Source organism: Juglans regia, chromosome 12 (assembly GCF_001411555.2).
Source record: "Juglans regia cultivar Chandler chromosome 12, Walnut 2.0, whole genome shotgun sequence".
NCBI lineage: Eukaryota > Viridiplantae > Streptophyta > Magnoliopsida > Fagales > Juglandaceae > Juglans > Juglans regia.
Window position 1 is genome coordinate 25,755,542 of NC_049912.1, and position 124,980 is coordinate 25,880,521.

The 124,980-nt window shown below is 36.0% G+C and overlaps 11 protein-coding genes across 22 annotated transcripts; 6 read left to right on the forward strand and 5 right to left on the reverse strand.

The window, feature by feature from the left end:
- Positions 1–11,989: 11,989 nt before the first annotated feature.
- Positions 11,990–18,424, forward strand: LOC109004973 (probable complex I intermediate-associated protein 30). Of its 6 annotated transcripts, none has more exons than XM_018983698.2 (11): positions 11,990–12,162; positions 12,272–12,333; positions 12,861–12,921; positions 13,931–13,983; positions 14,912–14,983; positions 15,189–15,302; positions 15,653–15,703; positions 16,495–16,586; positions 16,921–17,001; positions 17,151–17,249; positions 18,091–18,424. In XM_018983698.2, the coding sequence occupies exons 5-11, from the start codon at positions 14,932–14,934 to the stop codon at positions 18,280–18,282; spliced, it is 681 nt and encodes a 226-aa protein (XP_018839243.1). In that variant the 5' UTR covers positions 11,990–12,162; positions 12,272–12,333; positions 12,861–12,921; positions 13,931–13,983; positions 14,912–14,931; the 3' UTR covers positions 18,283–18,424. The 6 variants fall into 6 exon arrangements, with proteins under 6 accessions (XP_018839243.1, XP_018839242.1, XP_018839241.1 ...); XM_018983697.2 differs by having other exon boundaries at positions 13,943–13,983; XM_018983696.2 differs by lacking the exon at positions 13,931–13,983.
- A 2,000-nt stretch (positions 18,425–20,424) lies between these two features.
- Positions 20,425–23,814, forward strand: LOC109004971 (dnaJ homolog subfamily B member 6-like). The gene is made up of 6 exons (XM_035683693.1): positions 20,425–20,848; positions 21,161–21,260; positions 21,434–21,501; positions 22,035–22,091; positions 22,857–23,108; positions 23,358–23,814. The coding sequence occupies exons 1-6, from the start codon at positions 20,744–20,746 to the stop codon at positions 23,427–23,429; spliced, it is 654 nt and encodes a 217-aa protein (XP_035539586.1). The 5' UTR covers positions 20,425–20,743; the 3' UTR covers positions 23,430–23,814.
- A 7,162-nt stretch (positions 23,815–30,976) lies between these two features.
- Positions 30,977–37,540, forward strand: LOC109004970 (dormancy-associated protein homolog 4-like). Of its 3 annotated transcripts, none has more exons than XM_018983686.2 (3): positions 31,018–31,473; positions 36,907–37,017; positions 37,248–37,540. In XM_018983686.2, the coding sequence occupies exons 1-3, from the start codon at positions 31,224–31,226 to the stop codon at positions 37,253–37,255; spliced, it is 369 nt and encodes a 122-aa protein (XP_018839231.1). In that variant the 5' UTR covers positions 31,018–31,223; the 3' UTR covers positions 37,256–37,540. The 3 variants fall into 3 exon arrangements, with proteins under 3 accessions (XP_018839230.1, XP_018839231.1, XP_018839232.1); XM_018983687.2 differs by having other exon boundaries at positions 31,019–31,473; positions 36,907–36,993; XM_018983685.2 differs by having other exon boundaries at positions 30,977–31,473; positions 36,907–37,540.
- Positions 37,541–37,802: 262 nt separating this feature from the next.
- Positions 37,803–39,154, reverse strand: LOC109004935 (acyl carrier protein-like). Its single transcript, XM_018983635.2, has 4 exons — positions 38,882–39,154; positions 38,655–38,771; positions 38,330–38,449; positions 37,803–38,145 (listed from the first exon to the last, which is right to left on the reverse strand). Exons 1-4 carry the CDS (start codon positions 38,981–38,983, stop codon positions 38,020–38,022), a joined length of 465 nt encoding a protein of 154 aa, XP_018839180.1. The 5' UTR covers positions 38,984–39,154; the 3' UTR covers positions 37,803–38,019.
- Positions 39,155–43,773: 4,619 nt separating this feature from the next.
- On the forward strand, positions 43,774–53,400 carry LOC109004969. Of its 3 annotated transcripts, none has more exons than XM_018983682.2 (11): positions 43,774–44,158; positions 44,753–44,898; positions 45,000–45,182; positions 45,332–45,431; positions 45,525–45,555; positions 46,227–46,269; positions 46,707–46,862; positions 48,650–50,861; positions 51,014–52,424; positions 52,620–52,703; positions 52,919–53,400. In XM_018983682.2, the coding sequence occupies exons 2-11, from the start codon at positions 44,840–44,842 to the stop codon at positions 52,981–52,983; spliced, it is 4,344 nt and encodes a 1,447-aa protein (XP_018839227.2). In that variant the 5' UTR covers positions 43,774–44,158; positions 44,753–44,839; the 3' UTR covers positions 52,984–53,400. The 3 variants fall into 3 exon arrangements, with proteins under 3 accessions (XP_018839227.2, XP_035539146.1, XP_018839229.2); XM_035683253.1 differs by having other exon boundaries at positions 51,089–52,424; XM_018983684.2 differs by having other exon boundaries at positions 43,775–44,158; positions 46,710–46,862.
- Positions 53,401–58,604: 5,204 nt separating this feature from the next.
- On the reverse strand, positions 58,605–61,688 carry LOC109004968. Its single transcript, XM_018983681.2, has 3 exons — positions 61,338–61,688; positions 59,354–60,391; positions 58,605–59,177 (listed from the first exon to the last, which is right to left on the reverse strand). Exons 1-3 carry the CDS (start codon positions 61,434–61,436, stop codon positions 58,902–58,904), a joined length of 1,413 nt encoding a protein of 470 aa, XP_018839226.1. The 5' UTR covers positions 61,437–61,688; the 3' UTR covers positions 58,605–58,901.
- Positions 61,689–64,669: 2,981 nt separating this feature from the next.
- Positions 64,670–69,022, forward strand: LOC109004934 (25.3 kDa vesicle transport protein). Its single transcript, XM_018983634.2, has 5 exons — positions 64,670–64,994; positions 65,775–65,935; positions 66,049–66,195; positions 67,542–67,618; positions 68,669–69,022. Exons 1-5 carry the CDS (start codon positions 64,807–64,809, stop codon positions 68,750–68,752), a joined length of 657 nt encoding a protein of 218 aa, XP_018839179.1. The 5' UTR covers positions 64,670–64,806; the 3' UTR covers positions 68,753–69,022.
- A 681-nt stretch (positions 69,023–69,703) lies between these two features.
- LOC109004967 (protein PHYTOCHROME-DEPENDENT LATE-FLOWERING) lies at positions 69,704–79,471 on the reverse strand. Its single transcript, XM_018983679.2, has 12 exons — positions 79,097–79,471; positions 78,554–78,641; positions 78,416–78,480; positions 78,213–78,296; positions 77,680–77,760; positions 74,975–75,136; positions 74,788–74,886; positions 73,304–74,703; positions 72,579–72,805; positions 72,345–72,487; positions 71,808–71,846; positions 69,704–71,696 (listed from the first exon to the last, which is right to left on the reverse strand). The coding sequence occupies exons 1-12, from the start codon at positions 79,220–79,222 to the stop codon at positions 70,137–70,139; spliced, it is 4,074 nt and encodes a 1,357-aa protein (XP_018839224.2). The 5' UTR covers positions 79,223–79,471; the 3' UTR covers positions 69,704–70,136.
- Positions 79,472–82,502: 3,031 nt separating this feature from the next.
- LOC109004965 (protein FLUORESCENT IN BLUE LIGHT, chloroplastic-like) lies at positions 82,503–86,427 on the forward strand. Of its 2 annotated transcripts, XM_035683662.1 has the most exons (5): positions 82,503–82,709; positions 83,415–83,524; positions 84,296–84,464; positions 85,173–85,493; positions 85,747–86,427. In XM_035683662.1, the coding sequence occupies exons 1-5, from the start codon at positions 82,610–82,612 to the stop codon at positions 85,947–85,949; spliced, it is 903 nt and encodes a 300-aa protein (XP_035539555.1). In that variant the 5' UTR covers positions 82,503–82,609; the 3' UTR covers positions 85,950–86,427. The 2 variants fall into 2 exon arrangements, with proteins under 2 accessions (XP_035539555.1, XP_035539556.1); XM_035683663.1 differs by lacking the exon at positions 82,503–82,709 and having other exon boundaries at positions 83,447–83,532.
- Positions 86,240–98,164, reverse strand: LOC109004964 (oligouridylate-binding protein 1B-like). 2 transcript variants are annotated; one of them, XM_018983674.2, is made up of 13 exons: positions 97,894–98,122; positions 97,080–97,175; positions 90,806–90,867; positions 90,305–90,407; positions 90,091–90,167; positions 89,957–90,018; positions 89,774–89,861; positions 89,273–89,348; positions 89,146–89,176; positions 88,504–88,623; positions 88,212–88,297; positions 87,682–87,858; positions 86,240–86,798 (listed from the first exon to the last, which is right to left on the reverse strand). In XM_018983674.2, exons 1-13 carry the CDS (start codon positions 97,993–97,995, stop codon positions 86,514–86,516), a joined length of 1,365 nt encoding a protein of 454 aa, XP_018839219.1. In that variant the 5' UTR covers positions 97,996–98,122; the 3' UTR covers positions 86,240–86,513. The 2 variants fall into 2 exon arrangements, with proteins under 2 accessions (XP_018839219.1, XP_018839220.1); XM_018983675.2 differs by lacking the exon at positions 97,080–97,175 and having other exon boundaries at positions 97,894–98,164.
- Positions 98,165–113,512: 15,348 nt separating this feature from the next.
- LOC109004963 (protein TIFY 10A-like) lies at positions 113,513–115,596 on the reverse strand. Its single transcript, XM_018983673.2, has 5 exons — positions 115,304–115,596; positions 114,837–115,035; positions 114,160–114,503; positions 113,982–114,039; positions 113,513–113,859 (listed from the first exon to the last, which is right to left on the reverse strand). Exons 1-5 carry the CDS (start codon positions 115,434–115,436, stop codon positions 113,736–113,738), a joined length of 858 nt encoding a protein of 285 aa, XP_018839218.1. The 5' UTR covers positions 115,437–115,596; the 3' UTR covers positions 113,513–113,735.
- Between the last annotated feature and the right edge of the window lie 9,384 nt (positions 115,597–124,980).

Below are 124,980 nucleotides of genomic sequence, written 5' to 3' on the forward strand. Positions count from 1 at the left end.
TAATGCAAAAAATTCTGTATACACTGCAGGATACATTTCATTAATAACAAACCCATATATTCTCCACATAACTTCGGGGGGAGTAATCCATCGAGCCGATTGGAATTGTTGGATTTCATCAACTTGTTGATTGTTTTGTTCAGATACCAGGTTGAAAGCAATACGATCATGCCCTTTATAAATGTACTTATAAAGATATTTGACTGTTTGTATTGTAGAACAAATCTAGACATTGATATGACAGTCAAATGTTGCAAGCAGATATGGATTATATGGCACAACCCAACGATTGTCTAAATTTTTGTCTGACTTTGACAGTTATTCCATTGTTCTTACGTCTATATATTGGGAAGGAATCATTTCTAACGGTCGTAGCAGATGCATAATTCTTTGGATAATTACTTTTGCAACAACCATTTCTTTTCGTGCAAACATTTGATGGGTTCAAGGCTCCACATGGTCCATGCATCATATGCTTGACAACAACGTTATGCAAGTACATGTTTGTATTTTTATCAGGTAACTCTGCTGATACGATCTCATCAAAAGATTCAGGCGCATAGACTTTCCAATCATTCTGTAAGATAATTAAAAAATGCGCATGTGGAAGACCTCTTTTTTGGTGCTCGATAACGTAGACATATGTCTATGCTGAGACTTTACCAAAAATATGCTTCTTGAATAATTGATCCTTTAATTCTTCTAATTTTGAATGGAAGACCCGAACAACCAAGTCAGGTCGATTCTGACTCTCCTCATGCGAACTTAATTCGTTTGTAATTTCTTGCCAGTTTGGATTGCACGTCATTGTTAAGAAAATGTCTGGTTTGCCATATCGCTGAACTAAAGCCATTGCTTCCATATATCTTTTGCTCATGTCTCTTGGACTTCCAATAAATGACGAAGGCAGTATAATTCGTTTCCCAACATTAGAAGCGTTTGTTTCCCCAAGCGTAATGGTATCAACAATACCTTGATATACCTCTGATCGGATATGTTGTTGGTTATTTCTAAAATAATCTAATCTTGACGTCTCGATTTTGACATACATATCCATTACAAATTGTTGCAGAAGTCGACCAGAAAGTAGTAAAATTGATCTGACATTTTCTCTTATTTGTAATTTGTAACAATAATATTCACGGCAAGAAACAATCGGATCCTTCCTTTCTCTGTTCAACGCTACAAAAGTAGAATGTGAATGGAATGTTATTAAATTGGTCGTAGATGCTAAATGAAATTTTTGAATATTAATATTGCAATCTAACTTCGTTGTTCTCTTGCAAGTAATTCATCTACAGTTCCTGATTGTTGAGGATTTATTGATCAGCTTGTTTCGTTATGTGTAGATCTTCTTCCTCTACTGACCCTTTCAATTCTTTGATGCCAACCAATTTCGCCAAAATGAAATAACAATGGATATTGCAACGGATCATAACATCCAAAACAGTACTGAACTATATGACTTCCACCATAATGGTTAAAGACAAAAATGTCGCGTCCTCTTAGTTGACCTCCATCATCATTTTCTACCCATATTGCTGCAACTTGTGAAGATGTAGGGGCATTAAATACACGTTGATCTAGGCCAGCATCTGATCTTATGCGGATTTTTTGATTTTCTAGATCTGGCAAATCACCAAGAGAACGGAAAAAAAATGGAATATGGATTGAAGCGAAGAATATCGATGAGTTGAGCTATAATTGATGGATCCATTCTATTTGAATCAGAAATGCGATTTTCTTATTCATGCTCTGTATCATAGAAATACAACTGGAGATAAGAAGGACAACCATTTGAAGGAAGCAAATCGTTGATATAGTGATAGATTTGTCCCTGAGTTCTGAAAGTATAAATTAACACCATGAAGAACACATGATTCACGAGACGGATCCTCTTCAGTGATATCGATATGAATATTAGAATTTCGTTGTCTCTTTGATACTCTTTGAACAAGACTAAAGTCTTCAATGTTGTCTGTATATTGGACATCATTGTTTGAATATCGAGCAATCGACGTAGTCGTTTGATCACCAACAGATCTATTAGAATCATCATCACCAAATGATGTCGAATCATTAATACGAATCGAGTTGCTTCTATATGCTCTTTGTTTAGCATATCTTTCTCTTTACTTTCTACGAATCTCCTCATTCTTCTCTTCTGGTAAATCTTTATACAAGATTCTTTTTGCAGGTTGTTTTCCATGATCTTCAAAAAATTGTTTATAGACTTAAATTTGACACGAATTTATATTTTTGTTGTTAAATTTTTTTAAATAAATTATTTGAAGAATCTTACCATTTCTCATTATGTTAATGAAGAAAATGATTGTTTCAACTGTTGGATACTGTTCTACACAAGCAAGATGAAATAAAGAAATAACTATTATTTCTAATGCTCAATTAAATAAATAATCAAATGATAAAATACTATGAAACTGGAATCTAACAAAAACATATTTCAATATTACATATAAAAAATTAAATAAATAATCAAATGATAAAATACTATGAAACTGAAATCTAAAAAAAACATTTTAATATCACACATAAAAAATGTTTTAGAACATATTTGTCAAACTTAATAGTGATTTTAGATTTTATTTATATATTATAGTGATTTTATTTTTTATTTATATATTATAGTGATTTTATTTTTTATTTATATATTATAGTGATTTTATTTTTTATTCATATATTATAATGATTTTATTTTTTATTTATATTTAATAGTGATAAATATTATAGTGATTTTATTTTTTATTTATATATTATAGTGATTTTATTTTTTATTTATATATTATTGCAATTTTATTTTTTATTTATATATAATAGTGATAATTATTTTTTATTTATATATTATAGTGATTTAATTTTTTATTTATATATTATAGTGATTTTATTTTATTTATATTTAATAGCAATAAATATTATAGTGATTTTATTTTTTATTTATATATAATAGTGATAAGTATTATAAAATGTTTGTGAATAGTGATAAGTATTTTTTATTTTTTAATATTTTTAGAATATTATTTTTTAATATTATTAATATTTTAAAAATTTAAAAGATTTAATTTATTTATTATATTTTGTTTTATAATTTAAAAAAATTATAATAATGAATTAAAATCAGTTGAGATGCATTTAAGTTATCACAATCTGCGTCACCCTCTACAATCTCATCCTGCCCGTAAACTCCAACCAAGAAAACACAACTTAGAAGTACATCCACCGTTCGCTTACACATAGTAAAGCACAACACACGGATTGTACACTACCCGCAACCCTCTCTCTCTCTTTCTCTTTCTGTCTTATCTCTCTCTCTCGAAGAAGAAAGTTCAAGACTCTCTCTTTCTCTTGTTCTTTCTGTCTTATCTCTCTTTCCCGAAGAAAGTTCAAGAACCTCTCCCTCTCTATTTCTCTTTCTGTCTTACGGCTATCAAACGGAAGTTCTCCCATTCTCTCGAAGCGTCTCCCATTCCCACTCTCTCGCTCTCTCTGAATCCTCTGTATATTCTCCCTTTCGGACCTACTCTCTTTCACTCTCGGTAGCCGCTAGCAACGTTGTGCGTCTCCTCCAGCCACCAACGTAGCCACCCACAGCAGCAGCGCCACCAGACACAGCCCCCCAAACCATCGAAGCCGTAAGATCCAGCCACAACACCTTTCTCTCGCTCTCTCTCTCTTGACTTCTCATAAACCCCCACTCACTTTCTTGCTCGACGGAAACTCTGCTGGTCAGATTTGTGTTTGTGTTTTTGGCATCTCTTCTTTCGAATTTGATTGTATTTTGGTTATTGTTATCAGCGGTCATGTGTTCGGATTTCTACAAGTTCTATTGGACCTAGGTTTCGTGAATGTGGGTATGTCTAAATAGTTTTGCATCTTAGGTTTTTGGGTTTAATTTATTTGATTTTTTTTAATCGTTTAAATATTTATTTACTTTTTTTCTTTTAGACATCTGAATCTAGGTTTTACTAATATTTTTGCTTTTTTGGGGCGTTGATTTTAGCCCCTGTTCTGCTCAGAGGCTTATGATTCTCGGATGAAATACAACATTTGAGGGAAGCATCAAGTTGCTTAGTAATTGATTTTGGATTCCAAAGAGATGACATAACGTAGGATGAAATAGAGCGGGCTATTGATCTGATTAGAGTGGTTCTACCAACTTGAAATAAGATTTTTGATTTCCTAATCTGGTTTGGATTTTTTCTTGGATTTCTTTGAAGAGAGGTTTCTTTGAAACCCAAATGTAAAGAGGAAGACCAATATATCTTAGTTAGAGGAGAGGACACTTGAAGTTTAAAATCTCTATTTTTTCTCTAATGGTTCTTGTGGGAGTGTTACTTGAAGTTAGAGGTTTCTATGGTTGGTGCTACTTGAGATTTATAGTTTGTGCTAATGCTATGGGATTTATAGTTGCTGAACTGTGTTTTTTTTTTAATAAAATAGTTTTTGCTTCTACTATGGTTGGTGCTACTTGAGATTTATAGTTTGTGCTAATGCTATGGGATTTATAGTTGATGATCTGTGTTTTTTTTTCCTCGTTTTTGCTTCTTTAAATCCACTCAGCACATCTTTTTTTGGTTTTTTTCTTCCCATTCTATTATGATGGTGTTTAATCCTATGATGTTAGAATTTTGAATCCATCGTGTTTAATCCATGGTGTTTGTTATAGTTAAATTACTCCAGAATTTCGAATCCGATGATGTTAGAATTTTCTGTAAATTTATGTCTATTTCTCTATACTAATCCCGAAGTTATATGCTAGACTATAGATATGCTATAAACATTAGAAACAAACTATAAACGTAAAACAGAGGTAGACTAATGATATGCTATAAACACACAAAAGGTGGGTACACTGACCTTTTCAATGTTTCCTTTAAACTTTATCACCACTGCACTACTTGTAGAGAACTGATTTGAGAGAAACAGCCTATAGAAGAAAAGATAAACTGTGAAAATTCGGTTGTAGATATGAATTGAATTTTTTTTCATTCAAATAGTTAAACATAAAAGATTGATAAAGAAACAAATACCTCAGATCCAGCAGAATTTGTGAATGTAAGTCTCTAATAGCTTCCACGAGTACAAAGATGAATACAAGCTGAAGCAGAAACAGGGGAATGATGAATACAAACTGGAGAAATAGGGGGAATGATGAATACAAACTGGAGAAATAGGGGGAATGATGAATACAAACTCAAGAGAAACGGGAGATTTCTTCGGCTCGGCTGGGAAGGATATTTTATGAGAATGTTATTTTAGGAGAATAGTATTTGATATTATTTAAATTTTATGTATTTGTATTTTTTTTATATGTAATTATTAATTGGGATTTGTAACACAAGTGCAGAATATAATGAATCAAATATAATGAATCTCAGAATGATATGCATGCATTTGAATCGTCAGGAACTGTTAAAAATAGAGAATTTAAATGATTCGTTGAAAGATTGACGGTTGATTAATATATTTATTTGTCATAATTTAACAATCAATAAATGGTAATAAATGGTCTTAAAGCAAAGACCCAATCAATGGGTATCAAATTGGAAATAGAGCTACTTAACGATTTGAATAACTTTTAACGGAGAGGAATTATTTTTAACGGAAAAATCTTGTTAACTGTTAAAACAAGAATTGCCGTTAGATAGGCTCTTTATATATATAGGTAGATATATATATATATATATATAAATGATAAATACATTTTTGACATAATAAATTATAATATATTTTTTTTTTGTAAATACATTTTTATACATTTAATCATATATATTCATATAAAAAGTTTAGAATTTATATAGACTATAGTTAAATTCAATATTATACTAGTATATATTAATTATTATAAAATAGTGTACTTATATTATAATATAATTAAATATATTAATAGTTTAGTATATGTAAACATCATATTATTACTAACATAGATAATCTGTAAAATCAGAAAAACCGGACCGGACCGAAATCGGAAGGTCGTAGTGAATCGGTCCGGTATCGATTCTTAAACAATTCTTAAATTTTTAAAACTGGTGTATACTGGTTTGGTTTTAAAAAATGTACAAAACCGGATTGAGTCGGATCGATTACACCTATACTATAAACTGACGTAATTTAATACGTTAAATTTGTTTTATAATAAATAAAGTTTCGCAATATGACGAACCACATCGAGTCATATTAATTTATAGATTTTAAGATTTGTACATATTCAATTTTCACAAAATAAAGCTTTTTTTTTTTTTTTAGATACCAAACCTGTATGTCTTTATGCTGTTGTTTGATTTCACAGTAAGATCGGTATGCACCAATTTTGTACATATAGGTTAGAGAATACCTTATAATCGATGCTTCTGTTAAAGCCTTAAAAACAGACTCAAATCATCGGTTGCCATGTCATCCCATGATACTTACATTGAACTGCATAACACGCGATGACCCTGCACTTCCCAAATGCTCATGGCCTCGCCCAAGAACATCTTCAGGTTTCTCTTCCAAAAATCTCCAAGATTATGGGTGTAACCTGTCCGGTCCGGTTCGGTTTTGGACAAAATCTAGGATCGAACCGGTATGTACCTGTTTTGTATTTTTCAAAACCGATTACGTACCGGTTACTCTCATAAACCAGTACTTCCGGTTTTACCGGTTTCCGGTCCGGTCTGGTTTTCTGATTTTTTTAAAATGTAAGTTTCACAATTTGTCATTATAAATTTGTTTATAAAAAAAAAAACTAATTTAAAAAATATTGTTTTATACTTTTATTATAAGTTATATATTAGTATTAGTTATAAACTATATATTTAATATTAGTATTAGTTATAAACTTTTAATGATTTAGTATTAACATTTTATGTAATAATTTATAAATTATAATAATAAATTATTTCATATATAAATATATATAATTATATATAAAACTTTCACATAAAACATTATAATTATACGTAATATATAAAACTTATATATATTAATATATATATATAATATTTTGTATAAAACTTATATATACAATAATATAAATATTATTTTTATATATTTTTTTATCAACGGGTCCGGTCCGGTCCGAAAAATCATAAAACTGGAACCGGACTGGAACCGGCCGATTTTCACATTCTAAGAACTGGTCCGGTCCGGTCAGGACCGATTTTCCATTTTTCCGGTTTCAACTTACACCCCTACCCGAGACCCTCGATTTCTTCTCAACCATGTTCCCTCTTTGTCCCAAATTCTGTCGCCCACCAAGTTCCCTCCATCGTTACAATCCTTGCCGCAGTTTCTACACAAAATAAATTCCTATGTATTTTGTTATGTGGTTTGCTAATTAATTTCAATGGAGAAAAAAAAATCATTTTTAGCATATTCTATTTGGAGACTGAGGCTACAAAAGCAACTGGACCTCTTCGATGGAGAATGTTCATGGTATTTCGCGAGTAGGGTAATTTTTAGAGCACTAATAATGACTTATTTATCTTTATATTCATCGTCATATTTGTATAATATGTCTTTAAATTTATCTACTTAACCTATGCATCTCTAAATTTTTACATAGCTAAACTTGAAGAAGCATTATTCACTCTCCAAACATTATATTTAATTTTTTTTTCTCTCTCATACCCATTAAAATCAATTTTGTGGAATTTGTATTAAGATGATTTTGATATAAGAAATTTGTATTAAGTTGATGATACAAAGTATTTTTTAGTACATTTTAATATTTATTGATAAAATTGATCATTTTGATATATGAAATTGATAATATTTAGATATATATAATTTGTATTTTTAAGCACATGGTGCTAATTGTAAAATATATAAAAAATAATAATTTTACAAAAAAATTTAAAAATAATATTTTATTATTATTTGGTTCAAATATGCATAATCTAATGTATGAGTTTTTCTTGATATGCAAAATTAATTTTCAAAAGATGTGATTTTAAATATGCATATAGAAAAACAAATGCTAGTTCTTTTAGAGGATTAAATTTGCATATTCACATATGGGGTTAAATTGGTAAAATGCTGATTTTTCTTGTTTGAGAGATAAGTTGGGAATCAATGATGAAATTAATCTTTGCATTTTTCTTGCGAAAATTTATCAGTCAAAATTCATTATTTTCCCTTTCGTTTTAATATGATATAAGCGTCAATCTCAAGCTGTCGAGCACTTTGAAGATTCTCCAAAAGCAGTTGAATGAGTGATTTTTTCTTAGATCTCCATGCTACAGAAACTACTGCAAGGGAAACTTGGTGGTTCATGGAACTTTACTTTGTGTGGCGACATGGTTGTCCCATTGTGGCGATGACGGAATTGGTGTCATGCGGCGGTCTAGAATTTGTTACGGTTCCCAAAGTTCACACAGAAATAGGACGATGATTAGTTTGCTTCATTGACCTTCACTTATGCCAATTTTATTAGAGGTGCTACTCGCTCCCTATGGGGTGGGGGCACCCCTTCCCGATGGGTGGGGAGTGTAAAAGTAATTAAAAATATATTTTTAGACCTAAATTATAAATTTAAATATTGTAAATATGACTATAATTTAAAAATTATGTAATTTTCAAATTTTTAGTGCATATTTTGTGTAAATTATAGTGTAGTAGTTTTAAATTTGTCAATACATATTTTGTAAACAAGTCTAACAAATTGTAATATATATTTATATATACACAATTTAAAATATAAATATATATTTATGTTTATATATATATATGTATATAATATATACTAACGGTTGGGCAATGTGCGAGACACATTTGCCCGGTTGAATGAAAAATAAGTTATTTTGTAAAATATAAATATGTTTTGGGTTCAAAAAAAAAAACATAATCATAAGTAAAATAAGTAGTATATTGAGATTTTTTATGAACTCAATTTCTGCACCTAACAAGTGAAAAGAGATGTGGAGAATTTTTGTGATAGTAATAGTACTTCACTGCATAAATCGAAGCAATCTAACCGAAGAAAAAAAAATGAGAAGTGGTAAAATGAAAGGTTGGATTTAAATCTTAAAAATTTTAATATACCAGCAACAGCCTCATCCTTCGCCGACGACCCCTCCTCTTCCTCTTTTCCTCTAGCTGAAGCCCCAGCTTTTGCCTTCTCTCTTTACGGATCTGTTGGTTTATGATTTGTGTGTTGATTTTGTGATTTGAATATAAATTTGTTCAGTAATTTTGTGATTTTGTAGTGAATTGTGTAGAAATTTGTTTGGTAATTTTGTGATCTGTGAGGTTATTTTATGATGAATTTATAAAGAGAGACGAAGGGAAAATGGTGATTTTGCCAATATCTTCTTGATTTTGGGGTCGAGCTAGCTTCTCTATCAAAAAGAGATATATAGCATCTGCATTGCACAATATGGGTCTTAGTAATAGTATAGCTGCTGCAGATATACTATACATCAGCCTACACTCTTACCTAACCAACTTGAATTATTAGGGACGGTAATGCATTTTAAGTGCAATATTAGACTCATTTGATCAAGACTTTCATCCAGAGTCATCATGTAGAGTCCTGAAAATAAAGTATTTGTGGGGCCATTACTTAATTAATCCAATTTGAAGAATTTCCCAGCAAACTTTAGTGGGATTAATAATATCTAAGGTTTGGTTAATTAGAGACGAGTACTTTTCAAGATTTGTGAAATCTTAATTTAGTAATTTTTTTGTGAGTAGTACTCCAATGGAATTCAAATGGTCATCACATATTCTATGATCTTCGGATTCATACAAGATCCAATCTTTGTGGGAATATATATGGAGCCGTTTGAAACATTAGTATCCACTTTTCAAGACTTTTGGAATTTCTATAATTATTTATATTCGGTGGTCGTATTTAATATTTATACACCTCATTTGATACATTCATTTGATATCTAGAATTTTATCTTGCAAATGAGTTTTTTTTTTTAAATAAATTTATTTCTCAAAGATTCTTAAAAATAAGTTAAATATGAACCCATTTCACAAAACAACACACATAGACATCATATCCTTAGATATGATTTGGTTCGATGTATTAATAGTAGTGACATAGTTTGTGAATATTAATATATAAAATTATTTGAGTTAAGATGTTTTATTTGATTTTAGAAAATGAGAGAAAAAAAAGTTAAAATAAAAATATTATAAAAGTTAAATTATTATTGGAATATAATTTTTTAATGTAGTTTTTGTTTTAAAATTTAAAAAATTTATATTTAAAAAATTGTAATGATTAGATTAACAAATTAAAAAATATTTTATATTTAAATAATATTTTAAAAAAAAATATAAAAGTATCTGAAAATCTAAGAATCTATTAATCTCTTCATCGAACTCAATAATTTTGTTTGGGAAGAGATAGATTGTCAATTCCCTCCTGACCCACGTTTGTGGTTACCCCAGAAAAGCAAAATTTTCATTCATTTTTGAACGAAAAATTACGTGGGTATATCCGTATATGTCCACCGGTCAACAAAATATAGAAAATGACATATTATCATACATTAATATATAAGTTAAAAATACTTATCTTTCCCTTTTACTTTCCAGTACTTCACATCACAACTAATTAAATAATAATAGAGTAAATAAATATGATTTTTTGTGATGTAAATAATTTTTCTAGCTGCTGATAAGTTGTTTATGATTTTTTGTGATGTAAATAATTTTTCTAGCTGCTGATAATTTGTTTATGATTTTTTGTATATATTATTTTTTTGTAGTGAATTTATAATGATTTTATTAATTTTTGTTTTCTTCACGTTGTCTCTCTCTGGCCCGATTCATCCGCACGGGTTATTCTTCTTCAGCCCAGCCTAGCGCCACTGTGCGCCGGCCAGCCTCACCGCCACCACCGGGGAGTCCCTCTCACGCTGATGTCCGACCGAGGCACCATCGATGTCCACCACGCGCAGCCCTATCTCTCCCCCGCGGAAACTCATCCGAAATGGATTTCTCCCATTTCTCTCAATCGGCGCCGCCGTACGTAGCCACCTACTGTCACGATCACCACAGGTGACTCCCCCTCACGCCGGCAACCAACCCAGCTACCACCGATGTCCCCCAAGCGCAGCCATATCTGTCCCCCGCGGAAACCCATCCGAAATGGGTTTCTCCCATTTCTCTCAACCTGCGCAGCCGTACGCGGCCACCCAGGCCACCGCACCTCTACCACTTCACACCGGCGACAATCTCTACCAGACCCAGCCACCACGATCCTTCCTTTCCCTCTTCGTCGCACACTGTCATTCACACGCACACGGTAACTCTCTCTCTTCCTCTCTTCAAACCAAAAAGAAACGAAGAAGAAACAAAATCGAGATTCGAAAATACATCTGAAATGAAGAAAGAAATCATACGGGGAATAAAAGAAACGAAGAAGAAATATACCTCTCTTCATGTGATTGAGCCGTAGAAAGAAAAGAAACATGCGAGAGAGAAGAAGAAGAAGACGACGCTACTGGGTTATTAACATTCAACTAAGAAGAAGACGACGCCGAATTGAGTTAAACTGTTCATTACTGTTGATGTTATAGACACTTTTAAGATATAGGCAGATATAAATGTAAGCGAGGGCGGGATGGGGCTAGGCCCTGCTCGCCACCCGCCTCCGCTAGGGGTTCTAGATGCGGGACGGGGGCCCTCGCCCACGCATGGACGGAAAGGATTGCCTGTCCCACCATACGAGAGTGGAGCGGAAGTAGGGCCAGGCAGCGGGAGCTGCCCACACCTATATTTTATCGGATGCGAGGAGTTGGTAATGTGCAGTGTAGTATTGCTGACATAGCCGACTATTATTTGGGGCTGTTAAATCCCCAAGAACGGAACAACCGTTGATATGTACTTTCCAAGAACACCGACCCTTTTTGTAACACCCCAGGCTCGAGGCCAACCCCAAGTTCAAGTCCAAGTGCCAAACCCAACCCAGCCAAAAAATAAAAAAATTGCAAACGCACCGTTTCTTCCCCCAGCACCCCCGATAACCCCACGCCGCCCACGGCCCCGTTTAACGTAGTAACCCCTAGCCCCCCACGTCTCTCTATCTCTCTCTCTCTCTCACTCTCACTCTCACTCTCTCTCGGTTCGGACTTGTTCCATCTAGGGGTTGCTTGCCGCCGACGAGCCCCACGCCTGAGCGACGTCGGTTGCCCCATCACGCCGGTAAGTCCTTTTTTTTTCTCTATATGGTAAGCATCTCTCTCTCTCTCTTCTTTTCTCCCTCCGTGTGTCTTCATATGCCCGAGATTGACATTGTTCACGGAATAACCAGTGAGCCGCTGCCACTCCACACGCAACGCCATCAATCACCACGCTGCAGCCTCGTAGTTGGTGGTATAATCTCTACGAAGTTTTGGGAAACTGCGTGATTATGGTGTTGATTGGGTTCTGTGTGAAGTGATGGGAATTTGAGAAATTATGAATGTGCGCTGTGGTTGTGATCAAAATAAGTATGTGAAGTGTTGGGATTGATTTGTAGCAGTAGTTGTGAATCTGTGTAGTGGCCGAGGGCCCCTGTGAAATGTTGGGATAAAATGTGTATTTGTAATGTGGTTGTTGTGCCCTATGAAATGTTGCGATAAAATAGATAATTGTGATGTGGTTGGTGTGTCCTGTGAAGTGTTGGGATAAAATTTGTATTTTGGATTGTGATTGGATGTTGGGTATAATGATGGGATAAGTGTGAATGCCTCTAATGGGCGAGGTTCGGGAAGTTGTTTTGTGGGTTGGAGATGAGTAGTAGCTGGGTTCAAAGAATTGGAACCATGAGATTTATTGTCGTGGAGTTGTTTAGTTGTGTTGTTTATTTTAGATGTGCCAGTTTAATTGTATTAATTTATTGTATGTTTAATTATGTCTAGGTAACGATCAAATTTTGCTTAACACGGTTCAAAGGATTTTTCAGAAAAGTTGAAGGGTCAGGTAAGCTGGGTTCCTATGCTAGACTTTGTATAAAAGTAAAGGACTGAGGTTGATTTTGAAAAAATATGCATGTTTTGTCATGAAAACAAATTTGAAACAACTTCGATTATTTGATCTGCATTACTCATGAAATCTATGCAAAACATAAAAGTATTTTCTATCATGAGTGATGTAAACATGAGCAAAATTTTGGCTTTCTGTTTCAGAATTGTGCAAAAAGGGCGAATATGAAATCTGAAAACTTGTGCATGTTACATGAAGATGCTCTGAATCTGTTTGCTCATGTGAAGATGCTCCGAATCTGTTTTGATTATGTGAAAATGATATGAATCTGTTCAATACTCTGTTTTGATATGATGTGGCATCTGAAAAGCTTTTGGCATGACATTCTGATTCTGATTTGATGATTATGTTTCTATTTTGTTTTGACCTTATCATGAGTGTAAAATTGCAGCCTCTGTTATATGGTTGGTACCAACATTTCTGTTTTTCTCTGATTTTGGCCCTGCCACGAGATATAATAGTAGCCTTTGGCCTTGCCACGAAATATAATAGTGGCCTTCAGTTTTGCCACGGGATACAATAGTAGCCTCTGGGCCCGCCACGGGATATAATAGTGGTATATGTTCTGAGTGCAATTGATTTGGTGTCATGGTGATTTAATTTTGTTTGGCTTTTCGCATAATGCAGAACCCTACCATGGGGGTTAAACATGTTCTCAGTTCCGGTATGATGATTGATGATTTTGTTTTGATATGATGCTTTGATATGATATGATACGATGATGATGTTCAGTTCATGCTATGCCAAAAGACTTTGAAATGAATATTTCTGAAATGTCGCTATCATATTTTGATAACATATTTTGGTTCTGCATTCTGAAACAAAAATGTTTTGTTTTGCATTCTGAACTCTGTAAAAGATTCATGTTTACATACTATTATATGTTCTCTGTTTATTGAGTTGTTGATAACTCACCTCTTATCTCTACAATATTTTTCTGATGAAGTGAATGTTTCAGCTGAGCATCGAGAATCGGTAGCGGGTACAAGATTTTTGAGTGTAAGGAATAAGTATTGAGATTACTGAAGACTATTATTCAGTAGATTGATTTGTTCTATTGATTTGGTTTATTGGGATGTTGACACTTTTATTAAGTCTTAAGGAGTTGTCGATTTATTTGTTAGATCATTATTTTGATGACTTGTAGAGGGATATATATGTATATTTGGTGGAATTAGATGAATTTATATTTATGGAGTCTTTGAAAATAGATGAGGTTATGTTTATGGAGTCTTTTAGAATATCTATTTGTATCCTAAATGATGATTGAGGCGACTTGAAGTAACTCTCCGGCCCATTTAGACACGGGGCGCTACAAGTTTGATTCCAATAGGGGTTTTCGGAATGTATGTTCTGATGGATGTGTTTACTTTTACATTTGGTTAGAATGGTTGCTTGTACTTCATTACTTTAGGGTGCATTTGGATGCCTCTTGGAAATGAATTGGATAAATTCATGTGTCCTAGGAAATGAGCCAGTTTATAAAATCAAGGGCAATCATTCAACTAATTGTTCTCTAAATAATTGATGGCACTTTGTGTTTAGTTTTCGTGCATTTGCTGCAATTTCATAGGACCATTTCCTAGTGATCCCACCTGTGTGGAGTCCTGAGAGTGGTGATTTGGCTATGGTCTTATCCTTAAACATTTTGCATGAAGTTTCGACTCCCTAGGCTTGACTCTGCACAATAGTGCTTGGCAGCCCAAGACTTTATTGTTGCATTAGGCATTTGCTACGATTCTTGTATATATAAATCTGTTTTTATATGTTCTCGTGCATAAGATGTAAAAGTTAGACAAAAAAATAATGCAAGAATGTCATATACAATGGGATGTCCAACTCTACCGCACACATGTCAAATTATTACTGTGATAATCCAAAGAAGAGCTTTCCTTTTTCTAAATACTTGGTCCTCTGTTCTTAATAGGAACTTGAAGTGTATCGGAGATGTCCAGATTTCGATCATTGTGGCAAGCTTCTCTGAATGCAACGAAGAGAGGTACTATATGATTACGATCTTCATCTCAAGCTTCTAGAGATTTTGTACATGTTGTAGCTATGTTTGGGGGGTTGCCTTTGTCTGCACGATGTAGTACCTTTTTTTTCTGTTTGATATCCTTTAGCTATATTTTGTATAATATATTTGCGATCACTAATTTTGATCCTTTCTATCTTTCTCCTTTTTGGAAAATATCAATCTATAGCTATCGCATGGAATGCTGAAGACTTGATGCCTCCTACAGAAAGATACATATTCACTTTTAATTCGAAGGAAGAACTAAAAAGGTGGCATCTGTATTCAGATTCTGAATATGGAGGTCTGTATCTGAGTCAAGAGTTCAAGTCTCTGTTGCATTTACTTCAAGTCTTCATTGCATTCAGAACACCATTATGTGCTGTCTGACTGTAATTTTGCAAGTTTCAGTCTTATATTATTTTCTTTCTCATAATGGGTGAAACAGAGCATATGTTTATCCATGATTCCATGTCATTGATAAAAATACATATGGCAGTATTAGGCTTGATTTTCAGAAACCCCTTTAGTGTTTATGAAGCTCCTACTGTTTATCAATTTCCTCTTTATAATTTGTAATTTGTATACTATTGGAGGTTACTTTAGAAAATGTAATGAGACTAATATAGATCTCAATGTTTAATTGTATTGCAGGCTTGTCCTCAGCGTCTTTGGAGATCAAAGAATCTGAAAATGGACTCAGTGGTACTTCTTCTACATACTTTCACAAGTCGTAACATATTAGCAATTAGCTCATGTGAAAAAAGGGAAATGAAATTTCACAATGGATGTGTGTTTTGAATGGTTTGTGGTGCATGATAAGTTCTATGGTCATATTGAAATGTTGACAAAAGAAATGGTTATTACTTGATTTTTTGACCAGATACACATGCTGGTGAAATTCCCCCCCTCCCAGCCCCAAGAAATGGACTCGATAACTTTCTTAGGAAACTTGTGTTTAAAATACCTTCTACAATAGTATGGAAGAATGCAATGAGTAATATTCTTTTATTCCTTTATGAATCCTCACCATCTCCAAGTTATGCTGATTCATTTAGATAATTAGTTGTCTATCTTCATTAATAATAATCCATTGCCCCTAACATCATAAATTCTAGTTGTTCTTTGACTCAACCCTTTGGTACGGTCAATTCGGAGGTGGTCGGAAAACAGATTCGTTGAGCTTGAGTCTCATTTCTGTAGCCTTAACTTTTTGGATTTGGATTGGTTCTCTTGTGCCATCATCTCCATCTTTGTTTGTTTTTCTGGTGGGGGTCTCTTTTGGCCATGGCTTCTTATGATTCTGTAAATGAAGACATGGGAATCTGTCATGATAAATAAACATATGAAGAATACGTTCTTAATTTTTGAGATAGAAAGTTAGTAAATTACTGCTAAAAATTTTGCATATTCCATTGGATCTCTACTTTTGACCAGTTTTCACTTCACATTCCGTTGAATTCTGATGCCATTATCATCTCGAATTTATCTGATAGGGATTTTCTCTGGGAACCTTTCCTCTGATGTTACTGAGGGTTCAAAATGGAACATTTCTCGCAGTGGCTTCTGCGGAATGCGGTCCAAAAAGGTAGTATATATATCATATATATCTTCAAGATTCTTATGAATGTTTATATCTAGAGTTTGAATTGCAAAAGATGTTTTGTTTATTTGAGTTCATATTCATGGTTGTTAGGCTGCAATTTGAGTCCTGTATAGCCGCTCACTATCCATTGTTGGCTGTTCCTTTTCATAATGACTACATTACAAATTTATGGTTTTATTCTTGTAATGAACTCAAACGCATATCGAAGCAATTCAATATCAATATGTAACAACCCCTTGTTCGTTTCCCTTAATAACCCATAAGGGGAAACTATTAGTACAGAGTATCTTTCCTTATCAATATTTATCTTCTGCAGTTTGATGGCTTCATTGATTTGGATGCATATGATACAATAGCACTAAAGCTTAAAGGAGATGGAAGATGCTACATATCAACCGTGAGTGTTCCTTCCCCTGTTTTTGTCATAAGAGAAGGAAATAGAAAAGCAGCATCTCATATCTGCTGCCGTAGCCGTTTTCATAACCTTTTTTTATTGATGTAGAACTTGCAAGTTTTGTACTGAACCTCAGTCAAATTCTGATACAGATCTATACAGAAAATTGGGTAAACTCACCTGGACAAGAGGAAGATAACTCTTGGCAATCTTTTGTTTTTGTACCCAAAGACAATTGGTATATTGCAAAGGCAAGTTTCACTTTCCTTAGTTTCTTAGTTTCTTTGCTTAGAAACATGATTTTACATACTTAGCTCTCATAGACAGCTGTTGGTTCAACTTATAAAAAAAAAAAAAAAAAAGAGCTGTTGGTTCTTTAGATGATATGACTATAGATGCTTACGACCATTATATGGATAAACTAAATAAAATCGGGGCCATATTAGATGTAGATTATTTTAGTATCGGTTATTCCATTTGCTAAAGCTTTTGTTTTTAGAGCATTGAACTAACAGCTAATAGATGCACGAAAGTCGAAAGCATTAGTGCATAATGCATCTTCGTGGACGTAAGTTAGGAAATGATGCAACTCCGTAGATCATATTCCCAATTAAAAAGACCAGAAATTAGATGAATGGATTGATATAGATATCTTCCAAGTTACCCAACTGCCGCCCCTATGGAACGGCCTGTTGGCTGAAATGCTTTATTTACTCTGATTACACTATAAAAGGTGACTGATATTTTGCATGGAGTCGGGCTACTCTGCTGCCCAGAGTAGACCGCTCAATTTGACCGATAGGCAAAATGTGTATTTTTATTTTTTTCTCATTTTTCTTTTCATATTTTTTTTAATATTTTTTAAAAATAAAAAAAATACACCAATACACTTAAAATCACTTCCTTAATCACGAAGTAAAAAAAAAAAAAAAATTGACCAGCTGTCAACTAGGGCGGTCAAACTAGGTGGGCAAAGAAGCTTTTCCCATTATGCATGGGCATCGAGACACCATAGTGCTTCTGCATTCGTGCCACTTTTCTTCGAGTAATGCATGTTTTGTGTTATGCTCAAAATTCAGCTTCCCTTTTCAGATTCCTCTTGGTCGATATTTGCCAACATGGAGAGGCAATGTTATAGATGCAAACTTGGAAATGAATCAATCACGTATACTTGGCATGTCTCTATCTGTTAATGCTGAAGGGGGTGTTCCAGGTGCTAGATCAGGACCGGGTGATTTCCGTTTTGAAATTGATTGGATCAAGGCCTTAAGATCAACACAATAAGTTCTTGTAGACTCATTTGTAGAGGGGGAATTGGATGTTTAACGGCTGTGATTTTGTGTTTATAGTGACAAATGTATCTCCACTATTAAGCTTTTATCAAGAACCAAAGGATGTTTTCATGAGTAGACTTCTGTTTTTTGTTCAACTGGTTTTTTTATTAGCACCGGGTGTCCTTTAACAAAGTGCTAACTAATTCCGGCGGTGTATAGATCTTCGACAAAGAGTTTTTTGCAAGTGTATCTCGGATAATTCAAGAGGAAGTTTTCCCGTCCCAAAGAATTGTTTGCACTCTAAGGATTTCAACTTTTAATCCTCTAGTTTGTCATGAAGCGATCACGCCACTGTCTAGTTAAGCATTTTCTACAAGGCAGTTACTAGTTAAATGCTTAAATTTAATCTCAAACATCACTTGCGACCCCACGTTCTATAATACAAAAAGTAATCTCGTTCTTCATTTTCAACTTATCATTTTTAATTATACATATTAGTATGGTACATTTTAAATAATCTTATCTGTCTATTCCTTAAATGTATAGTCATATAAAATGTCGAAAAATGCTAGAATGCACGAACGGGAGGAGGCATACAAAGCACGAAACCCATTCAGCAGTATGAAAACTTCATTTTATCCTTGCATAAAACAATAGTACTCTATTTTACCATTTTGCCCTGATAAATCCCAACACTTCAACCTAAAAGAAATCATGACCGATACTAAAATTATTTCACAACCCCAGCTTCTGGAAATCCATCATGGGACTAGCGGCAGAAAATGGAAGCTGAAACTACTTAAATTCGAGGATGTGGATAAAAATAATTTCTTTAAGAAAAAAAAAAAAACATTGCAAATTTTAAGTTATAGAAGGAATAAAGTATACAATGAAGATAAAATAGATGCTATCAATTTAGTTAAAAATTATTAACTACATATACAGTTGAAGATAAAATATTCTCGGATTGTCCCAACAGAAAAGAAATATTGCAATGTGGTGGATGGACGAATCGACATTAGTGCAATAGAATAGAAGTTTTTTTTTTGTTTGTTTTTGTGAAACTGTGCAGGAGATGAAAAAGCTTCCGTGCCGTTTTGACATTCTAATTGTTTTGTTTTATTTTTTTATTTGCTTTCCAGTATTTATCCACCTTGCCACTATTCGTGCATTTCGTGCTATGTATGGACTTCAGCTCTCTAAAATGTCACACACTAACAAGGAAGTCAGAAATGCCCTTAAATCATATTAAAATGACAGAAATAATTGTGATCAAATATTAGATGATATTTATAATTTCTAGGGTGTGCAACACAATGAAAATCTCGCACTCATTTTGAAAATAATAGATAAATTTAAGATTTATATAAAAAAATTAATTTTTTTAATAATAAACCTCGTTTGTTTAAAAGAAAATACAAATAAATTACCTACACAAACTATATTTAGCATTAATCATTCAAAAAATCTTAGAAAAGATCACCCTTCTTCTGCATGAAATTTGTGTTGCATAGTCGGGCCTGACAAATTGGTAATTTTCTTTTATAGATGGTTAGGGTTGGGAGAACTTCTAAAATTTTTAACTCATTTTATTTAATAATTATAATTTTTTCAAACTTTTATATAAAATATAATAAATAATTTAATTTTTTTAAATTTTAAAATAAAAATAATATTTTTTTCAACTTTTAATTTTTACTGCATTTCAATTCACTGTCAAAATCTACCCTTAAATCTTTTTTCCAAAAATGATGAACTTTGACTCCAAAATATCAAGAAAAAATGGCACTGCGGCAAATTTTCTGAAAAATGGGGGGGGTCTCTTTCCAACGTTGGAGCCTCCACCTCTTTTCATGCAGTTGCAACTTACCAGTGGGACCCAAAAACTTGTTGTTTGTTTGATTGCATCTTTCACGAAGTGTGGCCTTGTGGACCCCCAAAAAAGACCTCACAGAGTCACAGTAGCGAAAACAGAAGTTTCTGGAGAAACAAAGAAAAAAAAAATCTACCATCTCCTTGCGATCTCAACCGTACATCACGCCCTGGGCTTATCCCACAGTCAACAGATCCTAAGACATATATTGAATTCATTCCTAAAACTGGAATATTAACTTTATAAACAAACGAACAAAAAAAGGTTGTACAACTATATAAAAATGGGCCGGTTTCTGGAGAGTTCCTTGAGTCTCAGCGTTTAGTGGGGGAGGCCATGTTCTCTTCCTAATTTTCTTTTCTTTTCTTTCCACCCCCTTCTTTGCCATGGAAATCAAATGCAAGGTTCTCGTGTTCCAACCCACAGAGATGTAGTCCCAGTTTTGTAAGATACATATAGAGGAGATCATGCTTTTGTCTGATATCTAGGCCAGTAGGTTGTGTGAATTCGTCGACAAGAAAAAAAAGGTGTCTTAGTTTTGTTTGATTTGTGCTGCCTGTGTTTTTAAGCTCTCTGTGTTTGTGTGGTGGCTTGGAGAATGGAAAATGAAGAAGACAAGAGCAATGACTTCTATGCAGTCTTGGGGTTGAAAAAGGAATGCACTGCGCCGGAGCTCAGGAATGCTTATAAGAAACTTGCGCTGGTTAGCATTGGAAACCTTTTTTCTTTATCCACTTTTTGTTAACAATTCAATCAAATGGATCTTCTTTAAATCCTTAAGCATGCCCTATAATACCTCTTCAGGAGCTTAATTTCTGAAATGAACATCTGGGTTCCTTCCGGACCCTTGAAAAAAGTGATCTTTTTGTCATGGTTTTGCAACTTAAAAGAGGAGTTTGTTTACGGGCTTTCATGAAAACGAAAAAAAAGGGGCTTGGAATTGGAAACGTTAGACCTTACTGGTATACGGGAAAATTTCGAGAAACTTTCATTCTTAATTTGTTTGTTGGGCTAGAGGTGGCACCCAGATCGTTGTTCGGCTTCGGGGAATTCAAAGTTCGTGGAAGTAGAAGAATCTAAGAAGAAATTTCAGGCCATCCAACAAGCCTATTCTGGTAAGGCTGACTTCCATTATTAATATATTATTATCAAAGATCTTCAAAGTTTGAATCGCAAGTCGCAGTATTAAAATTTTAAAATATCAAAAAACATCCCGATTGCTCTTTTTGTATCGGGCGGAAGTTATTGGATTCACGAGATGCTGTCTTTTGTTCTTCTTTGTGTGCAGTTCTCTCTGATGCCAACAAAAGGATTCTGTACGATGTAGGAATCTACGACAGCGATGATGATGAAAAAGTAAGCTTCTTCTCCGTGACCTCGTAACGTGCGCCGTAGGTCGTGTGCTGCATTCATTACTGGGTTTGCATTTTTCCGCGTCGTGACTCGCGGGTGTTCTCTTTTTTTCTGGGCGGGTCTTATATTTTTTTTTTTCAGCGACAAGCATAGCGTGACATGACATGATAACACTTTATACGACGAATAATGTAGGATTAGTTATTAGGCAGTTTCGAACTACGAGTTTGATTTTAGTCTCGTCCTATCATCGCATCTTTATCACTGTTTATTTAAAACAACCCAAAGAAAATCAATAATATGAATGTTACAGTGTCCATACTTGGCGAACTAAATAATTATTCTTTTTGATAGGTTTGCCTACCCTTCTTTGTCTTGTTATAGGGTAGATGTGTCAAGAGTTTTGGATTTGATGTGTTTTGGTTTCAAATTATGTTGGTTTCGTCAATGGTTTGGAGCCGTAGGCAAGGGATCTAAAAGAAACCAAAGGAATCGCTTTGCAGTTGATTTAACCCATTAAGATCACTTTCGTGCAGGGAATGGGCGATTTTCTGAATGAAATGACAGCCATGATGAGCCAAACAAAGTCTAACGTAAGCTTCTTTGTCCATCTCTCACTCCTGATGATTGTTTGATTACCGGATTAAGTCTTTGTTCCTAGCTAATTAGCATTAATGTTCACACTGTCAACTTGTTTTTGTGCAAATTTTCTAAATTTAGTCGAGAGAATATCAGAATGAAATTAGGGATGTCTTTTGTCGAATCCTACGTTGGATAAGAGCTTTCTTTTTTTTTTCACGTTTATAAAGACAGCTTTTGATTAGCTGAGACCTGACAGAAGAATCATGGTGGGCAGGTATCTCTTCTGAAGCAGGGTATTTATTAAATGGGCCACTTAAAAGGTCATTTGTCCAAATACAAACTATTTTTCATTCATTTCTAGGCAACCTAAAAAGTAGTCCTAAACTTCTTGGGGAGAAAATGCTCAGGTATGTGTTCCAGTATTGGTACTCTCGTTGAAGTGATTCATCAATGGCCATCAGAGACCGCTCATCTGTGCACAATAGTTTTGTTGCTATCAAATCTATCAAGCCGGACGGAGGCCCACATATGTGCTGGCCTGATGGGTCCACCCAGCCTTTTGTCAAGCCCACTATGATGAAAAAGCATCAGGTGTGACTAGCTGCACACTGGTAACTGTGATTTTGACGTTTGTGGGTCCCTATGACATACTTAGGAGGAACCTTTGTGATTGCCATGATGAAAAGTAAAGATATATATTATTGTAAAATGACAATGATAAGAACATTACTAACGATATCTCTGTTATGGTATGTGGAATGTGGAATTATATATAGGGAAATGGGGAGGAGAGCTTTGAGGAGCTGCAGGAATTGTTTGAAGAGTTGTTTCAAGGGGATATTGACACATTTGGCTCAAGCTCACGAGGTACTAGTACTAGTTGTTCTGGTTTGTCCTCCTCCTACACGTCTCTTTCTGGGAGTTCTGGTTCCAACAACAAACGCAGCTCCTCTGAGATGAATTTTGGGAAGAATAACTTGGAGGGTACCTCTGGCTTTGACACTAACTTTCAGAGCTTTTGTTTTGGGGTTAGTTCTCTCTCTCTCTCTCTCTATATATATATATCGTTTCATGTTGTGTGAGAATTAAAATAAAAAGTAATTAAAGGATGGTAAATAATGCACTTGTCTGTTTGTTATTGTGTTATTGTTACAATTAAGGCTACAACTCAATGTAGTCCGTAATGCTATTGACCATTAATCTTACTTTATTTTTTTGTGCTTGGTCTTATATCGGCTGCATACTCTGTTGCTATCATGACAATGATGTTATTGAAGACGGGGGGAACACCAACAAACTGCCAGAAAGGAGAAGGGAGTAAGAGGAGTTCGGGGAGAAACCGGCGGTAGATGAAGGCAGGGCAGGAAACAAAAGTTTCCACCTGGTCATGATGTCTCCACCAACGACTAATCAGGCATCTCTGCTTGATTATCCACCGATATGCTTGCAAATCGATGCCAAATCCAATCCTAGAATTTCAGCCCTCTTACAATATCGACTTGACTGAGAGAGAAATGGTGCATCATACGACCATGAAACTACTCGGAAAAAGTTTTTTTCACATCGGTGGGTCACAACTAGTGAAATCATTGCTCCTTGTTGTAGACCCATTTCACCATTCTAGTATTATGCTCATGTTCATTCGTATTGTTCAGTTGTAATGTAATGCCTTCGCTGCAAGTTGTTAGTGTTACTTTGGAAGAAATTATGAGATCTTCTTTAGCCTCTAACTCACTTATAAGTCTCTTGCCTTAAGATTTCCAGTGTTCATCAGTGGATGCTGAATACCAACCAAAGGTTGACGTAGGAGGATGAGTGCGTTTGTGAATGTGAGAACAAAAAAATTAATATGATTTCATATAATATATTAGATCTACTTTACAATAAAAATAATTTTATAATCTAATATATCACATCAAACTATGTCAATAATTAAGTTTGTGACTAAAGCATTATTAAAAAAGATGGCTACTAGAGATACAAAAAGATTTCATAAACTACGTGGCATACTACTAGCATGTCACATCAAATCTTTTTTCTTCTTTATTTTTCATTTCCGCCCTCTCCCCTTCTCCCTATGCCCCTCCCCTCCTCCCCCTTCTCCGCTCCCTTTTCAAAACCCTAGAGCTCAGCACTATTGCAACTCTTCATCGACGTCGCCGTTGAAGCCACTTGCCGACATCATTGTCGCATCCCTCACCTTCCTTGCTCCTCATGGCAGCCCAATCATCTTTCTTGCTCATCACCGACGTTGTCCCTCGTCGACAGGTTCTCTCTCCATGCAATTTAAGAGAGAGAATGGATGGAGAAGGAGGTGAAGGCACAAGGGAGAAGGGGAAATAAAAATAAAAACTGACGTTGTACGTTAGTACGTCAATTCGTGGATCTCTGTCTCTAATATTTTTTACTAAGAAATGTTGCATATAATACAAGACTAGGTATAATATTAGTTTTGGGTAGATGGCCCAAAAGGCTACACAGCACGTGGGGTAGGGACCCTACATGTGGGGTGCCGTTGAAGGAGGCAGCTTCACGCTTACAAAAAGCGTCACAGCAACTTTCGGTTTAAAAGTTAGTAGGGTCCATCAGCATGCAAGTTGCCAAAAGTTTAATGCAACCGGGTCTCAAGAAAATTGGTCTTCCATTAATTAATTTTTGACTGATTATTTTTCAATCAGCTACTCTGAGATCAGATGTCACACCCGAGTTGGGGCAACTTGCACTCACCCTCTCTCCCTAAGAAATGGCTTGCAAGTGGCATTTGCTTTTATATTTAGTTATTTTATGCTGGATTTGGCTGTATGCAAACCTGGTTCTGAGTCAGGTCAGTGCCCTTTAACTCTTTTTATAATCATTGAATCCTGTCCTCATTTTCTGACTGTCTGTCTATCAGAAAGAGAAGAAAATGTCTTTCTAGTTTGTAGAAAATATAATAAAATAGTAAAACAAGGTGGAAATGAGAGAGAACGAAAATGTCTTTCTAGTTTTAGTTTACAGAACAAAAATGTGGTCAACAGATTGTTAAAATTATGTTAAGCTAGACAATCCAACGCATGATGTGAAGGTGGACAAGTTGAGGTTTACAAAAAGCAAATGAAAGCTAAATCATATATAGAATGATGTGATGCTGATGTTTAAGGCAACAAGTTGATAATTAATAATCTTGACTCGTTTTGGGAAAAATTGAAAAATGTGGTTTCTTTAGCCAGAATGAAATGATATTTATATAAGTATATAAGTATCGTATTTTTTTTAAAAGAAAAGAAAAAGTAGATAAACCAGTGATCTATATCAAAAAATTTATTTTTTTAAAAGGGGACTCTACTTTTTTCAAAAAGAGTTTACAAAACTTACACATCCTAAACCTGTAACATTATTCTTTGTTGAAAGGCATCTAAATCACATTAGGTTATGCTATAAATTAATGTAATTGGGAACAAAATCCATTTTGGGGATGCTTTTTATTAGAGTAGTGCTACTATGCCGCCTAAGTTTGACCACTGGGTGTGTCCTCTAGTGCAAATGGAATATTTTATATACTATATTATCATCTCACTTTCATCCTACTAAATATGATAGGACATATTTATCACAATTAAATAATAATTTATTATATGTTTCTTTATTATTTAATAGTGATGAATGTGACACATACCACTTAGTATAATTAAAATAGGATGAGAGTGTCGTATATAGCATTGTTATTTTTTTTTTACTTTTTATTTCTAACATTTTTAAAACATCTTTAAACATTTTAAAAAAAAATCAATATACTATTAGTCACTTCCTTAACTATTAAATAAAAATAAATAAATAAATAAATAAATAAATAAATAAAATACATGAATAATCAAATTGAGGGGCCAGACTCAGACGGCTTAATATCATTTCCCTATTTTTTATTATTAATTTCTATCTTCCTAATCCTCGCTAATTCCAGTCCATGATCAGTTTATTTAGTTTATTTTGGGCCCAGATCTATATTCGAAGCTGAAACGAAGAAGAGGGTTAATATCCAAATAAAACGGAATAGCCCAGTCACACGAGGGAAATAAGCCCACAAAGTAAAGTCTAGGTTCTACATGATCTTACGTTCAGCCCCGATCATGAGTCATGACTATTTGCTTTGTTTTTTTGGCAGGGTTTTAATAACAAAGAAGTGATGGATTTAAAAAAAAAAAAAATTAAATTATATAATATTTTGAAGAAAACAAAAAAAAAAAGACAGAAACGTGAAGGCAGATTTTGAGGGAGGACTAAAAGCTTGAAAACATGCAGAGTTGGAAATGGCTTTGATCTTCTTATTTGTAACTTAAGTATGGTTTGGATAGTAAAGTCGTCACATATATATAATTTCATCTTAACATTCAAACACCACAATCATAAATGGGACTTGATCTCTGGTTTTTCTATCTTCATTGGCATTCAATCGAATAATGTTGTTGAGTTTATGGGTCTTCTTCAAGGTTTTCAACTGGTGAGTTTTTTGGGTTTTAAAAATGTGGAGATTGAGATTGATTCTATGTTGGTGATTGACTGGTTGAGTAACAAGAGATGTGGCCTTTGGTACTTGGAAGATTATTGGGAGGAAGCTTTGAATTTGTTGGAGAGTCTCTGTTTTCGGGTTCGGCATAATTTTAGGAAAATTAATTCATTGGCTGATGGTTTTGCTCGTCTTGGTGCCTCAGGGGTATGCAAGGTTTGGAATCAACGTTCAGGGTTGTCGAGACATCTTCGTGGTCTGTATCGGTTGGATTAGGGGGTTATGTTTTTCTTCGTTTCTAAGATTTAGAGTAGAGGTTGTAATTGGCTGTTATTGCTTTGATTTTGATATTTATTTATTTATTTTTTTATTTATTGTGAAGCTCATGTTCTTTATTTGTTACCACGGTTTCTCCTCATACATTATGAGGAAGATTAATAATAAGGAGGCTTGACCTCCATCTTTTGAAAAAAAAAAAATCACAATTATAGACACTTTTCAATTTCAAATCTTTAACTTTTTCATCAAATCATTAAAACATTCTCAAACTTCCAAACAAAATACGAAAAGTAATTTAACTTTTTCAAATCTCAAAACAACAATTATATTAAAAAATAATATTTTAATTTTCTCTATCTCATTTCTCAAAATCTCATAAAACATATTAACTCAAACATTTCATAACTATTCACAAACCATTTTACTATTATTCACAAATCATCTCTTTTGGATTGAGAGAGGTTCTCAATCTATCTCATCCCATCTCATCATTACAACTTTCACAAATTTTCACACATAATACAAAAAACAATTTAACATTTTCAAATCTTAAAATAATAATATTATTAAAAAAATATATTTTAATAATATTTTATTTAATTTTCATCTCAATTCATCACTATCCAAACCTAACTTTGCGTAAAATATATAATATATATGCATGCCCTAATGATTGCTTAATTACTTTCATAAACATAAATAAAATAAATAAATACGTATTTGAAAACAAAGAAAAAGAAAACATGAATTATTAAATTATTAGATACTGTAATGCAAGTGCAATATTAGATCAGCATGTGATCAAAGAGACTCTTAAGACATCTATGCAGAGTAGTACTGTACGTATGCTGGAAATTGTTTATTAGGTGATCTTAATTCGTGGGATCATTATCTATTAATTAATAGGCCGGAGGGGATCGAATTATCTCCCGGCAAAATTAGTGAGAGTACTGACATTATAAATTAATTAAGGTCTGGTTGGATATATATAGATCATATTAACTTTCAAAACTTGTGGAGCCTTATAGATCTGGATTTTAGAGTAATATTTTATGATTTAAATTTTAAAGGATCACATATCTTCATATTCGTAAAAATTTAGGTTCCGTTTAGATTGATAAATCATCTCAACTCATATCATATCATATTATTTTATCATTACAATTTTATGTAATTTTCACACAAAATATAATAAACAATTCAATTTATTCAAATCTCAATTCAACTTTTTCAATTATCAAAATAATAATAATAATATTAAAAAATAATATTATAATAATATTTTATTCAATTTTTAATTTTTATCTAAAATAATTTCATTTCATCTTATTATCCAAACATGACTCATTCTTTCAAATATCGTTGTGTTAAACACACTACTAATTAAGAAATCACTACAAGAAAAATGGGCTTTTGTGACCATTTAATTGCGGCAAAAAAATTATTTGTGACCAAAACAGATTCATTTTGACTGTAAATAATCATTTCGTTGAAATTAAATGGTCACAAATAAACAGTTTTCTTGTAGTGAATCAAAGTTCTCACTCGAGATCATAATTAGAAGAGAAGAATCTTGTGTATTCACATTTTGTTTTTGCGAGCATCCTTTAAAGATCAAAGAAAATATGAAAGTATAGACAAGCTCCAAATGCACAAGAACTGATATTGCGCAAGTTTTTTTTATAAAAAATTAGAACAAAATAAAAAAAGTATGCTTTTATATTATGGGATGATCTATTTTTTTTATAATAAGTCTGCACGAATTTTATACATTTTGAGTTTGTATATATCATTATTTATAATAAAAAATATTTAATTATGATGTCGTTTGGATAGTGAGTTGAATTGAAATAAAAGTTGAATAAAATATTATTAGAGTATTATTTTAAAATTTTTAAAAAATAAATTATTTATTATATTTTATATAAAAACTTAAGAAAATTATAATGATGAGATAGATAAGATAAAATAATTTTACTATCCAAACATGATTATATTATATCTCTCTTGCTAGCTATAGCTTGCTTTACACCTCACCGTTAACACTAGAACATATAGAGAAAACAGCATTAGTAATCCATTATTTTTCTTTCCCTTCGCTGCCAATTTATCAATTTATCTATATATTCTTAATTTATTCTTCTTATAATCTCTTAAGACTTATAATTTGGCAGGCATTAACCGCCGGTTGGATGAAAATCTGAACCCATCTGTCTTTGACTTAGGGGTGGATTAATATTAAGGAAGATGGATGCACCATCCTAATCACGTACGTGCCGGTGCCGATGAGGTGGGTCTCACCTGCACCACAAAACCTCGACATCCAGTGTTGGTACATAATGGTGGCCATCATCAAGTTTTGCTTCAATCTTATCCACTTGACGTGTACGTAGTGGGGACCGGCGACGGCTTGGCTCTCCGGTTGTACAGATCGATGGAACTGGACCTAAGCCTAGCTAGCTAACCCGGAGTACTGCTTCTTCCTAACCTACGATTATGGCTTCTACAATTTGGTTCGGGCTCTCTTTTTTGATATATTCCATTCTCTTCGTAAATATTCAAATACGATTAAACATTTTTTATTGCAATGTTTCACACAAAAGTTTGAAAATGTAGATATATACAGATGACAAAACCAAATATGAGAAAAAACTCATTGCTCAACGTAATTTTGTACGTACTAGTGTTATCTAGAAGAAAAAAAAAATTATTCATCATTTCTGCACACCAATTTTTTTTTTCTTATAAAATATGTAATATATAGATGATGATCAGTAGAAGAATTCAATTAGTTTAATAAGAATAAAATAAAAATAAATTTTAAAAAATAAAATAAAATTATTCATCATTATCTCACATATCACGTGATATGTGAGATAATGAGTATCAAAACTATATCCAGAAACTACGAGCACAATTTAAGCCCCAGTTTGGCTTGTCAGATGAGATGAAGCTATCTCATATAGTCTATAGGGATGAGATAGTTTTGTCTATCCAAACGGCTAATTTCTTATCTATTTTCATCTCAAAATTTTGAAACATGTCTCATTACTTTCTGACAATATAAATAGTAAAAAGAATCACATACAGTAAAAAAATATTATTTGTGATTAAAATAGAATAATCAATAAGTTATTATTAGAATAATATTTTTTCACAAAACAATTGATAATTTTGTGAGTATTAAATACAAATGCATTTTGAGATTTTATTAGAAAATTCGAAATTAATAAATTATTTAAAACAAATCTACAACATAATTTATATATTTATTTATTATAATAGTCAAAATTATTATAATTTATAATTAGAATAAAAAATGACGAATTTCTTATATATGTAGAAAAATAAATAGATAAAAATATTTTTTTAAAAAGAGAAATTATAAATTTCGGCCAACAACTTATTGATATATTTTGGGATTTAAATTATTTTTTAGAGTAATAATATCTTTAAGAATAATATCTTTTAAAAAAGAGAAATTATTTTTTATAATTATAGAATAATTTTGGCAATTAACTTCCCAATATATTTTGGGATTTAAATTTATTTATGATAGATTTTTTAATTATTCTTAAATATTATTTTTTATTAATATATTCGTAACTATTACCTAATTATTGGTAGGACTCACCCATTTATCAAAGAGTGCTTATACACCCACACATGGGAGATCCAACCCGTTTCTTTTCTTATTCTTCTTTTTTTTTTCTTTTTTTCATGCATTTTTTTTATCATTTTTAAATATATATTTTTTAAATTCACAACATTAATAAAAAAATATTTACTTAATCGTGAAGTTAAAAAAAAAGTCAATCGGGATCCCAGTTGGGGATACCCAGTTGTATTTTAATATTTTCCTTTATCAAATTCTAAAAAGTCAAAATTATTTCATCTTATCTTACTATCTAAACATACATTTTTTTATAAACTATCTTATATCATCTTAATTTAAAAAATCTCACTATTATTTCAAATATATAATCTAATCTCCTCTAAATTGCCTATACAAACATGGCTTAAAGTTTGTTATAATAAACTAGTAACCTAGCTAATTTCCTAAAACCCCCATGCAGATAGATTTGGATGGCTCCAAACAAAGCCATATTAGCCGGAGCTTCCCCCAACTCTCATAATTTAGCCATCAAACATCTGATCTCTGATCTCTCTGACAAGACTCCACTATAAAAGCCCTAGATTTAATACCTCTTTCTTCACAGGATACGAAGATAAAACTCTTCCTCAACACCCTTCCCGGTCTCATCTTCTAGATCTCTTCGTCTCGTTCCCCCGTCTCTCTTCGTATATATACTTATTTTATATAGGCAAATCCAAAGCCATACACGTAAGGCCTTTTTTGGGTTGTTACACAGAAGAAGTCATGGATTTCCTTCACAAGCTTTGGGACGAAACATTTGCCGGTCCGGGACCCGACACCGGCCTTGGCAAACTGCGAAAGTATGATTCATTTTCAGCTAAACCATCGCCTTCTATGGTAGCCAATGAGGTGCCGATAACTCGCAGCATTACCATTCTCAGGTCTAAGTCCACTTTTAGAAATCTTTCGGTTGATCCCGGTTCGGCCGCAGAGTCTCCAGCCGTGCCAAGCACCACTGGGACACCACTCACACGTAAGTTCAATTACCACTCTCGTTTTCCCCCGTGCATGAAATATATCAAGTATATCCGTAGAATATGGTGTTTTTTTTTTTCTTTTACGGTTTAGCACTTGGTTTTTTTGGGAAAGGAGAAGGAAGATCAGAAGCAAACAAAAGATTATCATTAGTTGGTGAAAAATAGTAGAAAAGAAATACGAACTTGTCTCTTAACATCAAAACATGCGCACAGTCTGTAAGGAAGAAAGATATATTCTTGGGACGTGTTGAGAGCCACTGGATCTCGATTGGTGTTGTATGGAGCTCTTGACAGTGATCCGATGCGGTTGTACAGTATCGGTTCGTACATCCATAGCGATGAATAATATTTAAATGCAAAGAATAAAGAAATATGAACACATAGATTTACGTGGTTCGGCACTAAGCCTACGTCCACGGGATTTGGGAAGGAGAGATTCCATTATAATAAACTTGTTTACAGTCTCTCATAACTTTTCATTTCTCATTATACAAAGAAATATGTAGATCTATTCGCTAGAGAAGAAGTTCTCTATTTTTCTCTCAAGTTGAAGAAAAAGTCCAAAAATTGAAAGAAGTCGAAGTCGTCCAAAAAAAAGGGTTTTCTAATCCGTAGGTTCCTCTTGTCTTTTATCGCCTACCCCCCACTTGCTTTAAGTTACTTCCATACTTTTTCTCTCCTGACACATTTTTTTTCCTTGTTTTACGTCAAATCCCCTATTTTCCTCTCCTGACATCACTTTCCCATGCCTCCTTACACTTACATGGCTTAGTCTCTTCTTGTCCCCTCTTACCTTAGTCCCTTTTTGTCCTCTCTCATTCTCTCCTATTTTGTCTTCTAATGAGTTCCCCCTCAATGGCTAGGCTTGGGAAATTCCATGGCCGGGAAAAAATCTCCTTACAGTTACTTCGCCAATTCTTGTCGGACCTGTTCGATGGAAATTTTTAAGTCTGTTTTACATTCCCCCTGCTTCATTCTACTGGGCTATTAGTTTTTCCGCTTGTCGGCCTTTAGGTGTGGTTCTCCCCCGCCGAACCTTCATGTCGTCGCTTTGTCTTACAGGTTTCCTTTAACCTTTTTTTTTCCTTAACTACTTCCTTTAACTGCACTTCCTTTCCATTTCCTATCTCTTTAATCGGCTTTATATCCTGCTCCTATTTTCTTTAGCTTCGTTCCTTCCGCTCCTATTTCCTCAACCGCTTTCCTTTCGCTCCAATTTCCTTATCTGCCTTCCTTTTGATCCTATTTCCTTATCCGCCTTCCTTTCATTCCTATTTCTTTAGTTGCATTTCCTTTCGCTCCTATTTCCTTAATCGTCTTTTCCTTTCGCTTCTATTTCCTTAGTCCCATTTTCCTTTCGCTCATATTTTCTTTAACCGTATTTTCTTTTCGCTCTTATTTCCTTATTCGCCTTTCCCTTTAACTTCTATTTCATTAGTTGTCTTTTCCCGCCGAGACATTTTTCTTTTCTTTCACTTTGTCCCGCCGCTTTTCCTTAGCTTTTCTTTTCGTTTGCCCCTTATTTTCTTTTCTTTGGCTTTGTCCTGCCGCTTTTCCTTAGCTTTCATTTTCGTTTGCTTTTTCCTGCACAGTCAGAGTGTTAGTTTCTATTGGTGAAAACTCCTTAGATGGAGATTTAGTTGTTGAAGATTCTGTTGATGGAGATTCTGTTGATGGAGATTTCGTTGGTGGAGATTTTGTTGATAAATATTATGTTGATAAAGATTCTGCTGATAAATATTTTGTTGATGGAGATTCCGCTGATAAAGATTTTGTTGATGGAGATTTCGGTGATAAATATTCTTTTGTTGAAGAATCTGTTGTTAAAGATTCTTTTGTTGAAGTTAAGTCTGTTGGAGGAGATTTCATTGTTGAAGATTCTTTTGTTAAGGTAAAGTTCGTTGATGCACTCTTCTGGGATAAGGCAACTTTTAAGGCCTACTTTTCCTTTTTGTCTCGAGAGGAGGTAAACTACCTATGGCAATCCCGTTGATGTAGATTTTGTTGATGGAGATTCTGTCTTTGGGTGGCCGAGGGTCGACTCGCACTCTTCCGCGAAAGGGATAAGACAACCTTTTAGGCTTACCTTTCCATTTTCACGTGGAGGTAAGTTGTTGATAGAGTTTCCGTTTAGTGGAGTTGACTTTGCCGATGGAAATAATTGCCTTAGTAAAACAGAATTCACCCAAGTTTTGAGGAGGACAAACTAGAGCGTGTAGCTGCTGCGATTGATTTTTGGCCACTTTTGTTTGATTTTTTCCTTTTTCCTTCTTTTTTTCTTTTTTTTTTTGCATGATGCTATTTGTTCGCTACTTGAGCGAAGTTGCCCGTAGTTGTTTTGTCATTTTTTCTCTTCCTTGATCCTCCTTTTATTTCAGCTTCCATTTTTTCCTTTTTTTTTTTTTTAACCTGCACATATGAGGTTAATCTGAGCAGATGAAGAGCAGGTGGTTGATAAGTTGTTGGTGACAAGTGCTCTGGCTGTGGGGTTTAGATTTTTTTTTTTTTTTTGCCAATGGGTTGCTAGTAACAAATGCACGGGCTGTGGATTGTTGCCTTATGTGTTAGTGGCCATAGTGCATGGCGTACATGTAGTGGCCGCATAACCTTTGGTCGTTGAGTGCATGCCCGCTGTGTTAGGGGCCGCAGTGCATGGCGCACATGTAGTGGCAGCATAACCTTTGGCCGTGGGGAGGGGCCATGGAGTTTGAAGAGGAGTGGGGACTTGTGGCCACTTAGAGTACGTCTATTAAGGCTGTGGAGAGTCTGTGTACATGGAGGCCGTGGAGCTTCGTCCGCTATGCATGACTCTAGGTGAGGTGGCAGACGTGTAGTGGCCATGGACTGGAGAGGAGACCTCGACCATGAGCTGGCCGAGGAGTTCATTGCACTGGGTGCATGGTCGAGGGGCCACCAGGGTGAACCGCAGTGGTCAGGGTCCACCTCTCAGACAGCAGAGGATGCCGGCGGTCCACGTGGTAACAGCCGGCATGACCAAGGGGCTAACGGTGGTGTGTTGTATGCTCCCTATGTGCGCAAATTAAACAATCGAAGGCCACGTCTACCTGTCATGCGTCGAGGTGTGCCAGAGTCACTCAGGCCGGGACAAACTTTTTGACAGAACACATGGCAGTGGGGGGCAGCTGCCCGCTGGCCTGCTAGAGCCACAAGAAGCAAGGTTGCCTTTGGGGTGCACGGGAGAGCATGCTCTCGTTGCCCACCGCGCGCGGTCTTCCTCAAAGGGGAACTTCGTCGCTGCGACAGAAAACTCCGGCGGCACTCACGATAGTCGCTAGTCTTCGTAGCTAGGCCCACAGACAGTGGGCCGTAGGTTTCTCGAGTGCACGGGGACATACATCTGTGTGTCGAGTTGAGCACGTCCTTCACGGCTAGAGACTAGCGCGGTGGAGACAAAGACCACCTGCGTCCAAGTGGCGACCGCCGACTGGTCAGTGGGTCTTGCGGCGAGGTGGCACGAGGTTCCTGGGTGCACGACGTCGTGCCCCCCTTCCGCATTGTGCCCATACTCTATGTATGTATATGCGTCCAGTGTACATTTAAGCTCAAGTGGCCAGGAAGTTTGGTTCCCGACCCTTCATGCAAAATATATTAATCGCTCATTTCTTGCAATATTATTTTTCATAAAAATTAAAGTGAAAATACTGAAGATACTTATCTGAAGAGTTTCATTTGCTCATTCGGAGATAATTTAGCGCGCTGAAATGTTGTGCTTCTTCTGCTTCCGGTATAAAAAATCTCGATCTCACAGATGGTGCTACTGTTAACGTCGTGTTTCACACACTTTTTGGCCAAGCTCCAACAACTCAGGTCTTCGAAAACAAGCTCTGCACAAAAAAGAAAATACTGCGACTTTGAGAGGGCGGCCTTGGGGCCGGGGAACTGCTGATGTCAAAGTTAATAAATATTCTTGGAATATAGTAAATAAGTAAGAGAGTATAGGGATCAGAGAGCGTATCCTCGTACCTGAGATCAACTATGTTGTAGAAATACACAATAATATAATAAAAATTATAATTAAAATAAAATTAAGACGAAGCCAGTTTGGACTGAGGCACGGAAATATCGCTCTCTTTAAGAGATTCAAGCCCTTTGCGATGTACAAAGTCTCAAATTTAACTGGTACAGCAAAACTCCTATTGACTTGACTCCTCTAGGATACAACAGCCCAACTGATCGTCGTATAGCTCGAATCAACTCTGCACAAGTGGTTGAGCTCAAAGCTCCACAAAATAAAAACACCTCTCTTTTACTTGGAATCTCTCGAACACACAAAAACTATAAGATGAAATTGTATGAAGTTTTTTTTATGCACAACATTTGACTGATAACCAAAGCACCTATTTATAGGCTAGTAAAAACTTACTAATAATTATCCTGTAAAACGACTCATGAAGTAACCGCATAATTAAACTCTGCATAAGTTAACGCACAAAATAATGATTTGAAACGGCAAATGGTTGAGCCTTAAAACAAAACCGTAAAAAATCATAATCATCAATCAGAAGTTGAAAATACTATCTCAAGTTGGAGCTATTTTTCCGTCAATCAAAATAATGATAACATATACCCATGAATTAAAATCATAGCTGGAAAACTAGCACCTCAATAGCCATAAATGCAATGCATGCTTACTGAAAGAAAACGTAAAATAAAATCAACCAAATTTATTATAAACAGCTTTCAAAATATATTAATGTAAGAAAATCTGCAACGGCATGTAAGTAAAAATCTATATTAATGCTTTAATCCAAACGTTGCAATTTAAAATATAATCGTTATAAATAAATTTTTATTAAAATGTAACAACAAACTATTTATACTACAGGTTTAAAAAGCAGATCATGCCTACTTTCATGATGTACGGGTTCCCTATCGAGGTCTATCGCTTCTCAGTGCGTCTCAGGAATGGATCTCTCTTCCCTTTCAAATTGTGCGCATTTTTTGACGTTAACGTTGTCTATTGAAGGTGTTAATATGGATGCTTTAGGATTCACGCACAGCTTTTCTGATGATCTTATACTTGATTGATTTGTCAAGATGTGGCATGGCCGGTTTGTTATTAATGATCATGATAATTGCGAAGATCAGTGGATGAGGAAATGAATATATGAATGAGAATTGTGTGTGCATGCATTATATCATGCTTGGATTCACTTCACATGCATATATGACTATTAAAATGGCGAAAAAATTTCAAATATATATATTTCCCTTTCCTGAGTTTTCTCAGCATCCAAACAAGCCGGCCTTATTTTCATAGTTTCCAAATCAAGTACTGTAGCTTTGTTTATGATTTGGTTGAGTCCGGTTCGAACAAAACCGACCCTACCGGCCCCCGAGGGGCCGATTATATGTTGTATTCGTACGTGGTTAATTTATCTGGGGTTTGTAATTTTGCGTGCATGCAGCGGGGACACCAGGCGGAGATAACAAGATATTTACGAGGATAAAATCGTCGGGTGGGGCATTAGAACAGGCCGCTGATCAGCCAAGAAGTCCGAACACTTACCAATATATTGGTTCTCTCTCTTTTATATTTAACTGCATGGAAAATGATAAATTAAGCTAACTCCAATTCCACATACAAGTACTCTTAACCGAACTTGATATATATTAAAAAACTACATTTTTTCATTTGTTTTTATTTTCTAGGTAGGCAGAAATCAAACCTATTTTGTTCGTTGCAAATATATTTGTAATGGGGTCCTCCTGATGTTTTATTCCTATATATATATTACGTTCTTTGCAGGATCGTGATCGATCAGTGCTTTGGATCGTTGAGAGAGCAAGTGAAGATTTTGTTTCAAATATATATCAGTCGTAATATGTTTTAATATGTACATATAGATCAACCCTTAGCCATATGGTTAGCTCTTATGCATCTGCATGTAAATATAACCACTAAGTCGATACAAGTACGTACTGAAAATAATATAATGGTTCCAGTAAATAATGGTCGTCGCAGGCCAAACCAATGCTCTGATTACCAATTAGGAAGAAGCAGCTGATTACCAAGTTGCATGAATCTGATTTTTCCGGGTATCTCGGGTGATAGAAATTTGGAGGGTTAATATTCTTAGTTTCTTTTACAATTTCTTTCATTTTTGTTCTTCCTGAACATGTACCGTCTCTGTGTGTGTGTGTGTGGACTATGATTTTCCAGGCCGCTCCATTTGATTTTCATTGAGAGGATTCAGAATACAAGTCTGTACAAATACTATCGCTGATCCTCTACCATATATGTTTGTTTTGCATCTATATATGCTGTGTCAGATGGAAAGTTCTTTGAAAATCTGATAGCATGTCGAGGAACTGCTTTTGCATGGGGATTCCAGCAGAAATTATTATTATTATCAGTTAAATGCATGTGACTTTTTGTCACAGAATTAGGAAAGTTCATAGAAAACCTGATAAACGTAGGGTGAGAAATCATGAAAAACAAAAACGAATTAGAATTTCCTTAATTCATCACATCGATCGACTCTTGATCAGAATTAATATTTGAAGGAATTAAGTTTAGACTAAGCTGCGGCCGCCTTTACTTTCTCAATCAGATCAGCAGCCTCTTGAACTGTTGAGATATTCTCCGCACCCCCTTCTCCAATCGACACGTTAAATTTCTCTTCCAAAGCCATCATGATTTCGACCTGATTAAATATCATCAGTGTACTTAATCTTGAAAGGTTAATATATACTCGAACAAGTAAAAATAATCGAATGTGTAACAATATCTAAATATATGCACTTATTGAAATTGTTGAGTGAATAGTTTGGGTCACATTAATTGCAATGAGAAAATGAATTAGAAACTCATGAGCAGGACATGCATACAGTGTCAAGTGAATCAGCACCCAAATCGGCAAACTTGGTTTGGGGAGTAACAGTAGATTCATCAATAGAGAGTTGCTTTGCTATGATGCCTTGGACAGTTTGCACCGTTTCCGGTTGAGCCTGCATGCATGCGTACGTACAAGGTAAATTTGTTCTGCATTGAGAAGTACGTACTTTTTCTCTGGTACTCCGGATGCATGCCAGATGAATGAGATATTTATTGGAATAAAAGTGAGCATATATATATATATATATATGGTATAGTGGTATATATAGATCATATATATGCATGTATATGGTGCAGTACTGAAAATCAAATTCTTACAATGGAGCATGAGATTATTGTAGTCTTGGGGCAACTAGGAAGACGAGATGATTTTCTAGCTGCCTCTGTGATTTTTATTTTTGGCACCAGTCTCAGTCCTCCAATCATGGGGACGCCCTGCAAATGAAAAAAAAGAAGCAAATTTTGTGAATCTCTCTCTCTCTCTCGCCATTGAAAGAGAAAATAGAAAGATCAGGAAGTAAACAAAACGAAGGTTTGGCCCTTACAATGGTCCGTGGGGTACTGTTGCATTGGAAATTGATGCTTCTCATATTGGGAGTGCAATGAAGGGTGGCCAAAGGAGATGAGGAAGCAAGAAATGTAGCCATAAGATACTTGAGATCAAGTACTACAAGCAGAGAGATATAAAGTGGCTTCCTCGAATTAAGTACTTGATCTTGATATACAAATGCAGAGAATGAATGCAGGTAACTTCAAGTTGCCTCATATATAAGAGATCGAACACACAGAATGGCTGGAAAATGAGGAGTAATGCTAAAACCAGGAGATCAAGTTTTCCCAATGAGCAATGAGTAGTACTTGGGCGGATCATACCATGTATTCTGTCTCTTGTGCTTGTAAAGCTAGCTCAAATAAAACAGAACTGGCCAAACTCTAGAGCTAGTTGTTAATATCGCTAGCTTTTGTGAAAAACTGATCAAAGACTAGGGCATGCTTATTTCTTCCATTGGCTAAATATGGTCCAGATGCTAATTATACACTTCCTTGCATTGTGATAAAAGCCATATCTTTTGGCCTGTCTAGCAGCTTCTCAAATTACATAAAGAGTATTTACATGTCACTGTGTCTGCTAGGGGGTTGAAATAACCACCAAGGAAAGGATCATTTCAAATGTTATTTTGCAGAGATCTGCACAACCTCGCATTGAATCTCATTTTAATTTTACTTATCTGAGACCATATTTGCATCTCGTAACAGAGCCCCAACCAAACAGGCAACAGCCCTGTCCATTTCGGGAAAAACATAGTCGATCGATTCACGAACGTTATTGCTTGCTGGGTGTCGTGAAATATCGATCGTACCTCAAGAGAATATATACCTTCATATCATGGAACAGGTAGCCACTACCCACAAAGCTAATAACACAACATGGGCCAATCGTACATGCCATCTGCACATCTCTATCTATAGCCACCGATTTCAGAAACGGTGGCTTCCTCTTAAAGTTGAAATCCAAGGTAGCTAGCTAGGTTGATTGCTGAGAGGGAAAAGAAAGTCCACCCATCATGCTTTTGGGACCCCAAAATGCACATGATTTTTCATCCATCTCGATGGTGGGAGCCACACAACAAGCACTGTTAGGCGAAGATTATGCCATGGTGCGATCTTTGCCCCCACACCCATGTGTGTTCTCATGGCTCAAACAAAAAGAGATTTTTTCCACTTTTTTGGGTTAACCTTAAATTCGTCTAAACGCTCTGATTTCCCCGTATTTTGTTCTCAATAATAAGCCCAATCAAGCGGATTCTCTGTCATCACTCTTCTAGTAAATTTTCTGTCAAGTAGGCATGATCAGCCTTGGTTATTCAAAACAACAGCACTATCCAATCGCATCATACCTCAATTTGGAAAAAATTGTGGTCTTTGAAAATTTAAGACAGGGTTAACCTCTTCATGTGGAAAGTCTTCAACAATATCCTTCCAACAAAATCCTTACTGAAAAACCATATTTCCCTTAATGAGGATCAAACCATCTGTCCAATCTGTAAAGCTACAGAAGAAACTGCCTCCCACCTTTTCTTAAGAGTACTCATTCTCTAGAATCATTTGGAGACAATCACATGGCCTCTTAATATCTCCTTCATTGGAAGGCAGGACACAAACAATTGGGTTGTGTATTCTAGATCTTAAGGAAAAACTCTAGATTTCAGAAACATATACTTACAAATTTCAACTCTTTGTTGTAATTGCCATGGATAATATGTGGTTTTACATAAATAAGGTTTTCCATGATTCTCATAATCCATTAATAGATTAATTTGTTAAAACAGTCAGCCAGTCATATAGGGATCAATGCAATGCTTGGGAATGGAAAGAACTGAATAACAAAACTAAATGGTGCCCACCTCCTCCATTAAAATATTCAATTGCATTTGATGTTGCAATCAGATCGAATGGTAGTACCTCTACTTCTATATGCAGAACACACAATGAAGAAGTTGTATTCATCATAGTTGAGCACTCGGGGAGCTATAATCCAAATCAAGAAAAAACTATGACAGCGTTCATAGAAGTATAAGAAGCTCAATCCAATAACCTAAAGAATATCACAATAGAGGGTGACTCCCAGAAAACCATATCAATTTTATAAGAAATCTAAGGAAATCATGAGTGGATTGCATAAGGTATCATAATAGATACAAGAATAATGTTGAAGAATTTTGAGAGTTGGTAGATGATAAAAATACGCCGTTCTCATAATCGATGTGTACATACAATTACGCAATATGCAACATCTAAAAATGTATCGAAAAGCATACCCTTATTCAAAATTCTATCATGTTTATTGAAATTTTATGAATCCACCAATGTAGTTACTCATTATTAAGTAGACTAGTTATTAATGTTCGTTATCTGTATTAAGACTTATCAATGAAATTTATCTTAGAAAAAAAACCCAATCAAGCGCTAATAATTGCAACATAATCACCCATTTGAATAAAGGGGGTGGGGTGTGGAGGGGATGTAAACATGCGTCTTTTGAGGGGCAAATTGAGCTAGTCCTATGGCGCGTCCCCAACGTGCTTACGTGATGTAATGGGAACCATGATGGCTTATTCAGTTCTGACATGTGTTCGATGGAGATTGGTGGAGGAAAGTATGTCAACAACCATGCTAATCATACCGGCCACTAAAAAATTTCAAATATGAGGATCATTCAGTCATTTCCATCCATCCCCTCTACTAATGTTGCTGACACGTTGCCAAATTTTGGATTGTTGTTGTTGCACAAGTGGCTCTCATCCAAACCACCAACCAAAGAATGGCAATCCCTCTGCTCGTCGTAATGAAGATTTTTTAAATAAAAAAAAAAAAAAAGTGTTACACACCGAAGGAAAAGTTAGTTAATTGGGATAACATTAGGGACCGAATAAAATAAAATGAATTAAGCAGCTCATGATGTTAAAAAACATAAAATAAAATTAAGGATCCTAAAACCGTTTCTCTATTTATGAATCGGTGTATAAAATATAATTACATTACTATATTAATTACAAAAAAACTCAAAACAAAAATATTTTGTTTATACTAGCTTATGTGAGAAACAGTTTCTGTTGATTAGATGAATGTTGACTTAAATTAAAGCTAAAAAAACTCCATTTTGATGGCGTTTAGTGTTAATTTAGTGAATCCAACCTTTAATGGCACTAAACTTACAAATAAAACATTAGATTTTCATATTGGGGTTTGTACCTCCAAGATGAGTGCAACACTTGTACTGTTCACCGAATAGGGATTTGGATACCTGCCTATACTCGAACATGGATTCAAGCCAGTGTGAAATGCAGTCTAGGTACCCTCTCATATTAACTTAAACCGATATTTGAAAGAATCCAAATTTTTTAAACTCGAAAATCTGAGTATCTAGATAAACTTTTTTTTTGGCTTTTTAAAAATTTGAGTATCGAGATTGTATCTAAACACTTGGGTATCCGAATTGTGGGTACTAGACTTTAAACTCGTTGCCCGTTACCCATCTAATATATCCGTATCTGTTTCAAATATGGACAAATGGATAATTCGGTTACTGGTTTAAGTAAATTCCGGTTCGATAACTGTCTTCAAAACTCAGCGTGTCTCGAATTAGGCCAAAAAAAAAAAAAGCTAGTCTAGATGAGCATTGTTATGTAAAACTTATAACTACTTTCATTTCGTAATTATTTACTTGCCTTCTCTAAAACGTACATGAAAGTATTTGCGGGAATTATCCTATAATGAAATGAGTTTGTAATGTGAAAGAGAAGTACGAATAACAAGTTGATGTGAACTGTCGAGGAAAAGAAAAAGAACATGGCGAAAACCATACTCCCTCAATTAATTTGTAGTTTGGTACATTTTCTTCTGAAGTAATGAAAATGGTAGCTTGGTCGGTGCCCTTTTGGCATCAAAATAAATCACAAATTCAAGCATCTATAATAATCTGTCAAAATACTGCCAAGTCGGTGAAGATTGGTGGTGCCGACTCGAGCGCTGGTGACAAGTGTCACACTACGAGTGGTCGTCGACATATAATAATTGGTTGTGGACTTTCTCGAAGGGCACTATGGTATATCAACACCCAATATATTTTCTTTTTCATTTTGTTATGTATATATATATTTTTTCTCGTGAGAGAATAATTCTTTCGCTATCACTTTCGAAAGCTTTTTGTAAAGAAAAGAACCGTTAAAATTTAATAACTATTCCCGCTTAAGGGGATCATCTGCAGCGAATGTCCACATTGACCACAGCTCAAATTACTAAAATGCCTTGCTTCGTAGTAGCCCTCCATTCCATGAAATAACACAAAAAAAAAAAAAAAAAAACTAATGATGAATATGTTTCTTTCTTCTTTATATCATTCGCATTTAATCTAAAATACTTCTCTCTGCCTTGACATGAAAGTGTTTTTGTTTTTATTTTTTATTTTTTTTTAAGTTATAGAAATCTCAATTTTATAAATAATGATAATATTAAATGTGTTTATAGATAATATAATATTCTGATAATTTAACATAATTTTATATGATCTGTTAAATTTATTTTATGATAAATATAATTTTATAAATAAATTATTTAAATTATATTATTTTATAAATTTAATTTTATATAATTATTTTGTGACTAAAATACTTGTATAATCAAATTAGCTTACAAACTAACTTGCCGCAAAATTTATGTCGACTATCCATTTCTTTTAAAAAAATTAGAGACTTCTGAAGCACGTAGTTCAAGATGTGGACAGAATGGTAATATCAAGTCAGACGCGTCTGTGTAAATTCATCACCAACACTCTACTGTGAAGCCCATTTTGGTAATTTACGTCAACAGTCATTATCTTTCAATTGTAGTTAGGGAGATTAGGATTTGGAAATGACGTATTACACTTGCCTGAAAGTACACTCCTCTCTTTCTCTCTCTACTGTAGAGCAAGTGTAGAGAGAGAAGGGAAGATACGCATATGTGGGGATGAGTAAAGCAAAGACCATGTTGTTGTTGTTGTTGTAGTTAGGGTTTTTTTTTTAACTTAAAGCAGAATAAAAGAAAAACTCATTAAAGAAATTGGAAAAAGCTACTCTCAGAGAGACACACAGTAGAAGAAGAGAGAAGAGAGTATAAAAACTGAAGAGAGCGGAATGTTGGTACTCATTTGAACCCGAATCGGAGGATCCGATTACGCAAGTCCGAGATCTCAGAAGATTGACCTCCCAGATACGTTTCGATTTCAATGATCGTTCTCACATTGCTTCAAATGTTTCTGAGAATAGGGTTTTTGGCATGTGGTAAGCAGTCTTGTTTTCATTTCGTGTATTAATGCGTATATCTTTTTACATGCGCATGTTTTCTTTATCTGGGTTTGGCTTGCTTTTGCATTGGAATTTGGTTTTATGGTGTGAAGTCGATGTGGGGTTGTTTGTTTGGGCATTTGGGTGTGGATATTTATGCAACCAGATCTGGGACTAACATGATTGAATTTGCGACGTGTGTGGTTTCTATTTTAGCGCAATAGCTTGACCTTGGGTGCTTTTGGTTTTTAAGTTGGGTTTTGGGATTGAGATCTTTTGGCTATTTTTGGTAAGATGTTTTGCTCAAAGTTATAGTGGGTTTTACTCACCGGGCATTTAATTCTTAATTAAGACTTACCTAAGTAATCCATATGGTTTTGAAATGTGGGTTACTATAGTATGGCTCCCTTAATAGATTCGAATTATGAAAGTTTCTCGCTCTCTGACAACTTCAAATTGGTGTATAGTTTATGAGCTTTAGATTGCATTTACTTCACACTCGTAGTGAATGGGAAATTTGTTATTGTATTTTCGATCGATTTACTGGAACCTGCATTGCGGTGAAAAAGTTGTGTGATTGAAAATTTGCAGGTTCTATGGTTTGATTAGGTGATTTTGCTGAAGTACATCTGGGTATATGAATAATTTAGGGAAGAGATAACCTGGAGCAGGGGTAAGATGAAGTCTGCTATGGCAATTGATTATGCTGTGTTCCAATTGTCACCAAAGCGCACACGGTGAGGATAACCTGATGCGGGATTGTAATTTTCTATTTCGTTTTATCTTTCTATTCATATAGTATTGATATACGGATGTATTACTTTTCCTATCTGGGCAGATGCGAGTTGTTTGTCTCGAGTAATGGAAACACTGAGAAGCTTGCATCGGGATTAGTGAAGCCATTTGTGACCCATTTAAAGGTTGCTGAAGAGCAGGTTGCGCTTGCAGTTCAGACAATTAAACTTGAAGTTGAGAATCGCAAACATGCTGAGACGTGGTTCACAAAAGGAACACTTGAAAGGTAACATACATGTTGACATTTTACTTATAAAAAAAAACATACATATGTTGACATTTGAAATAATTTTACCTGTACTTTGAATTTTCGCCCTTTCTACATAAAATGCTTTTCAGGTTTTCTCTTTGACTTGTCTGGAGTTTCTTCTCCAGGTTTGTCCGGTTTGTTAGTACACCAGAGGTCTTGGAGATGGTGAACACATTTGATGCAGAGATGTCTCAGTTGGAAGCAGCCCGGAGAATATATTCTCAAGTAAAAACCACAATTCAAATTAGAGAACCAATGTGCTAATAGTTGGAATACCATTAGTTTTATTACTGAATTTGTAAACTTACTTTATGTCAGGGTGCTGGAGATCAGCAATCTGGTGCATTAGGTCTGTTTTGTTTCTTTCTCTTTACAATAGTTAGTTGATTTTCTGTATAGAATCATGTCTAATAAGGCATTTAATATGTGCCTTTGCCATTTTTATATGTACAATTAGAAGCTAGTATGTCTGAAGTTAAGGTTTTAGATTTTTCCATTTTGTGATTTGCTTGTAGAGTTTGGAGATCAACACCTGTACCTTGCAAAATCAAGGTACCAGTCTTGCTAGAATTGTATTGCAGAAGTTACTAGAGAGGAAACTAAAGCCATGGCTTTTGTTATAGGAAAACAGCATTTTCATCTTCAGTACAATGTCAGAAAATTGAAAGAAAAAAAAAAGACATGTCCTTTGATCTGAGCAATGCCCATTGGTTGTTACTGTAAGCCTTGATATTTTCCTTCGAGCTTTTGGGTCTGCTGGCATTAAGTCAATTTTCATTGGGCTCAGTGCGCCTGTTGGGAGTTGGGCATTGAGAGGGAGATTTTGGTCTCTCATTTCCTTGGAATATTCATGAGTTTTGATTTGCCTGGGCTATTAGATATCCGGAATTTTTTTGAAGCATGTTATGTTGGAATTGTCCAGCTTATCAAAAAAATGTTGGATTTGTCCAGCCAAATCTGCATTCTTTTTGAAGCACGAGTCATTAATATGCTGACATGGTTTTGGACAATATGCTCCAGGTGGGGATGCTACAGGAGCAACAAGGGCAGCAGATGCCACAAAGTAATACTTTCTTTTCCTTTTTTCCCCAACGTTTATTTAAATCAATACGGCCAATGTGCTACCTAAGTTTTCACTTTAGAACACAATTTTGACTTCTTTGGGTTTCATCTTATGTTGCAAAATTTTGTTTAGTCAATTGCACTTTCCCATTAGATATCATTCTTTGGAGATGGTTTTGATGTTCAAATTATTTAAAATGAGAGGTTGCCTTCTAGCAGTGACTGAGTTCTTAGGCTGGATTCTGCAATGTTGCAATGATGCTATGAAGCCTTGATTGGTTTGATTAGTTGGTCTTCGATATTTGGGAACTTAGGAATTGCCGTGTCTATCTGGTCATGGAATTTCTAAGATTTGTTGTTACATTATGTTATTTTGATTTTACATTCACTCCAAATAGTTTGCTTTTTAATTTTTGTTTTGGCATGTTCACCTTTTAGCAGGAAGGAGCTTCTGAGGGCTATCGATGTACGGCTTGTTGCGGTTAGGCAGGACTTGACTACCGCTTGTGCTCGTGCAACAGCTGCTGGTTTTAACCCCGATTCAGTCTCTGAACTGCAGTTTTTTGCAGATCAGTTCGGCGCACATCGCTTGAAGTAAGACCTCTATCTTCAACTTTATGTCTTGAGATCCCCCCCCCCCCCAAAAACAAATGGCCGTGTGTGTGGCATCAAGCGAACCCATCTTTTCTTTCCAACACAAAAGGAAAGAGAAACAAATTTTTTTAACTCCAAAAATCATACTTGCAAGCCAGTGTGAAACACACCCTCTGTTGACTTGGCAGGATTTGATTTACATGGCAAGTTTAAAAACTAAATCTCTTGCAAATAAAATCCTGATCCACACCGGCTGGCAAGTAGATGTACTCTTTTAACTTCTCTCCCTTGATTAAAATATCTCCGCAAGCTGCAGAAAGTGTACCGTGGAAGTTGGCTACTGTCATACCAATGTCAAGTGGTGAGGACATTGGATAGCCACAACATATCTTATTCTAAAGGCATAAAATGAGAGAAGTATATAACGTAAAATTGGCTTTATTTACTGGGATCCTTCTACTTGTCTCACCATTTGGTCTTGGTTTTTATAGAGAGATCATTAGCAAGTTTGCCTGGTTTTTAATTTATCCATAAAATTCTGCCCATTGGGACTAGATTTTCTCTGATAACAGCTCATAATTCCTTAGATTATCCTCACCTATTCTTTCCTCTTCACTGCACCAACCAATGCATTGTGCATTCGAAGGATTTTGAGACACTTTTCTACCCAACCAGTTTGCCTATGTGGTCAAACCAAGTAGAAACCTTGTTGTAGTTGTCTGTTTGTTTTTGGCAATTTACCTTATTCGTTGCATCGTCAACTAATTTTTGGTATAGACAGTCTCTTTTGAAACAGCTCATGTTTTGGTCGTTTTTTGGATGCTAAGATGGTTTGTTATCATTTAACATGAGTCTGGTTTGGTTGTGTGCCCTTTGCATTGATTCCAAATGTATTTCTTGTCAAATGGTCAAGTTTTTTAATGGTGGAAGTAGCTCTCATCACTGTTTTTTTTTTTTCACCTATAAAAAAATGTGTTATTTTTCAGAAGATCATTATCATTTTGATGAGGTTGATAATGGACTTTTATCTTATGGAAGTGACAGTGATGTTGCCCAAATTGAGGGTCTATGGCCCCACCAAACAATCTTGAGAAATGGAAACTAACCATGCAACCTGAAAATATACCCGTTAAAATGGGCTGTCCTGACTGCAAATCAGATCTTTCAGATGGGCATAATGGGAAAGCATTGTGCAATTATATATATTTCAGGTCACTTTAATCTGCATGGGCTGTAGTTTTTGTTTTTGTTTTTAATGGTTGGTAAGTTAATGGGTGGTGCTTGGTCCACCACAAGTTTGCTGCACCATTTAGGTCCGGAAATCATCAGAATCAGATTTTTTTTTTTTTTAATTGAGGTAAGTGGGTCCATCCTTGAATTGATCAATCTCTGTCCTGCTGCTTTGCTCCTGTTCTTTATTTTGTTTTTGGGTTCATCAAGGTGTTTGTATGCACGAAAAACGTGGGAGTCAATCCCATTTTGGGGTCCAACTTTGTATATGTGCCAAAAGTTGCCACAGCTCACAAAACCCAATGTGGCATTGGGATTCCTTTTTTAAAAAAAAAGCCTTTGTCTAGGTCTTAATGGGATTTTTCCATTTGGTTCATGTTGGGCCCCAATGGAAAAGGTGGTAAAAAAATGAAACAAAGTAAAAATAGAAAGAAAATGTAGAAAATTGAAGGTAAAAATAGTTGAATGTATACACGACGACTTTGCACCATATTCGTCCAAATGGACGATGACTAAAATGACACAAATAAAAAATTAATAGTTCAATTTTTGTGCAGCGAAGCTTGCACCAAATTTATCTCACTGTACCAGAGAAGATCAGACCTACTCAACTCATGGAAGCCAGGTGTCAACGATCGAGTTGTCAGATCATCGACAGGGTCCGACATGTCAATCGATGATCCCACGGAAGACACAATTGGGTCCCACTACGAACACCACCCAACCAGTCAAGACCAACTACAACAACGTACGTACCAACTTAACCAATCGTTGGCCTCCACTTATCAACAACCCAAGTCCCTCGCCACTAGTGCCGCCTCCTTCCCCACCCGACACGACCTCAATGAGAAAAGGGAACCTAGGGACGAACCGACCCAGCCAGAGCCTGATGCACGGAACAACAAGAAAGAGGAGGCTTTGACCGAGTCTTCTTCCATTGCGGCGAGTCAACCCACCAGGCGGCTCAGCGTGCAGGACCGCATCAACCTCTTCGAGAACAAGCAGAAAGAGAATTCGGGTGGCAAACCCATCATGGGGAAGCCTCTGGAGCTGCGGAGGCTCTCGTCCGATGTTTCGTCTGGGCCTACGGCGGCAGAGAAGGCTGTTTTGAGAAGATGGAGTGGTGCGAGTGACATGAGCATTGACTTGAGTGGGGAGAAGAAGGATGTAGAGAGCCCTTTGTGTACACCATCGTATGCTTCTTCTGTTTCTCATTTGCAGGATAAGTCGATTAATATATTTTCTGGTGCATTAGACGATAAGGACCGGAAGGGTTTGAACGACACTCAATGCTTGTCTAAGGTTGATTCAAGGAGTGGTTCTGATAGAGTTGGTGATGTTGGTTTGAAAGATCAAACTGAAGTCCACGGCTTGATTAGTGGTATTTTGGATAAAGAGGAAGAGGTGGGATCAAAGGTGCAGACAAATTGGAATGATCAAGCACGATCTCAAGACCAATTTGGGGCTCTTACTGGTAGAGCAGAGCCGGCTGGGGTGAATGACCTTGTGGTTTCCAAGGAGAAGTTAAAAGTTTCTTTGGCTCACGAAGAGAGTGTTGGTGGGGTTAAAGATCAAGTGGTTATTGAGGCTCAGCCGAGAGGCTTTTCTACCCGGACTGAAGTTGTTGGAACGAAGAATCAGGTTGTGACTTTTGCAAACAAGGCAGGGGATGGCACATATGATGGTGGATTTGTCAATAGAGTGGAGGATTCTGAACTGGGAGATCAGGCGGTGACTCAGTCACGTTCTAGGGTTTCTCAGAGTCATTCCCGCTCTTTTTCAGGACAGTTTGATGGTGGTAGTGGGCCAAAACTCAAGGAAACTCCATTGGCTCAGCCCAAAGGACTGGAGAGTGATCAGTTGGATCCTCAGCCCAAGAGGAGATCTTATACAGGAGAACTTGAGGAGATTGGTAAGAAAGAATTGCGGTCATCGGATAAAAGACAAACCAAAGTGGAAGATTCTGGAGTCCAGAGCATGAAGATTCAGAAACCAATTTCTTCTGGTCGTGAGCCGATTAAGAAGACTCAGGGTAGGAAGGATGAAATTGGTCTTGCTTATGAAAACAGCAATTTGGATTATCCTGGTAAAAAAGTTTCAGATACGAGAGAGAGTTTTTCTACGACTTCAACAATGCCGTTGGAGAAAGATCAGAGAGTTAGGCAGTCTAAGGGAAATCAGGAGCTCAATGATGAACTGAAAATGAAGGCTAATGAGCTTGAAAAGCTTTTTGCAGAGCACAAGCTTCGGGTTCCTGGGGATCAATCTAGTTCTGCACGGAGAAACAAGCTTGATGACAAACAGATGGAGCAGGCAGCAAGTTTGCAGTACAGAAAACAGGCAGCAGCAGAGATTACTCCTATGCAATTGCCGAACAAAAACTCAGTTATTGAGGGAGCTGGGAGTACCAATCAAATGGCAAAGTTCAATACTCCTAGTCCACTGATGAAGGTGGTAGATAATCAGGATTATGGCAATACACTTGGGAAGAATTTTTCTGAAACTGGCATTACAGAAGATTCCAGGGGAAAATCCTATGGGAAGTACATGCAGAAAAGAGATGCTAAACTGAGGGAAGAATGGAATTCTAAAAGATCAGAAAAGGAAGCCAAGATGAAGACTATGCAGGATAACCTTGAGTGGAGCAGAGCTGAGATGAAGTCCAAGTTTTCTGCCTCTGCTGAGAAACAAGATTCATTTACTAGTGCTAGTCGGCATGCAGAGAAACTCAGATCTTTCAATTTTCGATCAAATATGAAGAGGGAGCAGGTACTCTTATTGTAGTTATGTTTTTATGAAGTTAGTAACAAACCTGACTACCAGTAGAATTCTTTTTTACTGAATCTTTGGTATCCTAAAGCCATATTTTGATTCTTAATTTGTTCTCTTGACCAATCAGATAAGATTTTCCTTTTTTACAGCACCCAATAGATTCTTTTCAAAGTGAAGATGACGAGGACCTTTCTAAAGTTCCTGGGCTGAAACTTTGTGGACAGGACAAAATTTTCAATGAGTCATCTGTTGGGGATGTTGCTTCCAGAAGTGCTCAAACAAAGAAGCTTTTGCCTAACAGAAACTTGTCTTCGTCTACCCCCCGCACCACATCCAATTCGGTTCCACGGTCATCATCCAAAATTTCTAATACCAGTTCTGGGAAGCGAAGGATGCAATCAGAAAATCCTCTTGTGCAGTCAGTTCCGAACTTCTCGGATTTTAGGAAAGAGAACACAAAGCCTTCTTCTGGAGTCAGCAAAACAACCACCCGCCCACAGGCTAGAAACTTTGGCCGCAGCAAGAGTACCAATGAAGATGTACCAAATGCCAAGGAAGAGAAGCCACGTCGGTCCCAGACCTTGAGAAAAAGCTTTGGTAATCCAGTAGAGTTGAAGGATTTGTCCCCCCTGAACTCTGACAACTCTGTTTTGGCTCCACTAAAATTTGATAGAGAGCAGATTGAACATAGCTCGTATGAGAAATCTCCAAAGAATGCTGATTCAAAGCCTTTTCTCAGGAAGGGTAATGGCATAGGTCCTGGTGTTGGAGCTAGTTTTGCCAAGTTGAAGGCTTCAGTGCCATCTGAAAGTTTGGAAAATGATGAAGAGTTTGAAGAATCAGTCTTCGAGGCAGAAGATTCAGTGGATATGGCCAAGGAGGAAGAAGAGGAAGAGCTTGAAACCGTTCAGGTTAAAGATCATGCTGGTATGGATAATGGAAAAACAAGACTGAGCCAGGAATCTGACAATTCAACTAATTCTGAGTCTGAAATCGATGATTCCGTGAGATCTCTTTCTCAGGTGGATCCTACTTCTGTCGCTGAACTGCCTGCTACTGAGCCTTCAACCTTCCATGGTGTGCGGTCCTTGCAGGGTTCGCCAGGTGGAAGCCCTGTCTCATGGAACTCACGCTTGAATCATCCATTTTCATTTCCACATGAAACCTCTGATATTGATGCTTCTGTGGATTCTCCAATTGGGAGCCCTGCCTCCTGGAATTCACATAGTCTTACCCAATCTGAGGCTGATGCAGCTCGAATGCGAAAGAAATGGGGAACTGCTCAGAAGCCTATTGTTGTTGCTAATTCATCCCACAATCAGTCTCGTAAAGATGTGACGAAAGGGTTCAAAAGGTTATTGAAATTTGGGAGGAAAAGTCGTGGGACTGAGAGTTTGGTTGACTGGATCTCTGCAACAACTTCGGAAGGAGATGATGATGCAGAAGATGGGCGGGATGCAGCCAATCGGTCCTCAGAAGACTTGAGGAAGTCAAGAATGGGATTCTCACAGGGTCATCCTTCTGATGACAGCTTCATTGAGAGTGAATTCAATGAACAAGGTAACCTATGTTCTTTTTTGTTGTTTCTCATTGTATTCTTTTGGGATTTTTTTGTTGATAACATGCCCGCTTACATGGTATTAAGTTTCAATTGGTACTCTGTTAAAAGATATTTGCCTCATGCAACTGCTTCCGACTTTGTGTTTATCGTCCGTGTCTTGCAAATGATTAAGACTCTTTAGTTTCATTTTTCAGTTCAAGCCTTGCAAAGCTCTATCCCAGTACCTCCATCAAACTTCAAACTGAGGGATGACCATATGTCTGGAAGCTCCTTAAAAGGTATGGTGAATCAGCAATAGTCTTGTTTTATACCATTTATCATATTTTTCCTAGCAGTAATGTTATCAATGGGATAGGGCTGAAGAAATTGTTTCTGTTAGAACTTAGAGGTGACACATGATCGGAATTATGTATCTGAAATGAAATCCTTCCATTTGATTGTCAAAAAAATTGGTGAGAATTTTCCTGACAATGATACTCTTTTAATCTTACAGCTTCAAGATCGTTTTTCTCGCTCTCAACTTTTCGAAGCAAGGGAAGTGATTCAAAGCTTAGATAAAATTACCTCTGAGAGGATTGGCCAGAGGCAGAGCAAATGTGTTGGGTTATCGGAAAGGGTAGGGTGTAAAGGATTATGAGATATGCACAAGCTTGAGGTAAGGACAATACGAATATTTGTAGATCTAGAATGGACTATGTATACCTTCTTGGATTCATGAGGCCTTCCTCATGGTTTAGTTGGTGATATGATAGCGTGTTAAAATATTTTGTATATGTTACTGAAAGAAGAGTCACCTATTTTTTTGGTTATTTTCTTGTTGAAATTTTGTGAATGCTTGTAATCAATTTACGTCAGAGTTCTTTATGCCTTTGAATTTCTGTTGGGAATGATAGGCACTTATAGTTGAAAGTGAACTAGAGTTGGAATATGAACGTTTTAAATAGTGACGATGTGTACTTTGATGTTTAGAGGATTGATTTTCGGTTGTCAATGCCACCTCGATGCCTTGTGCATTATCTTCTGATTTGGAGTTAAGATCGAAAGCCGCCTAGTCTTGGTTGTTTTCGTCTTAGTTCCGCCGATTTTCTACTATGCATTGCTTGCTTCTTGGCAACATAATAATTGTTCCTCTCACACTTAATGGGAACAGTAAATTGAAGGTGCAGTACTTATAATCATGAATAGCATTAAGACTGGAATGAAGAAGGGAAAAATGATCCTTCAGTAGTATTGATTAATGAATACATCTGTCTTTTATATACAAAAGAATAAGCGGGAAAAATTTTAGACTAAACTAACATTCAGTATATCTCCAATAAACTGAACTATATCTCTAATACTCCCCTCAAGTTGGACATGAATGTTGATGATGCCCAGCTTGGAAAGTAAAGCAGAAAACAGAGGAAAGCCAAGTGGCTTTGTAAAACAATCAGCAAGTTGATGTTGGGAGGAAACATGAAATGGTCTAATAACTCCAGTTTGAATCTTGTCACGAACAAAGTGACAATTGATCTCTATATGATTCGTACATTTGTGAAAAACAGGATTAGTGTCAATATGAATAGTAGCTTTGTTGTCACAGTACAATGTAGCATCATGAGAATGAGGTACTTGTAAGTCATGAAGCAAAGAAAGAAGCCAAACTACTTCACAAACAATAGTGGTCATGGCTCTATACTTTGTCTCAATTGAGAATCTTGAAATGTTGGTTGTTTCTTTGACTTCCACGATATAAGAGAGCTACTAAGAAATATACAAAAACTAGTAACATATCTTCTTGTGTCATTACATCTAGTTCAATCTGAAAATATTTTTTAAACTCAAATTATAATATAATTTAAAGTATAAATTGAAATTTATACATTAAAAAAAATATAAACTCATTAGAGTTATATTTTGGATTGCTTTGGCCTCTTAGGCCAACCATTATATAGGAAGCCAAGGTAATACAATAGCGATAATTAAACAATGTGAGACTTACTCCATTAACTTGAAATTGAATTCAAGTTTTTAACAAATTGTATATATCTATATACAATTTATAAATATTAAAAATTAAAAATTATAATTTTTTATATTAAAAATGGGAGGAGTGTTGAGTGGTGGGCGGGGGGCGGGGGGCGGGGCCCCGCTAGGTCAATCAGCCCCCTGCCCCTGCATGGGCGGTGCGGGGTAGCTCGCCCGCCCCTAGAAGGTAGTCTTTTGAAAAGCAGTTCTTAGGGAGTTTTATTTGCCAACATAGGAGAAGGAATCTGTTGATCAAATATACTGCAATGAGAATACAATCAGACCAAAAAGTTAAGGGAAGATTGGATTGAAAAAGGAGAGCATGAGCAACATTAAGAATGTGCTGATGTTTCCTTTCAACAACTGAGTTTTGTTGAGGAGTAGTTACACAGGACAATTGATGTAGAATTCCTTTGGTAGAAAAGAATTTATGCATAGCAAACTCACTGCCATTGTCAATATGAATTTCTTGATGTTAGAATTGAACTGATTTTCAACCATAGTAATAAAATGTTGTAATAAAACTCGAGCATCAGATTTAGACTTTAATAAGTAAACCCAAGTGCTTTGAGAATAGTCATCTATTATGGTTAAAAAATACTTAAAACCATCTATGGATTGAGATTGAAATGACCCCCAAATGTCACGGTATATGAGCTCAAAAGGGCAAGAAGAAATATCTTGACTATTAGAAGGAAGGAAAAATATTTGCATCAGCCTACTATTTATCACACACTCAACACACTTAGTGTATTGAGGTTTAAAAAAAAAAAAAAAATTTGAATGCATGGTGTGTGAAGTGTGTAGGCTGATGCATAGAATTACCCTAGAAGGAAATGGTAATCTCTTGTGTTTAGCAAGAGGGCAAACATCACAATGTGTGAGATTATTATCATAAACATGAGATACAAGATGAGGTAAACGTTTTATTCTAGAAAATGAGGGATGACCCAATCTTTTATGCCAAACATTAAAAGTAATATGACTAAAAGAATGTGAAACATAAGCAAGGTTGAGAGACACATCTTTCGAGTTAACAAGATGGTCTGATTGTTGCAACAAATATAATCCTTCTTTGGTTTTACCCTTCCCAATCATTCTCCAATGGATGAGGTCCTAAATAAAGCAAGCATCATGAAGAAAAATTAGACAGCAAGAAGATGAATTGGTTAGCTTACTGATATGGAGAAGATTAAAATTGAAGGAAGGTACACATAGCACATTGTGTAAAACAAGAGTAGGTGAAAGATGAATAGAACCAAAATGAGTGACTGGGGCAAAAATTCCACTAGGCAATTTCACAAATGAGTTATGAGCAGGCTAATAAGAACTGAGTAAGGAGATAGAATGGACCATATGATCTGTAGCACTAATATCAATTATTCAATCAACAGGACCAAAGGTGGAATTATGAACTTTCTTGATGGAAAAGACGAGTGTTGGGGAGACAAAGTAGAAAGAGAATTACTTGAGAGGTGTTTAAAAGGGGAAGAAGATGTTACATTTGCTGTCTGTGATGGAGAAACATGTCATTCGGAGTTGAGGAGAGCCAAAAGTTGTTGACACTAGTGTGGTGTAAGAGGCAAGGCAGATCTAAAATCAGACGAGGCAACTTAATGGGCTGAGGGTGAAGGATTGGAATATTTGCCTTTGATCGATATCTAGGAGGATACCCATGCAAGTTGAAACACTTGTCAATAGTGTGTCTAGGAACAACACAATGAGAACAAACGGGTCTCTCTCTTCGATTAGAGTTCTTGCTTGCATTCGGTGGTTTAGCAGAGGAAGAGATAGCAACAGATTGAATATTGAGAATTAAAACTGATCCTATTTCACGTTGACGTTCTTCTTGAAGAACAAGGAAAAAAAACTTTGTTAATGGGAGGAAGTGGCTCAATGAGAAGGATCTGTCCACTAGCATGAGAGTAGGAGTCATTTAGCCCCATCAATAAACGCATCACATACCCCTGTTGTTGCAGATCTATCAAGGTGCGCAAGCCTCCACATGAACAAACAAGTAATGACCTATAATTCATCAACTCATTCCATAGAACTTTCATTTGAGTGAAGTTAGCACTTACAGAAAGACCATCATGTGTGAGAGAAGTAATAACTTTCTATAACTGAAAAATTTGAGGTTCATTACCTTGAGAAAATCTCTCTCCAAGGTCAGACCACATCTCCAAGGCAGAATCAATATAGATGACGCTGGCAGCAATCTCTTTAGAAAGAGAATTAAGGATCCAAGACAAGACCATGTTATTACATCTGGTCCAAGAGGAGAACAGAGGAGATGTATCAGAAGGTGGAGAAACAGAACCATCAACAAAACCGACCTTATTCTTGGCAGTCAAGGCCATGAGCATGAATCTACACCATGTGTGATAGTTGTCACCCATAAGAACTTGAGTAACAAGCAGGGTCCCTGGACCATCTCCATGGTGAAGATAGTAAGGACTGGAAGCATCATCAGGAAGTGTCGAAGAAGAAACAGAGGAGAGGAGGAAGAAGACATTTTAGTGTGCGGAAAAATTTTCAATTGATACCATATTAAGACTGGAATGAAGAAGGGAAAAATGATCCTTCAGGAGTAATAATTAATGAATACATTTGTCTTTTATATACAAAAGAATAAGCAGGAAAAATAATTTTAAACTAAACTAAATAAATGAAGTACATCTCCAATAAACTAAACCATATCTCTAATAAATAGAAGTGTAGCATTACAAATTGCAATTCTTATAAAAAAGAAAAAAGAAAATGAAACTAACAGGAGACTGATCACCTCGATTCTGATAGGGCTGCTAGGTGTATTTGTGCTTGCAAGTTGCAAGAAAGAGGATCCAAGCTGGAGAGCAAGAGCACATGCGAAATGCTCAGCTCTTGGATCTGATATTATCTAGCATGTGCCCTGCTTCTCCAGCATGGCTCAACCTCTCCCCATCTCCCTCTCCTTCCGTTTTAATCCTATGAGAATTGGCAAAAAGGCTTCGACCATCTGCAGAAGGCTTGATTGGTAGATTTTAAACAAGATTAACAATGGTCGAATGATATGGGATACACGTGAGCAAGTAATTACAAAAGGCTTGCGGGTGGGTGTTGATCTCGTGGTTTACTGATAAACTAGGAATTTATAAAGTTTTTTCTTCAAGAAGAAAATAAACGCATGTTATACCAAACAAACTTTGGTGAAGTGACCGTTGAAGTTTGGCTGCCAAAATAAGAAAGCATTAAAAATTCCAGGGAAATGTGAAGCCTGCCAATGCATGCATAGAGTATGAAATGAACCCAAAGTTTTTTTTTATTTATTGACAATATCATACTCTAAGGACACTCCCAAGACTTCATAATAGCCACATCAGAATGACGGAAGAACGTGAAAGACATATCGCATCAACCCTCGGTGACTTCTCCTCAAGGTTACCCGTAAGGGTGAACACTTTGGTCCGATCCGGGTATCATTTTTCTCAAAACTGGTCTGATTCCGAATTTTCTTTTTCTAGTATCGAATAGGACCGGACCGGTATATATATGTATTTTAGTTTTTTTAAATAATTTTTATATATAAAATAACTATATAAATCACTATAGTATTAATAATTATATTAATACTATATCACTATATAATCCAATATATATCACTATATCACTATATCACTATAGTATAGTTATACTAAGTTACTAACTATATAATTCACTAATACTATACTAAAATCGTACTAAACCAAACTAGAACCGGTAAAACAAGATGTATCGGTTTAGAAGTATAACCGGAATGGTATCGATTTTTCAAATCACAAAACCGGTATATATCAATTCAATTCTAAAACATTCTCTTTTCGAGAATTCCCCCAATCACGTACACATTGCCCGTACCCCTTTGAACTTATATGGCCTTCTCACTCCTCTTGTACCAACTTTGTTCGCAAAATTAAAAATGGATGCATAAAGTAGTAGCCCCGGACCATGTAGACCACGCACCATGGCCAGGTAGGAGATGTAGACAAACTACACCCACCGTCCCATCTGAATAGGTCATTTTTGAAGCCTAACATGTAGAATTGTCTTCCAAGAATACATGTTCTCTTCAAGGAAAAAACTTTATTAGTCTAAATTGTTTATTTCTTCCAAGCAAGAGATTAATTAATAATGTTAAACACCAGATTATTTCATTATTTAAAAAATATTATTCTCATAAATCACTATTCACCACCCCACACTTCACACCCTATGAAACAAAACCTGCTAATAATCGATTCGCAGGGGAAAATCTCGTACAATTAACCACCAGCATATCTACATAACGGTCATTGAATCAGTACAATTATCTACCATATGTCATTCCCTCAGGCACCTTCCAAAAACAGAAGAAGGCTGTAACCCTGGCCTCAAATTTCTCCCTAAAGCTTAAGAAAACTAGCGCCAAGTATAAACCTCTTTGAGACAACTCCAACTATACACCAAGCCTATCAACTTTCTCTGAAAGTAAGATTCAATCGGCCGGATTGGATATTTGTTTCCTCCAGCAAATGTTTCGGTGCAGTGTTTGGGTGAATGGCTGTAACACCATGAAAAATATGCCTAGATTTCCCACCAAATATAAGAACATCTCCCGATTCCAACAAAACCTTCTCTGCATTACCAACGTCCCTCTGATCGCCATATAAGAAGTCTGCCGAGTCACCAATGGAAAAAGAGACCACAGGTAAGCCGTTATGCAGACTTTCTTCACTTTCATCACGATCCTGCATGGAAACAGAGTCATTAGTGTCACAGGAAACAGTTGAAGGTGCATTTGGAATTGAGGGAGGTTCAAGTTTTGGTAATACAAACATGAAAGAAAACGAAATCCAAGAACAGCAATTGCGATAGATAAATACATAAATTTCAAATAATATGGGTAAGAAGGTTCATAACAAACCTGATGGAGACCCAACCGACCATTTTCTGAGTAAAAGTTTACAATGCAAATGTTAGGTGACATCCGGGGAAGTATGTTTTCTACATTGCTTGCTTTAGAATTATTCCAAATGACAGAATGGGAATCATTGATCGCTTTTTCAACCAACTCAGAGAATTCAGCAGGTATAAGGGGTGGTTTAGTGCCATCAAATGGCCGGTGGTCTTCATATTTCCTTGTCTCAGGATCCCAATTCTTACCAAGGCACATCATCTTCAAATGCAGTTTTGCTCCATCACGGTAACCCGGTTGGTAGAAACCTCCAGGACCCAGACCAAGGTCTCGGCATATTTTTACTATTTTGACCTGATCAGAGGAGGAGATGTGACTCTTTAAAAGAACCATTCCAGACCTCAGCACAGTGCCAGTTTGCCCTTCCATGGAGCGCTTGATTTCATTCCGCCTGTCTCTATTCTTTACAAGTAAAGGTGGTTTGAGCACAACAGAAGTACTTGCTCTGGGTGGGCAGATATCGAAAGCGTGAAGAGCTGCAGAGTGTTCAGAATACTCTGAATTATCACAGCCTGATGAACATTTTGGAAACTTCATTGGGGAAGGCCCATCTTTTTTAGCAGATTTGTAGGGCAGCTGAGACTCACTCTGCTGGCCTGAAATTCTCAACTTGGACAGTTCATCGTGTGATTTTATACCATCAGCGGTTTCGCGATCCAACATTTGCCCAGACTGAATTCTCCAGGCAACAGAGTCCTCAGAACCTGAATGCACTGATTCTGAAGTAAGCAAGAACTTCGATTGGCTTGATCTACTTCCCACACCAGCTGGTGAATTTAGTCCTTGCCAAGATTTTCTAACATTAGAGAAATCATCTTCCAAACCATGTGAAAGGCGCTCTTGCCTATATGTGTTACCTAATTTTTGTTTATGCGGAGAGTACTTTGGAATACAATCCTCTGGCATCCGCTGAAAATCTTTCTTTTTGCTTGTGCAAAATCCAGCTTCACCACCAAAAGAGTTCTCAAAAGGTCGGTCTGCTACAAACTGCAGTTTGTGTAATACAATATTTTAACAAACCAAAAGTCGCTCATAAGATCCGGTAAAAGATATCGGAACAAGCTTATCAAGACAAACTAAATTTTATAACTCCATCTTCTGGTCACTGTTCTATATAAACCATAAGCCAAAAGATAGTGAAGAACTCCAAGCGCATATCTTCAGTACTTAAATTTCATACAACTTACAATCACTAGGGCAGGTTTGGTAACCAAAACAAAACACAAAATTCTCATCTCATCTCATTTCATCGTTACATATTTTTTAAATCTCCGTACAAAATATAATAAACAATTCAACTTTTTCAAATCTCAATACACATTTTTCAAATCCCAAAACAATAATAATATTAAAACATAATATTTTAAACTTCAAAACAAAATACAAAATTCTCATCTCACCCTCTAAACCTGCTCTTAAATCGACACTGCCTTTATCAAATCCATTCACAAAATTTTCCAAATGATTTCCACTCTTATACTTATCCAATGGATTATGAAAACCCAGATCTCAAATTTGCAACTTTATCCCTAAGGAGAAATAATATTTATAGTTATAGAGTCGTAAGCACCGTACTCATTTTGAAAAATTGAATAAATATGAGAACTAAATGAAAAAATTAATTTTTTTTTTAATGATAGACACACTCTTTTTCAAAAGAAATAACTGTATCCAACATTATTCATTCATCCGTAAATATGTTAAGCTTACCATCATAATTAAAAAATTAGCCGCTAAATTTACATTTATAATGTAGATACCCATCAAACGAATAAAAGCTATGTGCTATTATAGCACTTTAAGATATTCACAAAGATCTCTCTATCTTTGTCGAACTAAATGTCATTCGTCAGAGAAACTCGCAAAGAAATTAGAAGGGACAAAAATACACACATATTTCACTAAGAAAACGAAAGGGGTACGGTGAAATTACAGGGCTGTTCCGACGCGTGGAATTACCGGCCCCGCTGGGATCTGAGGAGGCTCTGGTGTTCCTAGCTCCGCCGCCGCCACGGCCAAGAGCACGACTCATATTGGCTCCTGGGTCGGGAAGCAGGGGATAAATTTGCGTATAAATTGTGGTAGACGGAGGTGAAGGAAACGAAAGTGTCAGACTTTGATGTGAACTCGGATGGGCGAAGATATATAAACCCAGAGATTAGAGAGTGATGGATTGGAGCGATGGGGAGGATTTGCGGTCAGGGGGCCTCAAAGGTGAAGGAAGAAGCTGAGGAGTTTGAAACTATTCGTCTTCTCAATGCAGGGCAGGGGACATGCATTTTGAGTATTTTTTTCGTCGATTTTTAAAATATATATGAACTTTAGTTGAAAAATCTTATTTACGACCTAGCGTGGAGAATGCACATTGCACAGAGCAATGATATGATATAATTTGATTTATAAAAAAAATTTTATTTATAAATCGGTATAGATAATATGTTTAATAAAATACGATATAATTGATTTGGTATATAGATATTAAAATTTTTTTATAAATCAAACCTTAAGTTTTAACATTTAAATATTACACATATTCTACTCTACACACCAGTTTGAGACTACAATAATTCTTAATTTGTAGAAAAAATTTATAAAAGTTTTATAAATCTAATAGTGTGAATATGTATTCTTTTTTATGTGAATAGAATGATTCTTTTCTTGATACGTTCAATAGGAATGGTTGAAGATGTGTTTCACGGCCAACTGATCACGACCTCAAAACCACAAGAAGGAAAAAGGGTGGCTTGGTGTGCTTAGTATAATTTTGATGTCTAAGTCAGAAATATGAATGTATTGTTCAGCAATAAGAGTCTCAACTCGTACTTTGGACTGTTAGTGTTGGTCCCTTATATAGGGATAGACTATTAATGATAAGGATAGTTTATTTCTTCCAAATTCTAGGATTCTTATCGCCACATTCTTGAGATATGGTCGAATAAGGTAATAGTTGACATATTGAGAATTAACACTCCGAATATCTAATCGTTTTAAAGGTAAGGAACATTAATTACTATAATAATCTTATCTGGGAGTGATTTGATCCCATGGTAAACGAGCATACGATGTTCTTGCAGATTTCTAGACTTGAGGGGACCGTTAGAGCACTATCATTGGTTTATATATATGCATTTTCAAAATCACATATTTTGAATATTGATTTTGTATATCAAGAAAAACTCTCACATTGGATTATGCATCTTTAAACCAAATAATAAAAAATAAAAAATTTCAATATTATTATTTTTATATATTTTACAATTAGACTATATGTTCAAAAATATCAATTTCATATATCTAAATATTACCAATTTCATATATCAAAATGACTAATTTTATCAATAAATATTAATATGTACTAAAAAACACTTTGTAGCATTAAACTTAATACAAATTTCATATATCAAAATCATCTTAATATAAATTCTATAAAGTTGATTTTAATTAGTATGAGAGAGAAAAAATAGTAAAATAACGATTGGAGAGTGAATAATATTTCTTCAAATTTAAAGAAATACTATTCATAACTATGTAAAATTTTGAAGATGCATAATCTAATATAGACCAATTTAGAGAGAGATTATACAAATATAAAGATGAAGATGAAGATGATAAGCTGTTATCAATGCTCACAAGCCTTTTATTTTGTATCATGGAGCCGTCTAATAGAGGTTCAAGTCACTCTAGGAATCTTTATAATTATATATAAAGATAATATCTTTATATTTAGGCATAGTTTGGTTTTGCAGACGAGATAAGTTGAGATAAAAGTTAAAAATTAAATAAAATATTATTAGAATATATTTTTTTAATATTATTTTTATTTTAAAATTTAAAAAAATTGAATTGTTTATTTTATTTTATGTGAGAATTTTAAAAAAATTATTATTAATTAAATGAGATGAAAAATTTTATAAAATTAGACGAGGCCTTAAGTTTGATAACTTCTTTGGTTTTGTTATTGATATCTTTTTCATGCTATTCATTTGGAATTAAATAGTAAAAAAATTGTGAACCATTTAAACAAGGTATCTTCATGCATTAGGTGAGTCAGACAGGCTGCACCATTACGGCTGTATTTGTTGAACGGTTGAAATAATACCGTTCTTTCCTAAACTGCTCAAAGTTACAATACTTAGATGCTCTTTTATGTCTTCAAATCCCACATCCTATTACGTTTGGATGATAAATTTATCTCAACTCATCGTTATAATTTTTTTAAATTTTAATATAAAATATAATAAACAATTCAATTTTTTTAAATTTTAAAATAATAATAATATTAAAAAATAATATTTTATCTTCTCAACTCAACTCAATTCAACTTCTGGCCTAAGCGCTCATCTGAGCATCTCATCACTGTCCCTCGGATCTTTCACATCAAAGCAAAGTCCAGATGCAATAACCATGCACGTCATATACATAGAAATATTATGTGCTGGTTATTTATTGAAGTTTATTAGTCTGATTTCTCGGATACGATTTCGACACTAACGTTATTCATGCATTTCATGTTCAATTTTTAACAACTTTATCAATTCCGTTTAGTGGGTACCTCTCTGAACGAGTAAAGATATGATTTCAGCGGTTAATGGGGCTTACTTTGATGCCTAGTAATAGATCGTTGGAGATCTTGATGAAAATGGGAATGCTCATCGTTTTGAAATCACGTATTCGTAGCTAAACTCATAGACGTGAAGAAGAGTAAGAATTGGGTCACTTTTGGGATCTCTTATTTTAGTTATTGAATGTAACAAATGCCTTTTCTTTTCTTTTCTCTAATGGTTCTCAACAAAAGCCTCTCCCCATGTCTAGCACAACAAAATGGCCAGGATGAAGCTCTGATGAAACTATCGAAAATCGACAATTATTTTAATGTTGGTCCTGCCTTTTGATAGAAGGCTTCCGCCTAAATCCTTATCCTGTGATTCTCAGAAGAACCAATTTTTTATTCTTTGGTTTTTTTCCCGTCAAAATGGGAGTTGCATTATGGGAATCCGAGATTTGAATCTGAATTGCGGGGTTGTGGTGGCAGACCTGATTGTCAATACTGAATGTAAAGCTTAAATAGCATTGGGGACACTACTTATTTGACAAAATTTGCAGGGCTGGAGGGTTGCTTGGTAATCTTTATAAGCAAATATTTTGGACATAGCGAATTGAATCCTTGTATTGTTGGAAAGGATTAAAGGGCATCATGGGAAATTGGAAAGAGAAAAATGAGTTCTTGGATTATAAAAACTTAGCTGTTCATTTTGATCTTTAGCTGATTTGTGAAGTTGTATGTTAGAATTTATTTTTGACGAGGCCTGGCTTCGCATGATCTCACGAATTAGGGGTTAAATGGCTAACATACTGGAGTCAGTTTTCATTTTTTTTGTATAGCTGAGAAGTGTGAACTGAAGATGGTGAAGTTGACGATGATTGCCCGTGTTACTGATGGTCTTCCACTAGCAGAGGGACTGGATGATGACCGCAATTTAAAAGATGCTGAATTCTACAAACAGCAAGTCAAGGCCCTGTTTAAAAATCTCTCAAGAGGTCAGAATGAGCCTTCAAGGATGTCAATTGAAACCGGTCCTTATATTTTCCAGTACCTTGCAAAGTTTTCATTTCATTACATTTTTTTGTAATGATGGGGAATCACTTCACGGCAGAGCCCTTAGGACTCACCCATGGAACCTAAACTCCCAGGGAGACTAGCACAACAACCCACCGCCATGGCCTCCCACTTAAATTGCAGTTTGATTCTAGAAGGAATCAAACCTATGACATGGGACTCATGCACACAAGTTCGCCCTTACCACTTGGGCTACCCACGGGTGGGTATTCCATTACATTTTTATTTCTTTTTATCTTTTTATATATTATTACTGAGGTTTTTCTCTGTCATATTCTGCTAGTCTACTTGGGTTGCATCCCGTTGCCTTTTTATTTCTCAAAAAAGTATGCATGGTGCTCTTTTAATTTGTGTCATTATTTTTCCAATGTTACGTATGAGGAAAAAGTGAATTATGGTATTGTGTCTGGTGTAGTCCAAATTATGCAGTAATAACTGCTCTAGAGGACTCAGGCAAGTCAACTACTTAGCCTTGATCCCAAATAAATTTGGGGTAGCCTTCAAGCACAATGTGAAATTATGGAGACATAGTAAGACTCATTGATGAGTTTGTGACAATAAGTTCCATGTAGATGTAGTTGTCAGTTAAATAACTCTGTCCTATTTAGCATATATGAGATGTCATGGGTATGGCAGCCTTTGTAAGGAACTTACTTTCTACATCAGTTGCAAATGAGAATATTCTCCATTAAAGTAATGATTTTTCTCTGAATGCGGGAATGATCTTAACGTTGCCTTAACCCAAGTTCTTAGTTATATTATTGAAGGACGCGTTTGTTACTTGACAATGTGCGACCGTGCTTATCCTAAGAAACTTGCCTTTCAATACCTTGAAGACCTCAAGAACGAATTTGAGCATGTCAACGGAGCTCAAATTGAAACTGCTGCCAGACCTTATGCTTTCATCAAATTTGGTAGGGGCTCACTTTTTCTATGTAATTGTTTTATGTCCTTTGTATTCTGACAGCATTTTTCTGGTATTTCTTCTGATGGGCTTTATTTTCCCATTTCTTTCTATGTTTAAAAGATACCTTCATACAGAAAACGAAGAAATTGTATCAGGACACCCGTACCCAGCGGAATATAGCAAAGTTGAATGATGAACTCTATGAAGTGCACCAAATAATGACTCGCAATGTTCAGGAAGTTCTTGGTGTGGGTGAAAAGTTGGACCGTAAGATGTTCACCTTTTTCCCCCTTAGAAATACCTTCATTGTCATATCGTTTTTTTCTGATTTTTGTTTGAAGCTATGTAACATAATGTATGGGAATCATGAAGCTAATGATTGTTACATTCGGTAATACATGTCTCTATGATCGATTGGTTGGTTTAGTCAACAGGTCTGCATTTCTTTGCACACACATGTTCGTGGTAACATCACTCAATGTCTTGAAGTGCTCGTATGCATGTGCTCGTAAACGCCTGTACGTTGTTTTGTTGATGGATGGTTGTATTTAGACTCAAAACAAAAAGATATTATGGGTATGTTCATCATGTTCAAAACAAGAGCAATTGACATCTGTACAGCTGTAAAGGGATCGTTCCTTGCCATACTAGAAACCTCATCATATGGCATGAGGAGGGCCAAGAGCCAAGCCAGACTTGCTTTAAAAATATAGAAAGGTGGGTATGTGGGTTAACAAGCTATGATAAAAATTTGGTGATTGTTATTGTCTTTGAAGAGACCTCTATGCAGCATATTTGCACTCGATTGAATCACCTCTTGAATGTGAAGTTTTGTTTGTGAAATCAAATTATATATGGTGTCAGCACAAAACTGTAGTTGCACTCCTCTCTCTCTCTCTCTCTCTCTCTCTCTCTCTCTCTCTCTCTCTATATATATATATAGATATAGATATAGATATATATCCTTTTTTTTCAGGTCACATGTTTCTCTAGATTTCATCTAAAAGAACAAAAGATTACTTCGTAATTTCGTAACGCCTTAATGGAAGGCCCAAAATATATGGCCTATACTCCACTACTAGTTAATGATACAATTGGAGCCCTATTGGAACCTTATAAAGAGTAAGAATTTCTCTAATGTGGGATCACATACACCACCTATCTTATCCTTATCATATGGGATATCACAACCTACCTCCTTTAAATTCCCGCCGTCCACGGCCAGTCTGTTGTAGGTGACACGACTCAAATCTCACATTTCTGATTGGGATAGGCTCTGATACCAGTTATAATGCCCCAATGGAAGGCTCAAACCACATGGCCTCCATGGTTGTGATATCCCATATGATAAGGATAAGGTAGGTGGTGTATGAGATCCCACAATGCTTGAGAATGATAAGTTCTTGCTCTTTATAAAGTTTAATGGGGCTCTAAATGTATCATTAAATAATCCTTTTGAAGTATAGATAATGTGGTTTGGACTTTTCATTTGAGCGTTACAAATTTTCCCCACTTTTTCTCCTTGGTTGACAGATGCTTTTATGTTTTCCCTCTGTAAAGCATATTCCGTGCATATTGCTGATCTTATAATCTCGTTCAAATTAATGTTGCAGAGGTCAGTGAAATGTCTAGTCGATTGACATCAGAATCTCGTATATATGCTGATAAGGCAAGAGACTTAAATCGACAGGTTAGTTTCCTCACACTAATTCATGATATACATGAGAATCATCCTCGTAAACTCTTCCCATGAGGATTCCCTGTGAACATATTTAAATGTACAACTGAAGTTGCAATCTCTTTGGTGCACTGGCATTGCTTGTGAGGACTCATTTGTGTTGCTTATTATGTTTTTTTTTTTTCTCAAAAACAGAAACTCCTTATATAATGTTTATTTTACACTTTGCACCCCAAACTATCAAGAACTGACAAATAGCACTCTCTGTCCAAGTTTGACCGTTAAGATGATGATAAATAGGCGACGTGGAACAATCTTGTCTGTTGGATCTTAACAGAAGATGCTATTTGATGGTTGGTGGTATTTGGGGGTGCAATGTGTCAATTTTGATAGTTTGGGATGCAATATGTGAAATACCTTATGAAAGGGTGAGAAATATATTTAACCCTTGCCAGCAGGGGACGAAACTCAGGGGACACAAGCCAGCACACGCTCGTGCATACACACACAATATGAAAATATACAAAGAAACTCGCCGCAGAATCGCAGATAATGCTAATAGAGAGGATTCCCAACGCTAATGGTTTCATTGGGATTGGTCTATTACTTTTGCCTCCAGCTTAGTTGAGTCATTAACTCTTATTTAGTTGTAGATAGAAGCAGGTCGTTATGTTATATGTGATGAGACTACACATGACACCTTTCCTAGTGAAGATTCATGATAAAAAAGAGAGATCGTCTGACTATAATGGTCTTAGCCATTTATGGTACTAGATCTACACACACCCCCCGAGGGTGCTGTTAGGAGGCTTGTGTCATTTCTTGTTCTATGAGCTTGGCATGAGTAATTTTAATTTGCCTACACTTACTAGTAATCTCTGTTACGAAAATTATCTTTATTGCATTTAAGTGTAGTTTATTTGATGAGAGGAGTGACATTTTTCTTTTATTAGCCTCCTTCAGGCTGCCATTTGCTTTTCTAGATTGAATTGTTTCTCTCATGCATCTGAATTTTGTTTACAAGATGAAGTTTACCTATCTGCTTATACGTCTCAATTTTAGGCATTGATTCGGAAATGGGCCCCGGTTGCCATTGTGTTTGGAGTTGTCTTCCTTCTCTTCTGGGTCAAAACAAAGATCTGGTGATCCAACTGACCACTCTGAAAACATCGCGCATTTGCTGTGCTTCTGTTGGCATAATAGTTCTAGAGTCCGGGTCTGTTGCCCATCCACATGCATACTTGAGTTGTGTTTCAAGATGAATTTTAGTCTTGGTGGAGGGCATTGGCTAAGGAAGCTAGTTCAGTAGGTACCTCGGGGGAATAGATCCGCACAAGGAGCTGTGAAAGAGAGACATGTTGCCTTTTAAGACCAGATAAAGTGCAAAAATGTATTTTTTCAGAAAAAAATTGAGAAATCTTGATATATGTTTATTAGTTGCTATATTTAATATGCTTCTCGTGACATTTACATTGAAATACTCTAAACATGATCATCTCGTGTGGCTTTTGATTTTGACTTTAGTTCTATCTGAAAAATTGGTAATTAAAATATTTAGGGGCACAAAGCTGAACAGATTGAATTTTATATATTCTGTGCCAGTTTTCTTGTTGGTCAATGTGGGTGGTTCTGAAGAGATACCCTCCCTCTCCCAAAAGAAAAACGTCAGTAACACGTGCATGTGAAACTGTATACTAACCTTATTACCAAAAACAAAAAAAAGGATAATAACCTAATTGAATTTGAATTGAGAATCACTAGATTTTCTCACATACTACAAAGTTCATCAATCTCGGGCATCCATGAATAAATGAATGAATAGTCTAGATTTTCCGTCATATGCTAACTTTAAGCTCTCAAAAGGTTTTCACAATTTTCTTTTGGAAGGGGGAGGAGTTTTTGGAAGAGAGAGAGAGAGAGAGAGAGGGCATAAGTAAGTAAAAAGGAAACAAACAGTGGGCTCTGATGCCAAAGGTCACTCTGGTCAGGATAATATTTATACTAAATGAATGATTATGAATATTATCCATTTTAACTTGAATGAAGAGAATTCTATTGGCTTAACGGTTAACAAGGATTCGATTACTGGGCATCAACTGTCCATCAAAATGCACTTTCCTAAAATTAATTATATAACAGTGTCTCTACACAAGTAAGGTATTGTGTCTAAATGTTGTTTTCGAATCGTATGCGGTTACATTGATCCTTTCCTTTTAAGGCCACTCCGCCTTCTCTAAGACCATGTTTCCATGACTTCCATCCTCTCCGAAGATTACAATCCTTAAATAGCAATCGCATGAATCAAAAGCCATTTGCACTGCACCGCCTACAAGATAGTTTATGCACTTCACACTCCGCCTAAAGCATGTGGTATCTTGAAATCTAATTTATTTCTTTGTAGATATCAGTTTAATGGGAGACCTAGTAAATAACAAACGAACTTCCCCGTAAATGTGATGGGGGAAAGGCTGTGGAACCAGCACAACAATAACTTGCTCGAGAAGCAAAATCCTGAGCCTTCTAAGCTTCATTATGCATTATTTACAGAGTTGCTCTTATTCACACCTTGTAGGTCCAAAGGAGAATTTGTGATACTACTAACCGAACCAAGGGTCTGAGAGCTCAGCTGTGGGCTAGCTGGACAAGCATCTGGATTACCAGCACTAATCGCATGGATTGCCCCCGAGCTCAGCTGCTGTGGGCTCATTGGTGTTCGCTGGCTCATTTGCTGAGGGCTGGTTTGTTGGTTTAGTTGTGGAATTCCCACGGTTGATGGTGAGCCCACTTGTGACGGTGAAACAACAGCCTGTAGCTGTGAAGTGGTATCTTGTTGTTGCTGCAACTGCTGTTGAAATTGCTGCTGCTGCTGATATTGCTGTTGCTGTTGCTGCTGATATTGCTGTTGCTGTTGCTGCTGATATTGCTGTTGCTGCTGCTGCTGTTGAAATTGTTGTTGCTGCTGTAATTGTTGCTGCTGCTGCTGTTGGTTCATATGAAGGTTTATTCCTGCCATCAACTTAGGCGGACCCATAGGCCCCATTGCTGCCCGTTGCATTGTGGCCCGGGTTAGACTCTGACCAAGCATTGAAAGACCAGCAGAGCCTGGATGTATCTGTCTGGCTCCTGAGATCCCAGCTATGCTTGACTGAGGCCCCCCTAAAATGTTTGCTCCTCTGTTCTGTGCCATTCTAAGATTTGATGCCATGAGAGCAGTTTGTGGATTCAATCCAGATCGAAATTTCTGGCTTATTGCATTGCTAATATTTGGAGTCTGGCTAAGATTCATTGGGTTCTGCCCCACATTGCTGATACCAGAGATAGGCCCCATTGGTGCTGACATTCCAGTTCCCCCTATTCCCCTTGCAGCTCCCATGCCCACGGCACTGCCAAGGCCTCCAAGACCAACCACGTTATTGCCCATGTTCCCCATACCCACAGCTGTTCCAAGTCCCATCATCATCTTCCTTTGCTGCTGCTGCTGCTGCTGCTGCTGCTGCTGCTGTAACAGCTGAATTGGGAGAGCAGAAGACTTGTTGACCATGTGATTGCCCAACTGTATGTTGGAATTCTGCCCGATTGCAGACAAGTGTGAAAGTGAATTAGTTGGGAGTATCTTAGGTGACCTCTGGAACTGGTGCTGCTGCTGTTGAATCAAGGAGTGTTGTTGTTGTTGTTGTTGTTGCTGCTGTTGTTGTTGCTGTTGCTGCTGCTGCTGCTGCTGCTGATGTTGCTGCTGTTGTTGCTGCTGTTGATGGAGTGATGGTTGTGGGTCTATCAGTGGCGACCTCGGGGGCATTGAAACCCCAGAAAAGAGTCCTTGAGACATCTGTAAGGCCTGGGTGTTTCCAGGAGGCAGCATCCTTGCATTCGGTAACAGATTCTGAGGTGAGTTTAGAGATGCATTACCACTGTTAGTTATCTTTGCAACTTCACTTGATTGTTGACCAGGAACTGCTTCTGGAAATTGCTGAATGTCGGGTACCGAATGGTGAGGGATGCCAGCAGTATTTGATTGACTGGCTGTGGCAAGACTCGTGCGGGTTTGTTTTGCTTGGACTTGATCTTCCACAACGTATCCTTCACGTATCATCTGCATCAACATATATCATGATAAGATAAAAGAAAAGAGAACCCGCCCCCCTCCCCCCGGGGTACCAGCGAACAAAGCTGTGAACTTTTAAGACCATTTCTGAAAGCGTACCAGTGAACAAAGCTGTGAGGCAAGCAAATCCGCAAAGTGCTGTCACATGAATTAGATATATATAAATGAGAGCGACAAAATTATAAAAAATGATAGTTCAACTACCAAAAAAATAGAAGTAATAATAATCATAAAATATATTAAAAAAAAAAGTAAAAAAACATAATTAAAAAAACTATCAGAAAAGCACAAAACTAATGCTGTGCAAAGCTTTCCTGCCTCAATCCAAATCGATAACAAGTACCCTTCATTTCATTAGCAAGTGGATGCTACGAAATAAAGGGTCTCAAAGAAGACAAGTGGAGAATTAAAGGTGCAAAGAGAAAAAATAGAAAACCACAAAATAAGTAGATAAAATTATTAGAAAACACATTCAAAATTTCCAAGTTCCGACTGAGGACATGGCTTAACAGGATCAAATATCAGAGAATCATCTGTGTTGATATCACCAACTGTAAATATCCCGTGTTAACCAATTCAAAAATCAACAGGTGAATCCTTCTTGGACTGCAAATTTAGAATTTGTACAAAACTTACCGTATTCGGTAATGAAGGAAGACGATCCTCTGCAGACAGAAAATCACCATCTTCTATTTCTCCATAATGCATTGCTACCGTACCATCATATGGCTTCTCTGACATGATCATTCTAGTTCTTACCCTATACGAAACAGCATTTTCTACAAAAGCAAAAGTGGAAATTTAGCAAAAGGAGAGAATCATCAAAACATCACAATGGATTACATATTTTACACTCACAAAACAACAAACCTTGAGGAATACGCTCTGGCTGCATAAATTTTAAGACTCTTATTTTGCAGATATTCATGCTGCCACCTGCAAGTGACTTAGATAATGACCTCATGCTCGCATCATCTTTGAGATCTTCATTATTGGAAGCAGTGGAGAGATGGGTTGACAGGGGTTGAAGGGGATATGTGTTTGGCTTCCTAATGGGGTGATTATCAACCTTATTCTTTTTGCAGTTGAGTTGATGCCTGAAACAGAAATCCATCAGACATGCATAACAGGATGGGATTGACTACACTGCCATAGAATGTAGATTAATATGATTTGGGAAATGTATACATCCTGAAACTTCTGCATTGTATAAAACGTGCAGGGTGCAGCAAAAAGGAATTTAAACAAAAATGAAAATAAGAAAAAAATGCAGGTGGTGAATAATTGTCTATCAATTATCTCAGCAAGGAAAAAATAATGCCTAAAATCAAAATTAAAGGAGGCGGAGCTTAGATCTGACAAAAATATCCCTTGTCTAACCCTTCATGGACTATTGTAGAGGGTTAGGAAACAAGTATAATAAAGAACTTTAACATATTCAAAGGATGGGATGAGGACATTTTTCCCATCCATCTTGATGAAGATGATATTAACAGTTCACGCAGCCAGAAAGTATAGAGATAACACTACAAACGAATAAGCCAACACTTTTTTTTTTTATAATAAAAGAAGAAAGCAGCACTTAAACAGAATACCTCATTGTCACCATTTCTATCTTTGAGAACCTTTCAAGCATGGTTTGATCAGCCAAAGGTGGTGATCCAACTGAAGGACTGTTTGCATTTAATGGAACACTAATATTACCAACACTAGCTGGAGATCCAATTCCACTCATTGCTGGGGTCTTAGGGAGAGAATTTGATCTCCGCTTTGCAGCAATCTGGGCCTGGTGTTGTCGTTGCATGGAATCATTAGCACTGGAAGCCAAAGAAGAGGTCCCACCAACAGTAGGAACTGAGGTGTTTATTGCTTTCTCCTTTTGTGATGCTACAAGAGCAGCAGCTGTTGCAACTTGTCCAAAGTGGGGTCCCACTGGACTACTAGAAAACTCCCCCGATTTTGATGATAATTGCGGCTGAGCCAAAGCACCAGTAGAAATCCGAGGACTTTGAACTGATTTCCTTTTATGGAGCTGGTCATCTTTTCTTGCATCTTTTTCCATTTGCTGACCAAGATTATTCCAAGATGTCTGGGAGAAATTAGATCTCATGAATGCATTATGTGGTAATCTTTGTTGCCGTGCTTGCTGCGGGTCCAAATGGCTTGTTTCTGTTTCCATCACCTGCATATCATTTTTACTGCGGTACATATCTGAACCATCTATTTTATCTATCTCAAACTGCTCTTCCTTGGTAACATATCGTGTTCCCTGCTGTCCTGCAGCGGAAGGCATTGTCCCAGCATCCTGGTTCAGAGCCCCTTCAAACACCTGCTGGGAGAACTTTTGAATGCCAGTATTTGCATATGGACTTCCCCTTGCCATTGCTTGCTGTTGTAACAAAGTATTCTTCCAATTGATGTCTGAACGGTGTAGTCCATCACCATGTGGCCCTATTTGCTGCTGTTGCATTCCGTCAAGACCCACGGGTGAAGGTCTTGCTCTCTTGTTAAAACTGGACAGGGGTGACATTTGCCCATCCTGACTCTCCCTCTTTCCAAGAACAGAGACACTTGAATTCACATTTTCACCATAAGAGATCATCATGTCCTGCCCAGCAGGAGAAGCCCCTGATGCATTAATAGCAGGTCCTGAACCAGGATCCTGCATGCTTCTGGGGGTCCCAACCCCCATTTGATACCTTGGTTGATGGGAAGCAACAGGTAGTGCAGAAACTGAGGCATCTGATACAAAGCTCTTTGGTCTTAAGGCTAACATGTTTGTTGGGCCAACATGTTGTGCAGTAAGATTTTCATGTACTTGCTGTGGCATCACATTTCCAGAAATGATTCCTGCATCTCCCAACCTTGAGTTAGAGCTTTCTGGTACTCTATCTATGCAAACTGTCTTCCCATGCGTCTTGATACTAGAAGTGACAGTAACTTCAGGTGGCTGCCTAAATCTCTTTTTCCGGACATTGGAAAGAGCCAAATCAAGCTGCCAATGGAGTGAAAGATAGTTAAGAAAGATACATTCATCCTCCAGATCAGTGACATGAACTCTTATCTAACAATTCATTACCTTTGTGGGAACTGGGTTATTACAAAGCCTATCCAACTTAGGTGTAGGATCTAGATGAAGTTGTGGTTGCAATGCTTTCAATATGCGGGACTCCACTTCCTGCATTTGAATGAATATAAACATGAGAATTCACCCCAATACATGATAGAAATTTAGTAGCCAGAGATGAGGTGCCAATCGTGGTTACCATCAGATCGCCATAAGTCCAAGAATTATTCGATATCAATGGAATATCTTTCACAACGTTCTCCAATGACATCTTAAGGCATACTTTACTAACAACAGGGTATCCATTATTTTTCGGATCACCAGAACCTTGATAAAAAGCACACTTCCGATAATCCCGCACCTACAAAAATCTCGTATCTGCAATTATAAGAATCCTAAATATAAATTGCACTAAATAATCATATCATAACCTAAACGTCTAAGAGATGGTCAACAGTAAGAATAGCTAAAACAGTAGACATTAGGGCTTCGTTTGGTTACTAAACATCTCTCAATTCATCTCAACTCATCATTACAACTTTTTTAAATCCCAACATAAAATATAATAAACAATTTAACTTTTTCAAATCCCAAAATAATAATAATATTAAAAAATAATATTCTAACAATATTTTATCATCTCAACTCAACTTACTTCAACATCCAAACGCAACCTAGATGTTCACAAAGGTTGCTCTATCAGATGGATATAATGGTGGAGGCAGTACACTTCTTGTGATAGGCAAACTCAATGATACCAATACCAGCATAATGGTGGTTAAAACAGTGCAAGCATAGGAGGTGTTTCATTTCGTTCACTGGCTTCTTCTTCTTCTTCTTCTTCTTTTCCCCTTCTTTTGGGGCAAGATAGTCTAGTATGACTTGTGCAGTAATGGTAGAGAGGAAGGCTGCTGTTGGTCAAATGGTTTAAATGACCACCTAAAATGAACAGGATTCGCTAACAATACTGCTGTCCACAATTGAGGTAAAGAATTGTGTGGCAGTATCATGGCATCATCGGAAAGAAAGTTAGTGAGCATAAGCAATTTCTCACCTCTTGCACGTATGCATTCATGCATGTACGTATGTTGGCATATACGTATGAATATTAGTATTCGTACTCTGATGATACCCTCATTTTTTGTGAGGCTGTTGGGGAACAAATTCAAATTTTGAGGGCTGTCCTGCCATGTTTTCAAGCCATCTCGGGATTAAAAGTGAACTTAAGTAAATCGGAATTGGTACCGGTGGGAGAGGTTCATAATATTCATCACTTGGCTGAATTTCTGGGGTGTAAAGTTACTTTTCTGCCCATAAAATATTTGGGACTACCGTTAGGGGCATCTTTTAAGGCCAAACACATTTGGGATGGAGTGATCGAGAAGATAGAGAGGAAGTTGGCAGCTTGGAAAAGGATTTACTTATCTAAAGGGCGTAGGATTACTCTTATAAAGAGTACTCTCTCTAATATTCCTACTTACTTCCTATCTTTATTCCCTTTACCAGTTGGTGTGGCCAATCGTATTGAAAAATTATATAGAGATTTCCTTTGGGGAGGCTTGGGAGAGGAGATCCAAATTCCCTTAGTAAACTGGAAAAAAATCTGCTGTCCGATTGCTGATGGAGGTCTGGGTATTCATAGTCTATGTAGTTTTAATAAGGCGTTGTTGGGGAAGTGGCTATGGAGATATCATGGGGAAGAGGAAGCTTTGTGGAGGGGGGTGATTGATCGCAAGTATGGTAGTGATTGGGGAGGATGGTGTACCTTGGAGAGTAGGGATTCGTATGGAGTGAGTCTATGGAAGTTTATTAGGAAAGGTTGGGGTCGCTTCCTAAAACAAGTTAACTTCTCGGTTGGTGATGGCTCAAAAATCAGATTTTGATCTGATGTTTGGTGTGGGGATATTGAATTGTATCGAGCATTTCCGGTTGTTTTCAGGTTGGCAACTAATAAGCAAGCTTCAGTTTCCGACGTGATGGTATCTTCCAATGGAGTGGTGCTTTGGGATGTAGGCTTCTCCAGATCTGTCCAGGATTGGGAAGTAGAGGAGGTTACTGATTTCTTTAGACAGTTGTATTCAGTGGTGTTAAGAAGACAGGGCAGGGACCAACTTTGTTGGAATCAAACAGCCTCTAAGAAATTTACAGTTCGGTCTTATTATAAAGTGATACTTAATCAGCACCATATTGGCTTTCCTTGGAAGAGGATTTGGAAGGCTCATGTTCCGTCAAGGGTGGCTTTTTTTGTATGGACAGCAGCAATAGGGAATATTCAGACTATTGACAACCTGAGAAAGCGTGGAATGATTGTTGTGGATTGGTGTTTTATGTGCAAGAAAGAAGCAGAATCAGCGAACCACCTACTACTTCATTGTGAAATGGCTAAAGTGCTATGGGATGGTGTGTTTGGAAAGGTTGGGCTGTGCTGGGTTATGCCAGAAGCAGTGGTCGATTTCCTAACATGCTGGACTAACTTTCAAATGCATACTTGTCCCCAAGTGGCTGTTGCTTGGAAAATGTTGCCTTTGTGTATTATGTGGTGTATTTGATAGGAGGGAAATGAGCGGTGCTTTAATGATCGGGAACGCAATAGAGATGCATTTTGGAAGTTTTTTATAAGCACTCTAATTAGCTGGTTCTCTGCTATTGTACTGAAGGGAGGGGATGTAAACGCGTTCTTGTCTTCGTTTTTCTAAGTTCTAGAATGTATTAGGTGTTTCTTGTGTATACTTCCTGTGTACTCGGGCTATGCCTATTACATTGTTATTAATAAAGTTATTACTTATCAAAAAAAAATATTACTATTCGTACTATTCAAAGTTTTCTATTTATCATTTATTCTGATGAGCCAAACCATTCATAATATGTCTGGTAAAAGTAAAACCCCATAGTTAGATGACTCACCTCACATACAAGTGTCCCGTCCACAAACTTGCAGGGTATATCATCTAGAATATCGCTAGGCAATCGGCCAGATTCAATTGCCTCCAAATGGATTCACAAATAGAGAGGGAAACAGATTAGAGTAAGAAAAGCCTATAGGAAATACAGGCAAAGTTGTAAGGATATATAGACAGTGGTTATGATGCCAAAGGCAAGTAATAGTGCATAGTGTAAATAGACTGACGCATTGCACATTCATAAAAAGAGTAAATAAAGTAGTTCCTAAGAAATCCAAAAAAAAACTTTTCTCCACTTGCACCACATGAGACCAAAGGTCTGCACAAATAAATCCAGCACTGGTGAATCCAGATCACAAATTCTCATGAGTGAACTTTCTTGTGTTAATCAAACAACCCAAATGGCAAACACTGCACTCCTAAAGTGCATGCAAACATCAACCAAAGAAGACACAAAGAGGATATTTCGTTCAAATCGCACACCTCTTCAAAAAAAACTTGAAAAAAAGGTGGAGTGGGGGACAAGTAGAAATGTACCGAGAAGAGAGTTTCGGACGCTCTACCATACGGTTGTAACAACTTTGGAACATCTTGAAGAGTAGCCTGATGAGCAGCTTCATTCTGAAAATTCACAAGCAAACAGTATTAGAAAGCAATACATATAACGATACCAGGAGTCAATTTTTCCATTCAACTTATTCTTCAATTGTATCATCCAGCTAATGTTCTTTACAACAAACCTCTGTGGGTTTTCCAATTGAGTATCCATCTTCAAATAGGTTCAATGTGAAGGAAACTTCATTCTCTGCAAGAAGGGGAAAAAACCATCAGGATCCAAACTTGACTATGTGGCCAACTAAACCAACGATGCCTCTAACCTGCAGAAGGAACAAGTCCTTCAGAAGACCAGGATGGTGCAGACACCCCTGCAGCATCTTCAGCTCCTTCAATAAGATCAAGATCACACTGTATCATAACACAATCGAAACTATCATACAAGGAAATTAATATAATTAAAGTTAGTATTACATCAAACCTACTCCCCAGCCTTCCAACTCAAGGGCTTCAAACCAAATCATAAAAAAAGAGTTTTTCTCGTTGCAGTATAAGAAAAAGTAAAATCATTATTTTTCTTTGAGAAAGAAGAAAATGTCTAGATATCTATTTCAAAATCTGATTGAAAAAAAAAAACAAAGAGAGAAGTTTTAGATTTTCAGTTTTAGTATTCCTGTTGTTCTCTGCTTTATATACCAAAACTCTCTGCTTTTTGGCACACAACCAAGATGAAATCAAAGACCTAGAATTCCGTTTCCGGTTCTATTCTCTCCTCCACTTTCGAATTCTCTCAATTTCAATTTCTTTTCCTGGCGAACCGGACCTAGTAGTTAATCAAACGATCGAATCATTTCACAAAATTTTACCTGGAGCTTCCTTGAGCTATCCTTGGAGGTCTCGGACACGTCGTCGACGACCTTCACCTCGGGAGGAAGCAGAGGCTTTGGTTGGAACCTCGTACCGGTCTTTGAGACCTTAAAGGAGATACCCATATCGGAGGGTTTTGAGAAAACAAGGGTTCAAGGTGGTGTTTGGGTCATGGGAAGGCGGGGGAAATAAAAGAGAACAAGGAGGGGAAAGTTCGGAAATTTTTGCGGCAAAGCAAAAAACCCTAACGGGAAACGAACGTTATAGTTTGTTCGGTATCTTTGTGATGCATCTCATCTGAGGGATCTGTTAACAGAAAATAGAGATGAGAGAGGGAGACGCGGGAGAGAATTCTGTTTTCCTTCTGACCAAAAACCCAGACTTCTGCTAGATGTTTCATTTTCTCTTATTATTATAATTTTTAAAATTTTTATATAAATTATAATAAATAATTTATTTTAAACAAAATTTAAAATAATAATAATATTAAAAATTAATATTCTAATAATATTTTATTCAATTCATTTAAAATATTTTATCTTTTCTCATTATCCAAACTAATCCCGCACTCAAAAGCTTAACACTCAATAGAGCATTCTCATTAGATTAATTAAAGTTAAAGTACATTTTTTATGAATATAAGATGAATTTAAGTTTTAACTATTCCATTTACATGAATCTTCACATTAAAATAATTATTTTTTCATTATATAACAATAAAATAATATAAGATGGATTTGATTTTAACTATTCACATTAAATATCACATTAAATTATCCATTTATTCATTATATAAAAATGAGTAATTAATAATTTCAAAAATATTTTAATTTTTTTAATTATGAATTTATTTTATTTTATCATATTTTACTATTTATAATATTATATATTAATTAATAATCATATTCTAATTATATTTTTTCAATTGTCATTTAAAAGGGAGAGATAAATAATTGATATAAAAAAAATAGATAAATAATTAATATAAAATATATTTGATGAATGAATAATTCTTTTTAAATTTAGAAATAATTTTAAAAGTGACTGTAGCTTATTTAGAATTTAGTCATTTAAATGTGATCACATTTTATAGTTTAATAGCTAAATTTTTAATAAATTTAATTTTTAACTAATCCAATAAGAGTTCTCTTAAAATAGGAGCGGCGCTACTAGCTCCATTTGATCGCTATACTAAATTGAGTTTTTTATTTTTATTTTTTTTATTCATATTTTTTTATCATTTTAAAATATAAAAAAAATATCAATACACTAATAATTATTTTTTTAACCATTACGTAAAAAAAATTAAAAAAAAATATATCAAAATGAGGTGTCAAATTTAAGTGTCAAAATATCATTTTTCTTAAAATATCTACAATATCAATCATAATATAAATAGAATCGAAAATTAATATAAAATTAGATATTAACGTATCTATCTGTGATTGAGAATTACAAATTAATGAAATCATTCTTTGATATTTCATCAATTCATAACTTTTTCTTGGATTTTTACTTTCCAATTTCATTTACTGAGTTTTTACAAATATATAATTCAGTCCCTCTTACCCATCTAATTGTTTAAGAATAGTATTATATGTACTTATAATTTCACTTACAATATTCCTTTTATCAATTGTCTTTTTAAATTTAAATTTTATGATTTATATCATGATTCATATCAATAACTAACGTGAAAATGAATAAGTTTTTCTTAAATACGATTAGCATTTTCTATTGTTTAAAGATCCATCACGTTTTGGTAAAATATTAAATGAGTGGTGCTAATTGGCCGCCTAGAGTTTACTGCTGGGCATACCATTAGTGCAAAAACAAATTATTAAATAAATATTTTTTTAATATATTTAATCATTAAAAAAAATTAAAAATATATATAATTTTATTAGTCACTTCCTTAACCATTAAACAAAAAAAAATTAAAATACTCAAACGTTAGCTTTGATCGATTACATTAAAAGGTTTTCCAAATTTAATTGGACACCAATGCAACAAACAACATTAGTTAGCCATAACTGAGAGCGACCATATTGCAAAGCAAGGCAGTAACACAAGTTACACGACTGTTACAATCGCGTTAGTGTAATTAAAATCGTAAAATTACTTTACAACATTTTTATATAATCTAGTTTTAAATTCTGGATTTTTTGAAAAATTATATTATTTATATAAATTATTTTACAAAAATAGATAATTTAAAATGTGATTATAAAAATGATTGTATTTATATTATTTTTCTAATAATATTTACAAATAATTTGCTAACATCATATTTCGTACACATTTGGTAATATTTACAAATAATTTGCTAACATTGTATTTCGTACACATTTTGGCCGAGTTTCAGTAACTCGGGTCTAAGGTTCTCACACCTGCACACTTAAAAAAATAAAGAGAAATGGGGGTCTTGGTGAAAGCCAAAGAGTCTTTGATGTTTAAGTTAATATATCTCTTTAGTAGTTTGTACGAGAGCTTAAAGAGATCAAATAGAGTTATTCGTACATAAAGTCGGATTTTATATGAAGTTTTTTGGTGGGAACATCCCGTACCTTGCCTTATGGGGCTCATGTTGCTTCGATTGTTATTTGGTCAAAATTATTTAATGCAACGTAACTCATGAGGTGGCGCCATTGATGTGGCATAAAGTCTTGAAAGTGATGTCATTAATGCGGCGTGGCTCATTTACTAAACTTTAGCCTGTGAGTGATCATTGTCGAGTATTTCCATATCTGTTATCAGGAGATCGATGGTCCTATGCATCTCTCACTCACTTGCATGTACATGTTTTTGAGGGCTAATCGTTATTGGGGTGTATCAGGACGGTGAATCTCATTTGTCCCGCTCGTCTTTTCCGTTTGAGAGGTTGCTTTACAAGTTGGTTTTGCTTACGGATCGAGTGCTTCGCATAGCCCTAATGACTTTTTCTAAAGGAGGATCGTTGGGCCAAGTTGGGCTCTCTTAAATCTCTCATTTTCTCGAGGTCCCTCGTAAACTTGTTATTTGGATCTATAGAAAAGGAAAAAATCTCTTTACACTATGTGTCTATCGTTAAAGCCAAAGTTAGAAAGAAAATAGTGAAAAGATCATTCTTTTAAAATGTAAAGTTTGAAGAAAGTAAGAGATAGATATATAAAATAAGTTTTATATTATCTAATAAATAATTGGTAATATGAACATAATCATACAAATAATTTTATAAAAATTGATCTAAAACTCGGACAAAAATTTTAAAAAATATTAATATGTTATAAAATTAAGTTTACTCTTTAATGAAAAATCTAATATATTCTGTTAGAAATTGAACGGATCAGATCTATCTCGCGTAAAGGAGCAGCCAATCTCAACGCTTATGGAGTGTATATATAATTTATAAAGCACGTCAGTGGCATTCAGTGTTGTTTGTTGGTAATCCAAGGCCATTTTACATTTCTCAAAACATTCTTCTATAGAAAGGACACTGGAATAGCACCCCCGCCCAACGTTTATCCGAAGCAATGACGGTTTTGCTCCGTTGTTCCTGCTTCTTCACTTCCCCGAAACCTCGCCGCCGGTCTCCACCGCCCGTTCCACTCACCGGAAAATCACTTGCTCCCGGTTAGTTATCCCTCCCGTATACAATCACTTATTTCTTGTCCAATCATTCTGCACCTTTTTGCTTACTAAGATCTCTTCTGATATTTGAATAAATTATTGCTCTTTAAGCTAAAATCTTAAGAATGGGCTCGAACAGACCTCAATTAACCTTTTGATTTGGAAGAGTTCATATTTTAAGCTCTGTTTCGTTGCCGAGGAAAAAACAAATACTAGGGAAAATGAAGTGGACTTTGTCCAAAATAGGAAAGGCAAAGAGTTTTAGGTACCAGTGTTCAATTTGTAATTCTATAAGCGTACTTTTTGTTGAAATATGGCTAAAAACTGTGAATGTTTTATTATTGAAGTATGTACTTAAAAAAAGTATATGGGTGGGTCTTGAACATTTTTTTTTTCTAAATATTATTTTCTGATTAGAAGTTTATAGATACTTTCCCAGAATCCAAGGCATTTTAGATCATCGAGGGATGATTATAGTAGAAGCTGAAAAAAAAAGATGGTACGTGTTGCGTGATTTATGACGATGGCTCTGCATAATAAATAAAAACTTTTCAAAAATGAAAGCCATATTTATATATTTGCAATGCATAATATTTCATCAAACCACCATCATTGAAAGTGGATATCCCTTCAGGGTTTTGTAAATCGACTCCAATATAGATAATCATCCTCTGACTAACATGCCAATATATTCATTGACTGAATCAGGGAAGCTGGCTTCTCTTTCATATGAAGTGGAGAGGTTTGTGTTGTCCTCAAGAGCTACTTTAAGTGGGCCATCCGAGATTTGCCATATTTTGGCAAACTTACAATGCCAGGTATGATGGTGAGTTCCCCAATATCAGTGGCTACGTATTTCCTATGAATGGTGGTTCTCAAAGATGTTGCATTTTCCTGCTGTAGTAGCAGAATAAGAAAACTCCAAATGATAAAATGCAGAGTCAATACCTGTAAAAACTGCTTTAGAGAACAATATTATGCAAAGTTTTGTTGCAGGCTGTTTCTTTGTTTTCTCTCTTGTTTTTTTAGTACAACATCTACCTTCCAAGTTAGCCGCTCCTATCAAGTTCAACAGACAACGAACCCCAAGGGGTTGGCCCAAGTGGTGAAGGCCTTGGTCTTGGTGTATCACTCCCTTCAAGGTCTAATGTTCAACACCTCATGGATGCAAACAATCATTTGGGGCCACACCGCCCGATGAAAAGCCAGCGATTTAACCAGTTCCGTATAGGGAAACTTCCGAGGGTGCGGTGCACGGAACCGAGGTTTACTCTGCAGGGGTGGGTCCGAAGGGCCCTGCCTTGGAGAGGTTCCCCAACATTAAAAAAAAAAAAAAAGAGTTCAACAGACAAGTCGCTAAATAAAATTTTCATGGTTTGGATTTCATTTGACTGACGTCAAAAATGAACAATATATCACTATAAAAACAAATAAGTTAGGTCAGCGTAAATTTTTCAAGCGATATATACAAGCTCCAAATTACCATGTATGTGTTCTAGGTTCCATTCTTTGCACCTCTTCATTTTCCTCCTTTACAGCGAGTACTGTGGTCAATTCTTCCATCTGATCAATAATTATCGGTTTGACAGGGGAACATGCAGTTAAGAACCCCAACGATGGCATTTCTTGTTGGTAATGCCTTGATGTTAACTACACCTCTTAAAGCTCTGGCAGAAACATGTGAGGCTGATAACTCTGTTTTCAATATGAACATGCCATTACTGCTGTTTGTGGCCCTTATAGGAGCCACTGTTGGAGGTAAGGTACCATTGGCTTTGTGGCCGCTTTGTGGCCTTCTCTAGTTTTTTTGGTTATGATTTCTTTGGAGAATGTATTCAGAATATATATCTGGATTTTTCTCTATTTTTTTGGGTAGAATTGTTTGTCCTTTAAAAAACAATTTCATTTGTTTACTGCAAAGTTCATTCTTCTATTATCTTGACGAAAAAGTGTAAGAAAGTGCCTCATATAGAACGATCCAAAGGCCAGGTTTTTCACCCAGGCAGCCACGTAGAAGTTTAATATTGAGGCATGGAAATTCCCTACTCAATTCCCAACATGCATGAATTGTTAATGTCTGCCTCTAGCGTTATATCTTCACTTCCTTGGTCTCTCTTCACTTTTAGAGGAACGATCACTTTGTAGACAATGAGACTCAGCTGATTAGGACATCCAAGCTTCTGAATATAGGATGATTTCATTCTCTTTTCATAAAGTAGCATTTTTCAGTTTGGAATGGAATATTGGAAATATCACCTGGAAGTATTTTCATTTCTTACCTCATTGTAAGGATTATAATTGGCAGTGGCTACGTGAATTAATGGAAAGGAGCCCCATGCTACCCTTCCTGATACAAACCCCCCCGGCGCGGGGGGCATGTGTGTATGTATATTATGAATTTGAAGTGTAGATCTACAGCTATGTTATGCACATTCTTCCCCTAATTGCAGAGTGCTTGTATGATAGGGTGGGTTGCTCGGCAAAGGAGAGGGGAATTGAAGCGGCTGAATGAACAACTGCGCCAGATCAATGCAGCTCTAAGAAGGCAAGCTAAAATTGAGTCCTATGCGCCTAGCTTGAGTTATGCTCCTGTTGGTGGAAGAATATCAGAGAATGAAGTGACAGTTGATCCAAAGAAGCACGAGTTGATTTCTAAACTGAAGACTGGAAAGAATTTTTTGAGGAATCAAGAACTGGAAAAGGCCTTGATGGAGTTTAAAACAGCTCTTGAGCTTGCTCATAATTTAAATGATCCTACCGAGGAGAAGAAGGCTGCTAGGGGTTTAGGTTTGTTTGCATTCTCTATCCTGCAATTGGCCTCTTATGATTACTTTTAAGATACAAAATCAACAAACCAAACCACCGAAGGCATGGTCCAGGGATCTTGGTTTTATTATTATTATTATTATTATTTTCTTTTAAGCCTTCTTTTCGTTTATTTGTTTTGCTTAAAAAACATAATTTCTTGGGTCATATAGTTGTGATTTTACCAAGGTAGCCATTCATCTCAAGTTCTTCTGATTCAAAAATGATCTTTCAGGAGCCTCACTGCAAAGGCAAGGCAAGTACGAGGAAGCCATCAAATACCATTCCACCGTTTTGGCAATCTCTGAGAGAGAAGGGGAGGACTCAGGAAACACAGAAGCTTATGGAGCAATTGCCGATTGCTACACTGAGCTTGGAGATCTTGAACGAGCAGCAAAATTTTATGACAAATATATTGCAAGGTTGGAAACAGACTGATGCGTCCCTCTCAGAACCACCTAGTTTTTCTTTAGTAATGATGCACTAAGATTGTAGTACTATTAGTCGAGTTTGCAAACAGCTGGTCAACAACATTGCCTTGCGGATCATTTCATTTTTGTGCTTGAGTTGACAGTCAGTTGATGTAGAATAATACCTTGCGAAATTATTTTTGGTTTCATCGTGCGACTGGGGTTGTAGAGCATCAGGTTTTGCACTAATACAAATCCAAGAGCTCGGAAACGTAAAATGAGACAAACAAATGATGCATGGGTAGATTCAAGTTACTCTGAAAAGCCTTAAAGAGAGACTATGGCTTGTATTCCCTCTAATAATATCATTAATCACTCATCATCACTACAATTTTGAAAACACAAAACATACATCATGATACATATATCCAAACAGAAAGCAAGCATACGAAATGATATAGGGTAACAACAACCTCACCGTTGGAGAACGGGGGAAAAAGAAGAAGATAATATAAAGCTACAAACTGAAATAAATTCTGCAGAAAGCAGGATATAAGGGTTTCACCATATAGCCAAACTCTCATTGCGTATGCTACTGGTAGTACATAAGCTGCTGGGCAGCAGCAACATTCTGGAACCCACCATCATATATAGCCTGGCTTGCTCCAGCAGCACCCATGCCCATCGCTGCCTGCTTAAGAGGGTGCTGCCCCTGAGGGTGCATAAGAGCATGAACTCCACCCATTTTGCTCATGGCTAGTTGCCGCTCATAGGCCAAAATATCAGTGGCAGAAAGGCCAGGTAAAGGTGCAGCTGCAGGTGGGGGTAGTGGGTTTGAAGTTGTTCCTGGTGGTGTCGGCTTGCTACCCCAAGAGCACTACAAACAAGGAGAAACCGATTTAAGGGTCAATATACCCAGTCCCCAATTAATCATCAGGAGAGAAAATATATATATATATATATATCTTAAATATAATAAACGTCAATAAGCAGGCAGGTCTTCGTCCATCTTTTTTTCCATTTTTACCCTTCAATAGGTATTTCTTTGCCATTTCAGTCCTCGATAACTTTTTTTCCCCATTTCTGCCCTTGAATTGGTATTTATTTGCCATTTATGTCCTTATCATTCTTAGTCAATATACAATTTTATCCATATTGTCCTTATCATCTGCCAAATGATATTTTAGTTCATCCAGAAATTGTAACGCAAAGACAATATATATATATATATATGTGTGTGTGTGTGTGTGTGTGTGAAAATCTCAAAAATTCTACCATCATGAAGAATTAATACAAATATTAGCACCAAAAATATTAAATTTACCATAGATTTTAATTTTTCATGGGAGTATTTTACTGATTTATCAATCATTGAAAAGACTGTTATGTGGCGTACATCAAAACACTAAAAACAGCATTTTGCATTACCAAATATTGAGATATCAATACCAACTGCAATTGAAAAAAAAAAAAAAAAAAGAAGGTTACTGAATCTAAAGTGAAGCCCGGCCACATAAAACTTACGAGGGAGTAGGTGAAAGAGAAGAAAAAGAAGTCTGAACCCCACCTAACAAATCTAGCATAAGCATGTCCTTTCATTCATAAATCATATAACAATGACCCAAGTTGTCTAGCAAAAGACATCTTTACCAGCCAGGGATGCCTTGGCATGAGTATTGTAGCACTGCAAGCAAGGGCAAGTATAATCTATATCCTTCTGTGGCGACAATATAGCCTTACTAAAAAGTAGGAAAACACACCTTAATTTGTTTGCCACAAAGATATGACTGAGTATTTCCCATCTGAATAGCCAGGGCTGCCTCAGCATGAGTACTGTATCTCACAAAACCAAAGCCTTTATCTCGCTGGACCCGGACCTCCTCAATAACTCCAGCACCAAGAGCATGGAAGTGGCGATGAAGATCAAGCTGAGTGACCTGCAATCAGGAAAAAATATAATTACTTGGAGACGGATTTTTAAAAGCCTAAAAAACGAAAACCTAAATATCCAAAAGGATACAGATAATTCCAAGGAACATGCAGAACTCATAAGAAAGAAAATCCTATATTTCCCCCTCCCTATTCTCAGAAAATTTATGGAGTCAGTCTGAGAAGCTGGAAGGCATAAAAGTGCAGAAATTCAGCTCATTGCTGTAACCCACAGTAAGTATATAGAACTTTCACAACCACAGCAGAACAAAAACTAATTTGTATCTGTGAGCATGTGGTGTATTTGTGCACATGTAAATGAACAAAACAACGAGCTGATATACAAGGGATGGTATCTTGCCTCTGAAGAAATATTGCCCACATAAACAGTGGTATATTGAGGGTTATTCTCTGGAGTGTCATTATTTGCCGTCTCTTTGCCATCTTCTGCACAATGAAGATACAAAGCAAAGGATTTTCATATGCTTAGCACAACAACAGTTAGTCATGAAGTCTGAGGAGAATTGACAAAAATTTGAACTTAGGTAGGCCAAAATCTGCACTCCCACCATCCAGTCCCCCGAAAAGAGCATAATTATAAAGAAACTGGACTGGTAACAGTATAATGGTGATCCACACCCAACTGGACTCACCTGATGAACCATTTGTTAGTTCTACCACACTTTTGGCATCCGAGCTCTGCTTGTCTTCATTGGAACCAGCACCTTTTGTGGCCCAGTTGCAGCGTATCTGTCTACTGCCAAGCCACTTCCCTGAAAAATTAATCCCACACTTCACATTATGGTCACAAAGAATAGATACAAGAAATATACAAGGTATATGTCTTGAACGGAAACAATATGCACAGGGAAGGGACCTTTTTTTTATAGGTACACGGCATGGATACATGAAAGAAGTAACCCTTCCATGTGTATACATTTTGATCAATTTTTTTACTTGTCAAAAAAATAAATAACTCTAGAGATTATAATATTAGTACTAATAATGCTTTATTTTCTTAATTTGATTTTCTAAATCTAATCCCTTTTTTTGCACTAAATTTGAGAGTCTCAGCTGTATTAAATGGAGTCAATTCTCGTGTACTTAGGCTATGCCTATCATTATTTAATAAAATTGTTTACTTATAAAAAAAAATTAAATGGATTCAAGAAAATGAGCTAAATCCACAGTTTTACCTCAGGGTATCACCCAAAATAAAGCATCTTAAAGATAATAATTGCAGCTTCATTACTGCAGAACAAAGAAAATATAAAATATAACAAGATAATCCTTACCCGTTAAGTCATTTATTGCACTTTGTGCATCCTGAGTAGACAGGGAAAATGTCAAAACTATGGTAATAAACAACATCACAACAGAAAAGAAATGCAAAATACAAGCAGACACTAACAAAAGCATCACCTGTTGGCTCCGGAAAGAAACAAACCCAAATCCTCTTGACCGCCCAGTCTTCTGATCCCACATAACCCTTGCATCTCTGAAACCGGTAACTATTAGATTAAGCCCCGGTTTGGATTGTAAACTCATGTCAACTTATCTCAACTCATCTCATCTCATCATTACAATTTACCCAAATTTTCACACAAAATATAATAAAAAATTCAACTTTTTCAAATTCCAAAACAATAATAATATTAAAAAATAATATTTTAACAATATTTTATTCAATTCATCTAAAACCATCTCAACTCATCTTTGAATCCAAATAGAGCCTACGTGCACCCAATAAGGCATGAAGTATTATTGTAAGCATCACACATCATGAATAAGGTTGTTTACTAATGAATTTTGTATTCCCGGAAGTTCTAAAAAGTTTCTTCAAGCATCTTAGTCTACCCAGGAGGAAAAGAAGAAGAAGAAGAAGAAGAAGAATCAAGGAGGAATCAGAGATCTGAAGCTTACGAACAACTAGGATAAACAGAGAAGCAGGCAAATAATGTAGCATCTGTAACCTCAGGGCTGAGATCACCCACAAATATGTTGTAGTGACCTGCACAGCGTTACTACAAGTAAAATAAAGAGCCCGTGCTTATAAATGCAAACTGATTGCATGTATTAAAGTGCAAGTGTGAAAAAAGCATCAACCTGATGTATCCTCCCTCTGACCACTAGCATATGCCCAATTAACTTTGATAGGCTGCCCAAACCTGAAAATCACGTAAAAAGATGTAAGAGAAAGCCAAAAGACAGATCAAAAAAATATTGAGCATTTCACTTACAGATGCCTCCCATTCAGATGCAATATAGCAAGAGCAGCTGATCTGCGATCGAAGTAGTGAACAAAACCATATGATGACTGCAAAAGCAGAGAAAACAACAAAATTTTGTTAAGTTGTCAGTTGAATTAAGTTTGAAGAACTCAGGAATGGAGTATAAACCAATTCAAATACCCAAAAAGGAAAGGACAACCATCTAAGATAAGTGAAACGCTACCTTCTCCTTTCTAATAAGCTTGCAGTTTTCCACGGGACCAGTACTTGCAAAAACTTCTTGGAGAAGTGGTTCTGTTACTTGTGAATGGATGTTTCCCACGTATCTGTGGTTCAATAGTAAAAAGATTATCTTTACTTCTCAAAAGAAATAACAGGAAAGAGATTAAGAGCTGTAGATGATTTAGGGGGGGACAAAATATATCTACTCAATCTCATTTCTCAAAACAAGCTATAACCCACACCTAATCATAATACTCGATACCATCCTGAATGACTTTAGTGGCATAGGTTAAAAAAGGTAATAAATAAATAAAAATGATAGCCCTTCGTATAGCTCAAGAGACTCAAAGGAGAGTTACTATCAGTTTCTGGTTAAGGAATATGAAAGTGGCGTGAACAGGCTCACAAGTGTGAAGGTTAATCAAGCTTTAAGAAACAAGCACGAAATCAAACCAAAAAAAAAAACAAAGATAAACAGAAAATTGTCTAGACAAACACTCACACACTGCGGCAAGTACTTGGATCAAAACCAGGAGGCAGATTTCCACTTGGAATTGGCTCAATCTGCAAAACCAAAATGTGAAAAAAGAAAAGAAAATAAAAAGAACAAAATAAAACAAAAATATCGCTCTACCAGCATAAGACCATTTCAATCCAAGGATTAAACCAAATTGAGTAAGGTATTTGCCACATTTCAAAAGAAAAGAACTAGACGCAGACCGACCTAAAGCACGTAAGAAAATAGAGTTCCCTTGTTCAACCTAAAACAAGACTATACCTAGAAACTTCCATAGGATGCTCAGCTTTTGGACATTATGTTATTCAAATGCTTTGGTTTCCACTTCCATTTCCAAAATACTACATGCCATGATCAAGTTGAGAGAATAGAAACACATTTTCCCCTTTTCTGGCAGATAACTGAATCCTACAGCATTTGTGACTACAAATTCAGGTTCAAATAATAATCGAAGGTTAAAAATATAAAAATCTGAGCTAGAACAAGCTCATTTCTCCAAACAAAAAAAGCCATTAATGATGATGTGATACAGGAAGCAAAAGGCTTGTTTCTTCTATTTTAGTTACGTTTTCTTTTAGGAATTAGGGGTGCTTTTGTAAACTCATCATTTCTGATATAGGCTTTGCTCTTGATCCATTAGGCTTTCTTTTGGGCTTACTATGGATTTTACTAGTTAACTGGTATGGGATGGCATTCAAAGCCCAAAAAGTCCAAGTCCTATTACCATTTGGTACCAGTTATCTATTTATATAGGAGTCAAGTCTCATATTGGCTTCTTACTAATTATAACATTGATTGAGTACGGTGATGGAAAAGTTATTTTTGAAGCCACAAAACGCATTTGTCAAAAGTAGACAAATCCTAGATTCAGTCTTAATTGCAAATGAAATTTTGGATGGACAACCCAAATCTAGATAACCTAGGTTACTTTGCAAATTAGACATGGAGAAAGCCTATGATCACATCAATTGGAAGTTTCTACTTTATTTACTTGCAAGATGTGACTTTGAGGAGAAATGGCATAGATGGGTAGAGTTTTGCATCTCTACAGTTTGATGCTCTATCTTGGTGAATGGCTCACCGGTGGGTTTCTTCGACTACTCCCATGGTTTGAGACAGCTCTCTCTTTTAATTTTTTTTATTCGTCATGGAAGATTTCAGTAAGATGATTGTGGGCCTTGTCGAAGGTGATTTTCTCTATGGTTTTTAGTGGGGAATGGTGATTGGCTCCATTGATATTTCTCACTTGCTTTTTGCTAACGATACTCTCATCTTTTGTGGAGCAAATCTCGGGCATATCCAATTTTTGAGTTTTCTACTTCTTAGTTTTGAAGTTGTCTTGGGTTTGATAGTTAATCTCTCAAACTCTAAATTGGAGCTAGTGGGGGTTGTCCTTGGAGCAGAGTATTTAGCCTCCCTCTTGTGATGTAAGGTATCATCTCTCCCTGAAGTATTTTGGCTTACCTTTGGGTGCTACCTTGAAATCAGACACGATTTGGAATGGTGTGGTTGAAAAAGTGGAGCGCAAATTGACTTCTTGGAAGAGGTTGTATATGTCTAAAGGTGGTAGGCTCACTTTGATTAAAAGTACTCTTCCTAACCTACTCACCTATTTTTGTCGTCCTCCCGCTCCCCACAAAGGTTGCCAGCTGTAATAAGAAGCTACAATGGGACTTCTTGTTGAGTGGATTGGGGGAAGAGTTCAAATTTCATTTGGTTAATTGGTCACTTGTATGTACTCCAATTTTTGGGGGTGGATTGGGGATCCGTAACTTATGAAATTCAACCAAGCCTTGTTGAGTAAATGGTTGTGGAGGTACTAGAACGAAAGGGGGGGCCCTATGGAAGTCCGTTATAGATTCACAGTTTGAGAAAGCTCGGAAAGGATGGTGCTAGAATGAGTTAAGCAACCCATATGGGGTGGGTTTGTGAAAATACATTAGGAGACATTGGGAGATCTTCCGAAGACATGAACATAGTGTGGTGGGCGACGACTCTCGTGTTAGATTTTTTTTTGATAAATGGTGGAGTGAACAAAGCCTCCAAGACACCTTCCCTGCCAGAAAAAATGATGTAGCAATAGCTGATCTCTAGGGTCTTTTCTAGTGGCTCCCCTCAATCGAATGTAGATTTCATTAGGGCAGCCCAAGATTGGGAGTTCGCGACTACCACAAAGTTCTATGCGGCATTGTATTCCGTAATCATGACAAAGGGTGCCATATATAAGATGAGCTGGAGCCCTTCCAAAAAAGCTAAACTCACCGTAAGATCGTTCTACCAAGTTCTAATGACCTAGAATGACCATGTGCCCATGGAAGAGTATAAGGCAGACAAAAGCTCCTTCAAAAATAGCTTTTTTCGTATGGACAACATCTTTGGACAAGATCCTCACCACATATAATTGAAGGAAACGCCAAGTAATGGTGTTGGACTGGTGTTGTATGTGTAAAAGGAATGGTGAATCAATAGATCATTCACTTTTACATTGCGAGGTGGCCATGACCATATGGGATTTTTTTTTGCAAGAATTGGACTGTTATGTGTCATGCCTCTTAGATTAGTGGATTTCCTTACAAGCTGGAGAGGCCTCCGAGGCAACTAACAAGTGGCAACAATCTGGAGAATGGTTCCTATACGTATGTGTGGTGTATTTGGCGGTAAATAAATGATAGAAGCTTCGAAGATCGCAAGAGAACAATGGATGAACGTAAAGTTTTCTACTTTAAAACATTGTTATGGGCGGGGGGCCATTGTTTTGTAATGGGCTAAATGTCCATGATTTTCTCATTTCGATTGTAAACTCTAATTAGGTTGTTCTCATGTATACTCCATGTGTACTTGAGCTTTGCTTACTTCTATGAACAAAACTTCTTGATTACCTATAAATAAAAAACATTGACTACTCTTTTTGGAGTATAAGTTCAAATGTTGCTTGGGTGTTGCTTGGGTTCTCCTTAGGTCACTATAATCTATATGGATGTGACGTTTACCATTCAATAGAGAACATCCTTTGCTGAAATTTCAGACCTTAAACTCTGAGCTTTGTGTGATGCAATCTTTCTCTAGTGCGTAATGCCAAGGAAGCCTTAAGCGCAATGGCTTGTAACATACGGGTCCTAGACTAAGATTTAGAATTTAGAATTATTATTATTATTATTAGTAATGTTATTATTTTTAAGATCTATTTTGAGATAGTGATTGTCATTTTGTGGGATTCTTCCACCCTTCACGCCCATATGCCTCTCAGTATTTTCTTTTCCTAATTTGGATACTTTCCTAACAGGAAACCAACTCTCACGTCAAAAACCCTCCCATAAAATCCTATTTTTCCCCTTCAGCAAACCCACGAGATCCTATGGCCAAAACCCCTAGTAAAATCAAATTTCCCTACACAGAGAGCTGTGACACCATTCTCACAAACCAAGCACCCACTCGCCAGAAACAGCCATAGAAACCGCCGACCCAGCCACCTGAGGCAGCCGCACAACCTTTCCTCTCTCGGTAAGCCATAAACCCCTCTCAGTCGCTCTCTCTCTCTTTCTCCACTGTCAATAACCAAACAGCCCCTGTGTGCTTTTGCCCAGTCCTCCGTCGACCACTAGAAAAGTCGGTTCACCTCTCAAGCAACTCAAAAACTGCCGGCCGGTCGCTTTCCATCAAACCCACACCTTCCTGGTAAGCCCACGCCAGAATCTTCCTCCTCTCCTCATTGGTTTCTCCATTTGACAGTCTCTTTCTCTCTCGCCAGCATGTCCAGAGGGAGCTTTTAGTTGCACCGTGGTGACTCCCAGCCAGCCACCCAGACCCACAGTCGCAGTTGGTTCTTCTCTCTCTCGGTAAGTATCGCACGGCTTTTGTCCCCCCCAAGCCTCTGTGCTTCCCTTCTTTTGTTTATTTTGTTTCAGACTTTTCCAAAAAACCCATGCATTATTATGGGTTTTACACAAATACCTTCAACCCACTACCCATAGCCTTTCCGTAAAACGCCTCTTGAAGGAACCTTGTTCATTTACGTGGGCTAAGCTTGGGTTTAAATGGGAATTGTGTTTTAAAATTAGTTTGGGCCAAGTTGCATTTTTAACAGAAACTATTCTAGTGATTTTAAGTGGGCTGTTTTCCTTAATTGGGGCTGGGCTGGAATTTAATTCAGGCCAAAGTTTTACTTAAATAAATATATTAGTCGTAGACTTATTTTTTATTAGAAAATATTTATGGGATTTAAAGTATATTTTAAAGCATACTATTGGGCCTATTATTTTAGTTAATAGTCCCATTGCCTATTTAGTCTGCTTTTAATAAAATTGTTATGTTATACTTTAAATAGAAAATCAAGGAATATTTTATGATTTTTAAATAATATTACTATCTATTAACCTTAGTATAACTAAATATGTATTAAATTATCTCTGTGGTATGATTTTAAGTCATTAGCATGTTACAACAAGTTTTTCTAGAAAAACTAGTGACGATTAGTGTCTCGTATAGGCCACGAGCTACGACGTGAGATTGTGGAAGCAATGCTAAGAGGTAAGTAGCATGATCATAATTATGTGTGCTGTAATTATTCTGATTGTGCATGAAAAATGTGATGTTACCTACGCTATGCTACGAGCTAAGTCAAGGTTAGGCCCCTTTTCACGAATCTCGATGAATTTTGATGATATGCTTATGATGCTATGCTGGTATGGATTGTTAGATGGATGAGATGTTATGAAAATCACGTGTATGCCATGTAATGTTCATGTAATATTTAGATCATGTTATGTCATGCTTATGTTATGCGATGTGGTGGTAAAACTCATATTAATATGCCATGTATAATGTTATGCCATGCACAAGAGTATGCCATGTCAGGTAAATTCATGAAGTCAAACATGTTCTCATGCATCATAAAAGCTAATAGAAAACACATGAATGACGAGGGAACTTTAAAATTGGTCTTATGTTATGGGTGGATGTGCAAGCCACGGACTCAAGCGTGGTCCACCACAATAAAGATATGATGTTTTGAGGTGACACAGACCGAAGCGTGCTTCATCATAGGTTATGTTATGTGGTGCCACGGACTCAGGCATGGTTCACCATATGATATGTGATAACACGAACCCAAGCATGTTTCAATACCTGTTATGATACAATATGGGGTGCCACGGATCCAAGCGTGCTTCACCATATGATATGTGATAACACGGACTCAAGCGTGTTTCACTACATGTTATGATACGTTTTGTGGTGCCACAAACTCAAGCGTGGTTCACTAGATGTTAAGTGATAACAAGGACCTAAGTGTGTTTCACTACATGTTATGATATGTTATATACAGTCAATGACAATTGGACCGATGTACAAATGTAATGATGGCCACTAATAAGTGAAAGACAATATGAACAAGTCATGTATGATTATTAGGAAATGCATGGAGTCAGTCACTCATGCATCATGTTACATGAAATTCCACGATTTTGTTAATTCCGCATATGTTATGATACATTAAAGTTTTATAAATCAAGCCTAATGTTAAGCTAAGTTAAGTTTACATTATGATGTGCTATTACTGAGTCTTCGACTCATTTGTGTTATGTCTTTATGTTTTAATGTTTCATGTGTTGAATGCGAGGATGCAGAGCTGGAGAGCCAGGAGTAGATTAGTTCAAAGACTTAGATTGGAATAAGTGTTACTTCCACAAGGATTTAGTCTATGATTATGATATTTGAACAAGTGATCACCACATAGAACTAATTTATGCCTTTTTATTATGTTTAAAGCTTTATGTTATCAAAGATTGTTTTGTTAAGTTAGTTTGATCATTCAATAAATGAGGTATTTTCATGACTTCGAATCTCTTCACCGGGCATTATGTTATGAATGTTCATAATATTCCTAACCTAAGGGAAGGGGTGTTACATGGCTACAATTTACTTCCAAGTGCATAAAAGGCAAAAAGAAATGATATTTTGCCATAAAAAGGGTATTATGTCCAAAAATGAATGTGTCAAGGTGGTTTTAGCAATGATGCTGAGCTATGAAATATAATGCCAAAAAATTAAATTTCATTGAAAAATTTTCATGCAAAAAAATGGAGGAAAAATCAAATATGGTCCTTGATAATTTTAAAATTACAGATGAAAAATGCTACTTTACTGCTGTTCAAACTGATTGATACTGTCTTAGCACAGGAATTTTCTACTCTAGTTACTGCCCACCACTTCCAACCTGGCTAAATGCTACCAAATCGTAACTTTAAGGTCGACTACCAACATCACTTATTGGGTCCTCTTCCATATTCTGAGAGAGAGAGAGAGAGAGAGAATTCTGCACAACTTTGCAAAATAGTAGCCAAGGGCAACCAAGCAGCTGTTGACATGAACAACACAACCACAAAGACTCTCAATGCATGTGAAAAGGAATAGAACCTCAATGATGTACTAGAAAATAAAGATACAAAATCAAGAGAGATTCTACTAGCTAAAAAGAGGATTTTACTCATGGTAAGGCACAGTACCTAAAACTTTCTATGATGCAATAATAGAGAAATGGTAAAGATATAACGCAAATTCATCAAAAGGCCCATAAACATTGAAATAAGGTTCTCCGGTAAAAATTCATCTGAAAAAATTATAACTTTGTCTTACAGCCCACGATCAACTAAGCCTGATACGATAACATGCTCATTAGAGGATAGTGTTTCATTTCACAACACCAAAATAGCATACAGAACATCATTCAATGAATTTTAGGCCCCATTGAATTCCCGAAATTTTCACGGTAAGCAGACAGAGAACAAGGACAGATTAGGTAATGTCAGATTCAAAACCCCATCCAATTCTCTCTGACCAAAATAGAAATAAAGAAAACCCTAGATAAACACAATACATCGGAAACCTTAGCTTTCAAATACAGGTTCGAAGAAACCGAGTTAACCCTAGCTCCTACAATCCAATTCCGCCTGACCACATGCAAAACTGGTCCATCAAAAGCAAAAAAGAAGCAAATCGAAGCGAAAACGAGTACAAATTGGAACCGATAATATCAAAACCGAGAATCAAAGGAAGTGTGAGGATAGAGGCCGAACCTGAGGAGGAGCTAAGAGGCCAGGGTGGTAGAGAGACTGTTGTTGAAGAAGAGCTTGCTGCATCAAAGCCTGTTGCTGCTGCTTCAGCCTCTGTTGCTGCATTTTCACGTCGATTTACGAGAAAATCGATGCTCCTAGAAACTGAGGGTAGGGTTGGGGGACGAGGGGGGTCGGGTAAGGGCCTCGATAAAGAGAGAGAGAAATGTGACGGAAACCAAAAAAAAAAAAAAAAGAAAAAAAAAAAAAGAAAGAAAGAGCGAGGCCTCTAAAAGAGGAAAATAGAATAATAGTGGGCAGCTATTTATAGAGAAATCTTTTTGTTGTGGATCGCGATACGAGTAGTGAGTACATCGGCATTTCTTTATAGGAATTTTATATATCTTTCTTTTTCCCTTCATTTTCTAGAATTCTATAAGGTGAGATCAAATCATCATTTTATAAATAAAATATAATAAATTATTTTTAATTATTTATACTACATTATGAAATAATAAAAAGAAAATATTAAAAAGATAATAAGAAACATTACTCTGCTTTATAATTTTAGATTACAGACAATAATTAATAAGGGAGAGTCTATACTATACAGACTCTAAGAATTATTTGGATAAGAGATTGAGTTTTTTCATTTTACCTTGCAAATAATAATAATAATTAAATTAGCTGCTTCAACGTGTATTTATAATATCTAATATTATTATAAGGTACATTGCAATACTTTATAGTCAATTAGATAGAATATAGTAACTAACTTTATCATCTCTCCCTTTCGATTTTCAAAGAGGAGAGGTTCTTTCTAGAAAATTCAATTTTAGCGAAAGTCGTTGCCAGACCTATCTTTCTCCTTTCCATTTTCGCATTGTGTATACATTTTCAAGTTTCAAGATAGTATTTTGTCCCTCCACTAGTTTGGTTTTGGTTAGATCTGCTACTTTCCGGTCGCCATCCGCCTACACATTCCCCACCGCCCCATCCTACAGCCACTGAACTACTGGGATGGAGCGGAGTCGTGCCAAAAAGATTGGCATGTGGCCCTCACGGGTGGCTTGTTTCACCGCGTGTTTCTCACGCGCCGCCAAGCACCAACGCCTCTGATGGCTACACGCATCGTACCAACAGCTTCATCTCACCGAGATATTCCAGATTTGGGTCACCACGTCTCCATCCCACCGGCACGTGGCTTCCACGCTCCATCACAGGAGCGCATGAAACGCATATGATCACTGGCTGTAGATCAGTCAACCCGATGTCGTGTTTTCCACTATGTTATCGTTTTTCCTAACCGGTGATCTCGAAGAAGGGACTACGGATCTCTCCAAAAAATCATCTCAATACAATAAACAACAGTGCACCCACCATTCTCACCGCTTTCAACAGAGGTTCAACTGCAACCAGCAGTGGTTCCATTGTTAGCAAATTTTTGCGAACAACTTATTACTGTATTTTAAAATGGTGAAGACCAAAAAATTTATTGCAAAAATCCATTTTTTTTTCTTTTTTATCCACCATTTTGCACTGTTGTTATTGATTTTGGGTGTTTGTTGGGGAACCACACTCCCTCCTCATATATCATCTTTTCTAATTAAATTTGATTGCTTGCTTGCTTAAAAAAAAAAAAAAAAAAAAGATAGCATATAATGGATATGTTGATTCCGTATTGATTGTGTACTAAAAAGTTCATATTTTTAGAAGAACTGTGAAACATCTCGGTTGCTAACTTGCTAACAAAGAACACCATCCATCATCAAAGGCCTGAAGCTGAAACTATAACATATATCCATTCTCCATGACCTCCCATTTAACATTATAATTTTATATCCTCGCCCTCAAACAACCAACACATCAACAAGGATGTGAAAGTTAACAAAAAAAGAATTGATTTTTTTATATATGATTGTAATGACCTTATAGCAGGTGGCGTGTGTACCTAAGTAGAGACAAAACTCTTTCATAAAAAAATTTTATATTTGAATTTCAAGATGTTATGGGATTTCTGTTTACTTTAAAACTTGTAATCTTAAGGCTTTTTTGGATAGTGAGATGTGATAAGATGATTTGTGAATAATAGTAAAATTATTTGTGAATAATAGTAAAATTATTTGAGTTAATATATTTTATTTGGTTTAGGAAAAATAAAAAAAATTAAATAAAAATATTATAAAGTTAAAATATTATTAGAATATAACTTTTTAATATAATTTTTGTTTTGAGATTTGAAAAAGTTGAATTATTTTCTATATTTTGTTTGAAATATTTTGTTTGAAAGTTTGGTTGTTACTATTAGATAATTATTAGGTAATGATCAGATAAAAAAACTGAATATTTGAAATTAAAAAAATGTTTGTGTTTGTGGTGTTTTATGGGCTTGACTCAAACTTGAACGCATGTTATAAGATTCGCACCCAATCTAACCATTGAATCCATGATAGCCCTAATTCACGAGGAGCCTTGTTGTAAATAAACCTTGAGCCCAAAATGTAATGGTCAAACCCAATCGTGGCCCAGGCCCACAGAGAAGCTAGTAGCTGAGGAAAATGGCGCCATTTTTTATGAGTGGGTTTTATTTTTCCCTCTTTTCTCCCCCACCCTCGAGAGTTTCCTCTTTCCCCAAGATTTTTCTCCCTCATTTTCTCTCCTCCTCGATACTTCATCTCCCATTCACATCACATTTAAACTCTTCCTCTATCACCCCGTGCCCCATCTTAGTTTATATTCCACACTCATGGTGTGCCTTACCTCCACTCAATTCACAGTAACACCCACGTCCAACAATCAAACCAAGAGCCAACAACCACAGACCACTGCAATCCACCCCACGTCGAGCAAGCCACCAGCCTTTCTAGGTCATTGTTTTACATTAAAAACAACCAAATCGGCCAAGAGAATCAAAGATCACAACGAAACCGACGGGAACAACTGTATACTGAGAACCATCCAACACCAAATGGAAACCACCATACACAGCCCCAACTAATGCACGAAAGCCCATGTTTCCCCTCACCAAAAAAAAGAAAAGAAAAAAGAACACTCAACGCTATAACCAAGCAACACTTCCCACCACCACCTTCTGAGCCTCCTCCACATCGCAATAGCCACGACTAGCTCTTCATGTCACCCACTGCATAGCAGTGCCACAAGAAGACTGAGAGCCACGATGTTTTAGGACTACTACAAGCCTCTGCCGAAAGCAACCAAGTCGACCAGCTTAAGCCATTCCCATGTAGGGGTGGGCAGCGGGGCCCCGCCTCCGTATGGGCAGGCGGGCTACCCAGCTCCGCCCATGTGGGGGCGGGGTCCCCCGCCTCGCATAGAGAGGACCTAGCGGGGGTGGGGGGCGGGATGACCCCAGCGGGGCCCCGTCCCGCCCCTGCTCCACATATAAAAAAAAAAATTTATTTATATATATATAAATAAATATATTGTATATAGATACATACAATTTATTAAAGATTTAAAATTATATTCAAGTCATTGGATTGTTTTGGTCTCTTAGGCCAACCATTTTATAGAAGGCGAAGGCAATACAATAGTCATCCTTAAGCAATGTGGGACTTAGTAGAGGCCAAAGTAATCCAAAATCTAACTCTAATGAGTTTAAGTTTTTTTTTATATTTATAAATTTTAATTTATTATTTAAATTATATTATAATTTGGGTCTAAAAAAATATTTTTAGACCAATTTTTTTTTTTTTAAATACAATATGGTGCAGGGGAATTAACCCCCGATGGTGGGCGGGTGCTGGAGGGCACCCCCCCCACACCATGCGGGTATCAACCCTACTCCCATGGAAACAAGCACATGGACAGAGGGAACACCAGCCGATGTCCTCTCTTTTCCACAACCGATGTCCTCTCTTTTCCACAACAAAAACATAGCAGTCTTGAGACAAACTGCCTCCCCATCTCAGCTAAGAGTCACCGTGTAAGGCCACATCCCACCTCGCCCAGCCCTGAGCCATGCATGAGTGCCCATTATAGCTTCACAGTAGTACCATGTTGCGGCCCCCACGAGCCGCTATAAACCCTAGTCGAGAGCTACTCGGCCAACTCTAGCCCATGTACGTAGCCACCGTTGAAGCACCCATGGTTGCACTACAGTGAACAACCTTCACCCAGCTTTGACTTTCCTCTCTCTCTCTCTCTCTCTCTCTCTCTCTCTCTCTCTCTCTCTCTCTCTCGTTTGTTCTCCTTCTAACTCATCGATATCCCTCTCTCATAAGCCCATAATTACCATTTGTTAGGTAGATATTGAGAGTGGTGTCACGTGTTAGGACATACTTGAGCGCAAAACTTGTTCGTTATGGCTTATATGAATTTGTGAGAGACCGGCCTATGAAAGATTATATTATTTTTGGAAAATGACAGAATGTTGGGAAATTGAAGTTGGGTTACAAACATTAGGTTTTTTTTTTTTTTAAAAAAATGGATACTGCAGGAAAAACCATTTTAGGGTTTATTATTTTATTGTGACATGTTTGATGATGAAAATCGAGAGAAATTAGATGTTGGGCTTGGTAATATTTGTGGAGTTTAATCATATTTTTGGAGAAATTACATGTTTGACGAAGAAGAGGTAATGACAGACTGGCTCTCCATACAAAAACAACTCCCCCATTTTGGCACTCAACGGACTTGAGTCGGCGGCTTTTTGTCCCTCTCCTTCTTCCGCCTGCAGTTCAGCTACTCTCCACCGCCACCGACGTCTCTCTCTTCTAGGCTAGCTTTTGGCTACTCTCTTCCACCATGCACGTCAAATCCCGGCTGCCGTCCTTTGCCAGACACATCTCTCTCTCAGATTCTGGCTTTTGGTTGCTCTCCTCTACCATCGACGTGAACTTTGTCGTCACTGTGGCATGGCAGCTCCCCACTCCTCGGCGTCGCCAAATCTGGTTGGTAAGGCATAGATTTTTTATAGTCTTGGGCTTATTTATTGACATTGTTACTAGGCTGTAGATTGGGAACATAAATAACAACTACAAGTCTGAATTCGTTTTTGGGTTGACCAGCTATTTCAATTTATGCAACTTTGAAAGGGAAGAGGTAAACCACATCAAATCTACTGATAGGTTGATATGGTTTGTGAATAGTAGAATAAAAGTTGAATTATTTATTATATTTTGTGTAAAAATTTGAGAAAGTTGTTTTGAAATTTGAAAAAATTGAATTGTTTATTATATTTTGTGTGAAAATTTGAAAAAGTTATAATGATGAGTTGAGATGAGTTGATGTGGGTTTTGAATGCAAACGAGGCGTTATTAGTGAGCCATACATTTCTTTTTCACTTATAATTAATCTGTGACTATGCAAAACCCTCGAAACCCAAGTAGTTAATTATTGCTAAACTAGTGCCTTGCAACTAACAAATATCCTAATCAGCACCAAAAAAAAAAAGGAAAACAGAGGATTGTTACTGTAGATTTATTGTCTTATATCTTCTAATGTTAATCTTTTCTATACCAAGTTTGTAAAAGTTTCTAAAGTTTGTTTTATTTCCTTTTAAATTATTGATAATCAATTATAATCGGCAAAATCAATTTTTTTTTTTTTAAATAACTTTATTAAGCTTACCAGATGATTCTAATACGAGGAAGTGAAGAAAATTTGCATAATTTTCCTGTTGCAATTCCATCCCATGGTTCATACACTATTAAGCTCACAACTGACCCAGCTACCCAAGGTTCCACCAGATAAAAGCATAATGGTGAAATAAACGCATGTCACTCTCATTCTATTAGGATTGTAAGCACTGTCAGAATATTCTTTATTGCACATTGTAATCTATAAATAGTACATATCGTGTATACATAATTACATTACTCGAATATCCTCAATGCCACTCTCAATATGGTATCAGAGCAATGAGCCAACCCACCTCTGACACCGAATCAGAACTTTCCCCAAACACAGATTCCACCATGCCTAGCAATACCAAAATCAACCCAAAAACCAATCCTCACCATCCTGCAAGTCCTTATTACATTCAGCCTATTGAAGAGGCTTCAAATTCGCTCGTTCCAGACCTGCTCACAATCAAGAACCATGTAACATGGGTAAGGACCATGCGATGGGGTCTAAATATCAAAAATAAACTTGGATTCATCAACGGCAAAATCCCCAAACCCTCAAATGATTATGATCCTCTACATGCCCCATATGAACGCTGCAACGATATGATCATTACCTAGATCCAAAATTCAGTTGGTTCAGAACATTGGTCAAGCATTGCTCATGTAGATTTCACGGCCAACGTGTGGAATGACCTTTGGGACAGGTTCTCAATCCAAAATGCCCCACGCATTTTCCAATTAACCAAATCTATCTCTTCTCTTAGCAGGAAGAAGATTCCGTCAACCAATATTATAACAAGCTCAAAAGCTTTTGGGATGAATTGGAAATTTATGAACCCATGTCTCTCTATACATGTGGTTCGGTGAAGACTCTCATGGAATACACACACTGCAGCAAAGTCATGCAGCTCCTCATGGGACTCAATGAGTCTTATGATGCTGTTCGGGCCCAAATCCTACATCACGATGCCCTCACTGCGCTCAATCGTGTCCTCTCACTTGTTCAGCAGGAAGAACGGCGTAGGAAACTTCACTCACCTTCAGTGCCCATCGCCATGGTTGCCAGGGGACCTGTCCAATGCAATTCATCATCCTCATGCAAGGACCGCCTCTTTTGTTCCCACTGCAACATCCCTGGACACTCCCTAGATCACTGTTTCAAAGCTAATCTTCATCTTCTAGTGTGCACTCATTGTCGCATTCCAGGGCATACCAAAGAGAAGTGTTATAAACTCAACAGTTTCCCCCTGGCCATAAGAACCACAATAAGTATAAATCATGTGCTAATCAATCCACTATTGAGCAGGAACAAATCAACCATGGACCACCTATTACTCAGGAGCAGTACAAGCATCTCCTTGCTCTGCTCCATCCCTCTCATCCCGATACCTCCACACCTGCAGCCAACCACGCCAGTGTCTCCGATTCTTCCCCCATATATGGTATCTCTCTTTGCAATTTCACTCGCTCACAACACCCAATCATAGCCACAAACATCACCTGGATAATTGACACTAGAGTTACATATCACATGATTTGTAGCCCCTCTATTTTCACTCACAACATTACCTCTGCTTCACACAATATTAAACTTCCAAATGGAGCCACAACAGTAGCTACCCATCTCGGTGATGTTCAACTCTCTAAATCCTTAACACTAAAAAATGTCTTGTGTACCTGCATTTTTCTTTAATTTAATTTTAGCAAAGTCCTTAGCAAATCATTTGCATTGTTGTCTAATTTTCTTCTCGGATTGTTGTTATATCATAGGCCTTTCATCTTGGATGATGATTGGACTGGGAATGTGAATAATGGCTTATATCACCTCCAAATGTCGCGACCCAACCCCACTGCTCTACATTCATTTTTTGTTGCATTATGTTCAAATGTTGTCAATTCCTCAAATGTTTCCAAACTTGATGAATTTGAATTATGGCACTATCGGTTTGAGCACAACTCAATGACCCAATGCATATTAAATGACATTTACAAAGACAATTCTAGACCCAAAGTGTTCCCCAAAACTCCCTGTGAAATTTGCCCAACTACAAAGCAGCATAAGCTACCTTTTCATCCATCTAACATCATGGTAACAAAGTCTTTTGATCTTATCTCGGTAGACATTTGGTATCCAAATAGAACACATGCATACAATGGTGTCCGATATTTCCTTATAATTGTTGATCAATATACCCGTTGCACTTGGATATACATCATTCAAACCAAATCGGAGACTCGAAAATCTCTCTAGAATTTTTTTTTTCTCTAGTCGAAACTCAATTTGCAACTCAAATCAAAACAATTAGAACTGATAATGGAGCCGAATTTCACATGCCAAATCATCTTCAATCCAAAGGTGTCACACATCAAATTAACATGTGTTGCAACACCCCAACAAAACGCTTTAGTCGAATGCAAACATTAGCATATTCTCAATGTTACAAGGGCCTTAGTTTCAATCCGGCTTTTCCATGCATTATTGGCCTAACTTCATCACCATTGTCGTTTACTTGATAAACCGAACCCCTACTCCTCTCTTTCATTTCAAGTCCCCTTTTGAACTTCTCTATAACACCAAACCCTCCCACTCACATCTCAAAGTATTCGGCTGCCTATGTTTTGCCTCCACCAACGACCATGATCACTCCAAATTTGACTCAAGAGCACAACAATGCTTGTTCCTTGGTTACCCGTATGGTGTCAAAGGCTACAAGCTTCTCGATCTCAATACCAACCAGATATTTCTATCTCATGATGCCATATTCCATGAAGTTATTTTCCCTCTCAAACAACCACCAAACAATTGCCCACAATTATCCCCACTCCAATACACTGTCTCTCCCCATATTCTATATCCTACACCTCCCGATATAACAATCCAGTCTTCCCAACCTCACATCACTAAAACTCCCTCCAACCCCTCCACTTCACCTAACTCTTCCTCACCCACCGACATAACAATCCAAATTCACCCAGCTACCAAAACTTCATCTTCCACTAGCTTCCCAAGACGTTCCACCAGACTCAAAAAAAGCTCCAACCTATCTCAAAGATTTCCATTGTCAGTAAGCTACTGCACCAGCCTCTCTCCAATCAGCACCTGAGCAAGAAGATCATGGTTCTTTCAACAATTCGAAGGTAAATTTTCCTCTCTCATTTGTTCTCTCTTATCACACCCTCTCACCCTCCTTCAAAGCCTTCACCACCTCTATTTCCATGCACACTGATCCAACCTCTTATACACAAGCTATCAAAGAACCCATATGGCGTGCAACAATAGAGCAAGAGCTCACTGCTCTTGAGCTTAATGAGACATGGTCCATGGTCGATCTCCCTCCTGGCAAGAAGCCAATTGCATGCAAATGGATTATAAACACAAATTCAATGTTGACGGGTCCATCGAACGAGCCAAAGCCAGATTGGTCCCAAAGGGATTCACATAACGTGAATGTATCGATTTCCATGACACTTTTTTTCCGGTTGCTAAATTGGTCTCTATCTGTTGCCTTCTTGCAGTGGCTGCCATCAAAGGTTGGGATCTCTAACAGTTGGATGGCAATAATGCATTTCTATATGGCGAGCTCGATGAAGAATTGTACATGAAGCCTCCCCCTAGGCATCCCTCAGCCAAGAAAAACCAGGTTTGTCACCTACACAAAAAACTCTATGGCTTGCGACAAGCATCCGACCAATGGAACACCAAGCTGTAATCTTCTTAGTCGAATTCGGCTTCATTCAAGCTAAGGCAAATTACAATTTATTTACAAAACAAATGCATGATTCGTTCATTGCACTTCTCGTTTATGTGGACAACATAATTTTATTGAGCTCAGACTCCACTTCCAGCAATTTCTTGCCACCAAGTTCAAGATTAAGACATTGGATCCACTCAAATACTTTCTTGACATGGAAATAGCTCGCTCCAAGGCAGGCAATCAGCTCTGCCCACGCAAGTATGCTCTAGACATACTGTCTGAAACAGGCTTACTGGCAGCCAAGTCATCCCCCTTACCCATGGAACCGAATATCAAACTAACTAAATATGATGGAGACGTATTCCATGACCCCTCTCTGTACAGGAAATTAGTTGGCAAATTTCTTTATCTCACCAACACAAGACCGAACCTGAATTACAGTGTTAATTTGCTCAGCCAGTTTATGGAGAAGCCACGAATTCCCCACTACAATGCCATCCTCAAGATCCTCAAATATATCAAGGGCACCCCGGGTTAGGGCATATTCTTCTCCAGCAACTCCAAGTTTGAAAGCATCGCATAATCTAATGCTAATTGGGCCAATTGTCCCGACACATGCAAATCCACAACTAGCTTCTGTGTATTTCTCGGTCATTCCCTCATTTCCTAGAAGTCAAAGAAGCAGAACACCATCTCCTGTTCTTCAGCTGAATCGGAATACCGAGCCATGGCTACCGTTGCTTGTGAACTTACATGTTTGCTGCACTTTCTACATGACTTGCACATTGACATTTCAGCACAGGTAACCTTGTATTATGATAACTTAGAAGCATTGCACATTATTGCAAATCCTATGTTTAATGAACGAATGAAACACATCGAACTTGACTGCCACCTTGTTTGAGATAAGATATTAGCTAGCCAAATCTCCACTACACACGTTTCTTCCTCTACTCAGTTGGTGGATCTGCTTACTATACCGATATATTTTCCAACATTTAATCAATTGTTATCCAAGATGAGAGTAATCAACATTTACTCTTCATCTTGCAGGGGGATATTGAGCTCACAACAAACCCAGCTACCCAAGGTTCCACAAGATAAAATAAACGCATGTCACTCTCATTCTGTTAGGATTGTTAGCATTGTCAGAATATTCTTTATTCTTTATTGCACATTGTAATCTATAAATAGTACATACTGTGTATACATAATTACATTACTCGAATATCCTTTATGCCACTCTCAATATACACTTCCATACCCACCAGACACACAGCTCTTTGCCTCTCCCCTATGACCAACATCATCTTGTTTTTTTCGTGCACCTAAAATAATCATAATTCAACTCAACAAAGTCATAAACAAACTATGCTCTCCTAAATTTGTTTTGTAAGATAATTATTCAACATAACTATACTATCCAAATAAACTGAGGGTAATCAACATAAGACACTGAGGTATCGCAAACAGCAACATAATCAAAATATGCCAACAAGCAGTCTTAGTAAAAATGAAATAAGAACATATTCCACAATTGTACCTTATAAAGAAACCCATCATTAGCAAGCTTATAATTACTATTTTCATGATCCTTTGGTACTACTCTTTCATCTAGCCAAAAGGCATGCCATTTCGACCATTCAATTGAATCAATGTATGGGGGTTCCAGTTGCTTCCTGAAATCTCAACGATAAGCAATTACCAAATGACTCCACATTTATCGAGAAGCTCATACAAATGATTTATTACCCTGCAATTCAATGAAACCATGTAATGGGAAAGGAGAGATCATTTTAACTTGTGTATAGAACATTGTTTAAGAAAAACCCAAAAAACTCACCTCAACTAGGCAAAACTAAGATTGAAATCGAAAAATGGAGATTTTTACATCAACTTGATCATTTGGTTCATAACAATCAATAAACCATGACACAGTTTTCTCTTTTTCTTCCTCTCCCACATTCTCTTCACAACCAGATAGACCGCTAAACCCATACCCAAAAATAAAAGTAGATCATCAACATGTAGATTAGATTGTTAATTTGATTTAGCTTATACCTAGCTAGCAGCTTCATGTCTCAAACTTGAATTGAACTGCTAAATTGTCACTTTATATCATGCTAGCCTGATGGTAATTTCTTGTCACTTTATATTGTTAAATTGATTGAACTATACCAATTTATAGTTAAATTTCTTGAGCTAATACAACATAAGATGATTGAATTATAACAACCTTTGACTGCCTCTAAATTATCTTGTGTAAATGGTTAATGGTTGAATTATATGATTCGGACTTGTTGTACGGGTTTCTATTGATGGGATTCTTTTATTTTTTTGTTAGCCGCAAAGAAACACTAACGAAGTTTTTAACTCTAGTGAAACCTAGCTTGGCCAACCAGTGATTGAGAGTCAAGAAAGTGTAATTAACAATGTTAACGATGTCACGCACTCTAATACGAGTAATTTTGTTGGCATGATCTTTAAATCACGTTTTTAAGTCAATGTTTTATCATATTTACAGATGTAACTTGGGGTGGACAGAACACAGTTGAATAGCTTGGCTGGGACACAATTGGACCTATATGTAGCTGTGGTTGGGGATATCAAAGTAGATCTATCAAAGGAGTGATGTAATATGGTTTTGCCGTTTACTGTAGCAAATTATATGATGTGAAGATATATTGATGAAGACTTTATTCGTAAACCCTTGTTTTATGCGATACATATTAAAAGAGTTAGAGTACTGGTTGAAGCACTTTTTGATGATGAGTAATGGGTCTTTTGTACACTTTTTTCATGTATAGACAACAATCTATATGCACTGGTGAATATGGTTACTAGTGATGATCTTTGTCCTACGTATACCCTTAATTTCATGTGCCATTTTTGTAGAAACTTTTTATGTCTACATGCATACATATTACAAGTACTTGATTTCCACGAAGAAGCACGTGCATGGTAGACTTTATTTATTTTTATTAATGAATTTATTCAGATTTTCTATTTAATTTGACAAGCATATAGTAGTTATATGCCCCTTTCCTATATTTATGTCTGATGACACAAGTAGATCGGGATTTGCTTGACTTGGTGGTTCCAATGGTTCCAATAGCTGCATGCGATACATATTCTAGCCTCTTGTTAATTGATACCACACCCACATTCTGGTACATGATAGGCTTGTGCTCTTGGCCAATCATGAATTGAGGGAATGACACCCTCTATATCTCTCAAAATATTATGGCATAAAATCAGGATTGCATATGCCACATTTGGCCACATTTTATTTTATACTTTTAGACCTCAATCTCTAAAAGATAAAAGACATCAAAATCCCACTTTAGGAACACCACCGTTAGGCAAATTAATCCATAACTATTGGAAGCCATCCATCCATCTCTGACAAATGAATTCAGATCAATAATGTCATACCACAAAATTCAATTCTCAACTAATTCTTTGCTACCAAAACATAAGAGGTCATTGTATCCAAGCGCTAAACGCAAAGACTAAGTCCCTTACAACAAAGTGAGCGAATTGGGAGTTCGAGATTATACACATCAAAGTTTTCAAATACTCGACATACAAACTTTCCATTTATTGGGGATTTCATTGTGATTGTATGAAGTACAATGAAATTATGATGGAAATCACCCAATACATACGAAGTATTATGCGTTTACACCGGATGTCTGCTTGTTTCCTTTGTATACCGAGTTGGTCAACTTCCACTCCCAACTCCCTCTTCGCAATCTCTTCCTCTCTTTTGCGAAGTTGTTCCTCTTTCCAAGACAGTTTAGTTTCTATCTTCACAAGTTTATTTTCTCTATCTTCACCATTATCTGCCCATTTGAAATACTTGCAATTTGGTAATCCCTGATTATAAACAAACAATCGACCGGTATGTAAAATTTCTAATTTTTGTACGAATACATGAAATCTATAACATTTGTCGGTGTAACAACCAGGTTCTCATTATCCATGACTTAGGTTTCATGACACCAACCTGGTTCTCATTATCCATGACTTCAACCAATTCTATAGCATGAATGAAGCAAACTTGAAAATTACTAGTTGTTGAGGTATTAACCTGAGTTCCCCCTAAATGCAGTTTGAGTTGATCCATGTTTGTATATTTAAGTAAGGGAGTATGATCTTCTAGATTTCTGTAAGGGTGGAAGCTATGCTAAACATTAAAAAAGGCTTTAGGCCAAAAACTTTTCTTGGTCTCTCAAAGTATCATCTATTCATATGTCTTTATCTTTTCTCTATTTTTCTTGGATGCCCATGTTATTAAAATTTTCACTTTATGGACCAAAAAGGTTTTCTCAATAGCTATCAATCTCTTAAAAGGGTTCATTATGAATGGCCCTGCCCTGCATGCCTTTTCATCATTTTTATTGGAATCGCACTGATAAATTATGGAAAGCACACAACAAAATAAATGGTTGTCATTAACAAATCCAGCCTAAAGACATTGTGTCACACAAAATATAAAAATGCCCATCTAAACTAAACATTCGCAGATAAACGAATGACTGGAGAAGCATGTTTTTTGTAGGTTTCTGAAAGCTAAGAAGCAAACAATAGTTAACAAGACTTTTCAGTTTCTGACTATATCGATCATTGCAAATGCAGTACCCCCCTCCCCCCAAATCAAATACAACAATTACTCACGATTCTAGCATCTAAAAACTACAAATTCATAAACTAACTTTTACACCTGACATTGCAAACTTAATCGTAGATACAAACAACTGAAATAACAACAAATCTACAATGCAAACTCAATCCACCTAAATTTACAAATACTATCACTCAATATCATGAGTGGATATATATCCAGTTGCTTCATTTCTAAACACACAGACAGTGCAAGGAACAATATTTCACTCAACAAATCCACAATGCAAACTTTATCCACCTAAATTTTACCAATCGAAAATCACAAAGAGAGAGAGAGAGAGAGAGAGAGAGAGAGAGTTACCCATGAAGAGTGGAGACTGAACTTGGGGCTTGATATGTGGGAATGGAGAAGGAGTCGTGGCTAGTTATGGACAAATGATTTGGGGCTTTGGCTAGGGTTGAGAGATTGAAGAAGTCCCCGATAATGTTAGGGTCCTTTGGCTACCAAAGATAGATATGACTATGGGGGCTTGCTATGGGCTTTGGCTACGGAGGCTTTGGATGCGAGGGATTTGGCTAGGGGTCGAGACTGGAGAAGACAATATAAGTGTTTCGTAAGGGCTCATGTAGAAGACGTCTTTACGGTTCAGAGATTGAGAAGATAAGATAAGGGGCTGCTACAGGGGAATGGCAGAAGGCATGATCTAGCTAGGGTTCGAGACTGGAGAAGATAAGAGAAGGGCTTCATACAGGCTCATGGAGAAGGCGTCTTTACGGTTCAGAGATTGAGAAGATGAGAGAAGGGGAGATAAGAGAAGGGGCTGCTACGATTCAGAGATTGGAGAAGAAGAGAAAGGGAGATGCCAAGGGGAAAAAAACGAAGGAGGAAGGAGGTTGAATTTTGCCAATCCCACACCACAAAATGCAGCGTTTAAAGGGATGACAGGTCACATTTTGTGCGCAGGGGTGCGCGAAAACGCTTGTATATAGAGTTTTTCATTCTGATAACATGTCTTGGATCTGCATTTTGAACTCTGCAAAAATGCTCATGTTTATATACTAGTATATATTTTATGTTTACTGAGTTGTTGATAACTCATCTCTTATCTCCACAATTTTTCAAATAATTTAAATGTTTCAATTGAAAATCAAGATTAGGGAGCATGAGTGAAATTATTTAAGTATAGTGGATTAAGCACAAGAAGGATATCATGGTGATTGGAGAATGTTATTAAGTAAATTTATTGTGCTCTAATGACTTGATATGTTGAGATATTGATGTTTAAAACTTTGTAGTATTCCTAGTTAATTATTTTGGAGTAATTGATTTAAAATAATGACATCTATGTGTAATTGAGAATTTGAAACTTATATCTATATTGTGATATATAATTTTAAGTGACATATGATATGTCTCTACCCATCTGGATATGAGATTTAGGGCCCATTTGGATACATAAATAATTTCATATCATCGTATCATTACAATCTTTTTAAATTTTTACATAAAATATAATAAACAATTCAATTTTTTTAAATTCAAAAATAATAATAATAATATTAAAAAATAACATTTTATTCAACTTTTAACTAAAATCATCTAATCATATTTCATTATCGACATTACACAAAATGGCTCCTGAGTCCAACAAGCCCATACATTTTTTCGGTACAGCTTTAACCTGGTGGAGCCTTCACGTGAATGAATTTTTAACCACACGAAATATGTACGAAAACGACATGAAATTGGAATTTTTCCAGATTTCATGTTTTTAGAAATTGGATCTAATCGATTAATAACATGTACAAAGTTTTCTAAATAAGAGAACCCCGAAAAAAAACATAAAAAGTGCGGAATACCTCGCAAGTATTACATGTATAGTTAGGATTTTAAGCCGCTGGAGCCGGATGGTAACCTATGCCATAGAAAATGGTGATCTGGTGGCAGTCACTATAAGTTAAGGTCAAGATGTTTTGAAGATTGATCTTCATGCCCAAACCATGGATTCCTTTGCTCGGAATCTGGAGAGGCTTCGGAAGGTGGTTCCACTTGATACGGTGCTTTTGCCGCAGCCCTGAAAAACAACCCAAAAAAACCAGAGGATTTTAGTTTATTAATCAATCAAACAAAAACTAAAACCATTAAAAAAAAAAAGAAGATCTTTGCTTTAATTGTTAGCTCCGAAAAGGTGCTTACCTATCTTTCCTCTTGTCAAGGAACCGGTGAAGCGAAGCCCTCCTTGCAATCGGAAGATCTAAGATGTAGAAAAAAAAAATGCAATAAAAATGTTAATTCTTAGGTCTCTATTCGTAATCCTTCATTAACAGCTCCTCGTAAACCATTCACAGGGGAAAAAGGAGGGGCAATATATTACCAGAACCAGTAGCTTGCAGACGGCGTTCTTGGGTGGTATTCTTTTTGTGCATGGCTACAGAACTTGATTCGGGAGCCATAGAACATCCTGATGACCTAAGATTTTTCACGCCAGAAGTAAACGTAGAGCCTCTAGAAATACTAGAGCATCCCTTGTTAGCCAAGGCCACGATCTCCCTTGCCTTGTCCGCCGGGAAATCGTTCAGTACGTGTACTTCGCCGGCATAAAATATTGTCATCTGGGCTGTCGCTTCAGGCTCCTTTTGTTTTGTCATCTGAGCTGTTGCTTCAGGCTGCTTTTGTTTTGTTAATAACGCTTCAGGCTCCTTGATTTCCGGTTTCGTACTGCCACAGAACAGATACTACAGCTAATTTAGAATAAAGCACAGAAGATTTAATGGCCATAAAGTTAATTGTATGCCTAAAATTAAGCTCTATACGTGCATGAATTTTTCTTTTCCCGATGTACCCTTGGTACTATTAGGTTTTGGGGCCTTCATGAGTAATCTCACACTGTACTTATACGTATGAAAGTATGAGATTAATGGCCTAATGGGTATCAAATCTGAGGTAAGTAGCTTTGCGCCTCAGAAGAATAAACGACGGGTACTTTTCTTAAGATCTGTTGATTTATTAGTGGGCGGAGAAAGGAAACACAAATGCCAAATGGCCACACACCTGAGATCAGTTCTATTGGCAGCGATGTCGATCGAGTTTTGGGGACCGAAACAACCAAGCTGTGGAAAGAAAACCTTGGGTTGCGCATTTGAGGGAGCCACGGCGCCGTTTTGTCTCAAAGCCTGATCAGTTGAATTCTCCATGTTTTTCAATAAATCCAGAGTGGTTGCCGCCGGCGGAGATGTTTCGGGAGGAGTTTCTGCAACGTGAATGGGCAATTAACAAACTATAAGAAACTTTGATCTAAAAGAGTAGCTACACTCCGTGTAAATCAAACTTAATTCAAAGCACCAAGAGAATTTCAATCTGAATATACGCAGTTTCAATACAAGAACAAAAAAAGAAAAAAAAGCAGCATGATTTTCTGGACAGCCAATTAACACAAGCCGACAACAAACGATTTAGAAAGCAAACGCGACCGATAAGGCTACACAGTAAAGATTCGAAGATAAATAAAGATATAGCACCTTTGGATTTAAGTTGCCTGCCCATCCCGAGGCCAAGATCTCCAAAACTTCCTTTCTCCTTAAAGTACCGGCTCAAGAGGTTGCATCTCTGTACAAAATTGGACTTCTCCGGTGCCTTTCTGGGATTCGACATGTTTTCCTGGCTAGAAGTAGCTTCAGATATGCTTTCACAAGAATAAAGTGCTGGTGCTTTCAACGCTCTTCTGCTTCGGGAGCAATGTATGAATATTTGGGGGTGGAGGGCTTGGCAAATGACTGGTTGCTCGGAACGAGCCTGGCGTGTGTGCTTTGAACCTGAGAAGCCCTTGGCGATGAGAATAGATAATTTTATATTAAAATTTAAAGTTAAAAAAAATATTATTTTTTAATAATATTATTATTTTAAAATTTAAAATAATAAATTATTTATTATATTTTATAAATTAAAAAAAAATTATAATAGTGAAAACTCTTATATGAAAACGATATCGAATAGAATTTTTCTATCTTTTAAACGTTTACCTTTTGGTTTCAAGCACATGTTTTTTGCGTGAAGGTAAAATAGAAACTTGCCCTCATTGAGTAGACAATTTAATCGTACAGAGAGACGCTGTCATCCTCGACATTTTGATGCATTTACAAACTTGCCCTGTTGAGTTGTGGTCAGATCTGGCTTTCTTTATAACTGACCCTTTTTTTTTTGAAAGAGTACAACTGACCTGTTTTATATTTGGACCTAATACTGGTATTGGATTATGTATTGCATATATATTTATATATTTGTATAACATGATTTTAAATTAGATTATATTAGATTATATATATTTGAAAATTTATATAATTATAAATAATATTTTTATAAATTTAAAATATACTGTTCATTCTTTAAATTTAATTTTATTCTTTAAATTAATTGATGCTAAATGATAGAATTTACAATGGTACTAATTATAAAATATAAAAAAAAATTAGAAAAAAATAAATAATAATCAGATAATAATAATTATTTGACATAATTTAATACAAAACTTTTATTGATATACAAAATTAATTTTCAAAAAATATAATTTTACATATGTATATAACGAAAAATCATTCTTATTATAGTCCACAAATGAATACTGCTTTACAGGCTTAAATGAAATGTGAAACAACAGTATTTTATTTTTGGTCTCTTTCTTCCTGAAGAGAGAAAAATCTCTTCCTTCCTTATATCACGGAGAAAAATCCATTCGCCCCATCGCCCCACACACGTACACCTTGAATATACAATGTCCCACACACGTGATCGTGATGCTTCACACAAAATAAGAGTAGTGGACTAGATTGATTGGACTGTGTTAATCCACATTGAGTACTGCTACAGCCCGAGAACGAACCCACCGAAAAGGTAAAATTAGTTTTTTTTTTTTTTCATGTATTTTTTTAGTTATCATAAATATTTTTTAAAAAATAAAAAATTTATAATATTATTAAAAAATATTTATTTAATTATTAAGTAAAAATCTCATTCGATACACAAATTTAGAATTCAAATTCTGTTACAAAAACATGACGTTTCCTTACCTTTCTTTTTCAAACTTCTTTTAAGATAAATAATATTTATAATCGTAAGTGAATAAGTATTATATAATTATTTTTTAAAAAATAAAAAAATATAAGATTTATATAAAAATAAATTAATTTTTTATTAATAAATTTTTTTTTTTTAAAACGACTATATAAATTTATAAGATAATATATAACATTACTCTTCTTCTTTAATGCCTAATCTGTTCTGCTCTTTATAAGATAGCGCTACGTACAGTCCACAAATAGGACTGCTAGTGCTCTTCGCGAATAAAATTTCATTGCTTGAAGGATACTTTTCTGGTTCGAGGAATTTAGACGTCTACTTCAGTAACTTAGCGAACTGACGGAGTTAAAACATTGACGATGTTAGGTATTGAACGGTAGGACCAGTAGTCAGTGGGCCCAAGTGTATTAAAGCAAGCGGCGCCAGCGCCACGTTTCGTCGAGACTCGTTCAAAGCACGTGAAAAACAATTCGACAATTCTAGCAGGGGTGGTTCTGTCATTTTAGATGGTGTCGGCTTTGATTCTCACTTTTCGTGATAGGGTAGTGCTACAGCCCCGCTGGGGCTCCGCTGAGATTTTTTAATATTTTAAAATATTTTAAAAAAATAAAATAAAATTAAAATATTATTAAGAAAATACTTTTTTAATTTAAAAGTCAAAAGTATATATTAAAAAATAATTTATTAATCACGAAATAAAATAAAAAATTATAAAAAAATATTTTTTTTATAATTTTTTATTTTACTTCATGATTAAGAAAATATTTTTAAATAATATTATAATTTTTTTAAAAATATTTAAAATAGTCATATTACAGCTTCCGTTGGGGGCTCTCGTTGAGCTTAACATGTACTTTTTTATATGTAATTTTTTAATTTATTTTTTATATAGATTTTTTTTACACTTATAAATATTTTTAAAAAATAAAATAAATTAAAAATATCATTAAAAAACACTTCCTTAATCAGAAAGTAAAAAAAAAATCATTAAAAAACACTTCCTTAATCAAAAAGTTAAAAAAAAAAAATCATTAAAAAACACTTCCTTAATCAGAAAGTAAAAAACAAATCATTAAAAAACACTTCCTTAATCAGAAAGTAAAAAAAAAAACACTTCCTTAATCAGAAAGTAAAATATAAATTATTAAATATTAATTTTTATTCTACTTCGTAATTAAGAAAATATTTTTAAATAATATTATAATTTTTATTTTATTTTTTAAAATATTTAAAATTATTAAAAATATTTATATAAAAATAAATTTAAAAAAAATATATAAAAAAATGCTACAACCCCAGCGGGAGCCCCCAGCGGGACATGTAGCATTTTCCTTTCGCGTACGGCGCCTTGCAGCAGCGAGCCCGCAGCTACTGGCGCCACGCCGCCACTTACAGTGATGCAATCACTCAATTCACGTCCTGACTCCTCACCATCTTCCACCAACTTCTTTAATGATGCTATTTATTTTCTTTAAAAAAAAAAAAAATACTATTTATTTAAAAAAACATTACTATATCCCCTCCCACTTCTATTTGACCATTTGTCTTTTTTCTTTATTTAATGATTAAAAAAATAATTTTAAATATATTAATATATAATTTTAATTTTTAAATATATTTAAATATATTACAAATATATATAATTAAAAAAAAAAAACCTTTTTAGTAGCCGCACCCATTTATTTATATTTTTTATTGTAACTATTTGAGTTGTGAATGACATGTTTTAATTGACGTTGATTTTGGTCGCTACGTTTCGCGATCCTGCACCTTAGGGCGTGCCCACCGCTTTTGGCACCACTGCATTGTGACATTATCACGCACGAACTCAATTCACGTGTTGCAACTTTCACCTCCAATGATGTTACTTTTTATTTCAATTTTTATTATAATTATTGACGTGATATTTCAAATTATTTAATATATTTTCCATTTAAATGCATACCCGCCCAAGTTAGGACGACGGGACTGACTTTTGTTGATGCGGACCGATCGAAATTGAATGAGATCCGATCAGCAGGGACGGAATTAAAAAATCTAGTTTAGAGGGTTAAATTAAAAAAAAAAAAATTTGAGGGAATTAAATATTAATTTTTATATAATCTATTTTATAAAAATATCTTTTAAAATTTAATTTTCATCAAATTTCGAAACTTTTGAAAGGCAAGCCTCTTAATAGTTCGTCCCTGGCCGACAATATAAAATTTAAGAAACCAATGCCAGTCGGTTTGGTTTCGATCTGAATCAAACCTAAATCGTCAAACTGGCCGATTATATAAATATATATATATATTATAGATATATAAAATGATATCGTTTCATTTAAGTAAGTGAAACAACATCGTTTTAGTTATGAATTTTATAAAAAAAAAAGTTGAAACGACGTTGTTTCACTTAATTTTAATAAATCATTCTTATTATTATTCTTTTTCTTCTTCTCCTCCTCTCTGCAACTGCAACTTCTTCCCACCGACGACAGAGCCCGCTGCTCCCCTTCTCTTTCACAGCGACACCGACGACAAATCGAAGAACCGCACCAACTCACACTGACACCGAAGATGCTGGTTTTCTCCCCTCTAATCGGGCGATTCTAAAGCTCCCCAAACATCGTCGGTACGGTGTCAATTTTTGACCTAAATCTCAAAATATGTCGTTTTCAACCCTAATTCAAGCATGTTGCATCCCTAATATAATTTAGAATAATAAAACTTAATACATGATATTATTTTTTTAAAATAACTACTATTAAGATGATAAGTTTTGGATTAGTCCCTCCATTAAGATCGTGTAGCCTTTTAGAAGGAATCTCTTATAATTTTTTCCAAAACAATTTATAAAAATCGGGAAATAATTATCATAACAAGAATTGAGAAATAGGACGAAGATTGGTTCATGAAAATTTTGAATTAGGTATATAAGCATCAATAGATATAAAAAGCATATTACAATGCAATATAAGCATATAAAATGACTTATAAATAAAATTAAAATAGTAATTTATTGATTAGCCTCAGCTTGATATATACGAATTCAAATAATTTCAAATAACTATTCATGTATTTGGCTTCAAATACTCTCAATATTTTTGTTTTACCATAAATATATCCGCTTACCAAAATTATAAATACCCTTAAACTATAGGAATTGGATATATAGGTGATAAGAAAAGAAAATACAAAAGCTTATAGTCAAGTATTTAAAATGGTGTAGAAATAAGTTTGAAATATAAATTTATTGTTTATCTTCAATAAGAATATAATATGGATCCCAGAAGTTTAAAAAAGAATGTAAATCATTGCATCTAGCCTCAAATGCAATAATACAAATTCCCTTAAAATTACATGACTATGGTAAAAGTATTATTTTGTATTGAGCCACGCATTGAACACAGGACACTCTTTTTTTTTTTTCCCTCTTTAACCAATAAAAAATGAATTTAAGATTTCATCTCCCAGTTTTTATTACAAATATGAAAAAGTTAAGGTATGTTTAATTTTCTCGTTTTTGAGTCAGTCAAATTAATAGAATATATAGGCTGAAATTAAATAGCTGATTTTCACAATTCTATGAACGAATAAGAACACATTGAAATTGATAGAGAACCTCTCAATTTATCTCATCTAATTATTATAATTTTATTAAATTTTTAAATAAATATAAAATAAATAATTTAATTTTTAAAAATTTTAAAATAAAAATAATATTTTATTTAATTTTTAATTTTCATCTAATCTCAATCCCATCTCAACTCACTATCCAAATTTTTCCTAATTGTTGCAAAGTGTCGAACAATTTCTCTTACACCGGGGCTTCAGGGGCTTCACAATATTTCGTATTCAATAAAATAATTCGTGAAAGCCAAGGAACAACAGGGTAGATGCAAAATGCAAAAGATTTGCCTTATTTGTTTTTATAGATAAGATAATATGTGATAAAATAAAATAAATTAAAATAAAAATTAAAAATAAAATAAAATATTATTAGAATATTATTTTTATTTTTAAATTTAAAAAAATTAAATTTTTTATTTTATTTTATGTAAAAATTTAAAAAATTATAATAATTAAATGAAGTAGGATGATTATTTAAAAATTGAGTTAAGAAGATTATAAAAACGAACTACTTTTCTTTCCAACACTGAATTCCCATTACTTTTTCACTTTATTTCTCGGTCCCATCTGCTACCTCGTGAAAGCAATCTTAGAGCATTGGCAATGGACTAGCCATTTGCCAATGCAAGTCTAACTTAAAGGTAAAAAGAGAAAAAAATACCCACATCGGCCTAGCTAAATATTTAAAGTTCAACATTTAGCTACAGTATTTCTTCATCTCTCGCCAAGTCTGGCGAGCTACTGCACACAAGCCAAATCATTATTTTAATAATTTCTTGCTCCCGCTTTTGTTCTATATATTTTCTGTATCTCCCGTGCGCTTTATTATTTGTTTTCTATGTACATGCAAGTGTACTTGGATAGGCAGATCGGGGATTCGTATATATACTAATACTTAAGCTTATTTATGTATAGAGCCTGCCACTATATATTAGAATAATAAGTTATCAGGTATTAATAAATACATTTTCACAACTACAATCTTTGAAAAATAATAATCTTTTTTATTAATAAAGTTATTAATTAATATATCAACTCTATTTGTAAAAAAAAAAAAAATTATATATATAATATTTTATTATTATTTGAACTTCAAGATAGCTAGTCCAATGTGGACTAATGTACCTACAAATCCATATTATAGCTAAAATCTAACATTCTAGCTAAAATTTGGACTTCAAGATAGCTAGGCCATTGCCAATGCTCTTAAACCTCTTCAATTCGGTAGGACAATTTGTACAAAATTATTTATGACACAAAGTGTGCTCGAATCTGTGCTCCTTATATTATATGTTTTCCATTACAAAAACAATGAGGCAGACCTCTCAATATATATACATAGAATAAAAAATATTCTCTACTTGTCAGGACAATTTTACAGCTAGCAAATGAGTTGGTTACAACAGGTGGTTTGTTAAGGTTATTCCGGCTCCTGATACTGCTGCATAGTTGCATGGAGTCTGCATGAGGTGCCGTTGGGTGTTGTTGTGCATGCTGCTTGGAATCATTTGCATTAGCTGTAGGCTGTGTGTCGTGGGTTGCATGGATTACATGGGATGCTTGTATTGCTTGAACTTGCCCCTTCAAGTCGAGTGGCAGTGAACATAAGCGAAGTCTGGAGCAGAGCAACTGGAACCTTGCAGTAGATAATGATTTGGTTAGAATATATGTAAGCTGTTCTTTTCATGAGATAAAAGCCACATACAGTGACTTGTTGAGAACCCTATCTCACACAAAGTGAAAATCTATTTCCACATGCTTTGTTTGTGCATGGAAAACAAGGTTAGAAGACAAATAGGTTGCTCTTAAATTGTCTCAAAATAAGGTTGGAGTAGTGGTAAGATTAATTCCAAGATCCCAACACAGATGTTGAACCTATATGATTTCTATATAGGTGTTGGCTATAGCTTTGAACTCTGATTTGGTGGAGGACTTAGCTATTGTTGGTTGCTTTTTGGAGGACCATGAAATTAGATTAGTACCAGCAAATACACAATATGCACTACTTGATCTTCTGTCATCGGAACACCCTACCCAATCTACATCCGAAAATGCAGTGATGGTCATTGATGTGGATTTACGAAAAAAACAGGCCAAGTTGAAAGGTATGCTTTAGATATATGAGGATCCTTTTTACTGCCTACCAGTGGGGAACTCTAAGAGCATGCATGTACTGACAGACCTTGCTCATGGAAAATGCTAAATCAAGTCTTGTGAATGATAAATATTGGAGGGAACTGACAGTGCTAAAGTACAATGAGGGGTCTTCAAACAGATTTCCAGTGTGAATACTTAACTTCTCTAATGTCTCCATTGGTGTCTTGACCAGTTTAGTTAAGGTCATGTTGGTTCGATCAAGTAAGTCTGCAATATACTTTCTTTGAGTGAGAAAAAATCCATCACTTGTGTAGTTTGCTTTAATACCCAGGAAAAAGTTCAGCTTGCCGAGGTTTGTAATTGGAAATTCTAGACATAAAGCTTGAAGAAGATTGGTGATAAGGTCTATGCTTGAACCTGTGACAATCAAATCATAGACATAGACTAATGTATAAATTATAGCATCATAATGAATACAGACAAACAGTGAGGGATCAGCGGAGGAAGTGTTAAAGCCAAGTTCAATGAGCTTTTGACTCAAGTGAGAATACCAGGCCCTTGGCGATTGCTTAAGGCCATAAATGGCCTTGCTCAGCTTACACACGTGTGTTGGGTACTGAGGATGAGCGAAGCTTGGTGGCTATGTCATGAAAACTATCTTAGACATAGGGCCATGGAGAAAAGTATTTTCCACATCATATTGCTGAATAGGCCACCCTTTGGTTACAACAAGGGCCAAAATAAGTTGAATTGTTGTTACTTTTACAATGGGGCTGAAGGTTTGATCATAGTCAAGACTGGATTGTTGAAGAAATTCATTGGCCACCAAACGGGCTTTCCATCGTTCAATGGTGCCGTCGGCAAGATGCTTTGTTTGAAAGACTCATTTACATAATACAACATTAGGAGCCAGAGGTCGGCACAAGAGTCCACGTATCATTACTAAGAGTGCATTGAACTCTTTAGACATAGTTTTTCTCAATTCTAAATATTTATGGGCAACAGAGAAACACGAAGGTGTTTCAAGAAATTTGGAAGCAAGGGATAAATGAGCACGTGGGGGTGGCCACCGAATGGTGCCATCGATGAACTGACAAGGGCGAGCAGAATCACTTTGCAAGCGAGTGACCATTGAATGTGGTTGCGGTAGAATACCAGGTTACGTAGACGGAGATGAAGGAAGGTTTGGTGAAGAATATGAAATGAGGATTGGGCCTAGAATGGACTGGGCATGTTGAGCTTGGCATGGAGCAAAGTTGAAAAGTGGGAGAGAAACAAACTTGGACTCAGACAATGGTGTGGGCTTGGAGATGTTTGCAAAGGGAAAATAGGCTTCATCATATTTTATGGCTTTTGAGATATATACGTTTTGATGGAATGTGGTAACAGATGGATCCTCGATGGGCCGGACTTAGACCAAAGTAAACATACTCAAAGGCCCTATAATCAAATTTATGATGATTGAATGGGCGAGTTAGAGGCCAACAGGCTGATCCAAACACGCATAGAAATGTAAAATCAGGGACAATTTTGTGAAAAAGAAAAAATGGAGATGAGTTATGAAAAGAAGAAGATGGAAGCATGTTTATCAAACGTATGGCATGTTGAAAAGCATAGGGCCAAAAAATTAGTGGGACAGAAACGTGTGCAAGTAAGGCCAATCTCGAGTCTACAATGTGTCTATGCTTACGTTGCACTATGCCATTTTGAGTGTGGGCATGAGGGCAGGTAACATAGTGAATAATGTGAGAGGTAGAAAGAATTTCAGAAAAATATTTGAATTCTCCTCCCCAATCAGTTTGAAGTTGCTTAATTTTTGTATTAAACTATAGTTCAACATAAGCCTTAAATTTAATAAAAAAGGATAACGCTTGAGACTTTTGTTGCATGGGAAACAATCAATGTAAATCTAGAGTAATCAATAGGGATGTAACCGGTCCGGTGTAATTTTGGACAAAATTCAAGACTGAACCAATATGCACCGGTTTTGTATTTTCGAAAATCGATTACGCACTGGTTACCCTCCTAAACCAGTACCTTCAGTTTTACCGATTCCGGTCCGATTTTAATAGTATTAGTACTATGAGATATAATGTAATTAATATACTAATGTATATTAGTATTACTAATATATTATGTATTTATTAAAATGAATATGTTGAGAATTTATTAGGCCATAAAATGTTATTAATATATATTTTATGTTTAAAGCATATGATCAAATAAATTTTCACGTTTAAAATTAAAATTTTATATTATAAATTGTAATAACATTATCTTATATATAATTATAATTTATATTATTATATATATAAATTGTATATTATATTAAAAAAATTAATTTAAAATATATAATATAGTAAACTGATCTGGTTCAGTCCTAAAAAGTATAGAACCGGACCGGTAAAATTCAT

What these genes read in the sequence shown, in the direction of transcription:
- LOC109004973 (XM_018983698.2), top strand. Translation starts at nt 14,932, where the DNA reads ATGTCCAGATTTCGATCATTGTGGCAAGCTTCTCTGAATGCAACGAAG. An exon ending in TCTGAATGCAACGAAGAGAG is followed by an intron (nt 14,984 to 15,188) that starts GTACTATATGAT and finishes ATCAATCTATAG; the next exon opens with CTATCGCATGGAATGCTGAA. An exon ending in GAAGATGCTACATATCAACC is followed by an intron (nt 17,002 to 17,150) that starts GTGAGTGTTCCT and finishes ATTCTGATACAG; the next exon opens with ATCTATACAGAAAATTGGGT.
- LOC109004971 (XM_035683693.1), top strand. Translation starts at nt 20,744, where the DNA reads ATGGAAAATGAAGAAGACAAGAGCAATGACTTCTATGCAGTCTTGGGG. An exon ending in CATCCAACAAGCCTATTCTG is followed by an intron (nt 21,261 to 21,433) that starts GTAAGGCTGACT and finishes CTTTGTGTGCAG; the next exon opens with TTCTCTCTGATGCCAACAAA. An exon ending in TTCAGAGCTTTTGTTTTGGG is followed by an intron (nt 23,109 to 23,357) that starts GTTAGTTCTCTC and finishes ATGTTATTGAAG; the next exon opens with ACGGGGGGAACACCAACAAA.
- LOC109004934 (XM_018983634.2), top strand. Translation starts at nt 64,807, where the DNA reads ATGGTGAAGTTGACGATGATTGCCCGTGTTACTGATGGTCTTCCACTA. An exon ending in TTATGCTTTCATCAAATTTG is followed by an intron (nt 65,936 to 66,048) that starts GTAGGGGCTCAC and finishes TATGTTTAAAAG; the next exon opens with ATACCTTCATACAGAAAACG. An exon ending in TGTGGGTGAAAAGTTGGACC is followed by an intron (nt 66,196 to 67,541) that starts GTAAGATGTTCA and finishes TTAATGTTGCAG; the next exon opens with AGGTCAGTGAAATGTCTAGT.
- LOC109004935 (XM_018983635.2), bottom strand. Translation starts at nt 38,983, where the DNA reads ATGGCTACATTTCTTGCTTCCTCATCTCCTTTGGCCACCCTTCATTGC. An exon ending in ACAGTACCCCACGGACCATT is followed by an intron (nt 38,772 to 38,881) that starts GTAAGGGCCAAA and finishes TTTCATTTGCAG; the next exon opens with GGCGTCCCCATGATTGGAGG. An exon ending in CAATAATCTCATGCTCCATT is followed by an intron (nt 38,450 to 38,654) that starts GTAAGAATTTGA and finishes GCATGCATGCAG; the next exon opens with GCTCAACCGGAAACGGTGCA.
- LOC109004970 (XM_018983685.2), top strand. Translation starts at nt 31,224, where the DNA reads ATGGATTTCCTTCACAAGCTTTGGGACGAAACATTTGCCGGTCCGGGA. An exon ending in CACTGGGACACCACTCACAC is followed by an intron (nt 31,474 to 36,906) that starts GTAAGTTCAATT and finishes GCGTGCATGCAG; the next exon opens with CGGGGACACCAGGCGGAGAT.
- LOC109004968 (XM_018983681.2), bottom strand. Translation starts at nt 61,436, where the DNA reads ATGAGTCGTGCTCTTGGCCGTGGCGGCGGCGGAGCTAGGAACACCAGA. An exon ending in CCACGCGTCGGAACAGCCCT is followed by an intron (nt 60,392 to 61,337) that starts GTAATTTCACCG and finishes CACAAACTGCAG; the next exon opens with TTTGTAGCAGACCGACCTTT. An exon ending in GTCGGTTGGGTCTCCATCAG is followed by an intron (nt 59,178 to 59,353) that starts GTTTGTTATGAA and finishes GTTTCCATGCAG; the next exon opens with GATCGTGATGAAAGTGAAGA.
- LOC109004965 (XM_035683662.1), top strand. Translation starts at nt 82,610, where the DNA reads ATGACGGTTTTGCTCCGTTGTTCCTGCTTCTTCACTTCCCCGAAACCT. An exon ending in TGGCAAACTTACAATGCCAG is followed by an intron (nt 83,525 to 84,295) that starts GTATGATGGTGA and finishes TCGGTTTGACAG; the next exon opens with GGGAACATGCAGTTAAGAAC. An exon ending in GAAGGCTGCTAGGGGTTTAG is followed by an intron (nt 85,494 to 85,746) that starts GTTTGTTTGCAT and finishes ATGATCTTTCAG; the next exon opens with GAGCCTCACTGCAAAGGCAA.
- LOC109004969 (XM_018983682.2), top strand. Translation starts at nt 44,840, where the DNA reads ATGAAGTCTGCTATGGCAATTGATTATGCTGTGTTCCAATTGTCACCA. An exon ending in CAAATATGAAGAGGGAGCAG is followed by an intron (nt 50,862 to 51,013) that starts GTACTCTTATTG and finishes CCTTTTTTACAG; the next exon opens with CACCCAATAGATTCTTTTCA. An exon ending in GAGTGAATTCAATGAACAAG is followed by an intron (nt 52,425 to 52,619) that starts GTAACCTATGTT and finishes TTCATTTTTCAG; the next exon opens with TTCAAGCCTTGCAAAGCTCT.
- LOC109004963 (XM_018983673.2), bottom strand. Translation starts at nt 115,436, where the DNA reads ATGTCGAATCCCAGAAAGGCACCGGAGAAGTCCAATTTTGTACAGAGA. An exon ending in CAGGCAACTTAAATCCAAAG is followed by an intron (nt 115,036 to 115,303) that starts GTGCTATATCTT and finishes TTCACGTTGCAG; the next exon opens with AAACTCCTCCCGAAACATCT. An exon ending in CTTGACAAGAGGAAAGATAG is followed by an intron (nt 113,860 to 113,981) that starts GTAAGCACCTTT and finishes GTTGTTTTTCAG; the next exon opens with GGCTGCGGCAAAAGCACCGT.
- LOC109004964 (XM_018983674.2), bottom strand. Translation starts at nt 97,995, where the DNA reads ATGCAGCAACAGAGGCTGAAGCAGCAGCAACAGGCTTTGATGCAGCAA. An exon ending in GCCTCTTAGCTCCTCCTCAG is followed by an intron (nt 97,176 to 97,893) that starts GTTCGGCCTCTA and finishes TCATGTCAACAG; the next exon opens with CTGCTTGGTTGCCCTTGGCT. An exon ending in AAGAGGACCCAATAAGTGAT is followed by an intron (nt 90,868 to 97,079) that starts GTTGGTAGTCGA and finishes TTGGTTTTGCAG; the next exon opens with ATTGAGCCAATTCCAAGTGG.
- LOC109004967 (XM_018983679.2), bottom strand. Translation starts at nt 79,222, where the DNA reads ATGGGTATCTCCTTTAAGGTCTCAAAGACCGGTACGAGGTTCCAACCA. An exon ending in AGGACTTGTTCCTTCTGCAG is followed by an intron (nt 78,481 to 78,553) that starts GTTAGAGGCATC and finishes CCCTTCTTGCAG; the next exon opens with AGAATGAAGTTTCCTTCACA. An exon ending in TTCCTTCATTACCGAATACG is followed by an intron (nt 71,847 to 72,344) that starts GTAAGTTTTGTA and finishes TTCATGTGACAG; the next exon opens with CACTTTGCGGATTTGCTTGC.